Consider the following 144,179-nt stretch of genomic DNA (forward strand, 5'->3'; position numbering starts at 1 on the left):
TCACTAGCAAGGTCCAGTAGGAAAACACTTAGTGTAGGTAAGTGCACCACTTACACCTCACTAGTAACCATGTCTGACACAGGAAAGGCCTCAGGGTCTAGTCCTGTGACAGTTGACCCTACCCAGGCAACTTTTGGATATGACAAACTAACCCGCAGAGACTTGATTGCCTTGTGCAAAGCAAGAGGGTTAAAAAGGGGCAGAAGCCCCACCTGCCTAATCCTGGTAGAAATCCTAGAACAGGATGACTTAGAGAAGGCTAAAGCAGCTTCCCTAGACACAGGAAATGGAGAGAACCCCCCTGTAGTTGATCCCCCTGAAGAGGAGGATGATGATGACTTGGATGAGGACTCAGATGTTGAGGACTTAGAAGTACAGGATCAGGGTAGCCAGGTTCCAGTTGGTAGGCTTAGCCAGGCCAACTTGGACCTACTGGGGAATGGAGAGGGCCAGCACCTCCCCAGAACCCAACATGTGATTCTCCCAGGCAACAGAAGAGTGAGATCTCCCTCAGGGGACTCTCATCTTTCTAGTGCCTCCAGAGAATCAGAGAGAGGCATGAGTGCTTCTCAGAAAGCTGAGCATAGGGCTAGAATGAGGGCTGTCAGACTCCAGATAGAGAGAGAGGAGGTAGCCCTGAGTCAAGCTAAGCTTACCTTAGCTCAAGCTAAACTTGCCTTGGCAAGAGAGCAGAAATTGTGTGGCTTAGATGCCACTGGTGGCAGCAATATTCCTAAAGAGAAACCCAGGTCCTATGATAGTAGAAACCTGACAAAGGTTGTGCCCCCCTTCAAAGAAGGGGATGACATCCACAAATGGATGACTGCTCTTGAGAGAGCCTGCATGGTACAGCAGGTTCCTGAGGAACAGTGGGCAGCAATCTTATGGTACTCCTTTTCAGAGAAAGGGAGGGACAAGCTCCTCACTGTCAGACATGAGGATGCAAACAATTACAAAGTCCTGAAGAGTGTTCTGATAGATGGGTTTGGCTTAACCACTGAACAGTACAGGTTCAAGTTCAGAGACACCCAGAAGACACAGACTCAGGACTGGACTGATTTTGTAGATTGTGCTACTAAGGCTCTGGAGGGTTGGCTACATGGCAGCAAAGTACATGACTTTACAGGATTGTATAATTTGATTATGAGGGAGCAGATCCTAAGTAATTGTCAGAACCAGCTCTTACACCAGCACCTGGTAGACTCTGATCTGACCTCTCCCCAAGAATTGGGAAAGAAGGCAGACAAATGGGTCAGAACCAGGATTAGGCCTAAGAATCAGGACAGTAACCAGAAGAAGGAGTCTACCAAGCCTCAAGATAAGGGTGGGGATAAAAGTAAAGAAAAGACTTCCCCAGGGCCCCAAAACTCCAAGGATGGGGGTGGGTCCCAAGACACTTCTTCAACTGAGAAAAAACCCTATTGTTATCCCTGTAAACAGGTGGGGCATTACAAAACAGACAGCTGTTGTCCCAAGAATAACAATAAAGAAAATATACCTCCAAAGCCAGCTTCAACACCTCCTGTTACTGTCAGCAGTAATCCCCCAGGAAGTGGAAGCACACCCAGGAATCTGGGTGGGTTTACTTTTGGAAATCAGGTGGACCCTGGCCTATCCAGGTCCCCATCACCCAATGATCTTGTTTATGAGGCTGGCATGGGGTTTGCCAACTTCTCTGCTTGCCCAAATACTTTGAGCAAGTATAGACAAGAACCCATCATCAATGGTTTAAGAGTTGAAGCTTTTAGAGACACAGGGGCTAGCATCACCATGGTGGCTGATGGCATAGTCCCCTCTAAGCAACTTTTACCTGGTGCCACATACCAGGTAATAAACATTGATGGCATCCAAACAAATCATCCCATGGCAGTAGTAAGTCTCAGCTGGGGAGGTGTCACTGGCCCAAAGAGAGTGGCAGTGTCCCCAAACTTGCCTGTAGACTGTCTACTGGGTAATGATTTAGAAATCTCAGCCTGGGCTGGGGTTGAACAGGAAATCCATTCTAGAATGGTAAATTCCAATGGAAAGGTTAGTGGGGCTGTAATGGCTACAGCCCCAATTCAAGATGTCCTTCCTGAAAAGGTTGGTAGGGCGGAGATACTCCCTGCCCCATCTTTAGCAAAAGCTCTTCCTGAACAGAATAGCAAAGCTGTTATGATAACAGCAGAAACCCAAACTGAGTCTCCTCCTGAAAAGGTTGGTGGGGCTGTGATGGCCACAGCCCAAACTCAAACTGACACGTGTGTTGTGAAACCTGAAATGATGGATAACTCCACACAAACTGAGAGCATGGAGGAGGAAGAGAAATCTCCCCCTCACCAGACTTTAGGACAGGATCAGCCTCCTCAGGGAACTGATCTTACCCCTGATGAAGGAACTGCCCCAGAGGTGGTTGGGCCTAGCCTGACAGAACCTCTGATGTCAGTGGACCCTTCTCAGGTGGGACCCAGTCTGGAGCAGGTAACCTGCCCCTCTCTCCCTTGCCTTAGCCAGCCCAGGGCTGCAGAGGACAAGAAGGACAGTGAGACCCAGAGGGCCCCCTGTCAAATAAAGCACCCCCATCAAAAGATTAGGTGCACCAAAACTAGTAGCCCTAGTAAGGTGAAAACTTTAAAAACTCCTGAGGGAGCCCCCTTAAAAACAGTTAGGGACCTCCCCCAGATGGATTCTGTTGGGCACAGCCAAACCTGGGACCCAAAGGGCCCAAACCTGAACTGTCCCTCCAGCAAGCCAAACAGAGGGACCCAGCCTCCAGCTTTAGGTAGCCAGAGGTTGACCCTGAGAGCACAGTGCAACTCAGTTAAAGAAAGAAAGGCACCCCTGGTGGAAGATAATTGGAGGAAGCTAAGCCCTAATTTAGTAGAGCCTCACTTCAATACTCCATATCCAAACCAGCCTTTAACTTTGCATAAACACACCCAAGGTAGTGATTCCCTATGGTGGAGACCCTCTAATACCCAAAGGGTGAGGGACTGCTTAGTGGACCATGAGACAGGGGGTACCCATGCTAGTGCAGGTACTTCCTTATATGGCCACTCAGGCAATATAGGCTTACCTGGCCAAGGATAGCCTTATCTCCTTTCGTTTGGGGGGGGGTTATGTAGGAAGGTGGCTACCTGACTATGGTTACCCCAGATTTTTTTGCCTGTGTGTAGCTGGTTTTTTGACTTAGTTGACCTGGTTCCCTGCTAATCAGGGCCCCAGGCCATCTGCTCTCTCTGTAAAATGGATTCCATGTACCCTAGGTACATACCAATTGGAAATGGACTCCTTGTCAGCCCCTGTAGAATGCACTATAGGTGCACAGGGCACAGGAGCCACTAAGGCCTACCAGGGGCTGCAGCATATCTTTTGCCACCCCTGGCTGGTTCTTAAATTGACACAACTGGCTGATCACTCAGCTGGGGTAAGGTGGTGTACACACCCCTTGCTTAGATATAGTATACCTATGTCTAAACCTATATCTGGACACATGTAAACCTGTGAGCCACTCCTATAGACAGGCCTCACCAATCCTGGAGGCTGGGTGCATGGTTTTTATGTGAGATGGAGCTCTAGCATGAGCTGAGCCTGTCTGCAGCCGTCGGGAACAAATCCCTAAGCTGTTTCAGGATAATGCCATACCATATACTATTAAGTGCCTTATAATCCTCGCGGTTATTTAGCAACTCTGGTTTGGCTTTATCAAAACATGTCGTGTAAGGTGTCATACGCTTTGGAATACCATCCCCTCGCCAGTTCTGGCGACGGGGATGGCATTCCACCCCTCTAGAGGGGTAAGACATGTTACTTCACTTTAATGCGGTTGATTTCTCCAAAGGCCTTAAGATCCACAAAATGGATGCCTCTGCCACAGACAAATGTCTGGACCCCTGGAGCTGACCGAAACCCAGTCAAGGGGGTCCTGGACAAAGGGTTTCCTGTCACAGGAGGGTGTCACCGCCCTCCAGACAGGAGATAGTGTATTGTAGCAGGGAGGTTTGAAAGAAACCAGACACTGCCTGGGGCGCACAAGGCTGCCCCTTGCATAATCCGGCCAAACCGGTTCTGGGGCACTCCAGCCCTCGTGCCAGGGCGGCCTGGATCAAAGGAAGGGGGTGTATCCACCCACTTCCTGGGTCCCACCCATAGGAGGGGACCTAGCAGGTAATCACGCCCACCAGATTCGAATAAGAGTGGGAGCAGTGCCAATGCACATCAGATTTCCTGGAAGAAACATTTGAAACGATATTCTGGACCCTTCGCCCTCCATCTCAACGTGGAAGCCCGAAGAATCTCCCTTGTGGTCAAGGAGTGACCACCCTGCAGCAGCAGGCACCATCCAGCCCTCGACGTCTACTTGGTTGCAGTTCCCGCCGGAACTCGAGCGACTGAGATCGACGAGATCAAGCCTGCCCAGCTTCTAACAGCCCGATCCACAGTCCCTGCAAAGCTGAGACCCGTGGAGGCGACCGGAAGCGTGGGGCACGCCATCTTGAAGTGACCACGAGACGCTGACCGTGCAGCCCACGAGTGACCCTCGAAGCTGTACACCGGGGTTTGAGAAGCCCCCACCCTGAGCTACTCCTGAGCCGAAGTTCAGCCCTCCACACTCGACGAGTGCTGCGTGGGGCCCTTTGGCACGATTTGGCTCAACGCGTTGGCCCGGTCACTTGCCAGCTGGCTTGTGGTCCCTGTGCCGACGAACTACAAAAGAAGACTCGTGATTCTGGTTGCTCCAGATCCACACCAGCTCCCCTGAAAGGGAGCCCCGACTCTGACCTTCCTGGTCCGAGTGAGACGCCATCTTCCAATCCCGCGTGGATTGCTCTTACCAAGGCTTGTTTGCTCCAAACCGGAAGCCGACTGCACCGACGGTGAGAGCCTGCGTGGGACAGATCGTGACCTGCTCCTGGACGTCGCAGATGCCCCAGAGCCCACGTGACAGCGAAGAGAAGCGCCTCGACGACCACCTGATTGCGCCCGACATTGCCTGGTTCCGTCCTGGTTCCACCCTGGTCACTGCTGAGTGACCCAGACTCTGTCCCCTCTGCTTTCAGGTACTCTACAACTTGAGTCCACCCTTGGACTCCACCGGACACTTCGTCTTCACCCTGCCTGCAGCCCTTTCAGCTTCAAGCACCAAGAGCCTGCGTGTCAAAACCCGACGCCACTTCGACCCTGTGCACCCACTTCCTGTGGGTGAGGTAACTTTGCTCCGCCGGTGTTCCCACACTGGTGCACACCTCTAGGGTCTGTGTGTTAAGTTTTGTTCCCCTAGGTTCAGCGGAAGTGTCCTTAAACTTTAACTATTTGACTTTTACGCACCATTGGTTAACATTGGTGCATGCGTGCGCTTTCCGCACATCTCCCGAATCCCGAGGGCCATTCCCGACTTCAGCATTGCTTGTCCTGACTGCTCCCAGCGATTCCCTAGGCCCTAGGCCTAACCACTGTTCGAGTGGCCTCTCTTATACCACTTGTTTAGTATATGGTTTGAGTGGCCCCCTGCCCTCATCCATAATTGTGCAACTTGTATGTTTAAACAGTGCTTTTTGATTTAACGCTTGTGCCCCTTTATTCATAAAGAATACTGGGGATTGTTTTTAGTAATAAACACATATATTTTTATAATATATACTTGTGTGGTGTCCTTTCATTTGGTATTACAGGATTGTATGTGGTAAAACAGCTCGCTTAACACGACCTCTTAAGTTAAGCCTTTAGGCTGCTTAGTCCATGCTACCCCTAGGATAGCTTGTCTAATAAGGTTGACTTACAACCAGACACCATAAGGGGATTGTTTGGTCAGGTAGTAGGTGGTTCCAGAATTGGAAACATCCCCTACCAGGCCAACTTCTCACACCGGACAAAAGAAAAATACATGGCTTTCATTTTCAAGCGGGTGTCCGCACGCCGGGCACTCACAACATTTGTTCACATCCCATTTGCTAGTGAATGACCTGAGTGGCAAACTGCCCATTCTTAGTTGCATATACAACTTTCTCGCATGGGCTGGATAGATCATATCCAGGAATTCCTCCTTCCTGTACTCTGCTTTTATAACGAGGAACTGAGTTGTCAGTCTGCTGGCTAATGTACTAGCATAAAGAATCATCAGATTATGCTGCCTATACCTATTTACTAGGTCGACCCTGGTAGGAGCCGGGCAGGATAACTCCGGGGATTCCCATAGCTCAGAAACACCAATCCTAGCGCAGAAGTCCTTGATGTGGGATAAGCATGGGATTTTCTTTGATTTGGATGCAAACCACACCTCCTGGAACTCTGCACGATATGAGGCCAGTTCTGGGACAGACCACAGTCTTCTCCAATAAGTGAGTGGCCTCAGGGCCACCTCCTCTTCCACAGGGAGTAGCCCTAGGTCTAACCTTAGTGGGACCAAGGGAGTACTAACAGGTAAGCCAAACACATTTCTCATGAATGAGTGTTCGACCCGTACCAAGCTTTTCGGCCTGTAGTGGCCCCAAAGTTCCGCCCCATATAAGGAGGCTGCTCTTGCTTGTACCCTGTATAGTTCTACAATGGGGGCTGCAGGCTTAAAGGCAGATGTTAAATACATTTTGATTAGTCCACCCACAGTCTGTGTCAGTTTCAAGGCAGACTTGGCTAGCTGGACATCTCATCCCAGGTGTTCCTCGAGGGTAATGCCTAGATATTCAAAGGTCTTTACTCTCTCTCGAGGGGTATCCCATTCAGGGCTGGGTTTGGTTGCATCTGCCTCGAAGGGTTGAGAATCATGAATTTAGTTTTAGCTAGATTGATCTACAGACCACTTAACACACAGAATTATGCGAAGCCATCAAGGATGCGTTGAATTCCTGTGGCTGTTCGGGACACCAGTAGGGTGTCGTCCGCGAACATTAGTGCGGGCACTCTACCTGTGGCTAGTCTCGGGGCATCCGTGTCTTTAATGCCAGTGAGATGTTTTATAAGCCAATTAATATATAGACAGAAGAGAGTGGGGGCCAGGACACATCCCTGGCGCACCCTCCTTTGTACTGGGAATCATGCTGACAATTCTCCCGCTTTCCCACATCTCACCTGAGCAAAATTCCCTGAATGCAGCCTAATCAGAACTCCCAGGAGATCGGGTGGCATACCAAGATCGTGGAGAACTCTCCACAATTTTTCCCTGGGGACAAGATCAAAGGCGGCCCGCAGGTCCACAAAGATGAGGTAGAGGCTGCCACCCTCCACACTCACTGATTTCCAATAGAGGACCTGGAGTCGGGAGATCTGGTCACTGGTTGATGTCCCTGTTCTGAAGCCCGCCTGTAAGGTACTCAGGATCTCGTTGTCCTCTTCCCATGTCTGGATTCTTTCCAGAATTATTCTCCCGAATACCTTCTGTGCTACATCTATCAGGCTAATGGGCCTATAATTCAAGGGTTGCAGAGGGCAACCTTTTTTCAGTTCAGTTCATAGGGCTTTATTTCGATAAAAATATCATAAAAGCACACATTATATACAACACATTTACATAAAAACAATTTGTTAGCAATTCATTATTGTTTAAAATCTTAAAAACGTAGACAATAAAATTGTGGTTACAGATTTTAAATTTAACCACGTTTTAAAACCAGATTAAACATTTGGTGTTAGCCTTTTAGCCCTAATGGACCATGTCCATGCTAAAAACTTAGAAAGACCACAAACATAGTGGCCGTGTGTCCGACATTAAAATCCGGAGTGCCTCATTGGAGTGTCTAGTTCCCATAGCTTGGCATATAGGTTTGAGCCACCTTAGTCTTGGGTGGGCATAAGCCGGGCAAGCAAACAGGTTATGTAGTACAGTTTCTATACTAGTTTGACAAATAGGGCAAAGAGATGTTGTCTGAGACGGGGTTTCCAGTGAGCAGTTAGGGCGTGCTCTGGGAGTGCCCCTACCCTGAATCTAAAATATAATGCCCTGTCATAAGATTTCCATACAATATCTAGATATAGTTCCCGAAATGGTACATCTTTATGCCTTAGGAACTCTTCCGTCAACCTACCAAGAGTTGGGTCAATACAAGTTCTGGTAGCGACCCATTTCCAATAAAGGATCTTAAGGGTCGCTTTCGGGGGAGAAGACCGAGTATCCCAGGCTTCAGTAAGGCCTAGCTTGCCAAGTAAAAATGTAACATCTTTGAGCCATTTTATCTTATGCCATCCCACCATTGTCATAACTTCCGCTAGCCCCTTCGCATAATTTGCAAGTTCCGGTACTCGCCACAGCCGGGCCCATAGAAGTAATGGCCGAAGTTTAGCAAGATCACTGATGGGATGACATCCTAGGTCAAGCAATAAGGGAGTCAGCGGGGTGCTCTGTGGAAGGGACATTGCCAGTAGATCTATATTAGAAGTGCCCCAAAGCTCTGCCCCATACAAGGCAGAACTAACGCCCTTTGCCTTATAAATGTCAATAACAGGGGCTATCGGTCTTGTCGAAGAGGAGCGCTGCTCTTTAAGGAGGGCCCCCGTGACTCTCTGTGGTTTAATAGCATTTTACAAAGGTGCAGGGTCCACTGCATAGTATCCGATATACGAATACCTAAATAGTCGAATACGGTGACCCTCTCTAGGGATACATGGTTTAGTACAGGGGGGCGCCCAATTTTTTTCGGGGGGTTCAACACCAGAAACTTAGTCTTGTCAGTATTTATTACTAGGCCACGTTGGATGCAAAAAGCCTGAAAGTTATCTAGGAGGCCTTGAAGGCCCACTGGGGTCTTAGATATTAGGAGAATAATTGGGTAGGGATACGCTCCCCCGCCAGGGATGGAGCATCTGATGGTTTAAGTAGCAAGTGCTCAACCACCCCATTCACATACAGTGAAAAAAGGGTCAGGGTAAGGGCACATCCCTGGCGGACCCCTCTCCCCACCGGAATCCTATTAGATTTCTGCCCCTCTGTACCCCACCTCACTTGCGCGAAGTTTCCTTCGTGAAGCCTTACTAGAATAGACAAGATGTTGGGTAGAATCCCCATGTCTGACAGCACCCCCCATAAACGTCCTCTAGGCACAAGGCCGAAGGCAGTCCTTAGATCAATAAAAGCAAGGTAAAGGCTGCCTTTGCCTATAACAACCACTTTCCAATAAATAAGTAGTAATCTAAAAGCCTGCTCTATAGTGACTGTGCCAGCTCTGAAGCCCGCTTGATAGTTGGAGAGAATCTCATTGTCCTCAGCCCATTGCAGAATTCTTTCAAGCACCACCTTCCCCACAATTTTTGGGTGGAGTCTAATAAACTTATTGGGCGGTAGTTGGAAGGGTCATCCCTCTGGCCCTTTTTATAAATAGGGACGACCTCGGCCCCCTTCCAGGTCTCAGGAATGGCGGCACCCTTGTCAATAGCAGTCAATAGAGTATGAATAAGCTTCCCCCATTTCGGCAGGTTAGAACGAAGCAAGTCCCCGGGAATACCATCACGGCCAGCTGCTTTTTGGGGCACAATGCAACTAATTGTGTATTCAACCTCCTTGACTGAAAAAGGAAATTGATTATTCTCTCCGGGTACTACTTGAGAACTGCATGGAGATGAATCACTAGGAGCTTCTGGCTGGCAAGAATACAACTTAGAAAAGTGGTCAAACCACACCTGGTCAATGATGTTACAGGTAATAAGGTCGCTGTCAGGCCTATTCCTCGCTCTTATAGTGCTCCAGAACCGGCCTGCATCCCGCCCTGCGCTAGCCTCTTTTAATGTTTCCCAATACAGGTCCTCCCACACCCTTTTGGCGTTGGTTACCGCTAAATAGTACTCTTTCCTGGTGTACTGGATCAGAGGTTGTGACTTCATCTTGACAGCCTTAATTAATGCCAACTTCTTCTGCCTACAATCTGTTGTATACCAGCCCTGCTTTGCCTTAGGCCTCTGGGGCCCTTTTGCACCAAGAATACATTTCCCATGGACTTTGTGGTATCCTGGAATACCAACGTAGCCCGGGAAGGGTCTGGATGCTCCAGAAGGGACACTTCCATCTCACTTGTGAGGCTGCCAGTATCATTCCTATAGCCTGGACCTTTGCTTCATCTAAGGCAACTTTGCACGACTTAAGGCGCCTTCCGCAGTTAGATGGAAGAACTTCTGAGGTGGACTTTACTTTGCTTGGAGGCAATAAGCCGCTTTGGCATGGCCACATGTGCTTTAGGCTCAAAGATAGCGAGTTATGATCGCTGTCTACAGTTGGTACTATTACCATATCCTGAATATATTTCCAAAGTGTTAAATCAAGGAGAATATAGTCAATCCTAGAGCAAAAATTGGGCCAACACTTTCTTATGGCATTGAGACCTTTAAAGGCAAAATGAATACTGCCCTAAACAAATATACAACTAAAATCTACAGAAAGGTACTTAATTTACCAAGCACTGCTTCCCCGGCCCAGATTAGATTAGAGCTGGGATTAACCAACTATGAAGCTTCTAACGTGGGTACTTACCTTAAGCTATGTCACAAATTAAGACAGGCCGATCCTGGAACACTAGAATCCCTAATCTGGAAAGAAATCAATGAGACTAATCCAGGGGGAACATTCGGGCTCCTTCTGAATAATTACATCCATCAAATGTCAGTTGCCGACCTTTGGGCTCTTAACCCCCGTCAGACTGTTTTTAAAAATATAATCAAAAAATGTGTAAGATTGAAATCTCTGGCTTCAGACAAAGCTCTTGCCATGAAACGTAGTCATTCCTGGGCGGTAGCCAACTCCTACAAACGATTGACCCCTGCTGCCTACCTCTCCATGGAGGCACAAGGGGAGCTTGGCCCTGATGGACAATGGGGAGGCTGGGCCCAATTAAATCAAAAACAGAAGAAATTGCCTCACCACTTCTACTTTATCATACACTTAAGGAAAAGTTGAGAACACTGTTTGTCGTACTCAACTAGGTATTTTTATTTATACCAATCACTTTTTGATTTCAAATTATATTTTGTCATAACAACCTACTTATGATCAGACAAACATATATATACACAATATACAATCAACATTTAGTGTGACTTATATACATAACGACATGTTATCACAACAAATAATCTTCACTATTAGCAAAGAGATTTAGATACAAAAGCTTTTCACAACAGACAACAATATTTACAATATGATAAATGAAACACAAATTGACAAGTGAAAAAAGACTTTGTGCGAAACACAAAATTGGTGATGAAAAATTAGGAAAGGAACGTGAAAACAAATTCAAAATTAATTGTCAGTCAGCGAATGCTGCTATCCAAATTGTCCTTTCTAATTGGCCGACGCGTTTCGAATCCTGGTGATTAAGTACCGGATTCTCATCAGGGCACAATTATTCTGTCTGTGGAATTTTAAAGAGAAAAGATAGCGTTTCAGTTTGTGGAATTGAAAAGACAGAGCTCCCTGTATAGTGACATACAGCAGGGGGACCTACCGGGTCTTCAGCAGAAACGGATTCGGGGTATAGTTGGGAGTGCAGGCTGGATTTCCTCCTAGAGGAGTCAGGGGGGCAGAACTACCTGCAATAGGGTAGATTACTATTAGCGCGGATAGAACATAAACAGTGCCCAAGTCGATTGAAGAGAGGACTCAAAAATGCAGAAATGCAAAAAGGCACATACCGCCAGCTGCTTCGTTGCTGAACGTGGGCAGTCGCCTTTGGAACTGGAATTTAATCCTTCCACGAATTTGCACTGAATGGTGAGTCCGGGCGCTGTGCAAGAACAGTGCGGGATTAATATATGTGTCTGGAGTTGGTGTGTACATAGAGCATAAAGTTAGTTGTCGAAAAAACGTACCTTTTGTTTTTTCTTTTTTGATCGCTCTGCGCGGGGGGTCTGGTCATACGGATCAATCTGACTTCAGACGCCAGCGCGTACAATGTTTCCCAGGCTCCGGTTACTGTGGGCAAATGGAACCGGGTTAGTCTGAATGCGCGGAGGCGCGAGAGTGATCAAAAAGCGGGCGGCATGGCTCCGCGGGAGCGGTGCTTACCTCCGTCTTGCTTGGAAAGCGTTTCCGCATACTGTGTGGATCCAAAGATGGACGCCACCGGTGTTGCCATGGCAAAAAGCACACCGCCGTGCACTGTGGTTTGTGGGGCTTGTAGTTCTATCCGCGCATGGAAAAGGAAGTTAAGTTACATGCAGTGAATCAACCGAGGAACTAATGAGACGGACCAGTCCAGGCACTAGGACTAGAGGCACAACTGGTCTATAGTCTCGCAATTTCAGACAGACTATTCAAGCCCTTGCGAACACTGTTGAATTTTAAGATAAGGTATGCTTCCTTTTTAAGGAGCAATCGGTCCAAGTCCGCGTTGGTCGTTGATGGACGTAATGTATACAGTACCGTCCACCTTAGCTCATTGGCATCGTGCTTGGCAGTCAGAAAATGTTCCACCATGGGGGCAGTCGTGATTTTGTTTTTAATCCGAGACCGGTGTTGGCAGATGCGTGTATTAACTTGTTGGGTAGTTTTGCCAATGTAAATTTGGTGGCAAGGGCACTGCACCAAATACACGACGTTTTTGGTTTTACATTTAGAAAATTCTCGGTGTCTCCATTTCGTAGCTCCATGTTGGAACTCGTCACCCTCGATAGTATTGGGACACACAACACAGGTGCCACACTTGTGGTGTCCTGTGATTGGCTTCAGGTTCCACTGGCTTAATAGATCAATTTTCTTCTTGGGTAATGACACGTCTGCTCTCGTGATATATTGTCCCACATTTTGATTCCTCTTGTAGGCGAACAACGGTCGCGGAAGTGGACAATCTAAGTTCGCCATTAGATGCCAGTTGTTCAGGACAGTTTTTCTTATCGCGTGTGTGTCCGGTCCGAAAGTGGTGACACAGACCAGTCTCTCCAGTGTAGGTTTGGGCCTACCTCTCCATGACATTTTCACTTTATCTAAAGCGCTGCCTGATTGCCCTAAGATTGGGAGATTGGCGCTTTCTCCAAAATCTACCCACCTGGCGCCGTAAAAAGGAAGACACAACATGCAGAGGATGCGGGTTAGCAACAGAAACAATCTTGCATGTGCTCTGCATCTGTCCCTTATTTAATTTCCAACGCAGATGTCTGCTTAAGTCAGAATGGAACAGGTTGGGAGTTCGAACCTGTAGGCGTGCTATTATCGCTGCTCTGTCTCCAGATAATATTGTTTTAAACATAAACTTGTCCAAATTCATCCAGCACGTGTATCGCAACCTAGATAAAACAGACATTGCTGAGGCCGTACTGCTGATTGACTAGATCGAACATGTCCTTTAATAGAACTTGCAATGACCGGGAGGGCTAATCTACAAATTGAAATGTTTTAACTAGCATGCTTACGGTTACATTTTATTCTTTTACCATTTTTTATTCATAAAACAGTACATAATGTGATTTGTGTAATCTTTTAAAGATATGGTTTTATATCTAAATAAAGAATTATTACTACTACTAGTCAATCCTTGACGTATGGTTGGGCCTATTGTATATATTAAATATATCAAGAAACCTCCCCCTGCCTGGGCCTCTCATTGAGATCTCAAGATTGTCTGGCAAGCTGCACTGCTTTTGTGTGATACTAAATCCCAGGGAGATGCTCACCCAGATGAGTAGTCCGCCCGAAGGCCGACCCCTCCCTGTGGATGGCAAAAGTGCGGGTATAAAATACGTGGTGTAGCCAACCTTGTGGTTAGGTTCCATGCTCCAGGTCTCTAGGAAGATACAAATTGTGTGGGACTCCACCAAGGTGTTCCAATCAGGGAGATCTAACTTCCTAGCGATTCCTGCTATATTCCAGCTGAGAGCCTTTATCATCGGCCCGTCAGCCACCTCTACACCCTGGAGGCAGTTAAGTTGTTCTGCATGTAGTGGTGGATGCTCTCCACCAGGGTCAGTTGCCATAGAAGATTGCAAGAGAACATGTACGGGGAAATGGCGCTCTCTTGGGCAGATAAATCTGCAGAGGGAATAGGGGTGCCCAAGGGACTAACAGATATATCCTTGCGGCCAAATGGGCCAAATCTGATAATGGAATGGTTCCCATATTCTTTTCCCTTCCGTTTACAGGAGTTGGTTAACACAGCTTGGGATCCTATCTGAAGCCCACCACCCCGGCGAGTTATTTCTGGTGAATTAAAATTCGGGGCTGACTGGATAGTCCCTGGGGAGAGGATTGGAAACCTACAACCACTGTGCCTACTATAATCAGGAATAAAGGGCAAAGAACGCGAAAACAAATCATCGCTATGTCAGGACCCAAAATTACTTTCGTGATGGATAATATCTCTGTAAAAAGCAGGATTTGGGGAAAAATTGGAACTGCCTGCGTACCCTCCCCAGAGTTGGCTTCCAATGTTCTGTCCCTGATGCCATGTTAGTGGGCTTGAGTAAAAATATCCCAACTCATGTGTACTGATTCCAATGTCACCATGTACATTTTGCTGATCGCAAATGTGCCTAGCCACTCGTATGTCACTAAAATTGACTAGAATGCAATCCCCTTTAATGTCTTTGGTCCTTCTTTTTCCCACCCATCTTACTCTTCTAACATGAAGGATCTGTCCATCTAATTCCCTCGGGAGGGGCCTATTATTGGTTAGCCAGAAGATGGTTTTATTCTTAAGTTCGGCATATGATTCAAATTTGCCCGGTTTCAGACAAGGGACTCCTGCCAATACAACTACATAAGGCAAACAGGCTGGAGGCAAATTAACACAAGGAAGATTGGAATCCATGCTAGCTTAATTAGTGTAGCTTAATTAGGGACTGTACAGAGAAAAAGTTGTCAAGTGTACCCTGTTCAAAGCGATCTAATCTTGTTGTTAATTCTTTTAACCTCTCAATCACCGGTAAGATCTAGGACTTCAAAATTTGCTCAATATGACCAATAAAAGGGATTTCTTTATCGGCATTGAGAGGGCGCGCAATGTTTGGGCTAGCATTTGTTTGCTGGGTGTCATTACCACTACCCGATCCACTGCTCACTGGGACGGTAAGAGATTCTTCCAAAAGGTTGTCTAATAATTCCCGGAAACTCTCATCTAGAGATGGGCATGAATCCTTGGGAATGTCGGGTGCAACATTAGGTACCTTGACATTAGCATTCTTGCACTTTGATGTGCAGGGTTTGGCAGGTACCTTCTTAGATTTACTCCCTCCTGTTAATCCCTTGCTATTACCCACAGTTGGGTGTGCCTTGGCGCCGTATTTCGACCTACGCCTTGCTAGCTGCCCTCTAGTTGTAACACAAGGCCTATCACTATTCGCACTTGACTGTGAGCCAGGGACTGAATTAGTGCTAGCTGGCATATTACAGCACCCTTTATCATTAGAGACCACTGCCTCAGACGGGAAATCATCAATGGTCACATCTTGGAAAATAGGAGGGGTCAATGATAGCCTCGCAACAAAAGGATAAATATCCGAGGATAAGTTACCCACCGTAGGGGCTACATCCTGAGATGTTGAGGTATGACTACATCCAGGGAGAGCGACAAAAGAAGGTCCTAGTAACGAATCCTGGGAATTAACAGAAAATGTTGACATATTAGCAAGGGGTAAAGGGGGAACAGAACCAACAGGTAACGAGAGACGGCGCTCTGTGTTCTCTATGGCATTTGCCACCACCCCGATGAACTTCTGAAGCATGCAATCTATAGCTGTCAGGCTAGGGAGTTGGGGGTTCTCAGCCTCCTTTTGCTTTGGGGGAGGGGCAGACATTGCGGGGTTACGCCTCACCATTTTTTATTGCTATAACAGCCAAAGTGGAAGATGCAAGAAAAAATGGAGTACAATCAACAAGTGCCAAACATTACCTATCAAAATAGCCCACAACAAAGAACGCTCTGATAGACAACAATCGATACCAGCAAGCGAATAATACAGTTTAAAACACTAGCTAGCTAGAAGCAAGCATGCAGGAGCCCAATCAAATATAACAAGAAATACCTAGAACGCAAATGAGCGGAGTCAAAGGGGGTGGCCCAGCCCGGCCTCACACGGCCACTAACGGCCAAAAACGGTCCCGCCCTTGTCCCGGGCTTCTTCCTGGACGCTCCCGCACGCTCCCGCGTAGCGGAATGGGTGGAGCAATTAATAGACGTGTGCTGGGGGCGGTGACAAGCCCAGTCACAGGTGCAGGCAGCCCTAGAGCCTTCTGGGGGATAAAGTGCAGATGGTTATGCTGGGCGTTGGGGATGGTTTACTAGCAGCCAGCAGATAGATCATGGCGCAGCGGGTCCTAGCACACGACCCCGGCGCTTCTCAAAGTTGGCCCAAAATCGGCAGTAAGTTCCTCCCTGGACGGAAAAGCACGCCTGGACGCAGCGGCCTTTTTTAAAAATAGGGATTATCTCTTCCCCCCGCCAGGTCTCTGGCGGGTCCATCCCTGTTAAGAGAGTATTAAACAGGACACAGAGATAGGGGGCCCATATTTTCGGTTCTGACCGATACAAGTCCCCGGGGATTTTGTCAAGCCCCGGGGCTTTGTTAGGCAGTAACTTAGCAATGGCTGATTCCACTTCTAGTATAGATATCTCCTGCCCCCCCCCCCCCCCCCCCAGTCGATACTCGTGGAGGAGGCTCTGTGACACCGATACAGGATCGGCATTGCTCGGCCGAGCATAGAGGCTTCCAAAATGGTCTTCCCATACCGCTGGGGCTAAGTTAAGGCTTACTGAATTCTTCCCTCCCCTCCCATCATTACTAACAATTGCCCAGAAGGATTTGAGGTCTCTAAGCTGTAAAACTGACCTCAGTTCCTCCCACTTTTCTGCCTCCCAGCACTTTCTTACCCTCTCCATAATTTGCTTGTACTGCACCCGGAGTAACTTGATACAGGGTTTATCTTTGGCCTTAATTGCTTTAATCAGGTCCTTTTTCTTCTTACGACAATCAGCATTGTACCATGGGTGAGTCTTAGCTGAGTATTCCCTATAGGTCTGGAGTGGGGAAAAAACCTCCAGCATTATTGAGACTAGTTGGTTGTGGATTTCAACAGGCCTATTATCCCTCCCGTCTATAGGGCCCGTTGACCCTACCTATGCCATATCGATAAGATGGGGCAAAACCTGAAGATATATTTGCGACTGCCTGTTGGGAGAGCCCATTATGTGGGGCCATTTTACTCTCTGTCTATTATTGTGGAGAAGGTGGGGCTGTTGGGCAGGATTCGGCTCAGTCTGGTTATTGGACAATCCCCAACTCCCTGCCTTTAGAGACATAACTAGGGCGTTGTGGTCGCTGTCCATCCGTTGGTGGATCCTAAAATCCTGGACCTTATCCCATGATCTAGATTCGATCAAGATGTAATCAATGATCGATGATTGCCCTTCTCTGTTAAACGTCAGCTGGCCGGGTCTATCCGATTTCAGTCGGCCATTACAGGGCCTTACAGATAAGACAGGGTAAGGGAAGTAATTTGTAGCACCAACGGAGTCCAAGCTTTAACTGGTGGAATTAAGGTTTCCGGAATAGTCCAATGCTGATTCTCCTCATCAGTGTCATCCAGGCCTATGTTGTTGAGAAGATAACGACTTCTTAATCTTCGGCAGTCAATCTACCAATTCCAGAGTACTATACCTATTCTGGTGGTGGAACATATCAAGCAACAAGGGGCTATTTTGGGACCCATTCCAGTTGACATTTCCTAGCAGGGGATTGCCTCTCTGGGTTTCCTTGCCCTCCCACTGTATCCCCCCCTCTTGTGTGCTAAATGAGCATTACTGTGGGCACCCGGGTAGAAATACGTTAATGGAAGTGATTTTATTAACGTTTCGGGGCCGTCTGTCTCCAAATTACATATATGCTTCACTGTCCAACTGTTCCGAAATTAATCACAATACAGTCCCCTTCTATGTTTTTCCCTCGAGGCCCCACCCAATCCACTCGTCTTGCGAATAGAATTTCGTTAGATCCCCCGTTTGGAAGGGGTTTGTTGTAGTTCAACCAGTGGATGCATTTGTTTTTGAGGTCTCTATAGTCCTCCAACTTTCCCAGGCTCATGGAGGGGACTCCCGCAAGGACCACCACATAGGGTATTGACTCTGGGGGCAAATCTAGACGAGACAGCAGGGGCCAATTCGCACCCCGTGATCTCGTCCTTTGTCCCATATTTGTTGCCTGTTTAGGGTTATGTTCAGAGCTACTAGCCCCCAAGCCCCCCCATCCTCCCCCATTCTTCGTATTTACCGGGGCATTAGGTACGACTAGGACAGGCTGAATAATTGGGTTATCGTCTGTTGGACCTATTTGAACTGGTGTTGCCCTTTCTGCATTTGTAACCACCGGAATTGTACTCCGGGTGCCTACCCTAATAAGACCAGAAGGTCCCATGCCGCTACTAGCGGGTTCCACAACCCCTAAGCCCTCCCCTCCCTGTTTTGGTAAACATAGTGATTGAAGGCGAGATAGTCTTTTCTCAATAGAGTCCATTCTTTCATGGATCGGGAGGCAGGACTCTATAAAAATCAGTTCCATTTTAGCCCAGAAGTCCCCCCTCTCTCTTGAGGTGAGATAGTCTTTTCTCAATAGAGTCCAGTCTTTCATGTATCGGGAGGCAGGACGCTATAAAAATCTGTTCCATTTGAGCCCAGAAGTCCCCCCTCTCTCTTGAGGTGAGATGTCTTCATTAAAATCTATGGGCAGCGACTCGTCCACTAAGGGCGGCGGTCCATGAGGTACAACAACAGGTGGTTCATTTTCCATATTAACCAGTTTTTGCATTTTCGTTTTCTTGTTCATTAATGCAGTTCCCCCAGGTTTTCTTTTAACTACTTTGCAGGGCACTTTGTTAATAGCCCCTAGATTAGTTTCCATAGCCAACCGGATTGACTGTCCCGGTCAAGTAGTTCCTGGGCTTTGAGAAAGTATAGATGGGTCTCTTGTTGGTGGTGCCACAATGACTACTTCTGTCAGTTGATTGCCCTCTCCAGTCGGTCTAGCAAATGCAATATCAGCCACAGTGTGTATTGCAGGTGGTGGCGTCATAGATAAAGATTCTGGTATCGGGGATTGTACCATGGCTAGTTGCCCCAGTGAGGACCGTTTGTTGAAAATTGGGTCCGTGGATAACCTTCTCTCTGTTAGTTCAATTTCACGTTGCAACATGGACGTTGCCCTGGTTAGGAATTGGTCAATTGTCCCTACAACACTTCCAGTGGTAGGCTTTCTCCTCTTCCCAGCACCATTTGAAGCCATGATCACATTTAGTTGTTATACAGTATCTCCAGGCTTTATTGCCCAAGCAAAATTAGTCAATATCAGTGCAATTTACTCAGAGACTTTGTGGTACAAATATAACACACTGACCTTGCTGTGCAATTCTGCATGGGAAGTCAAAGAGGAGGGCCCCGCCCCGTCCTTGCTCGTCCCGCGGAGCGGGTAATGCGTCTGATTAAATACAGTGCAAGGCGTGTCTCCAAAGGGCGTCTCTCAGCCCCGCTGGCTTGTGGGAAGCGTGGTTCTCCTCCTTGCGTATCCCCTCTGCCGGTAAGTTTTGCCCACAAAGTACGAGGGTTTCCCGCGGAGTGGGAAACGCAAGAGGTATTTGGCTTCCACCTGGGCAGGGCGTGTCTCCAAAGGGCGTCTCTCAGCCCCGCTGGGTTGTGGGGAGGGTGGTTCTCCTCCTTGCGTATTCCCCTCTGCTGCTGCTGGTAAGTTTTGCCCACAAAGTACGAGCGTTTCCCGCGGAGCGGGAAACGCAAGAGGTATTTGGCTTCCACCTGGGCAGGGCATGTCTCCAAAGGGTGTCTTTCAGCCCCGCTGGCTTGTGGGGAGCGTGGTTCTCCTCCTTGCGTATCCCCCTCTGCTGCTGCTGCTGCTGCTGCTTTGCCCACAAAGTACGAGCGTTATTCAGGATATACGATCAATTGGAAGAAGTGCTTAATATTCCTGCTGGAGGCAGGGACACTGCAGCTTTTTTGGGCGTAATCTGTCTTTCCTACTACCTCTTCTCTTTCTGACACTTTTCTGTCCACTCATCACTGCTCACTTCTTATGGGCCTCTTGCCCGTGTTCTTAGTGTTGTTGTTTTTAAAGGGTCCTGCGACTTCCCACAATAGACCAAGATTGCTATACATAATGTGTCACGCGGCCAGCCCAACAAGGGTTGAAGGAGATGCTGTGTTCAAGCTACTTTGCTACTGCTTCTCCATACTCTTGGAGACTCTCTCACAGTACGCTGCCGGCCCTAAATAGGGTTGTGGGCTTAACGCTGTGTATATCTGGACCTGTGTTCTATTCTTTACCTACAAAATAAAAATAGATTTCAAACAACATACTTGGGCGTGTTCATTACATGAGAGCCACAGGCAGGAACATACTCCCGGAATTAGACCGGTGTTGCAGGGGTACCCCAAACTGGCAGGCGCTCTGGCTCTCCTTACTGGGCCGGGTGGCCTTATTTATTTAAAGTGATAACCCTTCAGGGTCTCCTGTACATCGTGTCAAAAACGTCCTTTAAGATCGTACTGGACATTTTCTTTCAAAAGGTAGACTGAGAACTTCGGCTCCTGTTGTGGGATGGTGGTACTTCACGCAGAGTACGTTGCAGAAGGGAGTTTATTAAGGTGGACCAGCAGTTCGGAGCATTCGGAAGTATTACTGGGTCACGCAGCTGGTGGCAGTAAACAACTGGGTTTTTGCGGACCGTGAGGAACCTGCTTACCGGGTAGATAGATTGGCCATGGGCAAGAGAGGTTACCCCACCCCGGTGCTGTATCGAAGAAAGTATGAGTGCACCCTACCAACTCATACCCAAACCGTGGTAAGGGTGTGGAGAGAGGCTACCAAGTATTTAGGCTGAGAAGGTAAGCTGACTGAAATTACTCCAATGAATGATGGTGATCTCTTAAGTGCAGCAGGAGTATTGCAGGGCTTCACAAAATGGGGATTGATTAGCTTAAAGCGGCCGGGCGACGTGTGGAGGGAACAGGCGCTTGTGCCATTCACGATCCTACAACAAAAGTATGAATTAGGTGACTAAAAGCGGTTCTGATATGGGAAGGGGAGCAGTTGCCTGAAGCATCCCCACTGGAGGACCAGCTGCTAACTAATCCCCGACTGAAAAAGCAATCTCAACCATCTATAAGAAGTTGATCTACAATTCCCTGGATCCCTTGGGGACGCGGAGAGCTGTGTGGGAGAAGGATCTAGGCACGCTTGTCTATGGCGATTGGGTTGAGGCCATTCAGGGTGCCAGGGAGGTTTCAATTAGAACTTGTTTTGGTCTAATTTAACTACAGATCTTACATAGGACCTACTACTCCAGAACTTTGTTGCACCAAATAGGGCGGGCGGCCACGTCTCTGCATAAGGGAATGTGAGGGTTTTTTTTTTTTAATGTGGTGTGGAGTTGTCCGGTAATTCAATGCTACTGGGTAGAGATCATGAGAATAATGTCCCAGGTCATGGGACTAGCGATCCCCATGGGGGCCAAATGGCACCTCCTGAATATCACGAGTGAGGTGACATGGCATAGTTTTCGCAGATTATGACTGGCCCTGGCTTCAGCGGTTGGCAGCGTAATATTGCACGGGGTTGGGGAGCCAGCTCACCCCCCCAGGGTGGAGGACTGGGAAGCAGATCTTGATTGGTGTCAACGGGTGGACACAGGGTGTATCTCAGCAGGGGCTGCCCTTGTAAATGGGAAAAGATATGGGAGGGATGGTAGAGCTACCAGGCCATGTGACGCGCCATGAAGTAGTGAAAGTTAAATATGCAAGCTAGTTTTATGTAGTCGTATTTAGCCAGGGAGTGTCAGGACAAGCCAAGCTATGTTACTCACTGCATTTTTTCCAGACTTTGCCTTTTTGGTCTAATCACTCTCACTAATGTGCACTGTATTTTTGTTTTCAACACCATCGATTGAGCACTAGTTCAATAAAAAGAGCTTTTAAAAGTACCTGTGTCTTGGCAAGATAAACAGCGTGCTGGTCATTTATTAAATCGAGTCTGTTGATCTATTGTTGAGCTCGGAGTTCAAGCTGGTCGACATTACAAAGCTGAGAATATTGTGACTGCTCGCCCTCGCTAACTTGAGAGTCAAGTACAAAAAGGGGTTTACTTGGTCAGTTTGCGCAGCATTACTAGGACAGGTCACATAACATCAAAGGAAAGTGACCTTAACCCAGTAGCCGCTACCTATCCCGTCGCCCCGGAACTAGACTGAACGGAGAGGCGGCACTGAAACTGCCTTGCTTTGTTAAGCTGAAGCGTTTGGTCCTTGTATGTTTTAGACAGCAATCCAGTATGACATATTTTAACATAACCAGTAACTTGCTCAGCTGACATTGCAGAGATAAACCAATGCGACTTATATAGCAGATTTGTTTTTAAAAAGGCAGCGTTAAGGTTAGGAACACAGCAGCGTCTTGTCATTTACTTATTCACATACAAGAAATCACATATCGGCAGCATTCTAATTAACTCTCTCTTTTCTCCACTCCTCTATTTGTCATTTGTCAAGACTATGGGTTTGATTTAAAGTCCAAAGGGTCCCCCGACTTGTTAGAGATCTTTGCTAGCCCTGTGGCGCTCTCAGTCCCTTCTGAGGAGCAGCAGCCATGGTGGCACCTCTGAAGGCACCGCAGGGGTGGTGAGCGGCTGCCATGTTTCAGGCGACTATTCACCAACTTGTGTGTTTTTCAAAAACAAGCTCCCAAAGCAGTAGTTTGTTTTTAAAAACCAATAACTAATCACCCTCGCACCCTAGGAACTTTCTCCCTGATTAAATTTCCCCCAGTAAGTAGGGTTCATTTAAAAAAAAGATTCTCATCACGACTGCCAGGTATTCCCTGGTGGTCCTGAATAAGAGAAAAATACATGAGACTGCTTGATCTAAAAAGGAAGGGCCGTCCGATGTATTTACACCGACGGCACCCAAGTAAGGCTGCACACATGACAATCCACCTGACTTGCACTAGGTCAGGCAGACCATCCGTTTGTTGGACAGGGTACTCCAACACGCTTGTGAAGGAGTACCCTGCTCACCAAACTCTAAATCAAGACCTCTATATTTTCTGTCTTATGCATATATCTCTAAGTCCGCTTCAATATGTCCATCCGTCTTTCTATGATGTACCTGTTGTACGAGTTACTTACCTTTGGTAACGATGTATCTGGTAGAGACGATTCTAGCCGCAGATTCCTTAACGCAGAATTATCCTCAGGCGTGAAACTGGATCTGTAAAACTTTTTGCCACAGCATCCCTGCGTCCCGGGGGGGACAGCATCAAGCGACTCCGACCAGGCGTCGTCAGAGTACGTTACGTCAGTGAGGTCACACAAGTCCCACCCCGGCGCGCCTATGTCAGTTTTGTTCGGAGAACCTTTCCGCGCCACAACGTGGAGCCAGCAGAGAAACTGTGGCAGCATGGGACCAGTGTGTGAAACAGCAGAAAAATGGAAAAGAAGGAATGGTGACGAAGAACACCATAAGGAGCAGTGCCAACACTGCAGTACCCAAAAGCAGGGAAAGAAGAAAGAACAGAGCAAAGCCCTGAGCAGCCACCCTGCCAGTATGAAAACAGCACCCCCCTTAAGGCAAGGATAAATATGCAAAATGTCATGACAACATGCAGCAGGACTACAACCCTGACCAAGACCCATGAAGGGGAGCAAGTTCCAAGACAAACAGGGAACGACAGACGTCCAAGTCAACCCCAGCACAGAGTGCGACAACCCCCCCAAGGGAGCCAGGGCAGGGCACGGCCAAATGGCCCAAACCCAGAGGGTAGCAGAGCGGCCAGGACCCTCAGGAACAAGAGGGACGAAAGAATGCCAGCCTCAATCCTGGAGCAACCAGAGCAGAGGGGCACAGGAGTTTCTATAGACCCAGTCTCTACATTGCCAAGGAAGAGGAAGGAACAAAGCAAGACAACGTCTTGACGAGAGAGCGAAAGAATGCACTCACTCATCATAGCCATCCACCGAGAGGCGAGTGCAGAAGGGCAAGTCAAAGCGTCCTCGCAGAACTGGGAGGAAGGGCGGGCCATGAAGGAATCTGGGGCTAGAATCGTCTCTACCAGATACATCGTTACCAAAGGTAAGTAACTCGTACATCTGATACAGACTACTAGCCGCAGATTCCTTAACGTAGAATAGATACCCTAGCCAAACCCACGGGAAAGGAGGGTCTGTGGAAGGACCCCACCAGCCTGGACATGACAGAGGGTCCCACAGGGGTGAAGAGCCCCGTCCTCCCAGCCCCCCACAAGCAGAACACCACCGAACCCAAGAGGGGTGTGGGAAGAAGAAAAAAAAAGAAGAAGAAGGAGAAGAAAGCCCGTTCACTCTCTACAGAGGAACCAAGGGCAAGGCCAGGTAGGCCGAAGCACCTCACGCCCCTACAAGGCAACAGAGCTTCCATCCAATGCCAGGGCAAGGAAGAGGAATAAGAAAAGCGTAGAGGGCCCAAGGAAACGATAAAAAGAAGGCAAGCCCACCATAGACAGAAGGCAACAGATCAGACAGAGCGGCGCCAGCAGTAATGAGCCGCTGGATGCAGGAAGAACAGCCCCGGGCCCCAGGAAGACCGGGCAGGCTATGCCTGACAAAGGGAGAAACACAGAACCAACCCAGCCTCCAGGACAGGAGCATGAAGGCGAGGAAATGCCCGGAGACACTACTACGAGGGGTCCGCGTACACGACCTAAAGAAGCATCAGCAACATACATAAACGCCATGGAGAGCAGGGGCCCGAAGGCGACCGTAACTCCCTAGTAGACCGCAAGCTACATAACAGCTACTACTACCCCACATAGGGTACGTTAAGTCCCAAGACATGGGAACCCTCTTTGGAAGAAACTTCCGCAGCAGAGGAAAAAACAAAAGAGCCACGGGGAAAAAAAACAGCAGAAGGCTTGTCAACCAGCCCAAGAGAAAAACAGAAGGCCTAATCTCAGCGCCAAGTCTGTGTAGATAACTCAAGCAAAAACACACACAGTCAACACAGGGCAGACCAGCAGCCAACAAAGCCACAGTCTCAGCAAGGAGGACTCGAGTGGCCATAAAACACACCTCACAGCCAGGGCAACCTGCCCAAAAGAAGGTCCAAGAACCAGATCAACTCAGCAGTCACTGAGGGAGAAGGAGGAGGAGGAGGAGGAGGAGGAGGCTGGAGCCCTGCCAAGAACCTCTGGATGGTGGAGTCTGCCGGGGCCGAGTGCCACCGAATGGAATATCAACCAGCCACTCCCGAACATTTTCAGGGAGCACACTGTCCCGAAGCCAAGCATGCCGACGGAGGGCGACCGAGGTAGCCATGGCGTGGCCCAGCACCTCCGAGATGTTCAGAGCGGAGCGGAGAATAAACACTGCTAGCTCTCAGCCATCCAACACATTTTTTTATTTTTATTTTAGAAGTTTTCTATAGCGCTGACCAGACCCGAGGGTATCGGAGCGCTTTACAACAGTAGGGGAAGAAACATAAGCATATACAGTTAGGGAGAAGGATAAATGAGTTCATAAGTGTTCACGAAGGTGCCCCGTAGAGGTGAAGAGGTCTAGTGGTCCAGGGTGCGCCTTTGAGGTATAGAGGGATTGAGGTAGTCTCGATACAAAGAAAACTTTTTTCTTGGAGGATAAGCGTGATCATAAGTGGTCGAAAGAACAAAATAGTGATGAGCGTCCAGGGAGTGTCCTTGAGGTCAAGAGGTCTGGGGGTCCAAGGTGCGCCGTTGGGGTAGAGATGACTAGAGGTAAGTTCGATCCATGGACACAGGGTAGGTCCGGAAGATATCCCTGAGCGGCGATGGAGCAAGCCGAGCGGGAAGAGAGAGGGGGAGAGGTAGGTAGTGGATGTGTATTCGTCAGGTGACCGATGTTTGAGGGCTTGAGAGTCATGACTTTCTGTTCGGGAAGGCCCGGTTGAGGTAGAGGACTTTTAGGAGACTTTTGAATTTCTCAAAGGAGGGTGTAATTCTGATGGGCACAGGAATGGAGTTCCAGATTTTGGGTGCATTTCCTGCAAAAGAGCGGGCTGCGTTTTTTTGTTTGCGTGTTTTCAGGGGAATGAGTAGGAGGAAGTTGGAACTCCTGAGACTTCTAGACTGGCCGGCTTTCTTAAGTTTGGAGGCTAGGTATTCTGGTTTCCCTGTGTGCAGGGCTTTGTGCGTGAGGCATGCAGTTCTGAAGCTGGCACGTAGTTCTACAGGAAGCCATTTTAGATCTCTGAGAGCGGGAGAAATGTGGTCATATTTTTTTGACTCCGGTGACCATTCTCGCAGCAGCATTGAGTGTTGTTTTGCGTGGCGCTAGGTGAGCGAGGGCTGTCCCAGAGAGGGAGAGGACTGCGTTCCCGTAATCGAGTCTGGATAACACAAATGATTGGGTGGCTTGTTTTAGGTCCCAGGATGGTATGTAAGGTTTTATTTTGTTCAGAGGCTTCAGGTTGAGGAAGGCACTTTTGGCGGAGTTCTTGATGTGATTGTTCATGGCTAGCTTGCGATCAAGGGTGATTCCAAGTGATTTTAAAGAGCTTGCCAAGGTGAGTATTAGTTGCCAATCTAATTTGTTAGAATGAAGCTTTCCGGTAAGTTTTTATAACTTGCAACCAGTTTAGGCCAGTGTCTAATTCTTCTGTTTGCCAACCATATTTTTGTGACCAAATATTGAGAATCTTTCTGCTAGGATGCGATGTTCTATATAACCCCCTATTGATGCTGGGTTCATGTTCCACGTTTCTTGGAGTAGTATTATGTCTTGTTGTTCAAAGAAAGACAGAGTTTCATGGTCATGCCATGTACATTCCATGAACACATCTTTATCATGTTCTGGCTCCTATCCCTAAGGACACGATCATGCCTAGGGCCTTCTATTAAATCCTGCCTGTTAGCGCCAGCTAGCTGCCCCCACATTTTGTCATTCATATTTGAGCTTGACTGTTTGATTGTATTTTTGTCTTTGGATGGTACCTTTGTCTCTGCGTCCTTTTGAGTTTCCCTTGTTTTGTTTGGACTTCGTTATTAATTGAACTGCCCCTACGATATCCCTTAGTATTTTGGGTAGTTTTTCCAATTTGTCTATTATTTTCCCACAGCCGCAATTGAGCTGCAGTGGAGGAGTGCTTGTTTGTGGCTCCAGGTTTCCCCTGCACGTTATAAGGGAAGTAATAGCGTCCAGCTTGTTATTTATGCCTTTAATATAACCGGAAATTAAGTTTATAAGGTCTTTCTGGACTTCCATTTTGTCTGATTGAAAATTCAGTACCCTGATTGCTTGTTCCATTGTGCTTAGCAGAGTATTACTTCATGATGCAGTCTGCAACTCTTCGAGGGAGTTTCCTGATACCCTAGATCCATGATCAATCCTTCTTACAGATTTAATTGTTATTGGAGATAACAAGTTTAATTTATTTATTTTTGTTGAAAAACTTCCCTCCTCCTGTGTATTTGGCTGTTGGTTGATTCTATGGGTCGGATTTGATGGAATAGATACTACCATTACAGCTCATCCTGATGCTCTCTTCCCAATAGCCAGTGACAATGCATTCCCTTGAATTGCTTCATTCGGGGTTTCCTGTGTTTGTGTATTAGTTTCCAATATTTTTAACAAGTTGGCATCGTTGGCTAGTGAAAAGTAGTACTACCTGTTCAACTGATTTGTTTGTTTTTCCTTCCAAGTACTCGTTTTTATTGTCCTCGTCTTCTAATTACTTTGTTTTGGTATGTTGAAGGATCTGGTGTACCTGGGCTGTTACAGTTGCCAACCTGCTTTCTGGAATTTCTATGCTTGATTTCTGTAAAGCTGAATTTTCTTTTTGTGCGTTAATGATATTTGGCTGTTGCTGTATAGAAGGAGAACTTGTTTTAATGGTAATAGATGTGCACTTTTCTTTTGGTCAGTCCTTCCCGGATTAACGTGTCCTTTATTAGCCCTTGTGTCTGGTGCTATTGGATTTGGCAACCGGACTGTCTCTAAGGTTGATGCGTAATTGGTGGCCATTGGGTTCTTTAAAAAGAAGAATTTTTGGATCCTAGTGTGTGATGTTATTTCGGGTGTTGGCGCCGAAAAGCCTCTTTTTCCATCTGGGGGTCTTTCTTTTTTGGCAGCTTAAGGGCCCTCTCCATGGAGGTCAAAAATTGTATTACATCAAAATCTTTTAAAAACTATATAGGTGTAATTGCAGTGTCCTGAATGCTATGTAACTGCATTTGCACTGTTCTGTGTGCCTCCAAAATGAATTTCTAACACTTTTGAAGTCTCCATGAAGTGAAAAATGACGAAGTACAAAGACATCATTGGTGCATGAAAGTGTTTAAAAACGGTCACAAATGCATAAAAATGAAAAAAACTAAGTGCTACACTGGCCCAATAGCAAGCTAAACACACAATGAATGACCCAGAATGAATATATTTACAAATTACTTGGAAAATGCTATTTTAAATTTCAGGGGGACGAGGTCACAGAAGTCATGGAACTCCGAGCGGGGTAAAAGTTCAAACTTTCCACCCCTCATCGAGGTCAACATTTTTAATTCATCAAAATCATTTAAAAACTATATAGGTGTGATTGGAGTGTCCTGGTTGCTATATAGGTGCATTTGCACTGTCCTGTGTGCCTCCAAAGTGACTTTCTAACACTTTTGAAGTCTCCATGAAGCAAAAAGTGACTAAGTCCAAAGACCATTTGGAGCATCAAAGTGTTCAAAAACGGTCAAAAATGCATAAAAACGAAAAAAAACAAGTGCTACAGTGGCCCAATAGCATGCTAAACACACAATGAATGACACAGAATGAATAGTTGTACACATTACTTTGAAAATGCAATTTTAAATTTCAGGGGGACAAGGTCACGAAAGTCATGGAACTCCGAGCGGGGTAAAAGTTCAACCTTTCCCCCCTTATGGAGGTCAAAATTTTAATACATCAAAATCATTTAAAAACTATATAGGTGTGATGGCAGTGTCTTGGATACATACCACATGAATTTTAAACACATTAGGAGCATCTCTGATCAAAATAACCATAAAAATCCCAAAGCTGCATCAGTGCTTCAAAGTGCTCCAAAACGGTCAAAAATGGACGAAAATGAAAAATATTCTCCATATCTGAGTTTTTATAACATTCCTTAGATAATGTATATCTTGAATTAGTTTTAAATCCTTTTATTAAAAAGTTTCTTTTCTATGCTGCACTGGTGCAACGCCTCAAGTCTGAGAAGCTGCACCAGTGCAGCCGAAGCAGCACTGGTGCAGCCGAAGCAGCACTGGTGCAACAAGAGTCAAGCCTCCCTGACCTGACCTTTGACCAATCCGAGAAAAAAAAAGGTGTTTTTTTCCCTGGGCCCCTCCCCCAAACGAAAACACATTGACCTGAAGCCTAAGTGTATTCTGAGTCATGAAAAGTTTATTAGATGAAAAAATATTGTACGGGCACTTTTTTGCACAAAAAGTCACTTTTTGGCACTTTTTTGAGAGAAATAAAATAGTTCGCAGATTTTTTTTAAATCGACCGAATTAAAAAAAAATGCTCTTGTTGGATGGCTTTGGACATAAGGCCGCATAAACAAAAGGAATTTTTCAAATATCTGTTTTTCTCACTTTTTTATTGCTGTTTGAAATTTCTGACTTGACTTTTTGCATCATTGGTGATGCATGTGTTTAACATTGAGCTTGGGAAAATTGAAAAAAAATAGACTTTGGGGATTGTTTACTAGGGCAAGTGATACATCAAATTAATCTACCCGAGTGTCCTGGCGCTGTAGACCGCTGGGGAACCCGTCCTGGTTTTCCCTGTGAGATGGTCCCTTGCTGGGTATCTCCAGGGTGAAACCAGGCATCCCCGGCGTCTGTGGGGGGCCGTTGTAGAGATGAGGCAAGCTTAAGGTCCAGAGTTACCGAGTGTGTTCCCTGGTTAGAGTAGGCGCTGAGGCGAGAATTATCGAGTCCGTTGAACCTGGTCCAAGCCCCTGCCGCGTCGGGAATTGAACCCTGGTCGGGGGCCGTTCTCTGCTTACAGGTCTGCAGCCTCTAACCAGTGAGCCACACCTCTCCACTAATATGTCCAAAAATAAGACTGAGATCATTATATGACAAACATTAACAGACGAAACAACATGTCGGCGATTTTAAAGCATGTAAAGTGCTTTCAAAAGCAGGAATAATGTGCATTTTCATATATTTACTAACAGTAGTCTCTGAAACATCCATGAATGACCCAAGCCCTCAGACTTGTGTGTGCGGCAAGGGTCACAGCGCCTCAGACTGGATAATACATGAATGACCCAGCCCTCAGACTTGCGTGTGCGGCAAGGGTCACAGTGCCTCAGACTTTAGAATACATGAATGACCCAAGCCCTCAGACTTGCGTGTGCGGCAAGGGTCACAGCGCCTCAGACTGGAGAATACATGAATGACCCAAGCCCTCAGACTTGCGTGTGCGGCAATGGTCACGGCGTCTCAGACTGGAGAATACATGAATGACCCAAGCCCTCAGACTTGCGTGAGCGGCAAGGGTCACAGCGCCTCAGACTGGAGAACACATGAATGACCCAAGCCCTCAGACTTGCGTGTGCGGCAAGGGCCCAAGCGCCTCAGACTGGAGAACCCTTGAATGACACAAGCACTCAGACTTGGGTGTGCGGCAAGGGCCCCAGCACCTCAGACTGGAGAACACATGAATGACCCAGCCCTCAGACTTGCGTGTGCGGCAAGGGTCCCATTGCCTCAGACTGGAGAATACATGAATGACCCAGCCCTCAGACTTGCGTGTGCGGCAAGGGTCCCAGTGCCTCAGACTGGAGAATACATGAATGACCCAGCCCGTAGACTTGCGTGTGCGGCAAGGTTCACAGTGCCTCAGACGGGAGAATACATGAACGACCCAGCCCTCAGACTTGCGGGTGCGGCAAGGGTCCCCGCGCCTCAGACTGGAGAATACATGAATGACCCGAGCCCTCAGACCTGCGTGTGCGGCAAGGGTCACAGCGCCTCAAACTGGAGAACACATGAATGACCCAAGCCCTCAGACTTGCGTGTGTGGCAAGGGTCCCAGCGCCTCAGACTGGAGAATACATGAATGACCCAGACCTCAGACTTGCGTGTGCGGCAAGGGTCCCAGCCCCTCAGACTGGAAAATACATGTATGACCCAGCCCTCAGACCTCGTGTGCGGCAAGGGTCCCAGCGCCTCAGACTGGAGAATACATGAATGACCCAGCCCTCAGACTTGCGTGTGCGGCAAGGGTCCAGCGCCTAAGACTGGAGAATACATGAATGACCCAGCCCTCAGACTTGCGTGTGCGGCAAGGGTCCCAGCGCCTCAGACTGGAGAATACATGAATGACCCAGCCCTCAGACTTGCGTGTGCGGCAAGGGTCACAGCACCTCAGACGGGAGAATACATGAATGACCCAGCCCTCAGACTTGCGTGTGCGGCAAGGGTCACAGCCCCTCAGACTGGATAATACATGAATGACCCAAGCCCTCAGACTTGCGTGTGCGGCAAGGGTTACAGCCCCTCAGACTGGAGAATACATGAATGACCCAAGCCCTCAGACTTGCGTGTGCGGCAAGGGTCACAGCGCATCAGACTGGAGAATACATGAATGACCCAAGCCCTCAGACTTGCATGTGCGGCAATGGTCACAGAGCCTCAGACTGGAGAATACATGAATGACCCAAGCCCTCAGACTTGCGTGTGCGGCAAGGGTCACAGCGCCTCAGACTGGAGAACACATGAATGACCCAAGCCCTCAGACTTGCGTGTGCGGCAAGAGTCACAGCGCCTCAGGCTGGAGAACACATGAATGACCCAGCCCTCAGACTTGCGTGTGCAGCAAGGGTCCAGCGCCTCAGACTGGAGAACACATGAATGACCCAAGCCCTCAGACTTGCGTGTGCTGCAAGGGCCCCAGCGCCTCAGACTGGAGAACCCTTGAATTACACAAGCCCTCAGACTTGGGTGTGCGGCAACGGCCCCAGTGCCTCAGACTGGAGAACACATGAATGACCCAAGCCCTCAGACTTGCGTGTGCGGCAATGGTCACGGCGTCTCAGACTGGAGAATACATGAATGACCCAAGCCCTCAGACTTGCGTGTGCGGCAATGGTCACGGCGTCTCAGACTGGAGAATACATGAATGACCCAAGCCCTCAGACTTGCGTGAGCGGCAAGGGTCACAGCGCCTCAGACTGGAGAACACATGAATGACCCAGCCCTCAGACTTGCGTGTGCGGCAAGGGTCCAGCGCCTCAGACTGGAGAACACATGAATGACCCAAGCCCTCAGACTTGCGTGTGCTGCAAGGGCCCCAGCGCCTCAGACTGGAGAACCCTTGAATGACACAAGCACTCAGACTTGGGTGTGCGGCAAGGGTCACAGTGCCTCAGACTTTAGAATACATGAATGACCCAAGCCCTCAGACTTGCGTGTGCGGCAAGGGTCACAGCGCCTCAGACTGGAGAATACATGAATGACCCAAGCCCTCAGACTTGCGTGTGCGGCAATGGTCACGGCGTCTCAGATTGGAGAATACATGAATGACCCAAGCCCTCAGACATGCGTGAGCGGCAAGGGTCACAGCGCCTCAGACTGGAGAACACATGAATGACCCAAGCCCTCAGACTTGCGTGTGCGGCAAGGGCCCCAGCGCCTCAGACTGGAGAACCCTTGAATGACACAAGCACTCAGACTTGGGTGTGCGGCAAGGGCCCCAGCACCTCAGACTGGAGAACACATGAATGACCCAGCCCTCAGACTTGCATGTGCGGCAAGGGTCCCATTGCCTCAGACTGGAGAATACATGAATGACCCAGCCCTCAGACTTGCGTGTGCGGCAAGGGTCCCAGTGCCTCAGACTGGAGAATACATGAATGACCCAGCCCTCAGACTTGCGTGTGCGGCAAGGTTCACAGTGCCTCAGACGGGAGAATACATGAACGACCCAGCCCTCAGACTTGCGGGTGCGGCAAGGGTTTCAGCGCCTCAGACTGGAGAATACATGAATGACCCGAGCCCTCAGACCTGCGTGTGCGGCAAGGGTCACAGCGCCTCAAACTGGAGAACACATGAATGACCCAAGCCCTCAGACTTGCGTGTGTGGCAAGGGTCCCAGCGCCTCAGACCGGAGAATACATGAATGACCCAGACCTCAGACTTGCGTGTGCGGAAAGGGTCCCAGCGCCTCACACTGGAGAATACATGAATGAACCAGCCCTCAGACTTGCGTGTGCGGCAAGGGTCCCAGCCCCTCAGACTGGAAAATACATGAATGACCCAGCCCTCAGACCTCGTGTGCGGCAAGGGTCCCAGCGCCTCAGACTGGAGAATACATGAATGACCCAGCCCTCAGACTTGCGTGTGCGGCAAGGGTCCACCGCCTAAGACTGGAGAATACATGAATGACCCAGCCCTCAGACTTGCGTGTGCGGCAAGGGTCCCAGCACCTCAAAGGGCAGAATACATGAATGACCCAGCCCTCAGACTTGCGTGTGCGGCAAGGGTCACAGCCCCTCAGACTGGATAATACATGAATGACCCAAGCCCTCAGACTTGCGTGTGCGGCAAGGGTTACAGCGCCTCAGACTGGAGAATACATGAATGACCCAAGCCCTCAGACTTGCGTGTGTGGCAAGGGTCACAGCGCATCAGACTGGAGAATACATGAATGACCCAAGCCCTCAGACTTGCGTGTGCGGCAATGGTCACAGAGCCTCAGTGTGAGAAGTTGGCCTGGTAGGGGATGTTTCCAATTCTGGAACCACCTACTACCTGACCAAACAATCCCTTATGGTGTCTGGTTGTAAGTCAACCTTATTAGACAAGCTATCCTAGGGGTAGCATGGACTAAGCAGCCTAAAGGCTTAACTTAAGAGGTCGTGTTAAGCGAGCTGTTTTACCACATACAATCCTGTAATACCAAATGAAAGGACACCACACAAGTATATATTATAAAAATATATGTGTTTATTACTAAAAACAATCCCCAGTATTCTTTATGAATAAAGGGGCACAAGCGTTAAATCAAAAGCACTGTTTAAACATACAAGTTGCAAAATTATGGATGAGGGCGGGTGGCCACTAAAACCATATACTAAACAAGTGGTATAAGAGAGGCCACTCGAACAGTGGTTAGGCCTAGGGCCTAGGGAATCGCTGGGAGCAGTCAGGACAAGCAATGCTGAAGTCGGGAATGGCCCTCGGGATTCGGGAGATGTGCGGAAAGCGCACGCATGCACCAATGTTAACCAATGGTGCGTAAAAGTCATAGAGTTAAAGTTTAAGGACACTTCCGCTGAACCTAGAGGAACAAAACTTAACACACAGACCCTAGAGGTGTGCACCAGTGTGGGAACACCGGCGGAGCAAAGTTACCTCACCCACAGGAAGTGGGTGCACAGGGTCGAAGTGGCGTCGGGTTTTGACACGCAGGCCCTTGGTGCTTGAAGCTGAAAGGGCTGCAGGCGGGTTAAAGATGAAGTGTCCGGTGGAGTCCAAGGGTGGACTCAAGTTGTAGAGTACCTGAAAGCAGAGGGGACAGAGTCTGGGTCACTCAGCAGTGACCAGGGTGGAACCAGGACGGAACCAGGCAATGTCGGGCGCAATCAGGTGGTCGTCGAGGAGCTTCTCTCCGCTGTCACGTGGGCTCTGGGGCATCTGCGACGTCCAGGAGCAGGTCACGATCTGTCCCACGCAGGCTCTCACCGTCGGTGCAGTCGGCTTCAAGTTTGGAGCAAACAAGCCTTGGCAAGAGCAATCCACGCAGGATCGGAAGATTGCTTCTCACTCGGACCAGGAAGGTCAGAGTCGGGGCTCCTTTTCAGGGGAGCTGGTGTGCATCTGGAGCAACTAGATTCACGAGTCTTCTTAGGTAGTTCGTCGGCACAGGGACCACTAGCCAGCTGGCAAGTGACCGGGCCAACACGTTGAGCCAAATAGAGCCAAAGGGCCCCACGCAGCACTCGTCGAGTGTGGAGGGCTGAACTTCGGCTCAGGCGCAGCTCAGGGTGGGGGCTTCTCAAACCCCGGTGCACAGCTTCGAGGGTCACTCGTGGGCTGCACGGTCAGCGTCTCATGGTCAATTCAAGATGGCGTGCCCCACGCTTCCGGTCACCTCCACGGGTCTCAGCTCTGCAGGGACTGTGGATCGGGCTGTTGGAAGGCAGGCAAGCTTGATCTCGTCGATCTCAGTCGCTCGAGTTCCGGCGGGAACTGCAACTAAGTAGACGTCGAGGGCTGGATGGTGCCTGCTGCTGCAGGGTGGTCACTCCTTGACCACAAGGGAGATTCTTCGGGCTTCCACGTTGAGATGGAGGTCCAAGGGTCCAGAGTTTCGTTTCTAATGTTTCTTCCAGGAAATCTGATGTGCATTGGCACTGCTCCCACTCTTATTCCAATCTGGGGGGCGTGATTACCTGCTAGGTCCCCTCCTATGGGTGGGACCCAGGAAGTGGGTGGATACACCCCCTTCCTTTGATCCAGGCCGCCCTGGCACGAGGGCTGGAGTGCCCCAGAACCGGTTTGGCCGGATTATGCAAGGGGCAGCCTTGTGCGCCCCAGGCAGTGTCTGGTTTCTTTCAAACCTCCCTGCTACAATACACTATCTCCTGTCTGGAGGGTGGTGACACCCTCCTGTGACAGGAAACCCTTTGTCCAGGCCCCATCTGCTGAGTTTCGGTCAACTGCAGGGGTCCAGACATTTGTCTGTGGCAGAGGCATCCATTTTGTGGATCTTAAGGTCTTTGGAGAAATTAACCGCATTTAGTAAAGGAACATGTCTTACCCCTCTAGAGGGGTGGAATGCCATCCCCGTCGCCAGAACTGGCGAGGGGATGGTATTCCAAATCGTATGACACCTTACACGACATGTTTTGATAAAGCCAAACCAAAGTTGCTAAATAACCGCGAGGATTATAAGGCACTTAATAGTATATGATATGGCATTATCCTGAAACAGCTTAGGGATTTGTTCCCGACAGCTGCAGACAGGCTCAGCTCATGCTAGATCTCCATCTCATATAAAACCACGCACTCAGCCTCCAGGATTGATGAGGCCTACTATAGGAGTGGCTCACAGGTTTACATGTGTCCAGATATAGGTTTAGATATAGATATACTATACCTAAGCAAGGGGTGTTTACACCACCTTACCCCAGCTGAGTGATCAGCCAGTTGTGTCAATTTAAGAACCAGCCAGGGGTGGCAAAAGATATGCTGCAGCCCCTGGTAGGCCTTGGTGGCCCCTATGCCCTGGGCACCTATAGTGCATTCTACAGGGGCTGACAAGGAGTCCATTTCCAATTGGTATGTGCCTATAGCACATGTGTCATTAATTTAGTGAGAGAACAGCAGGCTGGGGGTCTGATTAGCAGGCCCACAGCCTCAGTAGTCGAAAACCAGTGAAGCAAAAAGCAAAAATTTGGGGTGACCATAGGATAGCAGACCCTACTCTCCTACACAACCCCCCCCCCCAAACGCAGGGACATTAAACTAACCTTGACCAGATAAGTCTTCATGTTCTAAGTGGAAGTACCTGGAGAGACCATCTGCATTACCATGGTCAGTCCCTGGGCGGTGCTCCACTGTAAAGTCCATCCCCTGTAGGGAAATGGACCACCTGAGCAGTTTGGGATTTTCACCCTTCATCTGATTAAGCCATAAGAGGGGCTTATGGTCTGTCTGCACCAGGAAGTGAGTTCCAAACAAGTAGGACCTCAACTTCTTTAATGCCCAAACCACAGCAAAGGCCTCCCTCTCAATGGCTGACCAACGTTTCTCTCTGGGAGTCAGCCTCCTGCTAATGAAAGCAATAGGCTGGTCTTGACCATCTTGATTAAGTTGTGAGAGCACAGCTCCCACCCCCAACTCAGAAGCATCTGTCTGAACAATGAACTGTTTGGAGTAGTCAGGACTCTTCAGGATAGGTGCAGAGCACATGGCCTTCTTCAGGTCATCAAATGCCTTCTGACAGCTAACTGTCCACTGAACCTTTTTTGGCATCTTCTTGGATGTCAAGTCATTTAATGGTGTCACTATAGACCCATAGTTTTTCACAAACTTTCTGTAATACCCAGTCAGGCCCAAGAAGGCTCTGACTTGTGTCTGGGTAACTGGAGGAGCCCAGTCCTGTATGGCCTGGATTTTGCTTTCCAGTGGCTGAACCTGGCCTCCACCTACTAGGTGGCCCAGGTATACAACCTTACTCTGCCCTATCTGGCACTTTGTGGCCTTGATAGTTAGGCCTGCCTTTTGCAGGGCCTCCAAAACTTTCTTCAGGTGGATCAGGTGATCCTCCCAGGTGGAGCTAAAGACAGCAATATCATCTAGATAAGCTGCACAAAAGTCATCCAACCCAGTAAGGACTTGGTTCACCAACCTTTGGAAAGTGGCAGGTGCATTCTTCAAACCAAAGGGCATTACCACAAACTGATAATGTCCACTAGGGGTAGAGAATGCTGTTTTGGCTTTTGACTCCTCAGCTAGTCTGATTTGCCAGTAACCAGCTGTCAGATCAAATGTGCTCAGAAACTTGGCAGAAGCCAATCTGTCAATGAGCTCATCTGCTCTTGGAATGGGGTGAGCATCTGTCCTAGTGACAGCATTGAGACCCCTGTAATCCACGCAAAACCTCATTTCTCTCTTTCCATCTTGGGTATGAGGTTTTGGCACCAGGACTACTGGGCTGGCCCATGGGCTCTCTGATGGCTCAATTACTCCAAGCTCCAACATCTTTTGCACCTCAGCCTTGATGCAATCCCTGACATGATCAGGTTGCCTGTAGATCTTATTCTTGACAGGCAGACTGTCACCAGTGTCCACAACATGGGTACACCAGTCAGTCTGGCTGGGTGTGAGTGAAAACATTTGCCTGTGAGCCTGCAAAACTTGTCTGCAGTCCATCTGTTGCTGGTCAGTGAGGCTGCCTGCCAAGGCTACTCCATCAACTGAACCATCATCAGGCTTCTGAGAAAGCAGGTCTGGGAGAGGGTCACTCTCTTCCTCCTGTTCCCCATCTGTGGCCATGAGCAAGCTCATGTCCTCCCTGTCCACAAATGCTTTCAAGCGATTCACATGGATTACCCTGTGAGGGCTCCTGGGTGTTCCAAAGTCTACCAAGTAGGTGACTTCCCCCTTCTTCTCAATAATAGGATAGGGTCCACTCCATTTGTCTTGGAGTGCTGCTGGAGCCACTGGCTCCAGTACCCATACCTTCTGTCCTGGTTGGAACTCTACCAGCACAGCCTTTTGGTCATGCCAAGCTTTCTGTAATTCTTGGCTGGCCTCCAGGTTTTTGGATGCTCTTTCCATGTACTCAGCCATCCTGGAGCGGAGACCAAGTACATAGTCCACTATGTCTAGTTTGGGCTTTTTGAGAGGTAACTCCCATCCTTCCTTTACCAAACACAATGGACCTCTCACAGGTTGGCCAAACAAAAGTTCAAAAGGGCTGTAGCCAACCCCCTTCTGTGGGACCTCTCTGTAAGCAAAGAGCAGGCAGGGTAAAAGAATGTCCCATTTCCGCCTGAGCTTCTCTGGTAATCCTTTTATCATGCCTTTAAGGGTCTTGTTAAATCTCTCCACAAGCCCATTGCATTGTGGATGATATGGGGTGGTAAACTTATAGTTTACTCCACATTCCTTCCACATTGCTTTCAGATAGCTGGACATAAAATTGGTGCCCCTATCTGATAACACCTCCTTTGGAAAGCCCACTCTTGAGAAAACTGCAATGAGGGCTTTTGCCACCACAGGTGCTGTGGTGGTCCTCAGGGGAATAGCCTCTGGATACCTGGTGGCATGATCCACTACCACCAGTATGAATCTGTTCCCAGATGCTGTTTGGGGGTCCATTGGACCCACAATATCAATTCCAACTCTTTCAAAGGGGACCCCCACCACAGGTAGTGGTATTAGGGGGGCCTTTGTTGTGCCACCTGACTTACCACTGGCTTGGCAAGTGACACAGGAGCGACAAAACTCCTTGACATCCTCTGACATGTGAGGCCAGTGAAAGTGTGAAACAAGCCTGTCCCACGTCTTGTTCTGGCCTAAGTGTCCTGCAAGGGGAATATCATGGGCCAAGGTAAGAAGGAACCCCCTAAACTGCAGAGGTATGACCAACCTCCTGGTCATGCCAGGCTTGGGGTCTCTAGCCTCTGAGTAAAGGAGTCCATCATCCCAATACACAGTATGGGTACCTTGGGCATCCCCAGCAGCCTCAGCAGCAGCCTGCTGTCTGAGGGGTTCAAGGGAAGGGCAATCTAATTGAGCCTGCCTCAGGTCTGCCCTTGAGGGTCCCCCTGTCCCCAGAAACTCAACCTGGTCAGGTTCAAGCTCCTCAGAGACAGTCTCCTCTTGGACTGCAGAATCAGCTTCCTCTGAAACTTGATCCTCAACCTGGGGCAAGGTGGAAGGCTGGGCCTTTCCTCTCTTGCTCCTTCTCTTGGGTTGTGGCTGGTCTATTGTTTCAAGATCCACCACTGGTTCAGGAAGGCACTTCTTAGCCTGAGCCCTTGTCATGGCAAGGACATGCTCTGAAATCCCTAGCATTTCTGCATGAGTCCTGTACTCCACTTCTGACCATGCTGAGCTTTCAAGGTCATTGCCTAACAGACAGTCTACTGGTAGGTCTGCACTCACCACAACTTTCTTTAGGCCATCAACCCCTCCCCAGGAGAAGTTCACAACTGCCACACTATGGGAGGTAGTGGAGTTGCTGGCGTTGGTTACTAGGTAGCTCTCTCCTAGTACAATCTGTCCAGGGTCCACAAAGTCAGGTGTCACCATGGTGACACTGGCACATGTGTCCCTGTATGCTTGAGCCAGTTTCTCATTAATTAAGGGAGTCTGCCTGTATTTGCCCAGGTTAGTGGGGCTTACTGCAGTGGGCAACTCAATGTCCACATCATACAGGAGAACTCCCTGTGTAGGGATTCTGACTAGGCCAGATCCTACTTCAATACCCAGGGTCAACCCAGCTACACCCTTGGACTGTGTTCCACCACTGCTTACTGTACTTGGGGTTGCAGTTGCTTTAGGAGCTGTAGTGGTGGGAACTGGATTTGCCTTGGTGCACTCACTGCCCCAGTGTGAAACTGATTTGCAGGTATTACACTAAGGTGTCTTTGGACCTTTGTTCTTCTTCTTCTTGTTACCATTTTGGGAACCACCCTCCTTACTATTAGTTTGGGGGCCTGAAGACTTCTGGTCTTTTTCTTTATCTTTCTGATTCTGGTTACCACCCTTCTGGTCTGTTTTCTTCTGGTCACCACCTTGGTTCTGGGGTTTCTGCTTAATCCTTGTTCTGACCCATTTGTCTGCCTTCTTTCCCAATTCTTGGGGAGAGGTCAGATCAGAGTCAATAAGGTATTGATGCAACAGCTGGTTTGTACAGTTATTAAGGATCTGTTCTCTCATTATAAGATTGTACAATCCTGTATAGTCTGCAACTTTACTTCCCTGCAACCAACCCTCCAAAGCCTTAGTGGCACACTCAACGAAATCAGTCCAGTCTTGAGTCTGTGCTTTTTGGGTGTCTCTGAACAACAACCTGTATTGCTCAGTGGTTAGGCCAAACCGTTCAATAAGAGCACTCTTCAAAACAGAGTAGTTTTTGGCATCCTCAGGTCTAACTGTGAGGAGCCTGTCTCTCCCTTTCTCAGAAAAGGAGTACCACAAAATTGCAGCCCACTGATTCTCAGGAACCTGCTGTACCATGCAGGCTCTCTCAAGAGCAGTCATCCATTTGTGGATGTCATCCCCTTCTTTAAAGGGGGGCACAATTTTGGTCAGGTTTCTATTATCATAGGCCCTGTCTTTTTCTCTTGGAAAATTGCTGCCACCAGTGACATCTAAGCCACTTAATTTCTGCTCTCTTGCCAAGGCAAGTCTAGCTTGAGCCAAGGCTACCTCCTCCCTCTCTATCTGGAGTTTGACAGCCCTCATTCTGGCCCTATGCTCTAACTTTTGAGAAGCACTCATGCCTCTCTGTGATTCTCTGGAGGCACTAGAAACATGAGAGTCCCCTGAGGGAGATCTCACTCTTCTGTTGCCTGGGAGAATAACATGTTGGGTTCTGGGGAGGTGCTGGCCCTCTCCATTCCCCAGTAGGTCCAAGTTGGCCTGGCTAAGCCTGGCAACTGGAACCTGGCTACCCTGATCCTGAACTTCTAAGTCCTCAACATCTGAGTCCTCATCTAAGTCATCATCATCCTCCTCTTCAGGGGGATCAGTAACAGGGGGGTTCCCTCCACTTCCTGTGTCTAGGGAAGCTGCCTTTGCCTTCTCTAAGTCATCCTGTTCTAGGATTTCTACCAGGATTAGGCAGGTGGGGCTTCTGCCCCTTTTTAACCCTCTTGCTTTGCACAAGGCAATCAAATCTCTGCGGGTTAGTTTGTCATATCCAAAAGTTGCCTGGGTAGGGTCAACTGTCACAGGAGCAGACCCTGAGGCTTTTCCTGTGTCAGACATGGTTACTAGTGAGGTGTAAGTGGTGCACTTACCTACACTAAGTGTTTTCCTACTGTACCTTGCTAGTGAGTTGTAGTCAGGGTGTGCTAATCCCTTTTATCTACAACTACTAAGTTCAGTAGAACTTAATATGCTAAGCTTTTGATTTATATGTACCTAGAGGTACTTGATGTGATCTTTCAATTTGATATAAAGATTGCAATGGTAAAACAACAGCAAGCTCAAATCCGCACCGCTGCTCACCAATGTGAGAAGTTGGCCTGGTAGGGGATGTTTCCAATTCTGGAACCACCTACTACCTGACCAAACAATCCCTTATGGTGTCTGGTTGTAAGTCAACCTTATTAGACAAGCTATCCTAGGGGTAGCATGGACTAAGCAGCCTAAAGGCTTAACTTAAGAGGTCGTGTTAAGCGAGCTGTTTTACCACATACAATCCTGTAATACCAAATGAAAGGACACCACACAAGTATATATTATAAAAATATATGTGTTTATTACTAAAAACAATCCCCAGTATTCTTTATGAATAAAGGGGCACACGCGTTAAATCAAAAGCACAGTTTAAACATACAAAGTTGCACAATTATGGATGAGGGCGGGTGGCCACTCAAACCATATACTAAACAAGTGGTATAAGAGATGCCACTCGAACAGTGGTTAGGCCTAGGGCCTAGGGAATCGCTGGGAGCAGTCGGGACAAGCAATGCTGAAGTCGGGAACGGCCCACGGGATTCGGGAGCAGTGCGGAAAGCGCACGCATGCACCAATGTTAACCAATGGTGCGTAAAAGTTGTAAAGTTAGAGTTTAAGGACACTTCCGCTGAACCTAGAGGAACAAAACTTAAGACACAGACCCTAGAGATGTGTACCAGTGTGGGAACACCGGCGGAGCAAAGTTACCTCACCCACAGGAAGCGGGTGCACAGGGTCGAAGTTGAGTCGGGTTTCGTCACGCAGGCTCTTGGTGCTTGAAGCTGAAAGGGCTGCAGGCGGGGTGAAAGTGAAGTGTCCGGTGGAGTCCAAGGGTGGACTCAAGTCGAAGAGTACCTGAAACTTGTAACTTGAAACTTTAGTTAATAAACTTTTTATGACTCAGAATACACTTAGGCTTCAGGTCAATGTGTTTTCGTTTGGGGGAGGGGCCCAGGGAAAAAAACACCTTTTTTTTTCTCGGATTGGTCAAAGGTCAGGTCAGGGAGGCTTGACTCTTGTTGCACCAGTGCTGCTTCGGCTGCACCAGTGCTGCTTCGGCTGCACTGGTGCAGCTTCTCAGACTTGAGGCGTTGCACCAGTGCAGCATAGAAAAGAAACTTTTTAATAAAAGGATTTAAAACTAATTCAAGATATACATTATCTAAGGAATGTTATAAAAACTCAGATATGGAGAATATTTTTCATTTTCGTCCATTTTTGACCGTTTTGGAGCACTTTGAAGCACTGATGCAGCTTTGGGATTTTTATGGTTATTTTGATCAGAGATGCTCCTAATGTGTTTAAAATTCATGTGGGATGTATCCAAGACACTGCCATCACACCTATATAGTTTTTAAATGATTTTGATGTATTAAAATTTTGACCTCCATAAGGGGGGAAAGGTTGAACTTTTACCCCGCTCGGAGTTCCATGACTTTCGTGACCTTGTCCCCCTGAAATTTAAAATTGCATTTTCAAAGTAATGTGTACAACTATTCATTCTGTGTCATTCATTGTGTGTTTAGCATGCTATTGGGCCACTGTAGCACTTGTTTTTTTTCGTTTTTATGCATTTTTGACCGTTTTTGAACACTTTGATGCTCCAAATGGTCTTTGGACTTAGTCACTTTTTGCTTCATGGAGATTTCAAAAGTGTTAGAAAGTCACTTTGGAGGCACACAGGACAGTGCAAATGCACCTATATAGCAATCAGGACACTCCAATCACACCTATATAGTTTTTAAATGATTTTGATGAATTAAACATTTTGACCTCCATGAGGGGTGGAAAGTTTGAACTTTTACCACGCTCGGAGTTCCATGACTTCTGTGACCTCGTCCCCCTGAAATTTAAAATAGCATTTTCCAAGTAATTTGTAAATATATTCATTCTGGGTCATTCATTGTGTGTTTAGCTTGCTATTGGGCCAGTGTAGCACTTTGTTTTTTTCATTTTTATGCATTTGTGACCGTTTTTAAACACTTTCATGCACCAATGATGTCTTTGTACTTCGTCATTTTTCACTTCATGGGGACTTCAAAAGTGTTAGAAATTCATTTTGGAGGCACACAGAACAGTGCAAATGCAGTTACATAGCATTCAGGACACTGCAATTACACCTATATAGTTTTTAAAAGATTTTGATGTAATAACATTTTTGACCTCCATGGGGAGGGCCCTTAAGCTGAACTTTTACCCAGCTCGGAGTTCCATGACCTTGTCCCCCTGAAATTGAAAATCGAATTTTCAAAGTGTTTAGTAAAACTGTTCATTCTGTGTCATTCATTATGTCTTTAGCCTGCTATTGGACCACTGCAGCACTATGTTTTGTTAATTTTAACCCAATGTTGACCTTTTTTGACCACTTTGATGCACCAGTGAAGTTTTTGGACTTAGTCATTTTTCACTTCATGGAGACTTCAAAAGTGTTAGAAATTCATTTTGTAAATACCTAGAACGGTGCAAATGCAGCCATATAGCATTCAGGGCACTACAATTAACCTATATAGTTTTTAAATGATTTTGATGCAATAACAGTTTTGACCTCCATGGGGAGGGCACTCAAGCTAAACTTTTACCCAGCTCCGAGTTCCACGACCTCGGGTGGAAAAAGTGACTTTGCCCCCTTAAACCCAAAAACTTCAAAAAGTCACCCCTGGAGGCCAGAAATGGGTCTTAGACACTCTTGGTATGTCATCTGAGGTATACTATGGTGTTCTTGGGTCCAGAACTAGAAATGTGATGTGACTCTGATATCTAGGGCCTATAATGGAAAAAATGAATTTGACACCAAACACCTCAAAATGTCTGAAATAGGACTCAGACATGTACCTGGAGGCTGGAAATGAGCCCTAGACACTCTTGCTATATCACCTGAGATATAATATAGGGTCCTGGTGGCCACAGGGACCCGAAAACAGTCAGGTGGGTTGATACTGAAAATTAGCAAAAATCGTCCCATAAATTTTTTTGACAAGATTTGCTAATTTTCCAAATAGCTCAGAATGGATATCAGAGACACTGTTTGAGTGCGCAAGATATGAATACACTTGTTAGAAAGGTCAGCTCTGATGCTTTCATGTGATATATATAACTTTGATATTATATAAAGTTTTTTTTCCGCTACCAACAAAGGGAAACACCTGATATCGTACCCGATTTTGAGAACATTGGGCTGGGTGGAAAAAGTCACTTTGCCCCCTTAAACCCAAAAACTTCAAAAAGTCACCCCTGGAGGCCAGAAATGGGTCTTAGACACTCTTGGTATGTCATCTGAGGTATACTACGGTCTTCTTGGGTACAGAACTAGAAATCTGATGTGACTCTGATATCTAGGAGCTATAATGGAAAAAAATGAATTTGACACCAAACACCTCAAAATGTCACAAATAGGAGTCAGACATGTACCTGGAGGCTGGAAATGAGCCCTAGCCACTCTTGTTATATAATCTGAGATATATTATGGGGTCCTGGTGGCTACAGGGACCTGAAAACAGTCATGAGGGTTGATACCGAAAATTAGCAAAAATCGTCAAAAAAATTTTTTTTGACAAGATTTGCTAATTTTCCAAATAGCTCAGAATGGATATCACAGTCACTTTGTGAGTACCCAGGACCTAAATATACTTGTTAGAAAGCTCAGATCTGATGCTTTCATTTGATCTATCTACCTTTGCTATTATCTGAAGTTTTTTTTTCAGCTTCCAGCCATGGGAAAAATCTGACATTGTACCCGATTTTGAGCACCTTAGGCTGGATGGAAGAAGTGACTTTGCCCCCTTAAACCCCAAAACTTCAAAAAGTCATCCCTGGAGGCCAGAAATGGGTCTTAGACACTCCTGGTATGTCATCTGAGGTATACTAAGGGGTCCTTAGGTCCAGAACTAGAAATTTGATGTGACTCTGAGCTCAATGTGATGTGACTCTGAGCTATATGGCCTATAATGGAAAAAATGAGTTTGACCCCAAACACCTCGAAATGTCACAAATAGGAGTCAGACATGTACCTGGAGGCTGGAAATGAGCCCTAGCCACTCTTGTTATATCATCTGAGATATATTATGGGGTCCTGGTGGCTACAGGGACCCGAAAACAGTCATGAGGGTTGATACCGAAAATTAGCAAAAATCGTCAAAAAAAGTTTTTTTGACAAGATTTGCTAATTTTCCAAATAGCTCAGAATGGATATCACAGTCACTTTGTGAGTACCCATGACCTAAATATACTTGTTAGAAAGCTCAGATCTGATGCTTTCATTTGATCTATCTACCTTTGCTATTATCTGAAGTTTTTTTTTCAGCTTCCAGCCAAGGGAAGAACCTGACATCGTACCCGATTTTGAGCAACGTAGCCTGGATGGAAGAAGTGACTATGCCCCCTTAAACCCCAAAACTTCAAAAAGTCATCCCTGGAGGCCAGAAATGGGTCTTAGACACTCCTGGTATGTCATCTGAGGTATACTAAGGGGTCCTTAGGTCCAGAACTAGAAATTTGATGTGACTCTGAGCTCAATGTGATGTGACTCTGAGCTCTATGGCCTATATTGGGAAAAATGAGTTTGATCCCAAACACCTCGAAATGTCACAAATAGGAGTCAGACATGTACCTGGAGGCTGGAAATGAGCCCTAGCCACTCTTGTTATATCATCTGAGATATATTATGGGGTCCTGGTGGCTACAGGGACCTGAAAACAGTCATACAAAGCAATTTGAATCCATACGAGGCAAAATTTAATAGACATTTCAATGACTATGAGTGACACTGTCTTGTGGCGGGCAAAATCAAGTAATAAAGATTAGGGAAAAAGATAAATAACCGAAATTACCCCCATTTCAGCAACAAGAAACTCTAACAAGGTCTTAAAACCGCAGCAAAGCAGCAGAAATGGAAGGAAGGGCACTAACCGGAGACAGCAGCATGACTGCAGCCTCTGTGACAGAGACATTTTCCCCCTGAAATAAAACCAAACACATAAGTCCATGGAAAAAGCGAAATATCAGAAATTACTACGCACTTTAAAACAGTAATAAACTTTGGAAAGACATTCAAGCTTCAACATAGCCACTGAATTGCAAACTTACTAACCTACAGCCCCTTTCTAAGATGAATGTTACTGGAAGGGGGCCTGCTAGCAAAAGGCATATGTTTTAAAACTCACTATTCACAAAGAAGGGGGTCAATGAAATTATACAACTCCACCACCCCGAACCCCCTAAGGCAAAGTATACACACAAGAAGGGGTGGAGAGATTAGAGTACACGTGTAACAACACGAGACAGAAAAAATAAATCTGTTTTGAAAACTGCCCTCACCCACACACAAAAGTGTGTGACATGTTTCATCATCGGGTCTGCTTACAAAACACCCTGGTGTAGCCACGCTCAGGCCGGAGCATAAGGGAAGGGAAAAAAACTAATAATGTTTTGAGAACCTAGTCTTCTCTTCTAACACGACCCATCCTCATTCTTTTTAATCCTGGTTGTGGAACCTTAAATAAAGGTTTCATTGCTATCCACAAACCAGTTTTAAAGCACTTTCCCATTAACTGCACTTTGTCTTATCACCATTCCCAGTCACAGGGTGATATTCACTGTTCTATCACTTGGTTTGTTACATTTGTGTTGTGTCTAGTCATTTCTCAATATTTTATTATTTTTTCCCCTTCTCTTATGCTCCGCCCTGAGTGTGGCTACACCAGGGCGTTTTGTAAGCATATGTTTTAAAACTTTATGGGATATAAATTGCACACAGATGATCAATCATGGTAATTAAGGAATCATTTTAGAAGCATTAAATGTGAACTGTAACTCGTCCAAGCATGTTTTTTTTTTAAGGGACCACTTCTCCCTTTTCCGTCTTCATACTGCTTTTCAAAAAAGGTTTTCGTTTTGGCATTTATAAAAACAGAAGAGCTCAGGTCTTACAAGCATTATTCTGCTTAGGCCGCATGTGGAGAGCAAGGCACGTGCACGTGCACACTCCAGTACGGATGACAGCACTAGGTCAGGTGTAACATGAAAACGAAGTACAGAACTCCCATGATCGCTTTTAGGTGACCTCGAGACTCCACAATGTACTAAAGAAACATCCCATGGAAAATAAAATGCAATAGTTTAGACAAAAACGCAGTCATGTAGCTAAGAACCGGAGTATGTGCAAAACAAGAGGGGTTCGGTGTTAAATACACTCGTATCACTGCTAAACAATTCCCAAGCAGGCCTCTGAAACAGGTTATGAAATAATTGCATAACATTATGATGTGAATGCAGAGCCCGCACACTGCCCAGATGAACAGAAGGGCCCTGCACACATTTGTTTTCAGAAGTTGCTGTCACGGAGAGCTACAACATAGATACTGAGCACGTGAGCTGTGCTGAATAAAGTTTGCTAGAAGAAACCAAGAGAACCCGTTTACTAAATAGATTAATTCAGTCTAAAAACAAAGCTACATTGGCGCAACTAAGCTGAATAGCTTAGATAATTATGACAAATGAGGCCTCTGTCTTTACAACAATGGAATAAGACACCTGCAATGTATTCGCATGTCTTGTAAAAAGAAAAATGCTCTGCCACACACGCTAGTTACATGATGAAAGAGAGCGCCCAACGGGAACGTCGTACCACACATAAATCAAGGACAATTTGCAATTAAAGATATTTTTACTTTTTAAGGAACTCTACAAATTGAAGATATTTTCCATTCTTATTGAACGATGCCACTCCAGTAAGCAAAAACATAGCCGGGACTGCATAGAAGAGGGTTTTGCTATGAATAAGCATCACAACCATTAAAATGTAAAGTACACTTTGAAGAAAACTGATACCTCTCGAGGAGCAGCAATTGTACGGGCCGGTCCTCGCCGCAATGACTACCTCCGACAATCAACACTCTCCCGTTGCTTTGCACCACATCAGGGTTTGCATTTCTCTGATGCTTTCTTGTTCACCTCCCCCTTCAGTGGCTCACTCATAAAACAAAGAAAGAAGCAGGTTGTAGTCACAATAAAGTCATGAAACAGTTCCATCAGGTGTGACCCACACATGGGTCTCTCACTCAGTGGATGGGGTCTGATGGAGGGGGAATTTCACCCACACAGGGGTCTCTCACTCAGAGGAGGGGGTCTGAGGATGGAAGGGGTGTTTCACTCACACAGGGGTCTCTGACTCAGTGGATGGGGTCTGAGGGTGGAGGGGGTATATCACCCACACAGGGGTCTCTGACTCAATGGATGGGGTCTGAGGACGGAGGGGGTATTTCACACACACAGGGGTCTCTCACTCAGTGGATGGGGTCTGAGGTTGGAGGTGGTATTTCACCCACACAGGGGTCCCTCACTCAGTGGATGGGGTCTGAGGATGGAGGGGGTATTTAACCCACACAGGGGTCTCTCAGTGGATGGGGTCTGAGGACGGAGGGGGTATTTCACCCACACAGGGATGGTGGTGAGGGCGAGGGCAAGGTCTGCGGAGTACAGCTGGCAGTTCGGGGTGTAGAAGCTGAGTCGTCTGTATAGGTACGCTGGTCCGGTGTTGTGGAGTGCCTTGTATGCGAGGGTGAGGAGCTTGAAGGTGATCCTCTTGTTGACGGGGAGCCAGTACAGGTCTCTCAGGTGGGATGTGATATGGCTGTAGCGGGAGATGTCGAGGCTGAGGCGTGAAGAGACATTCTGTATGCATTGTAGTTGTTTCTGGAGATTGGCCAAGGTTCCTGCGTAGAGGGCGTTGACGTAGTCCTGCCTGCTGGTGACGAGGGCCTGGGTGACTGTCCTTCTGGTTCCGGTGGGGATCCATCTGTAGATCTTGCAGAGCATGCAGCGGGTGTTGAAGCAGGAGGAGGATACGGTGTTGACTTCCTGGGTCATTGACAGCGATGAGTCCAGGATGGAGCTCAGATTGCTCGCATGGTCAGTGGGAGTCGATGAAGCTCCCAGTGTGGCCGGCCATCAGGCGTCGTCCCGGGCGGACAGGGTGCAGCCGTCTTGTCCGAGTTCAGTTTCAGGCGGCTGCTCTTCATTCATTCGGTGATGGCCTTCATTCTGTCATGAAGATTAGCTTTGTCTTATCACTGTGTTAAGTTAGCATGAGCTTATTAGACGTTTAAACCCCATTTTCCTTTCTGCAGCTTTGCGCACGACACACATTATTGTGAATGTTTAGAGAAAAGCAGGATAGGTTGCTTCACACGAGAATATTGTGTTTTCTCATTATATCTGTGTTGCTTGGTAAACTATGTCTGTACAGTGTCTGAACAGTGAGTGCCCAGGCCTTCAAGGTTATTATAACACAGTGACGGTTAGCAGGTCTGATCAGCGCATGTCTTAGACATAACATATATGCAATGCGGGCCAATTCGGGGTTTGGCGTGATTAAATAATGCACTGCACACAGAATGCCACACACATTTTGAAGAACCTTCGTATGCAGAGCACCGATGTAGAAACTGATGTGATCCATTTCTACTAGACCAAGAGCTATTGGGTGCCCTTCTAAACCCAAAGAGACCTTCTGTAGATCTAATATAATATACTTGCAAGGGAGGGTAAGAATTAGGTAAATTTTAGCCTTCTTCCTGTTAGCATTTTAACATGCTTTCTCCCTTTGTATTTTATGGAATGATAATTATGCTGATTGCTTTGTTGCTTATAATATGTCTGCTTGTATTTACAAAGATACTGCGCTTGCGAACACGGCGTTAGAAATAAACCTTTCCAACTTGCACGTGTCCGCAATTACTCCTTGTTTTGTACTGAGTTTGTAGAATAACGAAAGAGTGTTCATGTGTTCCACATTACCTGAGGTGTTCTAAGTCCAGGTTCTGGGTTGTCTAACATTGGGTGAATGGAAGACTTAATGAGACACTGATTGCTAGTCTGGTAGGGGATGTTGGGTACTAAGGTGAGTTTTGGTTCATCCTAATTCACCGAGGTTCCAAGTCTCTAAGCATAGTTCTGTGTAGGAGCAGAAATCCCTGCGACATGGCGTCCAACGTTTTTGGTGGCCTTATTTCATGACACTTGAGTAGTGCTACATTCAGTCCTTAACCCCTTCGCTATTGTTTCCGGAAATCAGTAGTGTCGGACAAACCTACCTATAGTGACATAGGTCTTTTCAAGCTTGAATCTTTTCTAAAAGGTTTCTTTTTGGATTACTACCCAGTTGTGCTACATAGGTTCTTTTTGTACCTCTTTCTTCCTGTGTCGTTATGGCAGTTGACATAGCGCAGCGAAGTCTGATTGCAGTGCGCAATCATTTGCAGAATTATAATGTTGTCGCGGAGGGCATGGCAGTGATTTTGGTAGTGAGTGCGGAAGTGACTTAGCCTTTTGAGATTTTCTACTCATGGGTGACCTTCCCGGCTGTGAACGCAAACATTGATGTGTTTGATTAATACTCTCCTACTGCCGTGCCACAAGACTATGTTCCGTATAGGACACAGGAAGTTCCTATTAATGCTTGGCAGCACCGAGTTTGGTTTAATGGCACCCTCCCCTTTACAAGCGGCATGGTTAGGTCCTTTGTACATTCCAGGTGTTACTTGGCCTGTTTTGGCTGGATTTACGCCACATCCGCAGCACGGGGCTTGTCCCGTTGCGCAAATAAGACAACTACATGTCGTCGCAATTAGTGTAATTAGGTCGTTAGTACAATACATTACCCGCAATCTTCCAGGCGGGGCTTCTGGTATTGCGGCGCATCCAGCAGGAGCGGGTGGCATGAAGCTTAGTCCCGTGATGGTGAACGCAGTGATGGGCAAGCGCCCCCAGAATAAATCTGATTTTCCTTTCTGGCTTGCCGAAAAGTTTGACCAGCTGGAAGCAGTATTTCCTAACACATCTCCTGTTGAAAAACACAGGATACTGACAATTAGTTTGCCAAAAGACTTGATACCTGAAGCAGGTGACTGTGAGTCTTGGGGTAAGATTTTTGCGGCAGTATACACCAGGTGCTTCGACAACAACAGAAACAGGAGTCCCGTCCTGCATCACCAGTGCCTGCGTCTACAGAACGTGTTTATGACTTGCGCAACCGCGCGATGATTAAATCACCTGATCGTTTTCAGGTTTCTGAACAATGCTCTCCTCGTTCTTTTCAGGACTCATTGGCCTCATCGGCCTCATCGACCGGTGGTGGAGGAGGTGCAGAGGTAGGGGTGGCCAGCAGGGACGCGACCAGCCCCTCCCGAAAGACGGAAAAGGCAAGCAGGACGATTCAACACCGAAAAGACCCCAGTTTCAGAAGAAGAAAGTTGCCGCATTAACAGCGAGATATGCCACAGATAGTGAGACGCAGCTTTGGAATCAGACATGGGCTCTGACCCTGCTGGACAGCGCGGCGAAGATTACCATTGTTTGGGAGGCCCGGCGTCCACTACTGAAGGTGACAGCGACTGACGGTTATGTTGTTGTGGAGACAGCTGATACCAGAGTAGCTCCCCGTGACAGACTTCATGAAATTTTCCTTTTAATTGAAGGTGACATATAACGTACCATAAAAGGGGTATTTTGAGAAAATCTTATGACTACCTATGATATTTTGTTAGCAGAGGCTGACTGGCCCCCACCTTTTGTGCTCGCAGCTCCGAGAGGGGAGGAGGTGATCGTCCCTAGTTTCGCGCACGCAGTCTCAAAGGAGCATGCGTTGCATTTTGTAGAAGAGTGGGCTAAAGCCCTTGCGCCGGCTCTGTACCGTACTCACTGTGGTTGGAATACATTTTCTCCACGGCACGAGATTCCCCTACGGTCTACGCCACAGCCTCAACCTCAATATCCCATCCAACGTGAAGCTAAGGCCTCCGTTGCGGAAATCCTTGAACAATTGGAATATAAAGGAGTGATTGAAAATTGTGTGTCACCGATGAATAACTCACTTTTTACTGTGACCAAGCCAGACGGATCATTCCGCTTGGTATTGGATTACCGGCATTTGAACGCGCATTGTCGTACCTGTGCAGTACAGAATACACACGGCTCTGCTTTAGTGGATGGTCTCGTGCGTAAACAGTTTAAAACCACACTTGACATATCCAACAATTTGTACGGACTGAGTTCTCAGTGGACCAGTTTTACATGCGGCGGTAAACAAAGACAATATAAACGATTACCAATGGGCTACAAAAATAGTCCAGGCGTTTTTTCCACTCGCATTGTATCTCTCCTAGAGAGAATCGACCCGGATGCGTGTTCGTATGTGGATGACATCTATCTCACAGACGACGAAATTTGGTCGCATCTTTGTCGCGTTGACCGCATAATTCGTTGCTTTGCAGACTTCGGTTACAAATTTAACTTTGCAAAGTCTCACATTGCAGAGTACACAGTGTTGTTCTTGGGCTATGAGCTCAACAATGAAGGTCGAGGACTGGCGCCTCACTTCCTGGAAAAATGCGCACAACTGCGCGCTCCGACAACTCTGAAAAAATGACAATCTTTGCTAGGATTTTTGAATTTCGGGCGTACCTATGTACCTGAATATGCCCAGCGTATCAAGCCTTTGTATGCTTTGATACAACCTACCTTTACCAAATCTTTCTGGCTGCCTGATCATTCAGCCATTTTGCAATCCTTGCAGGCTGATTTACTAGAAGCTAAATTCTTACTGACTCGTGATAACCATACCAACCTGGTGATAAGAATCATCCCTGGGGCAGTGGGTTTCACTTACCTTACTTTTAACGAAGGAGACACAGTACCTATCGCTTACAAGTCCCACTTGTACACTTCGGCTGAAATGCGGTTTTCCACTGTGGAAAAAGTTTTGACAGCAGTGCAAATGGCGATTCTAAAGGAACGAGCACTGTCACAGGGAAAACGCATGTTGGTTGTTAACCCGCATCCTGCTCTTGAGGCAGTGACAAAGGCCAGTGTACCAAATTCTAAAGCTTTGCACCCATGGTGGATACAATGGGCTGCATCATTGACGTTTCCTGATGTCACGTTTGTTTTTGATGCCTCCTTGAAGTCGCAGGAGTTTTTGCAGTATGAATTTGTTCATCCTGCGCCAGTGACTATGTGGCCTTTGGAGGATTTCCATTGTATCTTTTAAACTGATGGTTCGGCGCAAGTTGCGCATGGGTCTAAACACACGTACGTTTCAGCTTGCGCCATTGTGGTCGGTTCCATGGGGAATGATGAGTTCAAGTCCAGGGTCGTGCACACGCAGACTTTAGGGGACTGTACCGCAAAATTGGCAGAGCTGCGTGCTCTGATGCTTGCTTTGGAGTACGCAGATCCTAGTGTGATGACTCTTATTGTGAGTGATTCTCACTACTGTGTCCAGTCTTACAAGGAAAAACTGTTCTTTTGGATTCAGAATGATTTTCGTGATTCCAAGGGTAGCACAATAAAACATAAAATGATCTGGGTCCGAGTGGCTGAGCTTAAAGAGCAGTTGCCACTCGTGTTTGTAACTCACACTCTTGGTCAGCAGCGTGTAGGAGTCCACGCTCTTGGCAATTCTTTGGCAGATGAAGCTGCCAAATCAGCAGTATCGACATATCTAGTTGCAGCAGGTACACGTTCCAAAAATAAGATTGATGATGATATCTTGGCAGCCATTGCTGCAACTGAGAAGGGAAGTAAATATCCAAAGGGATTCCCTTCGAAGTACACATACCACTTAAGTCCTGACAAAGTTCCTTATGTGAAAATACCTGACGTTGGTGAAAGAGTGATTCCCAACGCAGACCGCAGGCCAATGCTGATTACGGCTGCCCATGAAGGTGTCGCGTCTGCGCATGCAGGCGCTTCGGCTACTGTTTCTCAGTTACAACAACGTTTCTGGTGGTGGGGACTGTACAAACAGACAGGTGGTTATGTCCTTGAATGTGACATATGCCAGCAGGTTAAACCTTCGACTGCTGCGCGTCCGCCCCAGACACAGTTGTACATTTCTAATAAACCATTATTGGGTTGTGTTTATTTAAATCACTGCAGTTCTTTTTCTTCTGATACTGTGTATAAGTATATCTTAGTAGCAGTTTATTCATGCACACGCTTTCTCTGGGTCTGGCCACACCGCAGCGCTGATTCCCGATTTGTCATAAGAGACTTGCGTATCTTTGTAGGGATTTTTGCCTGTGGTACCTTCCATTCGGATCAGGGTCCTGCGTTCGCCTCTAAGGCGTATAAGGAAGCCATGACTTTGTTGGGGGTCCAAGTCAAGTTTTCGTCTCCATTCAGGCCTGAGGGTAATAGTGTTTTGGAGCGAATGAACCGTGATTTAAAGCAGTCTTTGACGTCTAGGGTTATAGGCACTGGCAGGAACCAGCTGGCCCACCTCATAAGCTTGCAGCGTGCCCTTAATAATCTTCCTAGAAGGTCTCTGGGTGGGCGTACCCCATACGAAATGCTCTTTGGTATCAAGATGTATATCCCGGATCTTGACGGTCTAGACTCGGCGGCTGTAGCTGCCTCCTTTGACGTAGATGAACATTGCAATGTTTTACAGGATCTACAAAAGACCAGAAACAGTCTTGCAAAGGAACATTTGCCCTGCACATCTGAACCTGCTTTGCAGATTCCGGTAGTTGGTTGGCTACCCCAAGTTGGTGAACTGGTTCGAGAGAAGATCGACAACAAGAAGGAGTTTGGTCCCTCATATCGAGCTCCAGTTCCAGTGCTTGGCGTGAAGGGCACAAAAACAGTCATTTCACCACCACTTCCAGGTCGTAAAGAGAACAGGTATATCTCCATTGACAATGTCAAATTACACAGAGTGGCCGATTCTTCTTAGTATGACACCAGCAGTCTCATGTCCTTCGATTTTGAAAAATTCTGTTTTAATTCCGGCTCCACATCCAGTGCCTGCCATTGCCCTCGAGATGCCTGCAATATCGAGTCCTGTATTGAGTACATTGCCTGGTACTCACCTTGATGAAACTGACTACACTTACCCAGCTGACTTATCAATGCCTGATTTGCAAACTCGTTTGGCCACCGAATCCAGATTTTCTTTTGACTCTGACTCTCATACATCAAAGACCCCTTCAAAAATTTATGTTTGGGTGAGCCTGTTCAAAAAACATTTTTTGATCCCACCTTGGACCTACATTTGGTTGGTGCTTTTTTCAATTTACATTTTCATGACAATTGGCTTTGTGGTATATTTTTTTCGACTTGTCAATGGACACTATGTCGAGGAAAGGACATGCATTCGACATATCAATGGAACATTGGCTCCACACTACTCATCACATCGATTGAGGAGAGACCTGGCTTTTGTTAATATAACTGCATGGCCTGTTTTAGATGGGATTGTGTCGGATGCGGTTCGATTTCAAATTCATGGGCCCAGTGAAGTAATTAATGTCCCTAATGTACTTAGAGTTTCTATGGGGGATGTAGTTAAACAAAATATACGTTCTGATGATTGGGATGTTCAGGCCGTAAAAGTATTATTTTCTGATTTAAAATATTATGCTGCCTTTGATGCTGAAGATTTGTATTTAGAATCTGCTAATTACGTTGATTTATATTGTTTCCAACACTTTGGCAATCACTTCCTCCATAAAACTAATTCAAGGAGGAACACTGTTAATTATACACAATGGGGACATTGTCCGGCCCCTATGCAAGGCAGTTCTGCTACCTTTTTGAAAAGGTTCACTTATTTTACTGATTTCAATCAGTCAAATCCCAGTTCTTTTTATTTTAAAATAACTGAAAAGTCCACATTCAAGGTTAGACTAACCGATACCAAAATTGCTGTATTCGAAGTCCTTCCTAGACCAGTTAGCTGTTGGAGGCTCCGAAATTAAGAAGGGTACAATCGACCTGAAATATGTTTGGGGTTCTAAGGGTTGGCAAGTGCAAGGCACTGAGGCTTTGCACTGTGCATGCCTCATCCCGAACCATATGTTGTTTTTGAATTCTACTATTTCACAGACAACTTGCTTTGGATCGACTACTACTAAAAGATTGAATGCTCCTTCTTTTCCCGAATTGGAAGAATATTCAGGTTGGAATGATTCCACTAAACTTTCGACCAGAGAGTTACAAACTCTATTGCTAAATTCTTCTTTTAACATATCGAGTTTGGTTGAGGCGTAACCATCTATATACCTTGCAGAGGCGTAACCATCTATATACCTTGCATCGAGCATATCTCTCTCCCCAAAGACTCTCTAAGTTTCAACCAGGGAAGTGCTGCAACAAATGCCTTCTTCCGGCAGCATCCGATGTCCACATGTTCTGGGAATGCCCCAACATTAGTACATTTTGGGAGGAAGTCAAGATTTCTCTAGAATCAATTCTTAAAATTCCGATCCCTCTTTGTTTGTCGTTAGTTATATTTGGACTGTGCGACAACATAGTGGGGACAGAAAGAATATTTCTATTTTATGCTATCCTCTTAGCAAGACAGCAAATATGTAAAAATTGGGTCAACACCAACCCTCCGACTCATGCAGAGTGGCTGACATCGCTCGATGAAATATCTAAAGTGGACATGATAAGATCTGGCAGTTCCAGAAGCTTCGCCTTCTAGAATTTTCTACTTAAGTGGAGATGAAAAACCATCTGGACATCCGGGTTTTTTTTTTCCCCCCGGGTCCGATGATTAGGCCCTGTACTCCAAGCTCAGAGGGAGGCCCCCGTGCCACGATGAAACTGGGCCGATAGCTCGAAATAAGCCTCGATGGAGTAAGATCTTCCGGAAGATACCTCCCGCCAATCTGATACTTCTGCCCTGGGAAAGAATGAGACCACTTCTGATCTCTAGTCTTTCAAGGACATTAATGGTGGTTGGATATTTCTTGGAACGATAATGCGGCTAATGAGGACAAAAAAAAACAACAACAAAAAACATATCGAGTTTGGATCCCAAGGACTGGTTGCTCTTGCAAAAAAGTGCTGACTCATGCCAGCATCAGTTTCTGGGTTTGGCTCAAAGCTTTACACAGGCCAGGGTGGATTCCCGTTTTGAAAGGGACCATTCTGTGACAACCTATTCTGTAGGCAAGTTATGTCAGCATTGGCTCAAACACTCCACTTTGCCGTCAGTTAAACTACATTTGTCTAAACTGACTGACGATGTTGATCTGAATGATTTTATCAAGGGCCCCGCTAAAGGCAGATCTAAAAGATGGATATATGCTGTTTACAATGAATTCTGGTAAACATCCCAGATTGAAGCGGCTACCCGCATTAGAGCTATAGATCAAGCAAATTTAGAAAAGGTGCTAGCTGTTGTTGATAATAGCATTAACACGCTCTCTTCCCGCATTTACACGTTAGACAATATTGTGTCATCTGTTGTTGATATTGTGAAAGATGAAGTGTCTGTTTTGTACCATGGTCAAAATCAATTGCGTTCCATTATGCAGTTTGCCTGGACTTTGCAAACCGTAAAAGCTGGCAAAGTGCCATGGCATTACATGAATACGTTATCATTGTTTGCCCCGTTTAATTTGACTGACAAGCAACGTTTACTGCCAATGAAAGATGCTACCTTTTCTATGTTAAACATTGAGAGACTAGAACCTTTACCATTTTCAGTGGCTGAAGCCAATTCAGCAACGTGGCTTATCCACGGAATGATTACACTTCCATTTCGTTTATTCAAATTTGAAAATTGTATGAAGTACTTTGCAATAGGTAGATATGAGTCTCTTGGGAGTTCTTATCTGCATGAAGTCTGGTCGCTTCCCTTTACCTATAGATGCCTGAGGGAGGGTAAAGAAGTTTACTTAAATTGTGAAGATTGCACTGCTGCGCCCGACCATTCATTGATTTGTAGACATATCCAATTACATGGCTCTTGCAATCAAAATGAGCCTAATTTGGCCTGTATTTTAAAAGGTACGCCTGTGCCTGCTATTGTGCCCACTTTCACATTACTGGCAAACGGGAGTTATGTACTTTTAAATAATGAAGATTGTTGTGGTTTGGTAGCCGGAATTGTTATATAGTTACAGTCAGTGAACTTGTCGTTTGCTGTAAGAATGTAATGTATCCTCCTCCACATGGGAAACTTGATGTTTCCATCTGGCCGAAAATTTCGACCTTGAAAGTAGAGGTCAACAAGATGAGTCGCATAAGAGCTCTATTGTCCCAGAAGGAAGTTGCCCTCACATCTGCCCGTGAAACATTTGTTTGTTTGTTGAATTTTTTTCCAGCCCAGACTCATTGACATAGCTATGTCCCCTGGCTGTATTTTTTAGCTTTTTTCTCAAAAATATACAGTTGGTTGTTTAAAAGAAATTTTTGAGAGTTCCCTTTTGTGCAAATTTGACATTACTGAGGACTGATGTTGTTGAACTATGCGTTCCAAAATTTGCCCCTTATCTTATCTTATCTTATCTTATCTTATCTTATCCGTGCTCGGATCAAGGGATGGTGTCATGGAGATTAGCTTTGTCTTAGCACTGTGTTAAGTTAGCATGAGCTTATTAGACGTTTAAATGCCATTTTCCTTTCTACTGCTTTGCGCACGGTACTCATTATTGTGAATGTTCACAGAAAAGCAGGATAGTTTGCTTCACACGAGAATATTGTGTTTTCTCATTATATCTGCTTTGCTTGGTAAACTATGTCTGTACAGTGTCTGAACAGTGAGTGCTGAGGCCTTCAAGGTTATTATAACACAGTGGCAGTTAGCAGGTCTACTCAGCGCACGTCTTAGACATAACATATATGCAATGCCGGCCAACTCGGGTTTTGGCGCGATTAAATAATGCACTGCACACAGAATGCCACACACATTTTGAAGAACCTTCATATTCAGAGCACCGGTGTAGAAACTGATGTGATCCATTTCTACTAGACCAAGAGGTATGGGGTCACCCTTCTAAACCCGAAGAGACCTTCTGTAGATCTAATATAATATACTAGCAAGGGAGGGTAAGAATTAGGTACATTTTAGGCTTCTTCCCGTTAGCATTTGAACATGCTTTCTCCCTTTGTATTTTATGGAATAATAACTATGCTGATTGCTTTGTTGCTTATGCTATGTCTGCTTGTATTTACAAAGATACTGCGCTTGCGAACACGGTGTTAGAAATAAACATTTCCAACTTGCACGTGTCGAAATTTACTCCTTGTTTCGTTCTGAGATTGTGGAGTTACGAAAGAGTGTTCATGTGTTCCACATTACCTGAGGTGTTCTAAGTCCATGTTCTGGGTTGTCTAACATTTGGTGAATGGATTACCCAATGAGACACTGATTGCTAGTCTGGTAGGTGATGATTTTGGGTACTAAGGTGAGTTTTGGTTCATCCTAATTCACCGAGGTTCCAAGTCTCTAAGCACAGTTCTGTGTAGGGGGAGAAATCCCTGCGACAATTCCTTCGTGGAGGTTGGTTTTGGCAGTGGTGGGGGCCTTGGTGAGGGAGAGGATCAGCTGGGTTTTGTCGGCATATGAGATGATGTTGAGGTTATGCGATCGGGCTATGTGGGTGAGAGGTGCCATGTAGACGTTGAAGAGGGTTGGGCTGAGGGATGATCCTTGGGGTACGCCGCAGATGATCTTGGTGGCTTTAGATTGGAACGGAGGGAGGCGGACACTCTGGGTTCTGCAAGTGAGGGAGGAGATTGTCCAGTCCAGGGCTTTGTCGCGGATCCCTGCGTTGTGAAGGCGTGTGCGTAGGGTGTGGTGGCAGACAGTGTTAAAGTCGTCCAAAAGGTCCAGGAGGATGAGGGCCGCGGTTTCTCCGTTGTCCAGCAGGTTCCTGATGTCATTGGTGGTGGCGATGAAGGCAGTTTCGATGCTGTGGTTGCTGCGGAATCCGGATTGGGATGGGTCCAGGATGTTGTTCTCCTCGAGGAAGAGGGTCAGTTGCCTGTTGACAATCTTCACAATGACTTTTGCTGGGAACAGGAGTAGGGAGATGGGCCGGAAGTATTTGAGGTCCTTAGGGTTCGCCTTGGATTTCTTGAGTAGGGCGATGATCTCTGTGTGCTTTCAGCTCTCCGGTAAGGTGGCAATCTCGAAGGAGTTGTTGATGATCTGGCAGAGATGGGGTGCGATGGTGGAGCTTGCTTTGTTGAAGATGTGGTGCGGGCAGGGGTCTGATGGAAAGCCGGAGTGGATGGTGTTCATGATTTTGATGGTGTTGTCGTCATTGACATGGGTACAGGAGATCAGTTGGTTGGTGTGGCTGGGGGGCGGTGAGTCTGAGGTGTCGGTGGCTGTCGGGGGGGCCTGGTTGTTGAAGCTGTCGTGGATGTCTGTGATCTTACAGTGGAAGAAGGTGGCTAGGGAGTCGCATAGGTCTTGCGATCGCACGATGTTGTCAGGATGTTGTTGGAGTTGGAGCTGGGGTTGGAGAGTTCCTTCATGATGTTGAAGAGCTCTTTGCTGTGGTGTGCGTTGTTGTAAAGCGTTCCTCGAAAAAGTCCTTTTGGCAGTTCGAATGAGTTGGTGGTGTCTGCGGATGGCACTCTTTTGGGCTGCATTGCTGTCTGGTGTCTGTTCGTGGTGCCACTTCATCTCGACCCTTCAACAGGTCTGCTAGGATGCCTGGAGGTCGGCGGTGAACCAGATGGCTTTTCTGTTGATGCATCTGTTTGAAGGTTTCTTGATCGGGGTGAGAGTGTTGGCACAGTAGTCGATCCATTGCCTGAGGTTGCGGGTAGAAATATTGGTGTCAGTGGTGTCAGTTGGTGGGTTTCGGGCAAGGGTGGCGATTAGCTGGTCTTTGGTGACTTTTGCTCCAGCTGCAGCGGGGGTCCGTTGTGTGTGGTGGTGCATAGTGGGTTTCTTGAAGGTGAAGTGGATGCAGCGGTGGTCGGTCCAGTGGAGTTTGGTGGTGTGGTTGAAGGTGACATAGTTGCTGGCGGAGAAGATGCTGTTGAGCATGTGTCCGGTGGAGTGGGTGGGAGTCGTGACTGGCTGTTTGAGTCCGAGATTGTCGAGGTTGTCGAGCAGGGTGGTAGAGCTGCTGTTGAGGTGGAAGTTCAGGTCTTCGAGGCAGATGTAGTCCATGGATGCATGGGCGTGCATGCTGATGAAGTCGGGGATGGAGTCGCTGCACTGTGGCCGGGGGGTCTGTAGACGAGGGTTCCTCTGATGGCGGTATTGGGGTCGATGTGGATCTGGAAGTGCTGGTGTTTGGTGGCGCTGAGAGTGTCGTCGGTGCTGGTCAAGATTCTGAGGGTGTTCCTGTGGATGATGGTGATTCCTCCTCCTGCTCTGTTGGTACGGTCCCTGCGGGTGATCTTGTAGCCGTCCGGGATGGCTATGGCGATGTCGGGTGAAGGGGAGGGGTTCATCCAGGTCTCCTTCAGGAAGGTATTGTCTGCAGAGGATGAGTCGGGTAGGTCCCAGAGTTCAATGGCGTGCTTGCGGGCAGAGCGGGTGTTGAGGTTGGTGAAGCTGCAGCTCCGGCAGGAGAAGGATCCTTGGGTGCGCTTTGGGGTGGCCAGGAAGCAGGTGTATAATCGGCCGGTGTTGAGTGCATGGAGGGTGCTGGTGTTGTTGTGGCGTTCGGGGTGGCCAGGTGGTCTGGCGCTGGGTGCGGTCCAGGCGCGGACGAGTACAGGCAGGTTTGCATTTGGTGTGCTTTCGGTACGGCCACCAGTAGAAGGGGAGGTACGAGGGAGGAGCAGGGGATGCATCGGCGGGAAGGCTGGAATGCTGGAGAGCTACAGAGCGAAAAATGGGGACAGAAGGAAAGAATACAAAGAAAAGTAATACAACAGTGGAAACAAAATATTACAGCAGCAGAATACTAAAAAGTAATACAACAGTGGGTAACAGATACCGCAAAAAGTAATACAACAGCAGACAAATAATAGGGAAAAAGGAACAGAGTGAACACACAGATACTTACGGCTCACCACTGGGCCAACAGGGATGAGGAGCAGGTGGGAGCCTGCGGGTGGAGGAGGATCTTGAACTCACAGCAACAGCGAGATCAGGGACATGGGCACAGACAGGTAGAGCTGTGCGGCGTAGGGAGTGACCTGCCTGGATCAGGGTCAAGGGTCGCTCCTTTATCTCAGTCTTGATTCATGGCTCTTTAATCCACCACCAGCCACTCTCTGCTCCTTTATTTCACTCTTGATTCCACCTCGTGGCTCTTTAATCCACCCCTAGACACTCACGGCTCCTTTATCTCACTCTTGGCTTCACCTCATGGCTCTTTAATCCACCCACAGACACTCCCGGCTCCTTTATCTCACTCTTGATTCTACCTCATGGCTCTTTAATCCACCCCAGACACTCCCAGCTCCTTTATCTCATCTTGATTCCACCTTGTGGCTCTTTAATCCACCCCCAGACACTCTCGGCTCCTTTATCTCACTCTTGATTCCACCTCGTGGCTCTTTATCCACCGCCCGAGACACTCTTTAATACACCCCCAGACAATCTTGGCACCTTTATCTCACTCTTGATTCCACCTCTTGGCTCTTTAGTCCACCCCTGACACTCTCTGCATCTTTATCTAACTCCTGTAGGTCCCTGCATTCTCCCTTTGGCACTTTTTGTCATCTTTTTCTTCCTCTTTCTTCCTGCGTGTGTGTTTTTCACTCCCTCGTTATGGGTCAAAGTCTGATGAGGGAAAATAAGTGCCGGCCTCCAAAACGAGGGTGCAGATGATCCCCACCTGCGACCACCGGCTCAAATTAAGCTTTAATCAACATCTTACCCCTTGGTTGATAAATGAAAGAATTTAGGGCAATCGGGCGGGGTAAGGGGAAGCAGAAAAACAGGCAGAAAGGAGAAGAATGAAAGGAAAGAAAACAAAAAAAGAGAATGCTAGAGGAAGAGCATACACGCGAGTCACTCCATGACCGCTTCTTCTCGACCCGCCACTGTGGACTTCTGATACAGCGAATATCTGCGTCTTAGCTGTTGCTTCTTGCTCAAATGCTATGGTGGTCTCATGATCCTGCGGGTGGTCTAGCTCAGGTTGGTCTCATGATCCTAGGGATGGTCTGGCTCATGGTGGTCTCATGATCCTACGGGTGGTCTGGCTCATGGTGGTCTCATGATCCTATGGGTGGTCTGGCTCATGGTGGTCTCATGATCCTACGGGTGGTCTGGCTCATGGTGGTCTCATGATCCTACGGGTGGGGGGGATAATCTGGTCTGGCTCTTGGTGGTCTCATGATCCTACGGGTGATCAGGCTCATGGTGGTCTCATGATCCTACGGGTGGTCTGGCTCATGGTGGTCTCATGATCCTACGGGTGGGATAATCTGGTATGGCTCATGGTGGTCTCATGATGGGAGAGGTGTGGCGCCGCGGCCAGGGCGACTGATGCTGGAATCTGGGGACCACGGTTCGATCCCCGGCTCCGGCAGCAGGTTAGCCCAGCACCATGTGACTCTGGGCAATAGCTCGCTTAATCTTCCCGATGGCCCGATGACGGGTGATGATGCGCTTTACAAATGTGGATTATTATTATTATTATGATCCTACGATAGGGGGGTAATCTGGTCTGTCTCATGGTGGTCTCATGATCCTGTGAGTGGGGGGGTAATCTGGTCTGGCTCACGGTGGTCTCATGGTCCTACGAGTGGGGGGGGGGGTAATCTGGTCTTGCTCATGGTGGTCTCATGATCCTACAGGTGGGGGTAATCTGGTCTGTCTCATGGTGGTCTCATGATCCTATGAGTGGGGGGGTTAATCTGGTCTGTCTCATGGTGATCTCATGATCCTGTGAGTGGGGGGTAATCTGGTCTGGCTCACGGTGGTCTCATGGTCCTACGAGTGGGGGGGGGGTAATCTGGTCTTGCTCATGGTGGTCTCATGATCCTACAGGTGGGGGTAATCTGGTCTGTCTCATGGTGGTCTCATGATCCTATGAGTGGGGGGGTTAATCTGGTCTGTCTCATGGTGATCTCATGATCCTGTGAGTGGGGGGTAATCTGGTCTGGCTCACGGTGGTCTCATGGTCCTACGAGTGGGGGGGGGGGGTAATCTGGTCTTGCTCATGGTGGTCTCATGATCCTACAGGTGGGGGTAATCTGGTCTGTCTCATGGTGGTCTCATGATCCTATGAGTGGGGGGGTTAATCTGGTCTGGCTCATGGTGGTCTCATGATCCTATGGGTGGGTGGGATAATCTGCTAAATTCTGTGAATAGATTGAATCAAGTGTGATTGTTCGATCTTTGCTTTTTAACTGTATTTTCCAAATTGTCGAAGTCGTGTCAGTGAATGTCAAACCTGTACATTTCTGGTTAATGAACCGTTCGTGGAGAGCGGCGGCATCCACACAGTCATCGAGTTGGTATTTTTCAGAAATCAGTCTACAGCGAAGCATTGTTACTGGTTACCTGCTGTTCCTCCAGGTTCCTGGTCTACTAGTTTGGGGATACCTTTGTTCTCTTTATAGCATCACTTTGTTTACTGTGGGGTAACATGGGCTTCTCTCCTCCACACTTCCACTAAGAGTTATTGCATGGATTCAGAGGAGAGGAGGGGGGGCCAGTTCAGACGTTCAGTGCTTCAGGGTCTTTAACAGCTTTATTTAGCACCGTAATGACTCTTGGTTTGGTTCCAGAATCATGCAAGTCTTCCATATCTATGGTGATTCACAAGAAAGGGGGGGCGAGATGACCCCTCCAACTATCAGCTAATTTCCTTCCTAGACAACATCATGAAAATCTTTGGGAAACTCTTACAGTCACGACTCGAGACCTGGACAGAGGAGAACTTTATTTCTCCAACCTTCAGGCCGGATCTTGAAAAGGCCAAAGTAGAATCGACCCGGCTCTGAGGTTGTACATGATCTGTATGAAGTACGTGTCCCTGGAAACTCCCCGCTCTTTGTGGTCTTTGGAGACCTAAAAATAAGATTCTATTCTGTTGCCGCTCCGTCCTTCGGAGTCTTCTGGCGGAAGGAAGTTCCCAAGCAACTATTTGAGTATCCGAAAGGATCTGCCCCGCGGCAATCATTCCAGAGTAAGATTCAGTGTAAAAGGAGAATGCACAGAGAAGTTTGAAATAAACATTGGCGATGGGCAGGGTTGCATACTTGCCCCAGCTTTATTCAACATTCACATCAATGGAACTGATTCTCTCAGGAATCTTGGTCTCCATGTTCCGATATTGGAGAAGGAGAGTATTCCGATCCCGCTGGTTGCAGATGATACAGTAATATTAGCGCATACTGAAAAATCAATGCATCAACTTTTGGAAGGCTTCGAGCTATTCTCTAAAGTACAGAAGTTAATAATCAATAAATAGAAAAATATATGATCATTAATCCTAAATCAAAGTTATTGTTGACATTCAGTATTGATAGTAAACCAACTAAGCTAATTAAAACATGGCTACCTCGGCATACGAATGGATGACCATTTATATTGGAAAGCTCATCTGGCGAAGTCGGAAACAAACTTGTCGCCACGATTCTACATTTTGCTAACTCAAGCAGCACGAGAGAGAGCAATAAAACTAGCACTGACACATTCAAGACAAATGCACGGGTGGCCTACTCTTATGGTGCAAACTGCGGGATTTTACGAAGGTTCACGCTGTTCAAAAACTGGGAAAATGTTCTTGTGACGTGTACTGATCCTGGGTCCTGGCACCCCAATGACAGTATTAAGAGCTGAGCTGGGGTTCACCGGAGGATCTCATCCCGTAAGACACCGGGTGCGAGTGTGGTCGACTCCAGCTCTTCCCTCATATAGAATGGTCCTGAAGGAACTGTGACGATGCAGGAATACAATAGTTTACCCTGGTTCAAGTACATTACGAACGTTCTAACATACACTAGTTGAGTAAAGCAATAGAATAACCTGGAACTGATGAATAAGCCAACCAGAGAACTGGTTAAAAAGAAATATTGCCCATTCATGTGGCGCAAGCAAGAAGCCAGGAAAGGCATCCTTGCGACTAATTACCAGAAAGTAAAATGTGAACCGTGCTGGGAGCCGTTCAAGGACTTGCTGTTCCCTCCTGAGAAAAGGGCTTTATATCTCATGTTCAGATTAGGGACTCTTCAGGTGGGGGCCTTTGCTAAATCATGGGTAAAGCCCCTGGAGGCGGATCTAACATGTGTCCCAGTACATAAGGGGGCCCTGAGTCATGCATGTGTTTTATGCTGCTGTGTGATATGTCGCTTAAAATCCAAAGGTACTACCTACGTCCTCGTTTTCTAAAACGTAATCTGAGATGCTGCAGTGCAGCACTTTTCTTATGTTATAGAACTGATCGTATGGAGATCTGCCAGGCAGTTGCTTCGTATACACAGACCTACTACAGACAGCAGCGAAGGAAGTGGGTGCAAACCATAAACCAACTGTAGTGATGGTTTTGCCATTTTCCGAGTTGTCTCTGGGGGCTGTGGTCGTCCTTTGATATATCTGCCCTCATAAACTGGAGTGTGGCTCGACTCCGGTATTAAAGGCACTAGGGCAAAATGGACGACCAGGAGCCCCTTATTGACTGGACAGAGCATCGAGAGGTATTGTTGCACATTTCTACTTGCACCTGCACTTTATAAAATGCTCGCTTAGGTGTTGGACGTCTATTGGCCCATATCTAAGGGTTCATTTCCATAGGGCTGTCAGCAAAACTGTAATTATTTGGTCAAATCCTCGTTTTGTAACATAATAGATAACGTTTGCGCAGCAGGCTTGTGCTCTTGTTTTATTTCTGTTGTTTATAAGACAGCTTTCAGGCTTCCTATTAGGTTTAATTGCTCTGAGTAGGCAACAAGCAGACGGAGACGCTGGTATCTGCACCTCGGTATGCGCTTGTTACTTAGGACGCTTTGTAAGATCTAATGACCGCTGTATCTAATTGATTGTTTTTAATAGTGATGTATGTCATCCGTTTGCACTTGCACTTCACGTCAGATCATGGATTATGCGCAAAGTGTAGTATTTATATGATCTGTGCTTCAGTCGTTTTAAATTAACAAGAATTGTGATTGTTTTATTACGTGCTGTAAATATCAATGTTTTAGGCGTTATGGCATAAACCGCTGACAATAAACCTTTGCCACACATGCAGGAATGCTCAGTGTGTTGTGCGCTGCAAGATTTAATATGGACGTCTGTGGAAGTGTGTCCCTCCAGAAAGCAGAGTAGATCATACGGGGGTCAAGAAAGGTTTATTTAAGTATCACAGCTACAGAGACCCCATCCTTCATCAAGCTGAGAACGAATGACAAATGTCTCTATTCCAGCCCAGGGCCCAGCACCCATCCTCACATTCCAGAGTATCATGACACAGGACGACACACCTTCTCCAACTCACACATTCTAAACTTAAAGAAAATAAAAGGAAACTTAACTATGAATGCAAATGATACAAAGAACATAATAGAGAATGCAGTTACGATCTTTGAAGAACTTAACAAAGCGATTTTATAGGCAAAGAGAAAACTGGGGTGCATGGCAAATGGGAAAGAGCTCACTTTAAGAAACACAATCGTGCAAACGTCGGGAAATAAATTTCAAGCGAAGTGTCCCAGAGCCCCTTTCTCGTGCAACAGGCTCTTTCACCTCAGAGCCCGAATCAGGCCCACCAGTTGCGGTGCTGGTATTAAAACTAGCACTCGCCTGGCACTTCGCCACTCGACTTAGATTCCAAATTCTATGGTCACTCATCTTTATTGCATTTTTGAAAACCTTGATAACCTTAAACGGAAGACTGCATTTGGATCTGGGAGACTTCATCTTGACCCAGTCTCCCACGTCGATCACTGTTCTCTTTACAGCCCTCCTTTTATCATACAAGATCTGTATTTTTTTATCACCTCTTTCTCTCTTTCCAGTCCTCAACACTGCCCACTGTTAGACCTGGTAGCATTGGCATGAGACTCTCTTCCACTTCTAGTACTGCCATGTCGACTTGGTAAGTGCACCCACTGACCAGTCCCTAAACCTTCCCTTTTCTACATGGTAGCCACCCCTAAGATAGGTCCTAGGGCAGGGTGCATTGTATGTGAAAGGTAGGACATGCACTGATGTGTGTAGCATGTCCTGGTAGTGAATTACAGCCAATTTTCTCTTTCACTACTGCAAGGCTACCTGTCCCCATAGGCCGGAATGGCAGTTTGGTTATAACACCTTATAATCTTAACTATCCCAGGGAACATGGTAGAAAAACAAATTTAATATGCCTGAATTCAGAATGATAAAATACATCTTTTAGTGAAGTTGGTTTTAAACATTCTGTGTTTGAAACTACCACTTTTAGAAATAGGTATTTTCTTGCCTAACCATCCAAGCCTGCTTCTGCAAGGCTGTGTATTCCATGTCTGGTTTGTGAGTGACAGGGGCTGAGGGGGCTCCAGGAGACAGGGTGAGTCAGCACTGGGCTGAATAGACCTATCTGCATGTAGAGTGGTGAGAGGAGTAGCACATGGGCCTGAATAGGGCTGTGCCTGCCTTCCACAATGCTGGCTTCACCTCCTGTGGTGTGTCTGTTGACCCTGGCCCACCCTGACAAAGGAATAAGTTGTGCACTGGCAGGATGCACCAAGAACTGGTTTAGACTATGTACAGACACTCTCTGCTTTCAGAGACAGAGGATTTGTGTGTATAAAAAGGGGGACCCAGACCCCAGAACTTTAGATCACTTCTGGGAATCAAGGAGAATAACAAGAGAATCAGCAGGAGTTTTTGACTACCTCTATACCATTGTGTTGTTTGCTGGGGATGGCCTGCAGTGGTTTCTTTATTGCCAAGGAAAGGAGAAAAGACTTTTATTGAAACTTTCATCATCTTACAGAAAATCTCCAAGGGCTAGAATTTAAGCTTGCCTCCTGTCTGAAGCCTCAGGGATACAAAGACTTCACCCCATCTGCTTGCCTGCATCTGGAACTTGCTTTTCTGGCTGCTACAGAAGGAAATTGCAAAACCGACGCCGGCGAGCAAAGCCATAATCTGCATCGAAGCCGTGAGCGCTGCTCTGACTTACAACGTAGACCCGCCGCCGGCCGCCGTGCCATATCGACGCCAACAAGCGACATCTTAACCTGCCACAAGCCCTGAGCGCTGCTCCGACTTTGTGACATAGGCCCGATGCCAGCTGCTATGCTGCATCGCCTCCAAAGCCGACATCATTGTGGAATCGATCCTCGACGTGGGTGGTCAAGAATCCATCGACAGCGTGACATTGTACGGAACCGTGGTTTCGGCGCTATCGTAAGGAACCAACGCCTCCCCTGCTTTGTGCAAGCATTGAGGACCTGACGCGTCGCCTCCCCTGAAGCAAGGAACCGACGCAGCACAGCGCCAACTATGCTGCGAGCTGTCTTTATTTTCACTTTTGCCAAGGTACTGTTCTTTGTGGGTCTGTTTTGACTACGTGCTCGAAGCCGCGCACCTCACGGTCGGCGCCGTACTTTGGGATTTCTTTGACCTCGACGTCGTGATAACTCCAGTTGGGGTTATCTGTTGCTAAAAACTGCGTTTAAGTGAATAACCTATTTTTGAGCTACTTCCACCATCTTATTTCTGCTTACAGTATTGTGTATTTTTTTCGTTTGAGTCTTGTGTTAAGTCTATATTAGGAATACTTATTTTTATATAACCTGTGTAGTGTACACCTGTAGTGTTTTCCCTGTATTACTGTATGTGTTCACAAATGCTTCACACAGTGCCTCTGAGATAAACCTTCCTGCTCGTGCCAGGCTACCACAGGGTTGAGCAGGGGTTATTTTAGGAGTGTCACCCCCTTACTCTGACTAGAATCAAGGGTCCCTATTTGGACAAAGGTGCAAGCCATTGCCGTTTAGAGACCCCCAGTTCTAAAACCCACCTTTTCATCCACTAAGATTCTTTTGGCCGTTACCCACAACGGAGTGACCTCCATGTTGGGGACCCATCCTTTAAATAAACGAAAGGGAGTTTCACCAGTGGAAGAACAAGAAGTGAACCTATACTCGCTAACCTACTTCCTCATGGCCAACTCCCAACTTTCACCACAGACAACAGCTTGTTGCAGAGTCTCTTTAACAACCTTGACAAACCTTTCCACCACACCATTGCTTTGTGGATGGTACAGGGACAGGGACGCCTTCTTATGCTTGATCCCCCTAGAACTCAGAAACTCTTCCATGACTAAGGTTGTGAACTGAACACCATTGTCTGACAAGAGTGTTAACTGGAAACCCTCACGTTCAAATAACTCTTCTAGAAACTCAATCACTTCACCAGACTAAACGGAATAAACCACCTTTGATATCAGGCCAATGGCAAAACATATCAATACACACAATGAAATAGAGATCCTGAGTCTTCAACTTCACAGGTCCCAAAATATCTATAGAAGTGTCCACCACGGACCAGTAGCCTGTTCCCTAATAACCATGGGTTGCGTCCTGCACTTCAATATCCTGTGATAACACATACATTCAGCACATTCACGCACCAACCTCTCTACATGTACATCCATGGCAGGCCACCAATATTCTTACCTGATACTTTCCTTTGTCTTGGCAATGCCCATGTGCAAGGTGTGAGCAGTCTTTACTAGCTTATCCCTTAGTGCAAGGGGTGCAACCAACTCACTACCACACACGAGGAGACCTTCGTCCCCCGCCAGATCTTCCCTAACTTGCCAAAAGCCTTCGAGGACCTCCTCACAGTCCTACTTCTCACACTAACCACCTGTGACCATGGTGAGGACTTTCTGCAAGTCTAAATCGATCATGTGATGTTCCCTCCACTCTCTCTCTGAAATCAACCCTTCGCTAATCATACACAAATTAATTCCTTCCTCCAATTATTCACCTCCAAACCTCTCAACATCATCTGTCATTTCATACTCCACACCACGAGTCTTGACAGACAGTGTGCCAGAACTGTAGAGCCACAACCCACTTCCGTTCCATGGGAGACAGAGTCAATTCCTTTCTTGGAGAAGACCTCCCTAAGAGGTTTGTGGTCAGTACGAATTCTGAACCTTTTCCCCCACAAATCCTTTATCAGCTTGCGCACTGCCCAGGAAAAACCCAGAGCTTCTTTTTCCACAACAGAACAGTTGCATTCAGCACACCTCAAGGGCCTAGAGAGGAAAATAATCATGTTAACCTCCCCATCAACCTTTTGCAAAATAACTGCTCCTAACCCCTTTGAGCTGGCATCAGTGATGAGATAAGATTCCTTTGTGGGGTCAAACCTTCCTAGACAAGGTGCTTCATTCAGATGTTTCTTAATGCACTCAAACTCTTCCTCACAGCCCTTGGACCAAACAAATGTGCCTCCCTTCTTGAGGAGAGACCTCAAACAAGAGGTTTTCCCTGCAAAGTTCGGAACAAACTTGTAATAAATTCAGCCATGCTTAGAAACTTTACAAACTCTTCTTTGTTCAAAGGGTTGTGCAAATTAAAATGGTGCTTACCAATGAGTGTTTAGGTTTGATGCCTGCAGCGGACACAAAACGCCCAAGGTACTCTAATTCTTTGACATCAAATTTGCACTGGTCAATAATAAGGGTGAGGTCAGCATCACATAACTTCTTCAATACTGACCTCAGCCTCCCATTATGTTCCTCAAGATCCACACCAAAGATGAGCACATCATCTGGGTACACCTTGAAACCCTGAAGGCTTCCAAGAATGCCCTCCATCGCCCTCTAAAAAACGGAGGCTGCAGAAATCAGTTGAAAGGCATTCTTAGAAACCTAAAGGTATCAAAGGGTGTTAACCAGGAGGTAAGGTCCTGGGAAGAGGTGTGAATGCTCTGTATGTTCTGAAGAGGAGTGAAGGCCGGCCTGGTGATAGGCGGAGGTCAAGTCCAAGGAAGAAAAATGCCTTGCCCACTCAAGAGAACACAGCATTTTAGTTATGTGGGTGAAAGCATAATGATCAACAATAACTGCTTTGTTGAGCTCCCTCAAGCTGACACAGAGCCTAGCCTCCCCATTGGCTTTGCGGGCCATAACAACAGGAGAGACCCACTCCGTTGCTTCAACTTCTTGAATGATAAACTTTCAAGAGCTAAGAGATTGGCTAATTCAACTTTCATGCTCTCCCTTACTTACAGAGGTGCATTTCTGACCTTAGCTGTTTTTGGAACAGAGTTAGATTTGACCTTTATCCAATGTACATAGTTTTTGAAACAAACACAGTCCACCAGCAAAGACCTCAAGGAATTCCTTGATCCAGTCTCGATTAGCATTACTAACAACCCTAACTGGTGGTAATTATTTTAGGCAGACAGATCTCATTGGGATAAAGGCAGCTATGTAGATCACGTTGATGGAAGCAACTTATGAGCGAGTCCCGCTTCATCGAGACATAGATTTTACCAGGGATGACTCTCCCTTTGAAATCAATTGTGACAAAGAAATAACCCAGCAACTCAATAGTCACCATACCTTAACCTTTTGGTCTAATGTCTGGCTTCAACAGGGTGAGTTTGCCCAGCAGATTACACTCATAAAATGTTTTGGGGACTAGCGGTATCTTGGCCCCAAAGTTGAAGAGCATGCTCACTGGAGCATCATTGATCAAAACTAGCTCCTGAGGGCCATCTCTAGCATTCCCTGTGACAGGGAGAACATTGATTCCTTCCAAATCTTCTTCATAAAGATAAACTTCCCTGACTTTTTTATGCCCGTGGCCCGATCTGCAGCTCTTTGATACGTGACCTTTTCTCTCTTTTTGCACATGGCCTTCCAACCTGGGCAGTCTTTAACCCGTTGACTGTGGCGCGAATTTCACCGCTGTGCGGGCATATTAATGAGTGGGTGCAGTTCGGACAGCCCCTAGTCGTCCTCCGCACATGCCCACTGTGACGTTAGGGGGCCGTCCGACGCACGCAACGGGTTAAAGTTGGCCATATGGCCAGAGTTGCCATACCTGAAGCACTTCCTCTGAAAATTCTTTGTGTTAAAGGGCTTTGAAGTGGTGCTCAATTTGGGTTTAACAAATCTATCCACCACCACCTTGACATCAATGTTCTCCTTTTTATCACCTGAACTGTCTTTGCGTATAATATCAACACACACTTTTGAATGCCCTTGACTTTTGGATATGGTCAGCACTTCTTAAGGCGATGGTGTGTCTTTTTGCCACAGGGCATGTCTCGTTTTGTCGAGGGCGCATCCTAACATGAACTAATCTCTTAAGCGATCCTCTAAAGCGGCACCAAAATTGCATGTGGAAGCCAATGTGCGCAAGGTAGTTATGTACTGTTCGACCGACTCATCCTGCCTTTGCATCCTTCTGCCGAAGTTATAAGTTACAAGGACAGTACTCACTTTGGGGAGGTGGTGCAAGTCCAACTTTTTGAAGCAGATCTCGTATTCATTAAGAGTGTCGGAGGCGGGGGGAGGAGCCAAGCTCGTGACCGAAATGGCCGCGTTGTAGCTCGGCTCCGTCAGCCTTCCTGCCCAACACGCAAATCCTGTCGAATATCCTGCCCCGAGACGACACACTCGGGAAGAAACGGAAACGTAAAGCATCGCTCGTACTCACCGTCTGACTTGGGAGCTCCTGCGTGCTGTGGTTCCGAAGTTGTACTCCTGCTTGGTCCGGGGCCTCCGCGGTGTGGAGACCGGGGCCTCGCCTACGTGGACCAGCCGGGGTGGCGGTATCAACGACAGCCCCAGATGGGAGAGAGGGCCGACTGTGAGAGGCCGTTGTGCGATTGTCCCGGTGGATACTGACCGGGCCTGCTCCTGCGGCCGCGAGGCCCAGTGTGGGGCGCGGTGCGCCGTGGACGGGGGATGACCGTGTAGGGGGGTGCCCCCCGTTGCTGTCTCGTCCGGCCATCCTGAGGCCCTGCGCCCGGAGTCGGCTTGTGATGGCCGCGGATGATGGTACAGGCGGACCCCCCGACTTTTGTGGCGCACCCTTCTGCGCCAAGATTGCCATTAGCGGAGCCTGTGTGAACTCCAGGGGTGTCCTCGCTTAGGAGCCCGCTCCGGGAGTCGTGGAGGGTGGCGACAGAGCTGAACCCGTAAAATGGCGGCCGACGAGCTGGGACACGGATTTCCTCAGGACGGCGGACTTCTGTTGCTGGATCGCGTGGGGGCCTGGACATGTGAGCGTGAGCCCACGATTGGTGATGTTCTTGACGCCCTGCGATCCCTGCATGCGGCCTTGGCCCCCGGTGCCCCTGTGGAAGGTATGCGGTCCGCTGCCATCTTTGATTGACCGCTCTTCATGGATACGGCTCGGCTTCGTGGTGACGCTCCTTCGTCCCCCTCGATCGCTGCGAGGAGTGCTACCGCTGTCCATCGACAAGTCTGCAAGCCTGCGGCCCTGAATCCTCTGGCGTTTTCGAGTGTGGAGTGTGGGGACGTGGGCTCCGTGTTGGGGCCCAATCCTGCCCGAGTGTCCGAGGAGCGTTGTGGACTGCTGCTCCGATCTACTTCGATGAGGTTGTGCTATTGTACTGCGGGGGAACCTCTGCTTTCCTATATGGCGAGACTGAACTCCTGGTTTTTGTTGCTCTTTTTGTCACTGTTGAGAGATCCGGACTGCAGAGTAGGACTCTTGTTTTGTTACTGGTTACCGGAGCCCCCTGGTCTGCACCCTTGCCTTGCTTTTTTCCGATCGGATGGCCTCCCCATCTTGATGTGTTTGCTTCCCACTGCTACCTTATGTGTGGTAGTGATGTCTAAGAAAGGCCAGGGGTGAGCCGAACTGAACTCTGAGGACTACCGTTGAACAGATTGTGATGAGGCTGACCCCCACTCATGATAATATGGACGATCCCCTTGTGAGTTTATGATACCTGAGACTGTGCCGATCTCGTTCAGACGTAGTATGATTGTGTGGTTGGGCCGAGGGCTGGGGCCGAACGTCTCGTTTGATGGTCCCCTTACCCCTCCCTCTAGATTTCTTCTTCCCCCTTTTTTGTCTCTTTATTCCTCTCCTTCTTCTTGCCTTCACTATATTTCGGGTTCTGATTTAGGGCGACAGACATGCTGCTGGGGGGGGTAGGCCGTAGCCTTCTGCAGGGGTGCAAGGTGGGGTGGGTGGGTTGGGGCTTTTTCGCTGTTTTCTTTTACTTAGTTATATGGCCCTTTTGTGTCCCTTTATAGGAGCGCCGCGTCTGTCCCTGTCTCCCATGGTATGATTGAGGGTGGGGTCTGTGGGTGCGTTGTTCTCCTTTTTGTGGCTACGCCGCATTTCGACTGCGACTCACATGCCCACCTTGTTGGCGATATCCTTACTTCTTTGCGTGCTTATTGCTGTGGGGTGCTTGCATCGGCGCGGCGTTCCCTCCTTCTTGTTTATATACTTCTTTCCTTTCCCCCTCCCTTCTCCACTCTTCTTCTCCTCTAGGCTAGTATGGCGGGTGACTATATTCACTGTCGATATTCCGGTTCCTCTGTTCTGTTTAAAACGTGTAACTGGGTGTTGGGTTGACAAGAGACGAGCCACGATGGGTATTGCTTTGTTATATGGCATCTATTTCCAGACTGATGTAAAATGTTGCTGATAATTATCCATATTGCTGCCCTTCTGTTTTGCTGTTGCTTAGTGGTCCGCTTTGGGAACTCGGATTTATATATACTGCAATTGATCCTGCGATACTCCTTATTATAAAATTAACCTTATTTGCTCCTGTTCGATGGCCGTACTTATCCTTTCTAGCCTGTATTGATTGCTCTGTATAGTTGGCTGATTCCGGAGACCATCATTCCGGAGTCATCGGCTGCTCCTACTGTGTCGTGGCCGGCCTGATTGGTTGTAGGCCCGTATTTGTATATTCCTTACTGCAAAATAAAGGTTTTTTAAAATTTTTTTTTTTTTTTTTAAAAGAGTGTCGGAGTCACTTTCAGAGAGTTCAGGAAGGTACTCAAAGAATTCTTGTCCCTCAGAGCCCAAGCAATGCATTAACAATGAGGCTTTCCTCTCTGCACTTAAGGAAGTGCCACAGACACGAGCATAATGTGTGGAAACCTTCTTCCACGAGAGAGGAGGAACTTCTGGAGATGTCAACAAGAAGGGAGGGGCAGTGACATTTTGCATGATGTACGAGCTATGTTTTGACCTAGTTACTACTTAAGGGTGATTTTCAGTGATCTGCGTACAGTGCACAATATCCACAAACCTTATAAGCTGTGCGCATCAGGGGAACTGCGTGAAACTTCAGCAATTAAAATTTAGGTCTATGCGCACAATGCCAGAAACTGTATTTGCTGTGCGCATCAGTAGAACGATCAGCCCGATTACTGATGGCACATATTTATTCAGGGAGGAGTCACTTTAGTTTGGTGCTCAATTCCATGTGTAAATGTGAGTCTGGTGGTGCCTGATAACTAAAAGGATTCAGAGGGGGTGGTATGCACACCTGTTTCTTCTTTTTGAAAGCAAACTTTCGTTTTGTCCATCTTTATTTCGATATTGCGCTTTGCGTGCAAGCCTGGGTAGTGCCATGCCCTAGATGCACCAATTCATGTACAAACAAATGGGGAGGGTGAAAATCACCCTCCACTCCCTGGCTGCACTGCATTTATATGATAATTCCAACCATTCTCAATCAATTTTGTCCATGTTTAAACAATAATCTTTTTTGTCCACGATTTAAACGACACAGTTTCATTTCTTTTGACTAATCCACACATATCCAAATTGTAGTTGAGAAGTTTCTGATATTCACGTATGCCAATCCAGGCTTCCATTACGAAAATATGATCCCAGTACAACAGAGTGTTCCAAGCAGTAGTTCTTTATTCATAACCCAATGCATTTCGGGAAGATCATTTCCCTTCGTCAGGGGACACTGAAAGTCAATATTTACAGAGATTACTAAAATATATTTTGAAGGTTTGCATGTCACTTAATATCAGCAAACGTCGACAATTAATTCATTTTCACACTCGCTATTATACATGCTGCATGCATTGAAATACTTCTTTGCCACCCCTGTGGTCTAGGACCTCAAATCCCTCCCTTCTGTTCCCGCTCTTCCTGACCTACATGTGAACGATACATCTGTCATCTGAATATCAAACACATTTCACTCGTTACACCATTATTCTGCTGCCCTCATTTGTTTGCGTTCCTCATTCACGATACCCTATCTCAGTGACCCGACCTCCTTGCAGTCAAAGACATCACATTATTTTTAATTTACTTGAAAAAAATAGCCACTTCGTATCTTCCATTTAAGCGTGTGCGCGGCGCTTTATACTTCCTCAACGTTTGAAAAACTGCGCGCCCCTTACTATTATTCAGTTATTTTCATACCTGCTATTTTTCATTCAGGTTGAATGAAAAATAGCAGGTATGAAAATAACTGAATAATAGTAAGTGTAAGTAATACGAAGTGGCTATTTTTTTCAAGTAAATTAAAAATAATGTGATGTCTTTGACTGCAAGGAGGTCGGGTCACTGAGATAGGGTATCGTGAATGAGGAACGCAAACAAATGAGGGCAGCAGAATAATGGTGTAACGAGTGAAGTGTGATTATTGTTTAAACATGGACAAAATTGATTGAGAATGGTTGGAATTATCATATAAATGCAGTGCAGCCAGGGAGTGGAGGGTGATTTTCACCCTCCCCATTTGATAACTAAAAGGCACATATTTGTTTACATACAATTTCATATATGTCTGATTTATTATTCCTATTACAGTGCCTTCTACCTTGAGAAGGCCCGTCCTTTTGTGAGGACAAAACCCATGCCGACAAATGAGCGACCTGAAGTGTAATACTGAGAAAAAGTAACCTGGAGAATTGCTGTAAATTAAAGTAAATGAAAAAATAATAATAAAGAACTGCATAACAACAGCTGTGTGACCTGAATATAGTCCTAGTCTGTGATTACCTTACAGTGCTCACATTATCATCCACGCTAGAAGAGATGGGAGCCTGGGGTGTCTGGTCACAGAAGCTCATTTACATACAAAGGGGGTGACAGCCTGTTCACAACGCACAGCACAACTTGTTTACGTAAAGTGCTAGTACACAGAACAGGTTACAGTCTTGTGTCTCTTTTAATCATTTTCTTTAATATATCCTGCACCTTGCTCTGTTCTTCTCTTTCTCTCATTTCAATTCATAGCAAATTACTCAAATTCATTATTGCTTTATCAGCACGTCACAAGTCGGGGGTAGCCACAGTTTGAAGCGGTCCCCCCACTATTATCTAGAAACGGGACTCAGTTCCACATAGCTCCTTAGCCTGCAACTGGTAATTGTTACTTTGTGCCCAAGCACTGCAGACACAGGCCTCTGAGTGTTTGTTTGTGTGAGTGGCGCAAGAGAGGAACAGAGAACTTGACACAATTAGTCCTTCTATTGCTTAATACATTGGCTGGATAAAGAATAACGTCAGGAAACAAGCGCAAATTAAAAGCATATTTTATTTATTCGCTGAAAACTGTTTAAAAATGTAATTTCCAAGTTCCACATATCTGTTTAAAAATATTTACACTTTCAGTCCTTTTTCGAGTTTAGTTACAAACTAATAGTGGGCAAAACACATGATGTATAAAAACTGAAACCAAAAACGTATTTTTACATTATTTTATGTTTCTTGTTTATTGTTTTTAAAACAGGCCATCAACCTTTCACGTGAAAATTATAAGGGCCTGACATCACTTCTTGTGATGTCACTACATGTGACGTCACTGTGATTTGCATATGATAATGGGCTCCTTCACTATTTTCCTTACTTGTGCCCTGTTTATTGGCATGACATGGGTCTATAGGTATTAAAAATAAACATAACATTCACAGGTGTTCAGCCCATTTCTCTGGTGATGTCACACATTGGCATGTATTCGGCTGCTTCTTCTATTTTTAGATGAGTACAAATAACGTACGTTCCCCCCTCCTTCCAATTAGTTTTTTTTTCTCCCCCTTTCTTTGTCTCTCTCACTCTCTTTATCTCCCCCCCTCTCTATCTCCCACACACTCCTGTTAGCTTTAGCTTCATGAATGTCACTGCCACTTCTGGCATTCATACGACAAATCCTTCAGAACATTTGAGGACAAGGGACAATCAAGTGTGGAAGATGAGTTGCTGGGAGTGCAACTGATTGTCCTGGCACATATATGCTTTTGTTGTGGGATTTCGCTATTTCACCACATTCTTCAAACAGAGTCTACTGCTTACAGTGGCTCAATTCTGGTAAAAAGTAGAGTTTGGCAAGTCACAAAATGAATAGGGAGAGCCAAGTCGGGGAGGAGCCATGGGTCACACTTAGTTATTAGGGCCAAGCTGATCCATCAACCGATAACAGTGTGTAAAAGATGCAGCAAACGTTACTTAAAAACAAGGTATATGCTCTTTTATATCTGAAAATAGGTTATTTGTTGAACACCTGTGCTTTGCTTTAGTTCATTACATATGCTGCTGTGGCATTTGTTAATAGTAATACATGCATTTTACCAATGAAGCTTCCATCTCCAGAGCCCTGACAACATGTCCACTCTGGGTGTGCTGGGTTTATAGGTTTTATCACTAATCCGGCAAGTTAGCTGAAAATACCGCTGTTAGTCCCAGTATTGTTCAGTGTTGCTTTTACAGGTAGTGTGATCAGGTGCGATTAAATGTTTTTCTTTGTATCTCTTCTTCACCAAATAAAAATCAACAATGTTTCTTTTCTTTTAATCCACATTGGGCTTGTCTCCCACTGTGTATCCTGGTACATCATGTCACTTTGCTATGTGTACGGAAGTGAACAATCTCTGAACACAAACACTTTTATAATTCTGCAAATACTGTTATCTGTTTTTCTTCTTTACTGCTATTCAGGTCTTCTATCATTGGTATTTTAATGTCATACATAATTTGAATTTTATCATTTTCCGTAATTCATTTCTCTCACAATAACTGCACTGTTCTGCTCTTGTCTATGTCCTTAGACGGGTCAATATTATTTTTGATGTTCTTAAATTCTTTCCGGAATCTCTGCATCTCTAGGATTATTTTCATGTGAGTTAAATGAAGGAGTGTATTCACTGAGGGATGTGTGGGATCGAAAATTGACAAAAGCCCTTCTCACTTTCAGTGCCCTTCTATGTTTTCCCCCTGTGTGTTCGCTGATGACTTTGTAGCTCTGATCGTCGACTAAAGCTCTTCCCACATTCATTGCGCTTGAGTGGCTTTCCCCCTGTGTGTGTTTGTTGATGTCTTTGAAGGTTTGATACCTGACTAAAGCTCTTCCCACAGTCATTGCACTTGAATGGTTTTTCCCCCGTGTGTGTTCGCTGATGACTTTGAATGTATGATAACAGACTAAAGCACTTTGCACATTCACTGCACTTGAATGGTTTTTCCCCTGTGTGTGTTCGCTGATGTCCTTGAAGGTGTGATAACAGACTAAAGCACTTTGCACATTCACTGCACTTGAATGGTTTTTCCCCTGTGTGTGTTCGCTGATGGCTTTGAAGGTTTGATAAATGACTAAAGCTCTTCCCACATTCACTGCACTTGAATGGCTTTTCCCCTGTGTGTGTTTGATTATGTCTTTGAAGGCTTGATAACCGACTAAAGCTCTTTACACATTCACTGCACTTGAATGGCTTTTCCCCTGTGTGTGTTCGTTGGTGTCTTTGTAGTTCTGATAACCTACTAAAGCTCTTGACACATTCACTGCACATGAATGGCTTTTCCCCCCGTGTGTGTTCGCTGGTGTCTTTGTAGTTCTGATAACCTACTAAAGCTCTTGACACATTCACTGCACTTGAATGGCTTTTCCCCTGGGTGTATTCGCTGATGTCTTTGAAGGTTTGATAAATGACTAAAGCACTTCCCACATTCACTGCAATGATATGGCTTTCCCCTTGTGTGTGTACACTGATGTTTCTGTAGGATTGATAACTGACCAAAGCTCTTTGCACATTCACTGCACTTGAATGGGTTTTCTCCTGTGTAGGTTTGCTGATGAAGCTTGCATAGTGATGATAAACTAAAGCTCTTGCTGCATGTGTATGATTCTTCTTTCTTGGTTAGTGCCTGTGGATCGGGTATATATTTGTCTACATCCCATGACTGCATTTCCTTATGGGCCGACATGGCTGATAAAGCACTTGTGTTTTTCTCACACACTTTATATGTGTGCAGTATTTTGCACGTTTGATTTCTGTTTTAACAATAAAATGCAATAGCCACCAAATATTTGCCACAGTCCTAATATGTAGAAGTAAATGTAAATGTACAGGAATTTATATAGCGCAAATCACCAAGCGGTTTCTAACCGCTTGCTTAGGGAACCCGTCCTGGTATTCCCCTGTGAGATAACCCCGGCAGGGTATCCGCAAGGTGAAAGCCAGGCATCCCGCCGCGAGGGGCCGTTGAGGAGATTAAGCAAGCTATTGCCCAGAGTCGCAGAGTATGAACCCGTGAATCGAGTAGGCACCAGAGCGAGAATTGTCGAGTCCATGGACATTTTAGGACTCAAGACCCCGCCGGGCCGGGAATTGAACCCTGGTCCCGGGCTGACCTCTGCTTCCAGGTCTGCCTCCTCTAACCAGTGAGCCACACTTCTCCAAGGTGTCTCTGTAGAGCCGATTGTGCCTTTAGATTGGATTATGGCTATGCACGCTTGCGGGTAAAGATGTATCTTCCTTCTGGCCGATGCAAATCGGGACAGTCTGTTGTATTGTAGATACAAGAACTCCTCTTTCCTTTACCCGTCAGTTGTCTGGCTCCGCTCTGTTGTGCTCTTCTCTGGTTACTGTAGTTTGTCCAGAAAGAGTTTGCAATTCTCCAAGAGGACGGAATGATGGCTTGTCATCATATTAGAAAACAGAGCACTGCGGTAATCTCACCATACCGATCCCATGATCAAAGCTGGTGTTGGACACTTGTTTATACAGGAGGAGGTTTGTTATTGTTGTTGCCTTAATTTTCCTAAGGTCATTTCTTCGTCTTGTGGCATGGAGGTGCACAGCTCAGACTCTTACAATCACTGAACTGCCCTTGATACTTCATCCGGGATCTGTCAGTTTGTGTGCAGGTTCCTCTGTCGCCCACTGCGCTGATGTTTTCCTGAATACTGTAGCTCAATATTTCTACTATTATTGACGATTTACAGCATTCGCTTCATTAGTGGAGAAGAGTGGCTCAGTGGTTAGAGGCGGCAGACCCGGAAGCTGAGATCGACCGTGGACCAGGGTTCGATTCCCTGCCTCGGCGGGTCTCGGGCTCAAAATTCCACGGACTCGACAATTCTCGCTCTGGTGCCTACTCAACTCACGGGGTCACGCTCTGCGACTCTGGGCAATAGCTTGCTTAATCTCCACTACGGCCCCTCGCGGCGGGATGCCTGGCTTTCACCTTGTGGACACCCTGCCGGGGTTTCTCACAGGGGAATACCAGGACGGGTTCCCTAAGCAAGCGCCGGGACGCTTACGGGCAGCTGTGCGCTTTACAAGTCCAGCACATTTACATTTACATTTACATTTACATTTACATTATTGATGGTCATTTCATACATTCAAGGCTTGTTTTCTGTTGGATGTAAAGATCTTTAAAATTACTGAATTGAAACATAATTGAATGAGAATTCACAATGTTTAAATGTTTGTAAAAGACATTTCGGGGGAGATTTACCAAATGTCCACACAATGCAGTGCAGCCATCTCCCCCACCTCCCGGAGGTTGCGATGCGCGACAGAGAAGGAGCAGGAGAGTACCCTATTTTCAGAGATATGGCTCTCTCCTTTCCTTTCCCTTGCGCCGGCACTGAATACAGCGGGCCTGCGCCATGCACACACCTTAGCACCAGAGCTCTAGGGTGTGTGTGTCTGTGAGTCCAGCATGGGTTTTGTATAGGAAGGACGCCCTTCCTGTACAGGTTACTATGCCTCGACACGAGGGAAAGCTTTTACCATTTTGTATACGTTTTGCAAGGTGCAGCACACATGCAAAGTCAGAAAAGGAAGGAGAAATGAAAGCATTTCTCCTTCCTTGCACCTAGTTTTGTGGTTGCCCATGCACCAACCTTGGCAGGCCCCCATGGCACAAAGTAATGCAAAACAATGCTATGTGCAGTGTCACATTACTTTAACGTTATTTCCAGCGATAAACAAGTTTAGTGCTGGAAAGTAAATTAGGAAAAAAGATGTTGCACCATTTTGTGCCACTTTTGTGACGCAAACACAGTGCAAAACCTTAGTAAATCTCCCCCTTCTACTTTATCACTTTTGAAAGTTAGCAAGGAACATTTCATCATACACAGATATTTAACTAAAAGTTCTGTTGATCAGGTGATATCTGAAAAGGAGGTGATTTACCAGGGTTTACAGAGTAGCTTAGCAAAGTAAGGGCGCTCACGAGGCACCCAAGTGCTTGAGGTATAGCTTAAGATAGACGCACATGGTCAAGATTTCATTTAAACAACAATAGAGTTTAGAAAAAGAGATGGATGAGGCGGGGTTAAAAAATGTCCAGTAACTCTTTACGAAGTATACAACAAAAGCAACTCCATTCACACACTTCTTCTCGCTCCTTTCCTATTCACTTAAGATCATCTCAAATACCAACTCCTGTCTTTACTCGCTGTTCATAAGTCACCTTTGACACTTTCAACAGCTCCCTTGGATCAAGCATTTCTGGTTTCTTCTAACCTGGAAGATTGGAACATTATTGTGGTTTGAGGGGGGTTTCCTATCACCATAGCATCTGTCCATCTCCCTGAAACTAGTGCAGCTTACAGCGCACGGTTCTGGCCCTGAAAGATAACTTTAAAAAGCAGGTCTTTAGTTCTTCCTAAAGTAGATAAAGTTCTGTAAGATGCAGCTCCTTCCAGGGCTTTTGTGTAAAACAGAGCGAGGGGTTCACTGTAAGACCCATACTTTACATTATAAGCGCTGATAAGGTAAACAAACATTGATTTATATAATTTAATATTCAATGAGATCAGTCATTTAGTACTTATAGAGAATCCATCACAACCAATAATTTACCTGACATATCCCCGCAGCAGATGTGTGCATATTACTCTTTTTCCCCCTTTTCCAACATTACATGGCATCTGGCATGATGTTGTCCGTTTGGGGCCCAGGATGCCATTTGTGACCGGATGGGCATTTGGTAGAGCGGGAGGAGGTGTAAATTATCCACAGGTGATGCGACATTTCTACCTTTCCATATTTCTCATCTTCAAGTTTATCTAATTTCCTGTCCTTCGGGCCCCCTTCTGCCCTCTGGCTGCGCACTCACTCTGTGGGGTTCATCAGAAGTCAGATAACGGCCTGATAGTCACAAGGCCATGGTTCTCAATTCTTCTATGTAGGAAGGTGGCTACCTGACTATGGTTACCCCGGATTTTTTGCCTGTGTTTAGCTGGTTTTTTGACTTAGTTGACCTGGTTCCCTGCTAATCAGGGCCCCAGGCCATCTGCTCTCTCTGTAAAATGGATTCCATGTACCCTAGGTACATACCACAATTGGAAATGGACTCCTTGTCAGCCCCTGTATAATGCACTATAGGTGCCCAGGGCATAGGAGCCACCAAGGCCTACCAGGGGCTGCAGCATATCTTTTGCCACCCCTGGCTGGTTCTTAAATTGACACAACTGGCTGATCACTCAGCTGGGGTAAGGTGGTGTAAACACCCCTTGCTTAGATATAGTATACCTATATCTAAACCTATATCTGGACACATATTAACCTGTGAGCCACTCCTATGGAAGGCCTCATCAATCCTGGAGGCAGAGTGCGTGGTTTCATGTGAGATGGAGCTCTAGCATGAGCTGAGCCTGTCTGCAGCTGTCGGGAACAACTCCCTAAACTGTTTCAGGATAATGCCATACCATATACTCTTAAGTGCCTTATAATCCTCGCGGTTATATAGCAACTTTGGTTTGGCTTTATCAAAACATGTCGTGTAAGGTGTCATACGATTTGGAATACTATCCCCTCGCCAGTTCTGGCGACGGGGATAGCATTCCACCCCTCTAGAGGGGTAAGACATGTTACTTTGCTTTAATGCGGTTGATTTCTCCAAAGACCTTAGATCCACAAAATGGATGCCTCTGCCACAGACAAATGTCTGGACCCCTGCAGTTGACCGAAACTCAACCAAATGGGTCCTGGACAAAGGGTTTCCTGTCACAGGAGGGTGTCACCGCCCTCCAGACAGGAGATAGTGGATTGTAGCAGGGAGGTCTGAAAGAAACCAGACACTGCATGGGGAGCACAAGGCTGCCCCTTGCATAATCCGGCCAAACCGGTTCTGGGGCACTCCAGCCCTCATGCCAGGGCGGCCTGGATCAAAGGAAAGGGGTGTAACCACCCCCTTCCTGGGTCCCACCCATAGGAGGGGACCTAGCAGGTAATCACGCCCCCCAGATTCGAATAAGAGTGGGAACAGTGCCAATGCACATCAGATCATCCTGAAATCACCTTTAAACTAAGAAGACGACTGGACTTCGACATTCTGATGAACAGAAGACTGAAGAGCATCTCCCTTGTGGCCTAGGAGGGGCCACCCTGTGAACACAGGCACCACCCAGCACCTCGACGTCTGCTTTGCCGCCGCCTCCCGCCGGAGCCCGAGTGCAGAGCCTGACAAGACCCAGCTTCCCAGACTTCTCCCAGCCCGATCCACAGTCCCTGCAAAGAAGGGACCTGTGGAGGCACCGAGAGACGTGGGAGCGGACATCTTGAAAGACCCCGAGACGCTGACTGCGCAGCACCCGAGGCACCCTCGACTCTGTGCTTTGGGGTTTGAGAAGCCCCACAATCGAGCAGCATTTTCACCAAAGATCAGCCCTCCAGCATCTCCACGATCTGCGTGGGGCCCTTTTGCTTTGTGCCACTCGACTCGCCATCCCGGCCGCTTGTTACGTGGTCAGCGGCCATCTTGGCGACGAAACCTACAATTTACACTGTGGGTCTGGTTGCTCCAGACCTGCCCTCGCTCCTGTAGAAAGGAGTACCCGCTCTGACCTTGCTGGTCCGAGTAATAAGCCTTTTTCACTTTCCCCATGGCTTGCATTAGCCAAGGCTTGTTTGCTTCAATCGAGTTGCTGACACCGCCATCAGCTAGAGCCTTCGAGGGACAGCTCGTGATCGACTCCTGGACGTCCTTGACCTCTTTGTGTTCACGTGGCTAAGAGCTTCTCTCTTACCAGAATTTAATTTTAGGCAAAACAAGCTGCATTCAGTTGTTGAACTGAGTCATGCACATATTGAAGAATTCCACTGTCTCCTTCAAATTGCCAGACACTGAGAAGATAATCTGAATGTCGTTCGCATAGGATATGGCTGAAAAACCATAAGAACGAAGGAGCCATGCAAGTGGGGCTACGCAATGATTAATCAAAAATGGGCTCAATGCTGAAACCTGAGGAACACCACATGGTAGCTTAAAGCTAACGGAGGTGAATTGGCCTAATGCCACATGTTGTTCCCTGTCTGACAGAACAGATACTAGAACTTAAAGTGCATTGTCCTTAATTCCAACCTCAGAAATTTAGAATATGATGATCAAATGTGTCGAAGGCTGCTGAGAGGTCCAATAGCATCAGTGCTGAAAACTAGACACCTGGGGGAGTCCAGGGAGGTGTGACTTCCCAGGATCCCCCAACATTTTCCTACCAAGAATCTCTTCAAACCTCAAATTTAGCTGAAAAACAATGACCTTTTTCTCACATTTCTGTATGGGAAAGTTGTGGGATCACCAGCCTGACACAAATTTCCTACTAGCAAGCATTCCCTCAGGTCTCCCAATAAAAATGGTACTTCACTTGTGTGGGTTGGCCAAGTACCCGCAGCAGGGAAGGGCCCAAAACATATTGTGGAGACATCAAATTTATCTATCAAAAAACAACCTGGTTTTGCAAGGGGGCCACCTGCGCTTTGGTCCCGCGATTTATGGAAACCTACCAACCCCAGGCATTTCTGAAGACTAGACACACGGGCGAGTTCAGGAGGTCTGACTTGCATGGATCCCCCAAAGTTTTCCTACACAAAATCCCCAGCAAACTTCAAATTTTGCTAAACAAAATCATATTTTCCTTATATTTCTACCTGGGATAACCGCGCCAACACAAATATCCTACCACCCAGCGTTCCCCTTGGTCTCCCAAATAAAATGATACCTCACTTGTGTGGGTGTCCAATGCAGAATCGCCTAAAAAATTTTTTTTTTAAAGTAGAGGTTAGCGCTCGCTGTTATCTCCTCAATCCCTATGTTTTTGGCCCTTCCCAGCTGCAAGCCCTTGGCCCACCCACACAAGTGAGGTATAATTTTACTCTGGCGACCGAGGGAAACACTTGGTGGTAGGTATTTTGTGCTGCCACGGTAATCCCAACCAGAAATGTGACAGAAATGTGAAAATTGTGAAATGAGAGGAAATTAGATTTTTTAGCTAAATTTGAGGATTGCAGGGTATTCTGGGTAAGAAAGCATTGAGGATTCACGCAAGTCACACCTTCCTGTACTCTATCTTTGCAAGGAGGTCATCTGCGTTTTTGGTCCCGGGATCGGCGGCCAACTAGGGAAACCTATCAAACCCACCCAATTATGAAAACCAGACACCCGGGAGAGTCCAGGGAGGTGGGACTTGCATGGATCCTCCAAAATCACATTTATCTGCACGAGTAGGTACCATTTTTATCCGGAGACTTAGGGGAACACAGAATAGTATAACAACTCTTATTACCAATTGACTTTCTTTGTATTTCTGCCTTCCAAATGTGAAAAAAGAAGTCATTTTGAAAACTTTCCTCTAACTCACATGCTTGTATGGGTACCCAAAATTTCAGAGATGTGCAAATAACCACTGCTTTTAAACTTTATATTTTGGCCAATATCTCAGTTCCTTCCAGGGAAATCCATAAACCCTGGGTACCTTTAGAATCCTTAAGATGTTGAAAGAAAAGGATGCAGTTTTGGCGTGGATACCTTATGTGGACAAAACATTACGGGCTGAATCGCAAACTACCCCAAATAGGCTTAGCACGGGGGCAACCAGGGGGAAGCCTAGCAGCGAAGGGGTGAATACTGCTTTTATATAGGTTACATCAACTTTTTACCAGTTCCTGCTTGGACAGGGAGCATGCCTCTGTCAACCAGAAACCTAATTTCTAACAACACCTTAATGCTGAAGAGTAACTAAAACAACTTCCTGATTCACTGTACTGGTATGGCTTTTCCCTGGTGTGTTTTCTGATACTGTATTAGATGCAATAAATATACAAAGCTCTTCCCACATTCACTGAACTTGAATGGTTTTACCCCGGTGTGCTTTCTGATGCAGTTTTAGATGTGATAATCTACTAAACTTCTTCACACAATCACTGCAATTATATGGTTTTTCCCCAGTGTGTGTTCTCTGATGGTGTTTTAGGTGTGATAATTGAATAAAGCTCTTCCCACATTCACTGCACTTGAATGGTTTTTCCCCAGTGTGTGTTTTCTGATGCTGTGTTAGGTTTGATAAACATATTAAGCTCTTCCCACATTCATTGCACTTGAATGGTTTTTCCCCAGTGTGTGTTTTCTGATGCAGTTTTAGGTTTGATAATCGACTAAAGCTCTTCACACATTCACTGCAATTATATGGTTTTTCCCCTGTGTGTGTTCTCTGATGGTGTTTTAGATGTGAAAATTGAATAAAGCGCTTCCCACATTCACTGCACTTGAATGGTTTTTCCCCAGTGTGTGTTTTCTGATGCGGTTTTAGGTTTGATAAACATACAAAGCTCTTCCCACGTTCATTGCACTTGAATGGTTTTTCCCCAGTGTGTGTTCGCTGATGATACTTTAATGTTGATGAATGCCTAAAAGTACTTCCACATTCACAGCAGTGATATGGTTTTTCCCCAGTGTGTGTTTTCTGATGCTGTTTCAGTTGCGATAACTGACTAAAGCTCTTCACACATTCACTGCAATCATATGGTTTTTCCCCTGTGTGTGTACGCTGATGATTCCTTAATGTTGACGAATACCTAAAATTACTTCCACATTCACTGCAATCATATGAGTTTTCCCCTGTGTGTGTTTGACGATGTTTTTGGTGAGATGATAATGGACAAAAGCTCTTCACACATTCAGTGCAATGGTATGGTTTTTCCCCTGCATGTGTTTGCTGATGTCTTTGTAGGGCTGAGAATTTCATAAAGCTCTTTACACATTCAGTACATTTGATTTTTTTTCCCTGTGTGCATTTGCTGAGGGGACATTATTTCTGGTGACAAACTAAAGTTCTCTTTGCCTGCGTCTGAAACTTCTCTCTTGGTTAGTGTCTCTGAGTCAGGTATATATTTGGTTACATCCCATGACTGCTTCATGATGGGCCAACATGGCTGATGAAGAACTTGTGTTATCACATTGCCTGTGTGTGGAAATTTGCATATAGGCTTTGCGATGTAACAATAAAGTGCAATCGTCACCGAATACTTCCCACACTCAAAACATGTGTAAGGCTTCTTTGTGGGGTATTGTGTCTTTAGACTGGATAAAGGTTCTGCACGCTTGTGGGTAAAGTTTCATCCTTCTTCTTGTCTGTGCAAATTGGGACAGTACATTGTATTTTAGATAGAAGAACTCATATTTCTTTTAACTTTCAGTTGTCTGGCTCCACTCCGTTGTGCTTTTCTCTGGTTGCTGTGAAATGGCCTGAAAGATACTGAAACTACACTTCTAGCACTGAATGGTGGTCTGATATCACCTTAGAAAGGAACGCAGTGCTGTAATCAAATCCGACGAATCGCACAATCAAAGCTAGTATTAGACACATTTACAAAGGAGCTGGTTTATCTGTGTTGTCTTAATTTTGTACAGGTAATTTTTTTGTCTTGAAGCATGGAGTTGCCCAGCTCCGACTCGCAGAATCACTGAATTTCCCTCGACGCTCGTTCTAGATTCTGTCAGTTTATGTTCTGGTTCGTCTGTCTCTGACTGCACTTATGTTTTTCTTAACAGTGGAACTCAATATTTCAGACTGTGTTTTTGCGGATGTACAATATTACTTTCATTAGTCTTAAACATTTTGAACATTCAAGTATTGTTTCCTGTAGGATGGAAAGAGATTTAAAATTACTTGAATGAAAACATAATGGAATGTGCATACAGAATTTTTAATTGACTGTAAAACATCTCTTAATTACCATCTTTGAAACTTATGCAGGCACATTTAACCATATACATATATTTAAATAAACGTTCTATTGAACATGTCTCATCTTATTTAGGTCAGCAAAGGTGGTCATTTACCAGTATTCTTAAAGCTACTTAGTTTAAAAAAAGGGTGCTTGCATACCACTCACCAACTAGTTACAGCTATAGGTAGATACAAATGGTCAAGATTTTGTTAAAACAAGAACAGCTCTTGGAGTAAGATATGGATAAGGCAGTAAGGTGGATATCAGGATGTTGTGCCATACATCAAATCTTATTGTTCACGGAGATGCTGGCTTCATTCACTACTCCCACAGTATGCTGTAGAGCAGCAGTTTAATGATTTTATTTACTTTACAGTTTTGCTTATCTAAAATATTTAGTCATTTTTAGTTTACCAGTTTTGAGGGTGAGCTACAGTCTGTTGCTTAGTTTTAACATAACCAATATCTACACACTGCCTTCATATAACAATAAACATTAAAAGAATATATCTGAAGATGCCACATATCTCCCCCCTTTTTAACTGCACACACATACAGAACAACAGAGACACTACCACACACAAACAAACGCACGCAAAACAGGACAAGAGACCAACACATACCCAAAATAAAACAATACCTAAAGTAAATATGATAAACTAACCGGATACCACTTAACATGAAAGAGGAATTCACCTTTTAGGTACTTTGATAACACGAGCACTCCTCCTTAACCCAGAACTCTGACCATTCACTGAAACAGACACTAGCTTGTCACTTACAGACATTTTTTGTTCACTTTCTTTATCACATTTTCCAATTCTAGAAACTCTTGCTATATTCCACCATTGCTCATTTGAAACACGAACAGCATTGCCTCTAATCTCGATGACTCTAACAGGTTCTCTACATTTTGAAAATCTCTTCAACAAAATGGGATCTTTGACACGTACAAATCACCTACATTGAATTTGACCTCCCTGGCATATTTTTCCTTACACCTCGTGTCGCTCTGACATCGATAAACACTGCGTTTGTCACTCAATTTCTTGGCATCATCAATTGCTGCAGACACATCACAGCCTTGACCAATCACCTCCATCTTCCAAAAAGGACACGAGTCACCACTTTTTTCCTTTAAGGAGTTCAAAATGTACTTTACCAGTGATCACTTGAGGTGTAGATCTATAAGCCCTCATCAAATCTGATAGCTACTTCACAGTCTACTCTTGATGACAACGCACTCTGGATACACTCTACTAGAAACGTGTTTAAATCTCTTTACTGTTCCATTGGCTTGAGGGTGATACAATGGCGTGCATAGATGTTTCAACCCACACTTGCCTAAAAGCTCTGTTGTGGTGTAAGAAGTAAATTGAACTCCATTGTTCATGAGCAGGTCCTCAGGAGTCCCTTCTCTAGCAAACACTTCACAAAGAAAACTAATCATAGAGTTTGTGTTGGGTTTTGCTATGCCGAGTACTTCCGCCCACCTGGAAAGATGATCCATCATGACAATAAAGTATCTTATATTGGAAGGTAATACATGAAAAGGTCCCAAAAAAAATCAACCACAATTGTCTGCCACACCTTAACAGGACATATAACAGACACAGCAGTAGGGACAGTAGTCACTAAATGTTTACGACTCAAACAGCATTGTGCACAATTGCTCACTAATGCTTCTACCTCCACATTCACTCCAGGCCACCAGATATGATTTCTTAATCTATGGTTAGTGGCGCTCATACACAGGTGACCTACATGAGATGTCTTGAAAATCTTTTGGTGGGAACATCTCTGGAAACAACTTATCACCTCTTAGGATTGTCCTTCCAAGATAAAGCATCCGCCACCTTGCAATAAGATTACAAAGATATACCCAAAGTTTTTTTCCCTAGGCCACTTAAAGTTCACAAGAATCATGACCTTGTTCAATACAGTATCCTCCTTCAACCGAACACACAATACCATCATATCGGAACAAATGGCCACATTTTCAAATTTGGCAATGGTACATTCCTCAATTTCTTCCTGTACATTGACCTCACACAAATATCCAGAATCTGGTAACTGAAACAGAAAATCTGTTCTTAAGTAATTTCATCCCACAATGTGAATACAACTAAAATTGAACTCCAATAATTTGATAGAAAATCTGGCAGTAGCTTTCTTAATTTTGTTTTCAGACAAAATATCAACGATTGGTATGTGATCTATCCTTAAACAAACTTTGTTTCCCCAGAGATATGGCGTAAACTTGTCAGCACCCTGAAAACACACCAATATTTATATTACAGAATATCTTGCTTTTTTCCTCTTCTTTCATCCTTCTAGAACAAAACCCTACCGTGCCTTGTTTGCCATCCTTCACTTGTGACAAAACAGCTTCCAAGCCATAGGCACCAGCAGCAGAGTCACCAAAATGTTGGGTCCTTCAACATAAGGCTGTAGTGCAGGAGCACAGATAATACTTTGTTTGATGCAATCAAAACTTTGTTGACATACTGCAGACCATTCAAATTCTACATTCTTTTAACAATTGCCTAAAGCATTCAGTCAGGTCTACAAATTATGTAATAAACTTTGCACAGAAACCATAGCGACCTAAAAAAATACCCGAGTTGCTCCGTATTAGTTGGATTTGGTGCATTTACAATAATATCAACAATGCTCGGTTAGGGTTGAACCCCATCAGATGTCAACACATGGCCTAGGCACTCAACTTAATTTACTCCAAAGATACATTTGTCTTCTCTAATAATAACCCCACTGGACAACACTCTTTCAACATATTTGTCATGCACTTCTTTCGTATTAGCAAATATCAAGATGTCATCCAAAAATATTACTACATTTGAGATGTTCTCGAACATTTTGAAACTCAGAAGCAGTGGAGACCAGCTCAAACAGCATGTGACAAAACTGGAACACACCATCAGGAAGGGACGAAGACAGTAAGATGCCGAGATTGTTCATTCAATACCACCTGATGATATGCTGCTACAAGGTCCAGTTTTTAAAAACATTTAGACTGATCTACAGCAATATTCAAGGCTTCAATGTGCAGAAGAGCATTTCCCACCCAAATCGCACTGTTCAGGGATATGATCCATGGTACACCACAGTCATAACAGCTTTATGCCGACCAGGGGCTTATGACATTGTATTAGAAGGTTAAATATGGAATTGGCTGTTCTGGGTTCCATCCCCAATCCCACGGCTTTAATGCAATTTGACTTGGAAAAGGTCTTTGACTCAGTCGAAAGGTCCTTCTTGCAAGCTATTCTGGAGAGAATGGACTTCAGCCCTACCTTCTGTGCTTAAGTGAAGCTGCTATATACTGAATCCTGGTCCAGAGTCTGTGTCAATGGTATTCTATCTCAACAGTTTGTTGTTATCAGTTGGGGCACCCATCAGGGCGGTCTCCTCTCCCTTCTCCTATTTGCCCTCGTCATAGAAGCCCTGGCTAAATTAATCAGAAAGGATGCCCAAGTTTGGGGGGGCTTAGGTGGGGTGGAGACCTGAAGGAATGAATCTCTCTGTAGGTGGACGGTGTCCTACTAAATATCCAACGCCCAACCCAATTTATTCCACGGTCGATGCATATGCTGGAGATATATGACGAGGTGGGTGGCCTGAAAGTAAACTCGGGCAAGTCGGCTCTTATCTCATTAGTGGGCGCTCCCCTGGAATTGCCTACAATATCTAAGACAATTAGACCTGTATCATTTAAATACCTAGGTTTGCATACAATCAAGGAACATGGGTGCCTGCTGGGAATGCAAAAGGGACTTTCGGTGAGAAGGAGCACCCTCCCCCTCATTATGTTGGTGTGTTTAACCCATTTCAAAATGGTGGCACTTCCACCACTGCTCTATTTCCTGCAAAACTACCCTTCTAACGTTCCCCACATGTTGGTTCACGGAAGTGCAGGCCAGCATCAATACCTATGTGGGTCTCTCACAGGAATTGCATACAGTCACCTAAAGACAGAGCTATGGGGGCAGTGGATCCGAAACTAAACTACTGGGTGGTTCAGATGCTCCCCATTAATGAGTGGATATTTGGAGATCGGAAAGACCCGACCACGAAACTTAAATGTACAGCTCTTACCGGGAGCACCCCATAGTCCTGTACAGGGAGACACTTCTGCCAGACCTGCCAGCACTTACGGCTATCCCTATTGTCAGTAGGAGAGAGACAGTGCCTTGGGTGGGTTGGCACAAGGCATTCACAAAGGAGAAACCGCTATGGAGGAGTATATTTCCGGCCATAACAGTGGGGCTACAAGGTTTCGCGAAATGGGATAGACTAGGGATCTCCAACCTAGGTGACATTTGGCGGACAGACCATATGATGCCAAATGAACAAATGATGGCTGAACGCGAGCTGCATAAATCACGATTGTTTCTCTATCTACAGCTTCGGCATGTGCTGGATAACTACAGACCACATGCCAAGGCACTCCAGGACTTTAGCACCTTAAAAGGCAGACTAACAATGAGGTTAAGGGCAATTCCTGCTAATACAGGACTTTGGGATGTAATATCTCGCACTCATTAACCAGATTAAGAGAGCAATGGGAGGTTGACGAGAGGCTCCAGGAGTAAGAAGAGTGAAAGGAGGCAAAAATGGTGGTGCAAGAACTAATGAGTGTAGCCCACTTGAGACTAATTCAATTTAAGTACTTCCAAAGAATACACTATGTCCAGGGGTGTGGAATTGTTTAAAAAATGTACTTGTCCAGTGGACAAAATTATGCAGAAAACTACTTGTCCTGCGAAGAAATCTACTTGTCTTACCTATTCCCTAAATCAATTAAACTGACCGCCAAAAGTGTAAGCTTGGTCTTAAAGAGTGCATTTTAGACATCGTAGTGCTTGAAGCATTGAAGCTGCCTCTTGGGAGAACAATGTCAATAAAGAGGGAGCATACAGGAATCAGAAATTACACTTTACCCGGTGTACGCTATACTGGTACGTTTTCTGTTCAAGATATTAACAATGAATATAAAAGACTGTCACAAATCAGCTAGAACTAAACCGGTATCTACAAAACATCTGAGACCCACGCAGAAGTCAGAGGAAGATATGAATATGATCTGCGACAGTGTCTATATGTGAACCATGACTTTTCTAGCTCTCCTAGGAAGGGCAGGAGACAACTTCCTTTTTTAGGGGATGGTTCTATCTCAGCCCACATAGATGAAAGAATCATCTGTCAAAACGTGTGAGCTTTTAACTTGTACAAATTGGGCACTGTGAGATGATGTTACATAATGGCAAGATTGAAAACTCCTGCAGCCAGTTTGGGGTGGAGGCACATTTAGGCCTGTGCTTTAGAAATTATCTCAACATTACCAAAGGGAAAACAGACAGTTCTAGAAGTATTTTTGAGGTGTGCATGAGATCACATTGCGATACTGGTTGGCTGGACAGTAATATCTTCAACAAGCTCAAGATCCAATTTATGTTAAAGAGAATTATTAAAGAGCATCATGCACTCTTACATGAGATTGCAGACTGACAATCAAGAGGTCTTAAGTAGAGGCCAGAGGCTAACTGTCCTGCATCTGCTAGTTATATGGAATGGGCACAAGGAAAGTTCATGTTCTAAATCTAAAATAACATGTCAGTGGATGATATCGAGACCAAGGAAGTACCATTGCTTCGCTTCTAGATATTGTTAGTTTCGACAACCTAAGGTACAAGCTGCAGAAATTTGAGCAAAAGTAAGTTGATACATGTATACTGAGACAGTGATTAACCGATGTGACTGAAACCTTAATGTTCCCTTTGGATGGTGGCATGCTTCTGCAGCAGACTTAGGACAGAAATGTAATCAGGAGAAAAGCTGAGGTGTTAGGCTTTATAGACAACACAGAGCTGCTTTCAGTAGGACACGAACAGAAGTGGTTAGTACTTGCTGAAACAGCAATTTTCCAGTCAGGACAGTCTGTCCTCAAATAATGATTGTATGACAGAGTATTGTTGACAAAGATATAGAGTTCTAAAGATATTTTACAAAAATATTGCTCCATTGGGTCCATATTATGCAGATCACTCTCTGTGGGGCAGAGAGATGAAGGTTGCTTACTTTTTGCTTCCATGAGGCAAAGTCTTGGAATTCCTATTTCAGAGAAATGCCAGTTACATTTGTCAATCGATATAGTGGATTCTGGTTTGATCTGCTAGTAAAGATCATTTATGCATTGTTATCGGCCCCAAGGGTGTTGCTAATCTGGAACCGGAAATACTTGTGTTTTTTAATGAAGTACACTGTGGTATAAGCAGACGTCCAGGGAGAAACATGAATAAGGTGACTGGCAGGACAAATCTAGCAAAGAAAGAACTCGAAGGCCTGATGACAAAAGCCAGAAGAATTAACTTATTTGTTTTTCAAAACTTTTCCCATCTTTTCATATGGAGGCTTGAGAGTACTCTAGCACATTGTGTGAGCATTTTGAAAAGGCTTGGGTGCAGACACAGAGGAGTTTGACCAGAAACAACAACGTATGAATAGTTTTTACTTTGTGCTATCCAGATGTGCTCAACCATCATTTTGTCCCAGAAAGCCATCTCACAAGTCTGCAGTTAGACAGAAAGGAATGTTAGGGTATGGGATAGGGTTAAAAATCAATGTTAACTTAAAGAAAGGGTGACATAGTTAGGTGTTAGAAAGACAACATAAAAAGTCAGAGATAGATGGGAAGAGTGAAGATTTAAGGACATTTTTTTCAAAAGAAGAAAAAGGAATGGAAAATAGGATGTACATAATGAACTTACAGTAAACGTGACAGTCACCGTGGTCATGAGGTTAATATGGAGGTGGCTGCGGCAGTATTCAGCCTCCAAAAATTGATAACGTCCCCATTATGTGATTAATACTTCACAAATCCGTAGGGGTCTCCCTTAGGATAGCAGCCAGAGAACAAGTCAATACAGGCTACTGAGGCAAGTGTTGCATCGGTGCACTGTACACAAGAAGTTTAAAAGGAAGCACCTGTCAGTATCCTCTAGGTATAACATGTTTTAGGCTTGCCCCGTCACCAGAACATGGGAAACCCTTCCATCACATGTATGACAGAGGTAACAACATTTACAAACATTCACATCAGTATTGCATAGGCTCTCGAGATGGAACAGGTGTTACAGTGGGAGTCGGTGATGACCAAGAGGTTATATGGAGATCCAGTGATGAATCGGGGGTGTGCAGGGTGAGTTACAGAGGGAAGCAGTGATGTCCTGCGGGAGGAGTTACACATGGTGGCAGTGATGTAACGGGGTGGGCAGGAGGAAGAGGGAGTTGCAGAGGAAGACAGTTATGCCCTTAGGCTGGGATTAAAGTGGGAACCACTGATGGCCCATTAGTTCACCGCTAAAGATGGGAGAGGTCTTAAAGAAAGAACCACTCATGGTTTCAGGGGTGGAAATACAACAAAGCTCGGGTTGTGCTGATTTTTAAAGAAGAGAGATGGTTTGGTGTTTAACAGAAAAGGGAAATGAGAAAGACAGGGAACTAAATGGATGGTAGAGGGCAGAAAGAGAAGGGAGGGCAGCATGGCATGGAAATGGAGGGATAGTGGTTTTACCCTGGTAGTTTGAGAGCAAAGGAAGGCAGCAAAAGTTGGCTAAAGATGTATAAGGATCTAGATAAAAAGCAAGAAAAGAAAGGGGACTTTGATTGGGTAATAAATACAGCATGGGGGCAAGACTGGGTCACCGTGGGAAACTGGACCAATGGCAGAGACTTTAGACACAGCAAGGGAAAAGAGATGAGTTGAACAAGGAATTCGAAAAATGACTGCAAACAGTAGAAGGAAAGGGTGGCTGACATAGCTTGAGGTGGTTGGGGGGTTAAGTAGCAAGTAAAGGAGGTTTTATAGTTGGTACTTTAGTAATTTATGCCAGCTGGCACAGGGCATATGTACACATTCAATTGCTTCTACTACCTCTCCTGAGAGGTTAGCAAAGTTAGCTGTTTCTGCTTTAAGCAACTTCTAACTGGAACTTTTCCATGTAGTGTATTTACTTGTTTTTCATGTGATTACTTTCCAGCAGAAAAAAAGCGCTTCCTGACTGCCTGGGAGTAAAAACCTTGGATCTGTGGTGGCATTTCATGATCAGCTTCATTGGAAGATGTAGCTGTGAAAGAGAATCCGGGGCTCTTGAGGCAGATTTCTTTGGAATCACTTACATTACCTTCTCAACCCAGTTTACTTTCCTATCTATTTTGAAGAAGCTTGTTTCTGTGCACTGCATAAACGCACTGTCCTGCTGTACATGCTGCTTTAACTATTTACCCCCCCCCCAGTACATTTGAAGTACATTTCTGCCTTATGTAGGCACACAATGCACCAGGCTCTTATGGAAATGTGGCTTAATTATCGGCTGCCACGGGAGGGCGCGGAGCCTCTAATCACAACTACTTAGCCACATTGTGTGATCCTGGGCAAGTGTTACATTTTCATGGTCCTCCTGTCCTAATCTTCCAGGATTGGTTGTGCTTCGATCAGGGTTAACCCCTTGTACTAAGCGCTACCTTAAACAACTATATCTTTCTAAACAGCATAGGAGCCAGTGGTTTGACCAGAATTTTGTTAGTGTTTGCAGGGGCAGCAAGGTCAAAAAGAGCTTTCTGAGACTTGTTTGCTATAAATGAGATAAAATGTGTGATATTGGGAGGCCTGTGGGCATGACTGTGTTCAGTGAGACTAGAGCTTTAGTCCCTGTGAGGGTCTGAGGTCACCTATCCCGCAACAGGTATTGTAAATGGATGCCTTTTGTCCTGGCAATAGAAGGGATCACCCATAGTTTAGCGCCCCAGTGCTTCCCTAAAGTCATTCTTACTGCTGCACACAAAAGCATGTTAAGTCCCTGATAATTTTATGTGCAAGGTTTTGGTAACGTTTTTTAATTGAAATTAAGGCTCGAAATGCACTGGCAAGAGGCAGGACCAGATAAACTACGAGGAAAGAAAAAAAGCATAGTGCAGGCACCGGGTGAAATGTGAGGCTCATGGAAACGGAAGTACTGGCCGGAGTTTTTATGTACACCCTAGTTGAAACAGGAGAGCCCCAGGGACGCGGAGCAGGGGCTGGGAGGTGAGGCCAGTGGGGTGCACTGGCACCAAATAAGTGAAGAGGGAAAGCAATGTGCGAAGGGAGGGGCCCGTGAATTACTTCACTGCTGGAGGCAAATGCGAGTGAGTGGGGAGCGACCTGGGGGCTGTATCTGACAGGCCATGGGGCAGCACATTAGAAGGGTGAACAGAGAGCCCATGTGAGAGTATGGTCCGCCAGGCTCTTTCTCGCCAATGCTGTGGCTGTTCTCGGACTTCAGAAGCTGCATCATGTTTCCCTCTTGCTCTAAGGATTGAAAGAGCCAGAAGAGGAGCCCGGAAGCCGCATGAAAGCTTCGTGGAGAAAGACAAAAACCTCTTAGCTGACCGCGCTGTGCAATTTCTGTATGAACCTGCCAATTTCAACTTAATCAAGCGGCCGACTTGGGAGCTGGGGAACCAGGTTCGGTTCTCAGTCTTTGTTCAACATCCTGGGAGTCCGGGCAAAACTTTAATCTCCCCGTGCCTACAGAAATAAAATAGGCATCCTTGTGTAATGTAACTGGCTCTCATATAAAGCACTTTGTTTCAGTCAGGTGTCTCGATTTACTATAGTGCACGGTCTACTTGTCCTTCAGACAAAACAGACATTAAAACTTCTTGCTCTTGCAAGAAATCTAGATGTCTCGGGCGTCGGGCGATACAAATTCCCCTTCCCTGTATGTCACAGTGAGGTTCTGGAAAATGACAGGGCAGCGGTCCCGAGTGCCTCCACTCCAGTAGTGCTAGTGGCACTCAGATACATGCGGTGTTGGAATGTCGAATGATTCAGCGATACTGGGATACAATATTCCAGGCACTGGAGGTGGTGATTGAATTCATGATGGACAGCGACCAGAAACTGACAATCTTGGGAGCAACCAGAAACTGACAATCTTGGGAGTGCTTCCAGGGTGGACGGAAACTGGGTCACAAATGACTGATTGGGTGCATTCTGGCTAAGTGTGACATCGCAGGCTACAGGCGATCCAGCGAGGTCCCCCGTTGGTGAAATGGTAAAGGTGAAAGATTTCTGCTCGCTGGCAGAAGAGGAAGTAAATAGGTCTAGAGGCTGCCCTAAAAAAATAGAACAACATCTGGGGGCAATGGAGGGAGCAATACAACATTTCTTGACTGACGTAAGTGTAGAGCAGTCCAATAGGAGGAGAGGAACGACCATTCACTTGAGGCAGGGGAGAGAGGCCAATGGCGGTTAGCACATCTATTCACTATGGAACAGACAGGGAGCCTGTGTGGACATTCGAGGACCCAGAGCATTAAGCAAATACTGCAACTGGGGCCGGTCTCCCACAAACAGGGAAAGCCAACAGTTAACGCTATAGAGTCATACCATTGCACCCAATGAGAGGGCCCAAACATGGTGACCTGACCACTGGATAGGTGTGAGAGAACGCACCCCACTCCCCCCAGCTCAACCTACAACTGAGGCACCAGAGCATTACGAACAACGCTATGCAAACAACGCTGCGAGGTATGACTCTCATCGAGGGCCCATCTTCAGACACCTTGAGTGGAGGTTATACCAGTGAGAGTCAATCAGCAAAACATGAGCGAGATAGAGAAGGAAACTGAGGACTTGGTCACATCCTTAAGGGCTGAGACCACTACCCTGAAGCAACAGGTCAAAGAACTGCACACAACTATAGAGGTCCTGGGGCGAAACTTGAAGACTTTGAGGATCGCTCAAGATGAAATAAGATTCGCTTGCTACTGGTCCCGGAGACAGCAAAGGGTCCAGCAGCTGATGTCATTGTTGAGAGCATTATTCTAAAGTTGTTACAACCCAGAGGCCTATCCAACTACTTCTTTGTTGAGTGGGCCCATAGGATCCCTGGTGCCCCAACCAAACCGGGAGTGCCCCCGTTCATGATAATCGACTGCATCTTGAACTTCAGAGATTGGGACTTCATTCTTCAGGCAGGGTGCTGGGCTCCACCGGTCAAATTTGAAAAACACAGTCATTTGTTTTTACCCTACACTTTACCCTCAGAGTCTAAAGACTTGGCTGCAACTTTGCAGAGGTGAAACCGGTTCTACGGAAGTGAGATGTTAATTCCAGCACAGCTCAAACTGGTAGCAGAAGAAAAATCCTGGCACTTTGTGCCCCTAGAGATGGTTTGGGAGTGGCTCGAGGGCAGGAGACCGTCCGAAGGTGCACGACCGAAGAACAACTCCAGACGACAGCAAAATGAACTTACCACCATAGACCGCAGAACGGAAAGCAACATTGCGTGCAGCAAAAGTTGGTAGATGCAACCACCCTAAAACCAGGAGATGGCGCCTCTGAGAGTGCAGTGGAACAGGTTTGACGGAGTCGGTTGACACTGATTACAATGCAGGCTATTCCCACAACAGTTTAGCAATAACACAAACAGCTCTTTGTGACTCAAACCAGCCCCATTTAGAACGCTGCAGCAGTCAATAAACAGATGCCAGTCCCATTTCACTTCTGATAAGGTAAGTAATTTCAGAGGGAAGGGCGGGTGGAGCACCTGCTAGTGGGAACCAATGTCTTCTATTGTTTAAGTAGTGGTTATGGGCGACAGGCAATGTTAGGGGGGTGGGCAGTTCCAAGTCCGCTATGCAGGGAGGCAGAGAGAGTTTCTGGGTTTTACTGTGTTTATTAGTTTTCTCCTATGATTTGCAATGGGAGAACATTGGGGTTTTAAGGCAATGACATCACATTTTGACACAAACGCACACTTGGTTCCCCTGCCCAATTCCTCGGGCCAGCCCAGGGCCCTGCAGGGCAGCAGCCATCGCCGCCTTGTCCACACACCCAGGTAGAGGGAAGGGTAGATAAACCAGATACGTGTTATAGTGCAATACCGCAAGTGGCAGGCCCTGGTGTGGACATTCTCCTGGTCTCACCTGAAGTGCAGCACTTACAAAGCTCTTGATAGAGGGGGTTATAAATTAGTGGCTAATTCTGCTTACACCACAGGCTCCAGAAGGGTTGAGATTCTGATAAGAAAGTTGCTCCCATTTATCGTGCAAGGGGTCAGGCCGGATACCCATGGGCGGTATGTGGCACTCACTAGAGACGAGAGGGGCAGACGATTAACATATACTCGGACTATGTCCCACTACGCCTCCATGGCGCTTCGCTCCTTGATTTGGGTGCCTTCTGCTCTGACTACTGGACGGCATATTGATTATGGGGGATGGGGTGACTTCATTCTGACAGTGTGTGAGGAACACGATCAACAGCCACCCAGACAGGTAAGTTCCCCCGCCACCTGCTCTTTGACTTCCTTTCAGCCCTAGGGTTGACCGACATTCGAAGCGCACACACAATCCCAGGGAACAGCAGTTCTCATTCCACTTGGGGCACACAGCAGTCTCTCCCGTATAGACTATTTTTTGACCTTGACACAACATCTCCAATGTTTCTCAGAGGTCCGTCATCTGGCAAGAGAAATTACAGATCATTCCCCCGTATGGGCGATATTCGGCCTGGGTGGAAACACTGCAAGGCGAGCCATATCAATTAACCCCAAGTATCTTAAACTACCCCAGATCAGAAAGGTTGATAGATGCCACTAAGCATTACTTTACTGAAAATGGGACATCAGTAGACTCCTCTCAGACCCTCTAGGAGGCGTATAGGGCGGTGATTAGGGAACAGGCCTTCTCCCTCATAGCAGGACACGAAAGGAAAAGAGGCCCAGCTTGAATTGCTGGAACATGAAATTCACACGCCAAAGAGGGACTTGGTTGTACAGGACAGTAGTGACACTAAACACACACTCCTTATGATTCCAAGGGAATACAGAGATGTGGCTACTGATGCCCCCGAATGAGTCATAGGACCTCACAGAATTTACATGAGTCAGTAACAAAGTGGGCAAACTGTTGGCCTGGTTAGATAGGAGGGAATAGACGGGCCGCTGGGTACTGGAGGTGAGGACACCGGAGGATACCTTAGTAAAAGTGGAAAAAGTGTGGTAGCACAGTTGGCGCCTATTACACCCAGTTATACTCCCCTGCGGTGATAACCACAGAGGAGGAATCCTGAGATCTACTAGCCAACATCCATCTGCCAAGTTTCCCCACTTCAGATCGCGATCGCCGTGAGGAAGAAATAATGGAGGATGAAACTGCAAAAGCCATATGGGATTTGTCATCGGGCGAAGACGTAGGCCTTGACGGGATACCAATCGAGTTGTATAAACAAATCTATGACGTTACAACGCAAACAATTCCAACGCATGCCTTTACAAAGCGGGTTTTACATCACAGCTATCTTTACAAAGCATGCCATTACAATGCATTTGTATAAACTGCCTTCACAACGCATTCCATTACAACGCATAGCATTACAACGCATAATACTTTTAGGGTAACAGTAGGAAAAGTGTTGGATAGTGTAGGGGTAAAATTACTATTCCAACTCCAGTGAGTGCAACAGTAGGGTAAGTGTTGAATAGTGTAGGGGTAAAAATTACTATTCCCACTCCAGTGAGTGCAACAGTAGGGTAAGTGTTGGATAGTGTAGAGGTAAAAATTACTATTCCCACTCCAGTGAGTGCAACAGTAGGGTAAGTGTTGGATAGTGTAGGGGAAAAAATTACTATTCCCACGTACCCCCAAACCCACCCTAAAACAAAAAAAAACTCCATTACTTACCTTATAATGCAATGTAATGGCATGCGATGTAATGGCATGCGTTGTAATGCCATGTGTTGTAATGACATGCGTTGTAGTGACAGGCGTTGTAGTGACATGCGATGTAAATGTAGTTGCGTTGTAACACCCACGTTGTAAAGGTTGCAATGACTGCGTTGTAATGGGTGTTTCCCGTATAAACTGTTGGTTCAGGACATAGTCCCTCGTTTGCTCCAAATGTTCAAGGAGAGCCGCCAACGCGGCTCAGTGCCCAGAGGCCAGAGGCTGGCCACAATAGTGGGCATCTCAAAAGACGGGAACACTTCCGATGACTGGGCCTCAAATAGGCCAATCTTGCTCCTCAACACCAAAGCTAAGATCGTGGTTAAGGTCCTGGCTTCCAGACTCATCAAAATTATTAAGGACCTGGTCTACCCAGACCCGTCGGGCTTTATGCCGTATGGTAGCACCACCCCTAACCTGAGGCGCCTTTATGGCGTGCTGAGCCAAGCGCCCCATATGCAGGAACGTGCACTGATGTTCTCCTTGGATGCCAGAATGGCTTTCGACTCAGTGGAATTGGCCTATATGTTCGAGGTGCTGGCAAGAATCTGATGGGATATATTAGCGACCCCTCTAAGAGTCGCTGGAATTACAGAATGGGGACAGCTTCTTTTTCAAAATAAACTTCTTGAATGGGAAATATTATCACAAAGTACAGATTCTACTCTTTCGAAGTTTAAATATTATCAGTTGCTGAGTTGGAGCAAGACTCTTAAAGAACCTAGAAAAGGTAACATCTCCCTGGAAAGAAAGATGCAGACAAGAAACATATTTTTGAAAGAAACATCCTTTTGGTACTGGGCCCTAATTACAGCTGGGGAGGAAGAATTTACAATACCGGAAAAGATCTGGGGAAAAGACCTGCCGACGCTGGATACAAATAATTTATGGCAAGTATCTATGAACAAATGCTGGTCAATTGTAACGTCTGCTGCTCTCAAAAGAAATCATTTGCTCACTTTACACAGAGCCTATTGGACCCCGAAAAGGTTATCTAAAATGAACATAGCAACAGTGAAGAGTTGTCCGGAATGCGCCCTTCAGTTGGCTGACGACCTACATATGTTCTGGAGATGCCCCAGCCTGGATAAATTCTGGAAAGATGTGGGTATAACCTTAGAAGGGGTACTGGGAAGACACCTACCTGTAAGTATGAACTTAGTTATTTTTGGGATTACTGGTCCAAATGTAATAAGCCCCTTGTCCAGAGCTCAAGAGAATTTAATCTTTATTCTGATACTCCTGGCAAGGAGAGAGATTTGTGTAAAATGGATAAATCCAGCCCCACCGATCCACAGCGAATGGCTGGCATCAATCCTGAAAGTATTTAATCTTGATAAAAATAAGAAGCTTACTTCTAAAAAATTTAAGTTTTGGGACATCTGGGAAGAGTTTCATAAAGGGTGACCATATTGTAGAATATTCTTTGATCTTACCGGTGTAATGTCCAATGATTACGCTTCTGCAACAACACTAAGGAAGGCCTGTGAGAGAAGTCAAAATGGCTAGCTCAATCCATATCCATTACAAGGCTCTTTCTCCAATCAAGTATATGGAAGTATGAGGTTCCCTTTCTCAGAGGTGCCCGAGGTTGAGAGGGGTTTCCTGAAACTCTCCTTACTTTAAAATGTTGCGAAATGAGGACAAAAAAAAAAAAAAGAATCTGCTGGGAGCGACTCTTATATGCTGACCCACTGATACAGGTGAAAGTAAACGGGGGATGTTGCAAGAATTTCAGCTTCAATGTGACGCTCGACAGGGTTGCCCGTTGTCGTTCCTAATCTTCATTCTAGCACTGGAGCCCTTGACTGCAAGGATCAGACAAGAGCCACTGGTCTGCGGTATGCAATGTACCGCCCAATGGGAAAACAGGATATTCCTATATGCGGCTGATGCCCTGCTTTATGTGATAGATCCTGAGAACCCTTCAGACAGAATAATGCAGAACCTTACCACTGCTGGCTGCTATTTAGGATATACGATAAACTGGCGTAAATCTCAAATATATAATCTGCAGAGTTGACTGCCATAATTGCCCTGCGAAATAGTCCCCACAAACTTCTATTATCAGGCTTTATGTGACCACTGACCCGGACTCATTTTTTCCATAACAACCTGTCACCACGATAGAGAGACTGAAGAGGGATGTCCCACACTGGAGGTGTCTCCCACTATCGCTCCCGAGCAGAGCAGCACTTTTTAAGATGATGTCCCTAACTTTTGCCCACTCGAGGTGACAAATGCAAAACAATCCTTGGCATAGCCAATAGGTCTCGCTTTTGGGACCTTATAAGTATTTAGTTATGCAGCACAATATCCTTGATGCAACAACATCAAGGTCCCAAAGGCGAGACGTATTGGCTATGCCAATGCTTGTTAATGTATGTTGAATAACTGTAGTACAATGTAAACAAGCATTGGCAAATGCATTAGGTTTCTCCTATCTGATTAGTAATTTTTTTTAAAGTTTTAGCTTGGTCTGCAATTTAATTTAAAGGAACTTTGAAAAAGCGTTATGACTTGTTTGAGAAAGGTAACGTGTGCAGTTCTATGCAGGGAAGAAAACTAGTTATCAGTGGTGTAAGTTACAAAGAAGAGACCACGAGCAGAAGAATGTGAAACTGCTAAGTGTCTGTATGTCTTGTGTGACGTCATTCATTTCTGGCAGGCTTCACTTTCCCAGATCATTGAGAGTGCACTATGGCGCTGCGGGGACTGTACGGGTCCGATTTGAATGCACTTTCTTTTCTTAAGTCACAAATGTATGGAAACCACTATACAGCCCATTGCCCTGAATGTTTACTCTTAGTGTCCTGAATATGCACCCATGCTGGTTACTCACCCTAGTTGCATAAGATAAAAAAGCAACGACTATGGCTTCGTTGTTTAGAATATTGAAAATGCTTCACTTCTGAAACATTGAGACTGTGAAAGAACTATAAGGAGTCTCTTTGAATTGACATACATAGTGAAGGGTGGTCCTGCTAGATAGAGACCCGTCCCACTTAAAGCCCTGCGTATGACAATATGAAAGAAGCCTGTGGACAGATACAAATACTATTCCTCTGGTGAAAGTACGCATGTTTACCTGCTAATAAACACAAAGCATCATTTCTGAAATGATGAGACTGTGAAAGAACTATAAGGCGTCTCTTCGAATTAACCTACATAGTGAAGGGTGGTCCTGCTAGATAGAGACCCGTCCCACTTAAAGCCCCGCGTATGACAATATAAAAGAAGCCTGTGAACAGATACAAATACTATTCCTCTCGTGAAAGTACGCATGTTTACCTGCTAATGAACACAAAGCATCACTTCTGAAATGATGAGACTGTGAAAGAACTATAAGGAGTCTCTTTGAATTGACACATAGTGAAGGGTGGTCCTGCTAGATATAGACCCGTCCCACTTAAAGCCCTGCGTATGACAATATGAAAGAAGCCTGTGGACAGATACAAATACTATTCCTCTGTAGAAAGTACGCATGTTTACCTGCTAATAAACACAAAGCATCATTTCTGAAATGATGAGACTGTGAAAGAACTATAAGGAGTCTCTTTGAATTGACATAAAGAGTGAAGGGTGGTCCTGCTAGATAGAGACCCGTCCCACTTAAAGCCCTGCATATGACACTATGAAAGAAGCCTGTGAACAGATGCAAATACTATTCCTCTGCAGAAAGCACGCATGTTTACCTGCTAATAAACACAAAGCATAATTTCTTCCCGGGTGCTTACATCACATTAAATGAATGCAAGCCCTGAATCTCTGCTTTAAAGACAGACTTGTCAATGAAACCCATCGCCTTGTAAACTTGTTACGGACACTATGGCTGCGGACCATACTTTCCGTCACCAATCTGAGCTCACGGCCACAAATGCTGCAATCCTACTAGCTTCCCGCCACACCTTGAACCACTGGCTTAATAATCCTCCCTGCCAATAGGCTACTTGCGGTCTCTGTTATATGTGCATGTGTCTACCGAGCGCTTTCTGATTTGGAATAAAACCTTTTCTTCCTACCGGATTGCCTCCTCGGATATCATTTACTTGCGTTTCTCTTAAGCAGAGAACGCACAGGTTTTTGTTGGTTATTCCGGAGCTAAGCGCAGTTGATTTATGACACTATCTACGCTGGAGGGCAGTTTTCCTGTTGCCACAGTTAAACTATTTATTATTTCCCCCAACGAGCCATGCAATGCAGTTTTACTGCGCCCGAAGCGCAGAGGCTTTGAGGAGGAGATCGGATCATCCACAGGACTCCCCGCAGGCGACCTTAGGGTGCCCTTTGCTTACCGGGGGCCGCGCGGGATTAGTGTGGAAATTCCTACTTAAAAACCTGCAACGAGACACAAAACCCATCCTAGAAATGTGCCCACGCCTGACGAAGTCATTACATTGGTGCTATTTATAAGATTAATTTAAAAAGAAGGCAGTGGAAGACAACTTCCCTAAGAGCAGGCTACGTTGGGTATAAATACATCTACAGCAATGCAGCTGAATGAATGAATGAATCTGCCGTCACTGACCCGGAAGAGGAAAGTCCATTTCACCTTTTACCAGCGGAAAAACACAAATTAATAAAACTACCAGAATGTTAGCCCCATAACTCCCAGAGCATTTTGGTATATGCAGTTCAATGTAATGTTTCATGGCATGCGACATTCACCAACAGGGAATAGTCCACTTGGTCTGTGGGTGCCTAATTTTCAACTTTCACTAGCTCCATTTTAGCAACGAGCGCACCCCCATGTTTTGTCCACTGCATTGAACCCACAGCTTCCAGAGGCTCTTGACAAAAAGAGCTCAAAGCTGCAGGTTAGTCAAACCCTAACTGGCCAGAGCTACACATTCTATGTCCATGGGCTCTTGCTTCACTCAATATGTACACATTCTATGTCCATGGGGTCTTGCTTCACTCCATGTGAACACATTCTATGTCCACGGGTTCTTGCTTCACTCCATGTGTACACATTCTATGTCCATGGGCTCCTGCTTCACCCCATGTGTACACATTCTATGTCCATGGGTTCTTTCTTCACTCCATGTGTACACATTCTATGTCCATGGGTTCTTGCTTCACTCCATGTGTACACATTCTATGTCCACGGGTTCTTGCTTCACTCCATGTGTACACATTCTATGTCCATGGGCTCCTGCTTCACTCCATGTGTACACATTCTATGTCCATGGGCTCTTGCTTCACTCCATGTGTACACATTCTATGTCCATGGGCTCTTGCTTCACTCCATGTGTACACATTCTATGTCCATGGGTTCTTGCTTCACTCCATGTGTACACATTCTATGTCCACGGGTTCTTGCTTCACTCCATGTGTACACATTCTATGTCCATGGGCTCTTGCTTCACTCAATGTGTACACATTCTATGTCCATGGGTTCTTGCTTCACTCCATGTGTACACATTCTATGTCCATGGGCTCTTGCTTCACTCAATGTGTACACATTCTATGTCCATGGGCTCCTGCTTCACTCAATGTGTACACATTCTATGTCCATGGGCTCTTGCTTCACTCAATGTGTACACATTCTATGTCCATGGGCTCCTGCTTCACTCCATGTGTACACATTCTATGTACATGGGTTCTTGCTTCACTCCATGTGTACACATTCTATGTCCATGGGTTCTTGCTTCACTCCATGTGTACACATTCTATGTCCATGGGTTCTTGCTTCACTCAATGTGTACACATTCTATGTCCATGGGTTCTTGCTTCACTCCATGTGTACACATTCTATGTCCATGGGTTCTTGCTTCACTCCATGTGTACACATTCTATGTCCATGGGTTTTTGCTTCACTCCATGTGTACCATCACCCGCTTCTAAGTGACCTGGTCTCCAGCTCTACCAAGGCTTACAGAACCACCCCACATCCCTGGGCAAAGAGGTAACCCCAGAAGAACGTTTATATCCCGGGGGACAGTCTCAAAGTCCGTGTTCATCCAATACAGCTATCACACACATTGCTGCCAAGGTTTCAGATTGCAATGTGTGACATTTTCATAATTTCATTGTAATTATGAGTGACATTTCAACATGAATGAGTGAAACTTTATCATGAGCAAAATCATGAGGAAATCTTATAAAAATCAGAAATTACAATCAATTGAGTAATGGGAACCTGTAAAAAGATCTTAAAACTACTACAAAGCACCAGAAATTAAAGGGCACTACCCAGAGACAGACTGCGTGACTGCAGTTTTCAGAAGCATAAGGCAAGCAGGCACTGCAGCTGCTCAGACGATCTAATTGATTTGATCATTCATGACAGCATGGTAGCCTAAAAAACAAAGTTCATAGCATAGCAAGTGCAATTTGGAGATTATACCATAAAGCAGGCTTCTCCAAGACCGGCCAAACTGAATGACAAACTAACTTTGGTTTTCATTTCTGTTCGAGGACTGACTAAAGAACATGCTGAACATTTGACACAGCAGACAACATCCCACATGCATACATTTAACACAGCAGACACCATCCCACATTCATATATTTAACACAGCAGACACCATCCCAATGCATACATTTGACACAGCAGACACCATCTCATATGCATACATTTGGCACAGCGGACACCATCCCACATGCATACATTCGACCCAGCAGACACCATCCCACATGCATACATTCGACCCAGCAGACACCATCCCACATGCATACATTTAACACAGCAGACACCATCCCACATGCATACATTTGGCACAGCGGACACCATCCCACATGCATACATTCGACCCAGCAGACACCATTCCACAGGCATACATTTAACACAGCAGACACCATCTCACATGCATACATTTAACACAGCAGACACCATCCCACATTCATACATTTAACACAGCAGACACCATCCCAATGCATACATTTGACACAGCAAACACCATCTCATATGCATACATTTAACACAGCAGACACCATCCCACATGCATACATTTAACACAGCAGACACCACCCCACATGCATACATTTGGCACAGCGGACACCATCCCACATGCATACATTCGACCCAGCAGACACCATCCCACATGCATACATTCGACCCAGCAGACACCATCCCACATGCATACATTTAACACAGCAGACACCATCCCACATGCATACATTTGGCACAGCGGACACCATCCCACATGCATACATTTCACACAGCACACACCATCCCACATGCATACATTCGACCCAGCACACACCATCCCACATGCATACATTCGACCCAGCAGACACCATTCCACAGGCATACATTTAACACAGCAGACACCATCTCACATGCATACATTTAACACAGCAGACACCATCCCACATGCATACATTTGGCACAGCAGACACCATCCCACATGCATACATTTAACACAGCAGACACCATCCCACATGCATACATTTGGCACAGCGGACACCATCCCACATGCATACATTTAACACAGCAGACACCATCCCGCATGCATACATTTGACACAGCAGACGCCATCCCACATGCATACATTTGACACAGCAGACACCATCCCACATGCATACATTCGACCCAGCAGACACCATCCCACATGCATACATTTGACCCAGCAGACACCATCCCACATGCATACATTTAACGCAGCAGACACCATCCCACATGCATACATTTGACACAACAGACACCATCCCACATGCATACATTCGACACAGCAGACACCATCCCACATGCATACATTTGCTACGGTGCCACTTTCAGGGCTGGGACCCAAGGGCCCCTTCTACTCTGTCGGTAGGGAGGGTGTTGTCATACCCTTGCCCTTAACGTCCGTAGATACCATATTTAAACGACCATATAAATATATCTAGGTTGGCAGCCGGCAGCTTTTGTGTTTGGCAAAGACTGTATACAGTCTTTTCTCACCCACATTGGTCCCTTGCCCACTCGGGCCAATCCATAACACGCGGTATATCAGGTTGGAGACACGTGTAGACGTCGCTTGCGCGGGTAAGTTTAAAACTCGGCATCACAATATTAAAACCTGTTTTATTTCAATGGTATGATTTTACCGTAATGAGAGTTAACATTCGAAGATACTATATCCAAGCAACAGTATAAACGTGTTTAGACTGGCAGCCGGTAACCTTTGTGTTTGGTAAAGACTGTATTCAGTCTTTTCTCACCCACATGGGTCCCTTGGCCACTCGGGCCAAACCGTAGCATTTCAGGCATTAACAATTGCCTATACTAATTTCTAGTATGTCTACTAAGCGATATTTGACCGAGGGTTGAATCTAATTCAGCCGCAAAATAACATATAGATATAGAGGCTCTCTTGGTTACGAGGGATATTCAAGTTCCTTTTCCCTCTAGTTCAGCGTTGATAGGGACACTTCGATTGTTTTCTCGATATTGGTAATGGCTGTATGATATACTCAGGCCAAACTAAGAAACACAAACACATAGTTTATTACCATCGACTACAGCGTGATATCTTTGGGTAGTCACAGATCAGTGGGTCACTTTGTATCAATAAGGTGGAGGCTGAGGATGCGCAAAGAGTGGTCTCGCATTTTGTTTATATTGTAGTGGTCCATGATATCATAACAAGGGACAACAGCCATCCATCTACTGTAGAAGCATCTCTGATAAGGGACTGATTTTTAAGCGCACACAGGTAAAGAGTATAGGCTCCTAGATATCAATATTGAGTACACCATGCTTTTCGGTCCACCACATAGATACCCCTTGATTTATCTTTGTAATGTGCAGTGCACCGCAGACAGAGAATATAGGGATAAAAGGTCATCACCTGTGGACACAGGTAAGGACTCTTAGATACAAATATTAAGAAAGTGAAGTACTGTGTGCTTATCTCCATAGTTGTCTTCTTACTTATCCCTTGTGTGTGTAGTTTCCACATTCACCAAGGCCTTCAACATTAGGGCTCAATCCCGCATATTTCAGGTGCTTTTTGTGTATGTCTTGTCACATCTAGTGATCTATTTGAACAGGAAAGGCAGAAAATGCAGAAGAGAGATCATGACACATAAAGTGCCCACGCGTCCATCTCTCTCTCCTGACCCCTGGATCATCTAGAGCCGGGCCTCTGTTCTTTCTGAGATCATGACACATAAAGTGCAGAGGCGTCCATCTCTCTCTCCAGACCCCTGGATCATGCTAGAGCCGGGCCTCTGTTCTTTCTGAGATCATGACACATAAAGTGCAGAGGCGTCCATCTCTCTCTCCAGACCCCTGGATCATGCTAGAGCCGGGCCTCTGTTCTTTCTGAGATCATGACACATAAAGTGCAGAGGCGTCCATCTCTCTCTCCAGACCCCTGGATCATGCTAGAGCCGGGCCTCTGTTCTTTCTGAGATCATGACACATAAAGTGCAGAGGCGTCCATCTCTCTCTCCAGACCCCTGGATCATGCTAGAGCCGGGCCTCTGTTCTTTCTGAGATCATGACACATAAAGTGCAGAGGCGTCCATCTCTCTCTCCAGACCCCTGGATCATGCTAGAGCCGGGCCTCTGTTCTTTCTGAGATCATGACACATAAAGTGCAGAGGCGTCCATCTCTCTCTCCAGACCCCTGGATCATGCTAGAGCCGGGCCTCTGTTCTTTCTGAGATCATGACACATAAAGTGCCCACGCGTCCATCTCTCTCTCCTGACCCCTGGATCATCTAGAGCCGGGCCTCTGTTCTTTCTGAGATCATGACACATAAAGTGCCCACGCGTCCATCTCTCTCTCCTGACCCCTGGATCATCTAGAGCCGGGCCTCTGTTCTTTCTGAGATCATGACACATAAAGTGCAGAGGCGTCCATCTCTCTCTCCAGACCCCTGGATCATGCTAGAGCCGGGCCTCTGTTCTTTCTGAGATCATGACACATAAAGTGCCCACGCGTCCATCTCTCTCTCCTGACCCCTGGATCATCTAGAGCCGGGCCTCTGTTCTTTCTGAGATCATGACACATAAAGTGCCCACGCGTCCATCTCTCTCTCCTGACCCCTGGATCATCTAGAGCCGGGCCTCTGTTCTTTCTGAGATCATGACACATAAAGTGCAGAGGCGTCCATCTCTCTCTCCAGACCCCTGGATCATGCTAGAGCCGGGCCTCTGTTCTTTCTGAGATCATGACACATAAAGTGCCCACGCGTCCATCTCTCTCTCCTGACCCCTGGATCATCTAGAGCCGGGCCTCTGTTCTTTCTGAGATCATGACACATAAAGTGCCCACGCGTCCATCTCTCTCTCCTGACCCCTGGATCATCTAGAGCCGGGCCTCTGTTCTTTCTGAGATCATGACACATAAAGTGCCCACGCGTCCATCTCTCTCTCCTGACCCCTGGATCATCTAGAGCCGGGCCTCTGTTCTTTCTGAGATCATGACACATAAAGTGCAGAGGCGTCCATCTCTCTCTCCAGACCCCTGGATCATGCTAGAGCCGGGCCTCTGTTCTTTCTGAGATCATGACACATAAAGTGCCCACGCGTCCATCTCTCTCTCCTGGCCCCTGGATCATCTAGAGCCGGGCCTCTGTTCTTTCTGAGATCATGACACATAAAGTGCCCACGCGTCCATCTCTCTCTCCTGACCCCTGGATCATCTAGAGCCGGGCCTCTGTTCTTTCTGAGATCATGACACATAAAGTGCCCACGCGTCCATCTCTCTCTCCTGACCCCTGGATCATCTAGAGCCGGGCCTCTGTTCTTTCTGAGATCATGACACATAAAGTGCAGAGGCGTCCATCTCTCTCTCCAGACCCCTGGATCATGCTAGAGCCGGGCCTCTGTTCTTTCTGAGATCATGACACATAAAGTGCAGAGGCGTCCATCTCTCTCTCCAGACCCCTGGATCATGCTAGAGCCGGGCCTCCTTCTTCTTTCTGAGATCATGAAACATAAAGTGCAGAGGCGTCCATCTCTCTCTCCAGACCCCTGGATCATCTAGAGCCGGGCCTCTGTTCTTTCCAACAGTCCTCGTTTGTGAGCCTTCGAGATAAAATACCCCGAGAATGTCTTATTAACAGGGTTGACTATTAGGTATTAAATAAACATAAAAGCAAAATCGAACATCCTTGTAACCTAAATACCAGATATTAAAACAGGCTCCCTCTGATACTTATGTTGGTGAATTTTTTCATAAATATAAAATCACGCACGTGTTTAACTTCCGGGTTTCGATCACCTCTACTTGTGCAACGGTGAGTGGGGGAGAAAGAGGGGGCACCCCGGGGGCCCGGCCGCCTGAGTCCAGCACCGGGGGCCCGGCCCCCCGTGAGGAGTGGGGCCCGGTGTGTTATTACCCCACAGGAGTGACGCGCGCGCTCACGACGCTGCACAACATCACGTTTCACGGCTGCGCACGCGCAGGACCGCGCGTCACAGCTGCGCATGTGCGGGGCGAAGACACTACTTCCTATCGCTGCGCAATCACGGAGTGCTGTGACCAGCCCTGGACAGAGGCAGCTCAGTCTCACTGCGCCTGCGCAGAGGAAAGACACCCCCCATAGAGGCGCCGAACCGAGGAGCTTTGCACTTCAATACATCGCGGCGGGTGCTGAGGCGCGAGGCGCCTCGCGCGCCGCTGCGGGAGCCAGTTGCATCTCATTCATTGTGTCCCCGCGCGGACACTGTGATTCTTGGGCTTCTTTGTGTCCCTGCGAAACCCCCGTCCCACCTGTACTGGCTCTGAGCTGTCGGGGCCTGTGCTGTGCTCCGTGCTGTCGAAGCCTGTGTTGTGAACTAAATAAATATTTCTTGCAACGACTTCTTGAGTTGAATTGTCTTGATAGCGGTTTCTGTCCTCAGCGCATGCGCGGTTCTCATCCACGGGCCCTTCCGAGGTAGGCTGTGTCTGTCCTCAGCGCATGCGTAGTTGTTCATCCATGACCCTATTTTACCAGCGTTAGGTGCTGTCTGTCCTCCGCGCATGAACAGTTGTTCATCCAAAGGCCCTCTTTAGTTCAGTCCTGGTGTTATACCTTGGAAAGCTCAGCAGGGCCAGCGAGGGTGCCAGACCCACAGCAGGGACCCCAGCACCCATATTAAACCCCAGGTGAGGCCATGAGATAGAAAGATTGAACACCTAATTATTGTATAGCTAAACATAAACAACAAGCATTGGCATAGCCAGTAGGTCTCGCCTTTGGGACCTCCCAAGTCAAACAGGAAGATCATCCTGGAGTGATTCTGAAGTCATTCGATGACTTCAGCCAGGCAATTCCTGCAATTAACTGGGGATGTCATCTGAAGCCATCCTGAAGTCTGCCCACAGGGCAGAATATTTAAATGTGATGACGTCATCAGAGAAACTACTCCAGGATTAAGGTCCGATTACTTCAGTGGAAAACATGTGATGAGCTTGAACTACTGCCGAATGATTCCATGCTGATTACAGGATTAGGGAGGATTATTCCAAGATGGGTCCCTGATTACTTCAGTGGAAAACATGTGATGACTTTGTACTACGCCAGAATGATCCCATGATGATTTCAGATTAGGTTGGATTACTCCAGGATGATCTTTTGAGTATTTCAGGATGGGGCTGTATTATTACAGAATCATTTTGTGACGACTTCAGAATGAGGCTGCATTACTCATGGATGATCCAAGGATAACTTTAGAATGAGACTGGAACCGGACTAGTTGATTAATTAATAATGGGGATGTATTACCGCAGGATGGGTTCTGGCTGTATTACTGCATGGCGGTGTCAATATGCAGACGTATTATTCTAGGATGACCTCCAGTAGTAATACTTGTTTGCCATTCACAAGATGTTAAGAAATACAGTTGTATTACTTTGTTAGCAGAGCAAATAATGGTTACAAAAACAAGCACTGGCAAAGCCAATAGGTTTTTGCCTTTTTGACCATGTGACTGCAATTGTGGCTGCCTTTTTAGTAGTAAAATATAGCATAGTTCTTATGTATTAACATCCAGTGTTTATTACATTATTTAGAATATGATCATAATGATCAAATAGGTTAAGATGAAAAAAAATCAATCACATAATGCCTACGAAGTGCAAAGAAAAGCACTGGGGGCATGAATAGGAAATGCCACAAACGTTCTAAGGATGAAGCATCTGGTTTACACAACTAAATAATAACAAGCATTGGCATAGCCAATAGGTCTCGCCTTTGGAAACTTTTAAGTGTTTAGCGAGATATATTGACTTTACCAATGTCTTTAAGCTGTTCTGTACAGATTCTGCTGCATGCTGAAAAGTTATAATAAAGAAGTGGCAGAAGCATTTTTGTTACCTTAGATATGACCACAAAAACATTATGTACAACTGAACGACCATATTAAAAAAGTATCAAAAATAACGTCTGGAGGTTTTTTTTTGTCCTTTCAATGCTGGCAACTTGTATCTGCCTGTCCCAATGGTTGCTTGTTGTGGTTTTTTTCTTTATGGAGGGGGCATAAATAACAGGAGGCTAGTGAGAGAGTCAGTGAGTGAGTGAGAGAGAGCAAGCGAGTCAGTCCGTGAGAGAGCGAGTCAGTGAGAGAGAGCGAGTCAGTCAGTGAGAGAGAACGAGTCAGTCAGTGAGAGAGAGAACGAGTCAGTCAGTGAGAGAGAGAACGAGCCAGTCAGTCAGTGAGAGAGAGCAAGCGAGTCAGTGAGAGAGAGCGAGCGAGTCAGTCAGTGAGAGAGAGCGAGCGAGTCAGTCAGTGAGAGAGAGCGAGCGAGTCAGTCAGTGAGAGAGAGCGAGCGAGTCAGTCAGTGAGAGAGAGCGAGCGAGTCAGTCAGTGAGAGAGAGCGAGCGAGTCAGTGAGAGAGAACGAGCGAGTGAGAGAGAGAGAACGAGCGAGTGAGAGAGCTAGTCAGTCAGTGAGAGAGAGCGAGTCAGTCAGTGAGAGAGAGCGAGTCAGTCAGTGAGAGAGAGCGAGTCAGTCAGTGAGAGAGAGCGAGTCAGTCAGTGAGAGAGAGCGAGTCAGTCAGTGAGAGAGAGCGAGTCAGTCAGTGAGAGAGAGCGAGTCAGTCAGTGAGAGAGAGAGCGAGTCAGTCAGTGAGAGAGAGCGAGTCAGTCAGTGAGAGAGAGCGAGTCAGTCAGTGAGAGAGAGCGAGTCAGTCAGTGAGAGAGAGCGAGTCAGTCAGTGAGAGAGAGCGAGCCAGTCAGTGAGAGAGAGCGAGTCAGTCAGTGAGAGAGAGAGAGCGAGTCAGTCAGTCAGTGAGAGAGAGAGAGAGCGAGTCAGTCAGTGAGAGAGAGAGAGCGAGTCAGTCAGTGAGAGAGAGCGAGTGAGTCAGTGAGAGAGAGCGAGTGAGTCAGTGAGAGAGAGAGAGAGAGTCAGTCAGTCAGTCAGTCAGTGAGAGAGTGAGCCAGTGAGAGAGAGAGAGCGAGTCAGTCAGTGAGAGAGAGAGAGAGAGAGCCAGTCAGTGAGAGAGAGAGAGAGAGTGAGTCAGTCAGTCAGTCAGTGAGAGAGAGAGAGCGAGTCAGTCAGAGAGAGAGAGAGAGAGTCAGTCAGAGAGAGTGAGTCAGTCCGCAAAGGTGTCTGCGAGAGTCTAGCTTAGGTTTTGTACTGGAAGGGTCCTCTTTCAGTAAAAAAAATACTATGCCTAGAAAAAAGTGAAAACTTTACCCATTTTGGAGGAGTGTTGTACCAAATACCAATTTGCTTTGGTTTGTAAATCCTGAAAAGATTTTGAATCAAGTCTGCATTAGAAAACTTAAGCACACCAAAAGCAAAACATCCATAAATCTGGTCCCAACTATCAGATCAATATTCTCCTGCTCTGGAAAGATACTTTTTAAACTCTATCGCGAGATGTGGGCACTGTATGAAATAAATCTCAGAAACATTCTTTTTGGCTAGCTTTGTGCTATAGAAATACCATATGTACACAAAAGTAGTGGTCTGCAACAATGTTATGCTTTGCATTCAGATGAGCTTAACAACTCCCATGCTCCCGACTCACTGGGACTTGCCTTACTTTGAGCTACAGAGAATTACCTAGAGCTGTTTAACTTGATGACCAGTAACAAAAGACTGAAATAAATCATGGTTAAATGAAAAAGCATCAAAGGGGATGTGTCCACATGTAATTTTATTGATCTAAAACACTTTTGGTTCCATAGGAGCCAGGATACCGAACAATAGAACAAAAAAAGTCTAGGACACTGTTCTAGAGGGGAAAAAATGCCAGAATACTACAAGAAGAACAAAAGGCTGAATGAAAGCCAGCAACTTCGTTATTTGTTTCTAGATTCAGAGGTTTCTTTAGTCCTCTTCCGGCATTGCATACTTTATAGCCAGCTTCCTTCTCATAGTTTTGTTGTCCAGTGTTGGCCAGTGTTGGCCAGCCGCAATCCCTGCACATAGACTTCATAAATTCTGGGAAAAAAGAAATTAACATAAATCAGTATCATGTTACCACCACTTTTTTAGGTTTTTAATAGGTTTGGGCTGCCCCGTCCAAGTGAAGAAACTGCCGTTCACCAGACGTTGTCCCACTTCCTATGCAAACAGAAAGCAATCAATACCAGATTTAACTTACAAAACCATCATGAAGGCAGCCATGTTGAGCCTGAACCCTACTTACAATATTCTTATTTGCAAAACAGTCTAAGAAATTACCATACTGACCAGAAATCCAAAAAGGAGCTTACGGCCAAGTGCTTGGAACAGGGCAACTGATCTAATTATTGGGAGAGCTGATCAGGTCTAAATAAAAGCTGTGAGCACAGTGTTTTATAAGTGTAGTGTGCTATCACCCATTCATCCAGTTTGAGCTCCTCACCTGGACCTACACATTCTGAAATTAAACCCCAACTCAAGGCTTTGCGCCAGATTTGCATGCCATTTGTAGCGCAAACTCTCAATGAGTTACAACCCCTCCCCTATTGCTCTTTTGCAGACGTCCGTTAGTTAGGTGTGAAGGAGTCATTGTACAATAATATGATCCAGGAGCATATATGCAAATATATATTTTAACACTGTATGTATATTCAAGTATTTTTATAGTTCAAGATCAATCAGAGTGGAAATTGTGCCAGTAGTGGCTGGGTGTGGATCTGCTTGGGCAACAGACTCCCCCAATACCAGTTGACAAGTGCAAACAGAGTCGTGAGGCCACGCTTAGTAATAGCAAAGCAAGGCAAGTTTGCCCCACGCCACTGATCACTGCCATGTGGAATGGGGCACTGACCACATAACTTGATGAACTCACGATTATAAGGTACAGGGCACAACTCTGTGTTCCAGACCATGGAAAATGGATACACTGCCAGGTCGCAATTTGCTGCTACTTTTTTCAGTTTGTAAGTTGCTAAGTCTTATTGGCTGAGACAAACTTGGATAAACTAAATGTTGACTAAGATATATATATATATATATATATATATATATATATATATATATATATATATATATATATATATATATATATATATATATATATATATATATATATATATATATATATATATAAGCACATGGAAATACTTTAATATTTTTGCCAAGGTAGCACGTGAAAGGTAATATTATCAGTGCAAGGGTTCTAACATTTTAGTTAGACTGATCCTCAATGCATAGCCACCGTTACAGTGGCTTTCACATGGCCAAGGGATGGTGCAGGTCAGAAATAAACGCCTTAGACATCTAGAGACAGGAGAGAGATACCATGTGTGTTCTTTTCCAGCTTGGGCAAGTGACAAGTTTGGCATTTAACAGTTGACTGATTCAATGTTGGCCCTTTACAGGTGCATGACTATGGCACCAAGGCCCTTTACCACTCATTCAAACAAATATGCCTCTGGAAATACAATCAGGGCAGACTGATAGATCACTGGTATCCTGGAAAAGCTATCTGTTCCATAACTATCAAAGCGTTTCAAATTAGTTGAACAAGGATCCATTCTACTTCCTCCTTTCAACATCTAAAACAGGTAAGACTGAAGATGGCCATAATCTATGACACAAAAGCTGATTCACAAAAAACAAGGTCCTAAACACCCAGCATTAGACAGAACAAGGCTCAAGGAGAGCTGGATGCGGGCATTGTCAGTCAAGCCCGCTCCTATGGCAGACAGGGAGCTGGGTGGAGTCAAGTGTGGATAAATTGGTCAGTCCGTGACAAGAACGTGGTTCGCGTTCAGTCACAGATCTGCCTAGCATTTCCCGCACTCCCTTTGTGTTGTCCACTTGCCTGCTCGGGTCCTGTTGTCCCGCAGTCGGAATTCATGGTATCTTGATTGGACGTCTCTGACATGTTACCGCTCCTTCACGCGGGTCTTCCTCTTACAGGTCGTTGATCTCTTCTTCCGGGTTCCTGTCCGCATCCATGTTCGCTCGCTGGAGGTACCTGCTTGTGTAGTAGCTCTGTTTCTTCGCACCAGTTTCTTCAGCCTCTCGTCCTGTACAGAATACAATGAGAGTAGAAAGATATATTTAACCAAAGAATCCTTGTCTATCAGGTATATGGTAGGATGATGATGTTTTAGATGGTTAGAAGGACATAGTTACTTATCTGATTTATCTGATCCACGAAGAGTGGAAAAACTGTTATTCTTTCGTTTCCCTTGTTTAACAGGCTGGATATAAAGAGGAAAGGAAGTGAGGCATTGGCTGTGAACACAAGACAGGAGGCGGCAAAGAAGTTAAACACTGGAATAAACCAATTGTAGGCAGAAATAAAGCAGTTGTATCGGTTACAGAAGGTCTTGCTTGCAGCAACGCTTGCGCACTGCCAAAGCCCAACCAAAAATGCATATTTATTAACCATACGAAATAAAAAAACACTTTATAAAAACATATACAAATGATTTACATTATGCAGAACTATATTGCAGGATCTCCCAAAACCATCGAATATAACCATTGTGTCGATTTTGCTGGGGTTTGTCACAGCAGTTAAGTAGATGATGAAGCAAAATGGGGAGATGAACGGTAAGGGTATGTGAAGCACAGAAAGGGAGAAGAGGTGAGGCTGAAGAAGACTGGATGTATTAACAAGCATTTGCAATGCAATAGGTCTCATATCTTCCGGAGTTTGAGCTATTGGCATTGTAAATGAAAATGCCTTTTATTTATGTCTTGTTTTTAAAACAGAACAATAAAAGGCATTGTCATTAACAATGCCAATAGCTTAAACTGCCGCAAATGCAAGACCTATTGCATTCCAATGCCAGAGCCCATGCTATAAAAAAAAGTTGAGAGCATGTCGAAAATACTGTTTGGAGACTGTAATTAAAGCCTACGGAGTAACAACACATATAACAGGGAAGATTGGGAGGGACTACGATGCATATTGACCAATGAACAGCCACATTTAACAGTAAATAATGACACAAACCAATTAAAAATGTGTGGAGCTTCCAGTCCCTGAATACAGCATGCCTCACAGAGCAGCGTATGCACTGCCCAGGCTCAACCCATAAATGACGAAATAATTAAGTAATACTGTTACAAAATGTGCCCCATTAAGCTTCAGTTTGCCTTTTCTTTCTGCACAAGTTACTCAACCCTGTTGCATAATTTGACCCTCCTCTTCCGCATAATTCCAGTGGCCCTGGATACAGTCCAGGTATTGTGGACAGGAGGTTTGTGCGCGAGGCTAGTGAGGTGTCATGGTAGTGACATGTCACTGGGTGGGAAGACGTGTTTATCGGTGTTGCTGAGCACATATGTTTTGGGGTGCAGGCTGCAACACAGATGTCTCTGGGATTCAGGCTGCCGCATATATGTTTAGTACTGTGGGTGGGACTCTGGAGATTTATTAGAGCAGGCATCCAGTTTGGGGGGGTTGTGTGGTGCAGTAACTGGATGGGTGCTCATTGCACTCATGCTTATACATTTCTATTTATCTAACATACATTTCATCCATCATATATGTTAAGCATTTCAGTAATACTGGAAAGATAAAAGGCAGAGTGCTTCTCACCAGGATTAAAACTGTTCCCAAAGCTGTGGGCCTCAACTCACTGAGCTATCGCTACAGGTTTCATGTCAAATAGGATGAGAAACTTTCTATAAGAACACAGTAGGTTAATGTGCCTTGTGCAAATAGCCTTTTCCAACATGCAATTCAGGGTTTGCATTCTGGGATGTTTTATTGAGACTTTACACATAGATGAAAGTTGGAACCTTTATATTTAAGAATCATTGTGTACTGAAGGGCTGAGAGGACACTCTGTGGGGGAAAAAGTTGGCAAGAATTATGGTCGAAGGAAACATGGTAACTGTCCATATCTCTGCTAATATATATTAGGCAGTTTTTCATAGCCTGATCTCAACCCAAGGGTATGTGAGCGTTTAGAGTTGTAGTTATGAATGACATTCCAACGACTGAGTGACACTTTTACGCAAGCAAAATAAAGTATTGAAGGCGAAAGAAACATAAGTCCTCAGGAGAGTGAGGATGAGGCACACATTGATCACAGCCAGGCTGTATTATTTCAAAAAAACTTCAGCTTGCTCAACCCGCTGATCGCAACACAACACACCAGCTGCAGCCTGTCGCAGAGCTACATTACACAGGATGGAATGAAATGGAAAAATGCTCGTCATTATTATACCCAGACAGTGTCATGTTAGTCGCTTTCAATATCTGTATGTGTTTCATCTCACAGATACCCCTCTATCAGAGCCTTCTGCTTGAGCACCTCAGCAAATACAAAAGTGTAGTGAAACATCACCATAAGTGTAGGAATGTGCCCCTTTTTGCATGCTTACCGCCTAACGTTTTGTCTGATACTAATTCAACACAATTCCTTTAATGGGTTCCGGAGTAGTGTGCTACTTGCCCAAAAAAGGAAGCGCTTCAACGCTCCATCAGGGGTAACAAGCGCTATATAAATGCAAACCTTTTCCCTCTTCTATCCTTCGGAATCCAAATAACTGACTAACCTATCCACCACTCAAATTACTTTCATATTTCACTATACTAACTCAACATTAATCATTTACGGGTTCTGGAGTAGCGTGCCACTTGCTGAAAAAAGCGATTTGACGCCTCGTGGGTAGTAAGCGCTATATAAATGCAATTACAATACAATACAGGCTCTGCTGACTTAATTACCTGTGCGCTCTGGTCCATGTACCATGGATGTGAGGCCTTACTGAAACACCCTTCGCTCACTGCTCTCTAGTGACTCACGTTTCAGGATTAGCATATTCCTGTATTTTCATCCAGCCTGACAAAAGTATCTTAATTAAAGGTTCCAATTTGACTAGGATTGCATTATCAGACAGCGTGACAATACAGAGCGTCATGCCTCACTGAGTTTTTCCAAGCGCTGTAAATTTAGAGTGGTAGCATTATCCAGGTTCATGATTCTTAATTTACAGACATCTGAAAGACATAAGGATAAGTGAGCCTCACAAGGATTCAGGCTCATGAGCTGAAGGTCACTGATGTACCACTGAGCACTTTATTTTATAAGTAGATTTAATAACACTTTGTTCTAAAAACTTGATTCTTTTGTATTTTTTTATCTCGACTATTCCTGGGTTGTTGTTTTTTCCCCGTGGCATACATGTTCATTCAGTCATTGTATACTCAAGTCCACTGTATGTTTTATTCGTAAAAAAGAAAAAAAAGTTTATAAAATATATCTTACAAGCCTTAGGAATATAATAAACAATAGAGTGTAATCTGCGTTGCTGAACTTTTAACATTTAGGCATTGGTTTCGATTAAATTGTTATTTTGCATCCACCTCTGAAGAATGGACGGCTGGTTAGGCCCAGCAGGATGAAAAACAGAATTCAGTATTCAAGAGGGCTTGCATTAAAGTATTTTGCCGCCCAGAAGTCATGGCTATGGAACAGAAACCTGGTTCCCTGCCAGACAAAGAGGCCTAACCCTCCCGCAGTGATCACTCCTCCCAAGAGATAGCACTATCAGCAGGCAAAACTGCATCAATGCAGGTACTAGAATTGCACACCAGGCGTCGATAACACCTTGCGCTATGGATGGAAATTCGGGTGAGGCACCTTCCTATTCATACCGCACTGGGGGTTAGCTAGCTATAATTTGCCACGACGCAGACAATAGGTGTGGTATCGAATCTGTGACACGTCTTTCAGGCTAGTTAGTGCGGCTTTTGCATCACTTCCCACGGCTATCTCACTCTCCTATGTAGAGCGGCTTTGGCTATCCCTGTACCCACGCCGTAGTTGTGGGTGCGAAAGGAGGGTGCTGACGACAATCCTTTCGTGGAGCATTAATGAGGGACTCCCCAATACAGGCTTGGGTGAGGATATGTTCCATTAAGCCGCTACCGCATGTGCCCTCACAAAGAAAGTGCAGTACCAGGGACGGTTAGTGCAGGGGGTGGCTCAGTCAGGCAGTGAGCGTGGGTGCTCTGTCTTCCCCCAGGGAAGGACGAGCAGGGAACAGGATCTCGCCCACCACTGCACATTCTTCTTGATCTAGAACGAAATGTCTATAGCACTGGGCCCTTTGGGAGATGCAGAGCGCTCATCCTCAATTTGAGGGATGGCAGCTGGGGAGCAAAGGGTGCCAGCAGTCTGCAGCTTTATTAGTTCCAGGACCCGGCGATGGTGCAAGTCAGCTGCTTGGTGCTACTCTGGGACCTCGGTGTAGCGAGAATACATGTATAAGTAAATCAGCAGTTGGGGTAAGAAAGCAACCCTTCTCACCACAAAGTGAATCTGAGCCATTCCCTCGTTTAGGAGGTCAGGCTCACCTTTTTGAAATGTTGCCCGCACAACCAGTCGAGTAGAAGCACACCCCAGACCCAATTTTCCCAAAACCGGCTCCGCATGCCCAAGCTTACCTGAGATGCGGGAATTAATGCAGTTTCCCGTTGCCAGCAAATGTGCGCAAACCCCTGGAAAACAGAGACCGAGTACGCGCCATCATGCACCATTGCACCCTCACGGCATTCTGATGGAGCCGCAGTACAATGACGTCACTTCCGGCGCTACCGGATGTGCGTTGAGTTTCTGAGAGTCCACCTACGATTTATTCAGGTATACCTGCTTAAAAGTGAGTGGGAAGCAGAGAATGGAATTTGGAAAATAAAACATTTAGGCTATTTCTAGTTGTGTAGTGACGGGGCTAATTAGCTGAGCGACAAGACCTGCTCTTTTAATTGCAAGGACCCGGGTTCGAGTCCCAGCGCCGCACTTGTGCTGTTTGTCGCTCAAAAAACAGATAGGACTGTTTAATTCTTTAAAAAAATACCTGTGACCTTTTATGCTTTCCTTCTCCCATAAGGCACAATGAAAGCTAGAGACTAGCGTCTCTAGCTTGTAAGTACCCCAATGGGCCTTGATAATTCTTTAACAGGTCGCATTGCGTTTCATTTAAGGGGTTAGATTGGGCAGCAGTAGCCTAGGTCGCCGAGGCGTTCACTTTCATGCAATAAAACCAGTATAGTCTTTCCACTTTTAGGTGTATGACATTTCATTTGCAACCATTGGCACGGAGTACATTTTTTGCTACTCATGCATCGCTACTGCCCTTTTTGTTGATTAAAAATCGCAAAGCAATATTTCACATTTGTAAAAATTCACAACCAAAATACATCACAATTTAAAAGATAAAATCAGCGCATTTAGGGCTGATGTAGTAATTATATTGTAAGTAAACAGGGCCTCATCAGGAGAAAATTAATGACGTCTGATCAGCACGATGTTTATCATGTCTCTTGCCAACAGTGTTTGTGTTCCGCATTCGGAGAACATTGGTTGTATATTTGGGGGGACGGTCTGTCTTACTTTGTTATCAGTATACTGATTCTTGCCCTATTTACATTTAGAGATAACGTGGGCAACACTATCATGGTTCCAGGTAGTGCCGCCCCGCCTCCTTTTGTAAATGTGTACAATGTTATTTTGAAAAAAAGAACTACGTTCTGATGAACGCAAATGTACGTTATCCCCCCTCACTCCCACAAATGAAATCCTTCATTCTGAAAAACGGAGTCAACATGTTTCTCATGTAACGTAACTGGTGCTATGTAAAGCGCCCTGATACCCGATTCGGGTCAAGTTCGCGCTGTATAAAACTGCAAAAAAAAAAAAAAACACGATAATGCTCTGGGCACAGTACCTAGTGTTTGGTTTGGAGTACTCTGCCCGCAGTTACCTACTCAATTTCATTTATTAGACTATAATGTTGATCTATCTAAAATAATCTGGAACATGTACAGGGTTCATATGACAACTGTTCACTTTTAAGAAGTACTTCTCAGTGCAACACTATAATGTGGATGTATCATTGTCCAAGCTTCCACATGTTAAAGAAATTAACTTTTTAGAATTTTGAAGGGACTTTATCATATTTTATGTGATTTTTTTAGTTTGATTAAATGGCAAGCAGTTGCTGGGCTTGGCTTGTACACGGGCATTAAGAGAAGACCAGTCATCAGATAATCATTTTCAAGTCCCCTTAAATCATCATGAATAATGACACCTTCTGAGGTCATCAAATACTAATTTTTAAGTCATCCTCAAATCATCAGGCTGAGCCTTTGAGCTTTGCTGATGACTTGAAGAGCTTGATGATGTCTGACGATGTGAAAATTACCTCTAATGTAGTTGGAAGATCATCAAATGAATCTAGGATAGCTTCTAAAGTAATCCTGTTTGACCTGGGCTTATACGTGTTTAGTTATCCAGCACAATATCCTTGGTGCAACAGCATCAACTGTTGCATGACTAAACACTTATAAGGTCCCAAAGGCGAGACCTATTGGCTATGCCAATGCTTGTTTTCATTGGTTCCTGTTTGTGCCTTTTAGAGATGCATGCTTCTGTTTCGTCCTCGTGTCTAACTCCTCCCACCTTTTGTTGATCTAGGTCACGGGTACTCGCAAACATTTTCCCGGGGGCCGCAAAGTTTGGTCTATGGTGTGACCAAGGGCCGCACTGATGCCAGCGGTGTGTAAAGTCGGGGTCGGGAAACAAAGCATGTATGTGGCTGCCTTCAAGAATGAAGGTGGTAATAAAGTTAAGGGCCTAGTTACCTCCTATTCCTTACTGTAATTAACCTTTAAATAAGTGTTTGCTGCATATGTAAGTTTCTTTTTCATGTTAGTACTGTGTCGAGTAAACGGCAGCCCAGTGCTGCTGCTGCCCGGGGGTCCTCATGTAATGACCCGAAGGGCCTTATCCGGCCCTCGTGCCGACTATCACTGATCTAGATCCTCCCTGGCAACCGCCCCAGCTACATATGTATTTCCATGTTCTTCAATAAGGGGGCGGGGTAGAGCCGGGGCTGCTGTATCTCTTTTGCTCTCGGTGGTTCCATGGGATTAAAAGCTGCTCATTCTGCTAATCCTTCCCTAACTTTCCAGAAGTGTCAGAGCATACAGGCTCGCGGAGTCAATTTTGGTTACTGAGCGAGTATGTTACATTTTCGCAACATTTCTTCAGCGAATCCGTTTATTCCCAATGTATGGTTACAGGAGGCTCTGATCAGATTCTTCCTGTTTCTCTTGCTAAGCCATAGCGCGTTCATTTGGGGGGAGTGGGAGGGGTAGAGCTGGGGCTGCCTTTCCAGATGCTCACACCCTGCACAGCTCAAGAAGCTGCCATGGCTTAACAAGAGAAACAGGAAGAATCAGAGAAACTGACACAGGTCAGACACACGGTACCAGAGAGTACTAACTGACAACTTGCTTGTTTGCACAGTCTTTTTAAGCCAGAGTATTGTGAATGATTGAATGTATCGCTTTTAAAATTACTCTGAATGCTTCTAAGACAAGCTCATTTTAAATTTAAAGCTTTTTGAAAAAAATATTGTTTTTAACTGAAATGGAATTGAATGCTTACGTCAAACTGTAGAACGGAAGCTGGGCGTGGCAGGACCAGTGAGCACAGCTGAGAGAACTCGCCCTTGTGGGGAAGGGAACGAGGGACAGGTCAGTGCTCTAGTAGTTAAGCAAAAGCCTACTTATGGTGCCCGCAACACGGACACGCAGCGGCACGCTGCTGGCGCATCTAAGGTAAGCCCGTCTGCGTCCAGACATGGTCAAAGGCAAGGAACCATGCCGGATTTGTCCCGGTAAGCTCATCACATATGATAGAGCAGTATTACTCTCCTTGAGATACTCGGGTAGTGCCCATTGTGAGATGACTCTAGCACCAACAAGCTTGATAGGGAAGAAGATGTCATGCCCTCTCTGCCGGACTGAGTTTAACTCAGGCAAGATTGAAGGGCCGCTACAACTAGATAGGCCCACAAGGAATGAGCAATGGGAAATGGGACTTAACAGTAGATCCTTGCCAGCACACACCACAGAAATCATAATGCTAATAGAGAATGAAGAACATGACATTCTCTTTGTTACTGAAACGTGGTTGAAAGACTGGTCCGTCCCTGACATAATCCAAGGACTAACCCCAGATTTTCTTAACCAAAGACAAGATAGGATGAGAAAAACAGGAGGCGGGGTAGCAATCATTTACAAAAATGACTGTGAATGCATGATATCGTCCATTACCACCACAAACAGTGAAACTGAACAATTCAGCCTAAAAGATCAGCTAATAGCTCGTTTTCAGGCACACTGCTCTACAGACTCCCAGGACCCCCCACTCCATTCCTAGAGGAATTTCCCAGCTTAATAGCAGACATGGTGGCCAGCAAGAGCTCCATTACATTATTGGGGGACTTTAACTTCCATCTGGAAGAACCAGATAATACCACAGCAGTTAGATTAATTGCAATAGTTGTTTCAGTTTCATGGAGGCCATGCGACTGAAACAACTGATAAACAAAAGCACCCATGTAAAGGGTACCATACTGGATGCCATTTTTAGGTCTCGCATATGCAGCGCGCATGCGCTGAATAGGAGTACCTTTAGCAGTCGCTATGCTCTTTTTTGTAAGCACATACTTGTGCTTGTGGTGGTATCCGCCTTGCGGGAGCAAGCAGGGGCGCGCCACAAGCACGAGTATGTGCTTCCAAAAAGAGCTGACTGCGCGCGCACGCACGCTGACATTCTAACGCGCCGCAAGTGCACGCATCCACTACTTGTATCTTCAAATGGCACTTGCATTGACAAATCTCATTAAAGATTGCTCCTAACACTGATGGACGCACATCTACAGGGTGTGCTTTACTTAAACAAAACCTGTTCATTCAACAATGGCTCCATGGATAGCATCAATGGAAAAAAGGGGGGCCCCTACAATGTATTGAGTTAGCTACTCGTAGGGAAAATAAACTATGTAGAGAAAAGGTGTAGCAAACTCCAAGGGCATAAATAGACCCTAAGTCAACATCTAATAATAATAAACCCTCCACAACATTCAAATGAGTATGTGCTGAAACAGTGATTTATACAAAAATTCTTAAATCTTTTTATTTTGGTTATAGTATATTTTCATGTTATTTTTGTCTTTTGTTTATAATTCTTTTACTTATTCATTTCATTTTTTACAATAAAAACATTTATATATGATAAATAATGTTCAAAAGCAGGGAAGAAAATTGTTATTTACAACTAGAAAAGTGCAAGGACAATGAGTGTAGACAGAAAAATTACATAACCACAATATCAAAAACAAAATACACCAGTGATATACGAGATATTCAGTCGTTGGAACAATTGATGAAGGCAATGCGGTTGAATAGGACTACGCGCGTTTCGGCCCAAAGGCCTTCGTCAGGTGACCGTCATTCGTACATTACATATAAACAAAAAAAGTGATATAACCTAAACAGACAAAACAAAAACAGAAAATATATATAAATATATAAACAGCACATACGTACAAATCAATTTCAGTAATTTACAGTACAATTTCTGTTTCTGTATTAGAGGGTCTATAACATTTAGTATACAGATGCATATATATATACAGTGTTAACATTTTAGTGCAACCACTCAATATCAATTATAACGAAACCATCTAATTATTTAATTTAAACATGCCAGGGTACCTTGTAGATGATCATTCTTTACTTTTAGCTATATTTAATATACTTTTGTTGAAAAGTCACATAAAGTTTAAACATTTTTATTTTACTCCTAACTGTGATAGCTTTTCTAAAGGGTTCACAGACCAACAGTTCCATATTAGAGACAGATGCTTCGAAAGAGAGAAATCAAGAAAACAAGATAACTCTAGATGTGAATAAAGTACCTATTAAATCAACCTATAACTGAAGAATAAGGATACAACCATTTTTACTTACATCATAAATGTCACGTTGTGGAATCAACACAGAAAATTTGGTTCCTATGCCGACAGCTACTATTTCATTAGTATCGATTCTGATATGCTGAAAAATAGACATGCGATCTTGTTTAGACACTAAGGATTTACCATACACTATTAGACACTATCTTTGCTGCCCTACATTGGAGATGTACCTGATTTATTTCTGCAAAATGACTTTCAGCGCACTCAATCACGTGTTGAATTCAATGAATTAGGTCAATTGGCGTTAAAAACGTATCCATGGGGTCTTTGTTGAAGTAGCCTGACTCTAAATTAATAAGGGCAAAAAGGTTACTATTTGTATGTCACTGCACCCTTGTTTATTTCATTTAGAGTCTGTTCACAATATATAGAGTTGGCTAACCAAGGGCCTATAGCGAATTATTATTTTTATACCGCAATATCCTTCTTGTCAAATAAGGTCTATTCCGGACAAAAGTATACAAACAATTACAAGTTGCGGACCAAAAAAATGTCCTGGCGATATATATAATTTTAGCCCCACAATGGTCACAGTTATGACAGGGCGGTAATCGCACAAGAATTATAGGGGTATACACTTAGGATTTTGTATTTAAAGAGAGAAACACAACATACATATAAATGAAGCGTGTAATAATTCATCATAAATACGGCTGAGTAAACGCACGCATTGCACCCAAAAAGTCCCTTGAAGACACTTTAAAAGAGGGGAGTTCCTACCTCAAATATCCGACGATTATTATTTGTAACTTTCAGGGCAACATCCTATTTTTCTATTCGAATTCCAGCGAATATGTCAAGTGCCGTAATCTATTTCTTTGTTGTAAATATGCTCTAAAAGATAGAAGGACACTATTGTACTAAACATGATAATAGTGTAGATAGCCTCTCTAATCATATCTTTTACTGCCATTTCCTTGACGCAGTAATGCGGGTACATATGCTGGATAGGAGTTCTTTGTTGTATATATGCTCTAAAAAATCAATAGAAAGAAAACACTATTGTACTAGGCATAATAATAGTGTAGGTAGCCTCTCTCATCGTATCCTTATATCCCATTACCTTAACGTGTTGATGTCAGTACATACGCCGGATAGAAGTTCACGTAGTTCAGGCTTCCCATAACCTGAACATAAAACAGATAGAATAGAATCACTCCTAATCCCTTATCTGAAGCTGAACTATTATAAATCCAAAGAGGTTCCACTTGGATTTAAAGCATACCTTCGTCTCTAGGATGTCGTGCGCTGGGTCGGGGGTTCTGATCGTTCGGTGCTTCTGATGTCCGTGATCTAAACGAATTAGGCGATTTCCGGCTATATATACACAATTGCGCGCTCTCATTAGCTCGCACTACGTGCCTGACAGCTGCTGCCAATTACAGATAGCGCGGCTTGATGACGTGTAACGGCCTAGTCTCGAGTCGCAGCAACCAAAACAAGATTGAAGACAGACTACTCAGGGGTTTGAGCTATAAATATTGAAACTACCGGAGCAGCTGAAGAAAAGACTTTCGTTCATCTTTATTTGATGATTACACGGAAAAAATGATTTTGATTTAAATACAGATAATATCTGCAAGAAACTAACTAACAAAATTATAAACTCGTTTTATCACAGAAAAACGAATTGAAACAGATATGTTTATAACCAGACGGTATTTAATGTCTGAATGAAGTGACACATACACTCCATACAAACATTTAATCCGTGATGGACATAATCGTCACTAGTTCATAAGGTATGTAATATTACCCACCATACACATGACACCAGATCGTCAAACGAGTCACACAGTGACACTCAGTAATTTTAAGTACATGTCTATGTTTAAGGTCATACCCTGATACTATAATTAGAGGATCGCTTGCTGCCATGGAATTTCGGAATTCAGGCCCGATTTAAAAGTGTCCAGAGTGAAAATCCAAAACACTTCACGTTTGCGACAAATTTTGTCTATGTTAATGCCTGATTTTGCCACAATTTTTTCTAAGACTACCCACTGGATATCTTCAGGTTTGTGATCCTTGTCTAGATAATGCGACACTAGGGGGGCATTTAGCTTTCGTGTACGAATCGCTGATTTGTGTTCCGTGATTCTTGTACATACAGAACGTGAAGATTCACCAACATATCCTTTGTTGCATGGACAGATTAAAAGGTAAACAATGTTGGTAGTTTTACAATTTGTCATGGTCAACAAGGGAATAGTTATATTGTTGAAAGTGAATTCTGCAGTTTCAATTGTTAGTGGACAAATTTTACAGATTCCACACCTATGATTTCCTATCACTGGAGCCCCAGTGATAATATCTCTTTGGCTCTTGGCCTTCATAGTTGACATCCTGGATCTGACCACTATATCCTTAATATTTTTATCTTTCTTATAAGCAAAAAGAGGTTTGTTTATAATCTCCTTTCCGCTTCTGTTGACATTAAGGATATGCCAATTAGCATACAGAATTTGTTGGATTTGTTTATTCAACATGGAGTGCCTTGTTACGAATACTAAACTGGCATCCCGTTTGTCGTTGGTGCCTGTAAGGAGATGCTGACGATCATAATACCTGGCTCTTTTATAGGAGTCCCGTATCAATCTATGCGATTACCGCGTTCTAGAAACTTCTCCTTCATTACAGTAGCCCTCTGGTCATAGTCAGTTAATCTGGTACAATTCCTCCTCAGTCTAAGAAATTGACTGAAGGGAATGCTATCTTTCTGTGATGAGGGGTGGTAACTACTGTAATGAAGGAGAGTGTTACGTGCTGTCGGTTTAGTAAAAAGGTCCATGATTAGCTTTCCTTCATGATGTCTAATATTCAAATCTAGGAACTCAATTTCTGAGTTACTCATTTTCTCCGTGAATTTTAAATTGGGATCACAGGCATTCAACCAAGATATAAAATCTTGTAGAACATCCTCATTATCGTCCCAAATGAAAATAATGTCATCAATAAAACGTGACCAATAAAAAATTGATTCAAAAAAAGGTGCAACCTCATTAAAAATAAATTTTTCCTCAAATAAAGCCACATAAATGTTAGCGATTGTGGGTGCACACGAAGCGCCCATGCTGACTCCTCTGATTTGCTTATAGAGTTGCCCTGCAAATTCAAAAATGTTATTTTCCAAAATAATTTGGAGACAGTCCAAGATAAATGACATATTACAGTCAATGTTGAAGGACTCAATGAACCACTTGGTGGCTTCCATCGCCCCTTCACAGGGAATATTGGAGTAAAGGCTCTCTACGTCCAGTGTTACCATCCACTGACGGTGAGCATTGAACGTGGTACCTTCAAACTGAGTAATTACATGTCTGGTATCTTTGATGTGTCCTAGAATTTTCTCTATGTGAGGACGCAAGATAGCATCTATGTACTTTGAGATGGGTTCTGTCACACTTCCGATGGTGGTAACTATCGGACGAAGGGGGGGATCATGTTCGTTCTTGTGAACTTTGGGGATCCCATATATACTAGCCATTTTTGGGTTTCCTATGTTCATGTAGTCATGCTCTTTCTGACAAATATCTCCATTACCTAAAGCTTTGGAAATTAATCTGGTGATCTTATTTTTGATGGTACTAGTTGGGTCTTTAGTAATTCTAGAGTAGAATTTTGTATCGCTAAGCATGTTTACCATTTTCTCGATATAGTTGTTGGTATCAAAAATAGCAATTCCCCCTCCCTTATCACAACTTTTCACAATTATTTGAGTTGATTCTTTTAGTTGTAATAATGCATTGTGTTCATCAATAGAGATATTATAGGGGGTATGTGGTATATATTTGGTGATGTTTTGTAGTTTAGAGGTGACAATCTTTTCAAAAATTCCTATTTCCGGATCGACTTGATCCAGAGACGGTGTAAAAATCGATTTCGGTGACAAACCAGATCTATTAGGTTCTGGTAACTCGCATTCTTGATTGGAGAAAAAAAAATTTAATCGTATTTTCCGAAAAAAACTTATCATGTCATTGAATAATTCGAACTTATTCAAACCAGAGTGGGGGACAAACGAGAGACCTCTCGAGAGTACTGCAAGAGTGGCTGAGTTAGTATTATGGCTACTCAAATTGAAAATAGGTATTGTATTCATTGTCTCCAATACCTTGCATTTCTCGTTTCTAGGTATCTCTCCGTATTCTGTTGATTGTCCTGGAATTGGGGCTGATAGGGACCCTGAGGTTGATATGATTGGTTCGATGGATATTGTTCTTGTGGTTGATATTGTTGGTTGTATTGGTATTGCTGTTGTGGCCGATATTGGGATCGATAATTCGTTCTCCAATTTCCTCTCGGTTGACGTCTCCCTAAAAAGGTCTGTACCCTTGATTGGCTCTGAAACGATTTCCCCTCGGTTGAAAAGGTGGCATACTAGAGTTACTTCCTGAATCTGAGGAATTGGAAAAAGTGGAAACATTTTTTGATCTTGAATCTGAATGGGTTGTATGTTCTAGGTCATTTTCGCTTACTTGGGCATAGAAATTATCTGCCAAGTATGGATATACTTTTTCCATACTAAAAAAGCGTAAATCTTTCTGTAATTTATCCATTTTGCGCTTAAACAGATAGTCACTATATGAATTGAGGTCCATCTCTACATCTTCTAGCTTTTTTTTAATATCTGTAATTATTGTAGAGTTTTTGATCTTATCCTCAAGATCTGCAATTTCTTTGGCTAGTTCATCTAGGACCTCTCTGACCGTTTCTACTATAAGCATCATGTGGTCCCTAGAACATCTATTAGAAATAAGGGACCAACGTTCAAGAAAATGCTTTAGGTGGATAAATAGACCAGGGATGTTTTTTATCTGGAGACCCTGCAGAATAACTCCTGCTTTAAGATAGTCTAGAATAAATCTTCCATGTAACTCAGTTCTTTTACTTTTCTTTTTGAGGGCCAATAGTTTTAGTAGGTCCTCACATTGCTCATTGTTTGATGTGTTTCTAGTATCAAAACTAACCGAAGACCCTACCATAGAGGCAAATTCTTCGTCACTGAAGCCATGAGATTTTAGTGTGGCCATAATGAATGCGAGAAATAGAATTAGTGTCAGTAAAGCAATGAAAAAAAGGGGGAAAAAAGAGAATAGCAAAAAAGATTCAGGTATGTAAACGGAACTGCTGGCTAGATTACCCTAGAATACCATCAAAGTATTATGGATGAGTAGATTATACACATAAATCTGGCAAAAAGAGACTGTGGTGTACACTATTCGCTGTTCTTTTGTTACACAAGAAAAAAATACTTAAATACTGTGGCAAAAAAGGGGGGATGATATAAAGGACAAGACCCCTCATGGACTGGCCATGAGTATAAATTCAATGGAAAAAAGGGGGGCCCCTACAATGTACTGAGTTAGCTACTCGTAGGGAAAATAAACTATGTAGAGAAAAGGTGTAGCAAACTCCAAGGGCATAAATAGACCCTAAGTCAACATCTAATAAGAATAATAATAAACCCTCCACAACATTCAAATGAGTATGTGCTGAAACAGTGATTTATACAAAAATTCTTAAATCTTTTTATTTTGGTTATAGTATATTTTCATGTTATTTTTGTCTTTTGTTTATAATTCTTTTACTTATTCATTTCATTTTTTACAATAAAAACATTTATATATGATAAATAATGTTCAAAAGCAGGGAAGAAAATTGTTATTTACAACTAGAAAAGTGCAAGGACAATGAGTGTAGACAGAAAAATTACATAACCACAATATCAAAAACAAAATACACCAGTGATATACGAGATATTCAGTCGTTGGAACAATTGATGAAGGCAATGCGGTTGAATAGGACTACGCGCGTTTCGGCCCAAAGGCCTTCGTCAGGTGACCGTCATTCGTACATTACATATAAACAAAAAAAGTGATATAACCTAAACAGACAAAACAAAAACAGAAAATATATATAAATATATAAACAGCACATACGTACAAATCAATTTCAGTAATTTACAGTACAATTTCTGTTTCTGTATTAGAGGGTCTATAACATTTAGTATACAGATGCATATATATATACAGTGTTAACATTTTAGTGCAACCACTCAATATCAATTATAACGAAACCATCTAATTATTTAATTTAAACATGCCAGGTTACCTTGTAGATGATCATTCTTTACTTTTAGCTATATTTAATATACTTTTGTTGAAAAGTCACATAAAGTTTAAACATTTTTATTTTACTCCTAACTGTGATAGCTTTTCTAAAGGGTTCACAGACCAACAGTTCCATATTAGAGACAGATGCTTCGAAAGAGAGAAATCAAGAAAACAAGATAACTCTAGATGTGAATAAAGTACCTATTAAATCAACCTATAGTTGCCCTTACTGAAGAATAAGGATACAACCATTTTTACTTACATCATAAATGTCACGTTGTGGAATCAACACAGAAAATTTGGTTCCTATGCCGACAGCTACTATTTCATTAGTATCGATTCTGATATGCTGAAAAATAGACATGCGATCTTGTTTAGACACTAATGATTTACCATACACTATTAGACACTATCTTTGCTGCCCTACATTGGAGATGTACCTGATTTATTTCTGCAAAATGACTTTCAGCGCACTCAATCACGTGTTGAATTCAATGAATTAGGTCAATTGGCGTTAAAAACGTATCCATGGGGTCTTTGTTGAAGTAGTCTGACTCTAAATTAATAAGGGCAAAAAGGTTACTATTTGTATGTCACTGCACCCTTGTTTATTTCATTTAGAGTCTGTTCACAATATATAGAGTTGGCTAACCAAGGGCCTATAGCGAATTATTATTTTTATACCGCAATATCCTTCTTGTCAAATAAGGTCTATTCCGGACAAAAGTATACAAACAATTACAAGTTGCGGACCAAAAAAATGTCCTGGCGATATATATAATTTTAGCCCCACAATGGTCACAGTTATGACAGGGCGGTAATCGCACAAGAATTATAGGGGTATACACTTAGGATTTTGTATTTAAAGAGAGAAACACAACATACATATAAATGAAGCGTGTAATAATTCATCATAAATACGGCTGAGTAAACGCACGCATTGCACCCAAAAAGTCCCTTGAAGACACTTTAAAAGAGGGGAGTTCCTACCTCAAATATCCGACGATTATTATTTGTAACTTTCAGGGCAACATCCTATTTTTCTATTCGAATTCCAGCGAATATGTCAAGTGCCGTAATCTATTTCTTTGTTGTAAATATGCTCTAAAAGATAGAAGGACACTATTGTACTAAACATGATAATAGTGTAGATAGCCTCTCTAATCATATCTTTTACTGCCATTACCTTGACGCAGTAATGCGGGTACATATGCTGGATAGGAGTTCTTTGTTGTATATATGCTCTAAAAAATCAATAGAAAGAAAACACTATTGTACTAGGCATAATTATAGTGTAGGTAGCCTCTCTCATCGTATCCTTATATCCCATTACCTTAACGTGTTGATGTCAGTACATACGCCGGATAGAAGTTCACGTAGTTCAGGCTTCCCATAACCTGAACATAAAACAGATAGAATAGAATCACTCCTAATCCCTTATCTGAAGCCGAACTATTATAAATCCAAAGAGGTTCCACTTGGATTTAAAGCATACCTTCGTCTCTAGGATGTCGTGCGCTGGGTCGGGGGTTCTGATCGTTCGGTGCTTCTGATGTCCGTGATCTAAACGAATTAGGCGATTTCCGGCTATATATACACAATTGCGCGCTCTCATTAGCTCGCACTACGTGCCTGACAGCTGCTGCCAATTACAGATAGCGCGGCTTGATGACGTGTAACGGCCTAGTCTCGAGTCGCAGCAACCAAAACAAGATTGAAGACAGACTACTCAGGGGTTTGAGCTATAAATATTGAAACTACCGGAGCAGCTGAAGAAAAGACTTTCGTTCATCTTTATTTGATGATTACACGGAAAAAATGATTTTGATTTAAATACAGATAATATCTGCAAGAAACTAACTAACAAAATTATAAACTCGTTTTATCACAGAAAAACGAATTGAAACAGATATGTTTATAACCAGACGGTATTTAATGTCTGAATGAAGTGACACATACACTCCATACAAACATTTAATCCGTGATGGACATAATCGTCACTAGTTCATAAGGTATGTAATATTACCCACCATACACATGACACCAGATCGTCAAACGAGTCACACAGTGACACTCAGTAATTTTAAGTACATGTCTATGTTTAAGGTCATACCCTGATACTATAATTAGAGGATCGCTTGCTGCCATGGAATTTCGGAATTCAGGCCCGATTTAAAAGTGTCCAGAGTGAAAATCCAAAACACTTCACGTTTGCGACGAATTTTGTCTATGTTAATGCCTGATTTTGCCACAATTGTTTCTAAGACTACCCACTGGATATCTTCAGGTTTGTGATCCTTGTCTAGATAATGCGACACTAGGGGGGCATTTAGCTTTCGTGTACGAATCGCTGATTTGTGTTCCGTGATTCTTGTACATACAGAACGTGAAGATTCACCAACATATCCTTTGTTGCATGGACAGATTAAAAGGTAAACAATGTTGGTAGTTTTACAATTTGTCATGGTCAACAAGGGAATAGTTATATTGTTGAAAGTGAATTCTGCAGTTTCAATTGTTAGTGGACAAATTTTACAGATTCCACACCTATGATTTCCTATCACTGGAGCCCCAGTGATAATATCTCTTTGGCTCTTGGCCTTCATAGTTGACATCCTGGATCTGACCACTATATCCTTAATATTTTTATTTTTCTTATAAGCAAAAAAAGGTTTGTTTATAATCTCCTTTCCGCTTCTGTTGACATTAAGGATATGCCAATTAGCATACAGAATTTGTTGGATTTGTTTATTCAACATGGAGTGCCTTGTTACGAATACTAAACTGGCATCCCGTTTGTCGTTGGTGCCTGTAAGGAGATGCTGACGATCATAATACCTGGCTCTTTTATAGGAGTCCCGTATCAATCTATGCGGATTACCGCGTTCTAGAAACTTCTCCTTCATTACAGTAGCCCTCTGGTCATAGTCAGTTAATCTGGTACAATTCCTCCTCAGTCTAAGAAATTGACTGAAGGGAATGCTATCTTTCTGTGACGAGGGGTGGTAACTACTGTAATGAAGGAGAGTGTTACGTGCTGTCGGTTTAGTAAAAAGGTCCATGATTAGCTTTCCTTCATGATGTTTAATATTCAAATCTAGGAACTCAATTTCTGAGTTACTCATTTTCTCCGTGAATTTTAAATTGGGATCACAGGCATTCAACCAAGATATAAAATCTTGTAGAACATCCTCATTATCGTCCCAAATGAAAATAATGTCATCAATAAAACGTGACCAATAAAAAATTGATTCAAAAAAAGGTGCAACCTCATTAAAAATAAATTTTTCCTCAAATAAAGCCACATAAATGTTAGCGATTGTGGGTGCACACGAAGCGCCCATGCTGACTCCTCTGATTTGCTTATAGAGTTGCCCCGCAAATTCAAAAATTTTATTTTCCAAAATAATTTGGAGACAGTCCAAGATAAATGACATATTACAGTCAATGTTGAAGGACTCAATGAACCACTTGGTGGCTTCCATCGCCCCTTCACAGGGAATATTGGAGTAAAGGCTCTCTACGTCCAGTGTTACCATCCACTGACGGTGAGCATTGAACGTGGTACCTTCAAACTGAGTAATTACATGTCTGGTATCTTTGATGTGTCCTAGAATTTTCTCTATGTGAGGACGCAAGATAGCATCTATGTACTTTGAGATGGGTTCTGTCACACTTCCGATGGTGGTAACTATCGGACGAAGGGGGGGATCATGTTCGTTCTTGTGAACTTTGGGGATCCCATATATACTAGCCATTTTTGGGTTTCCTATGTTCATGTAGTCATGCTCTTTCTGACAAATATCTCCATTACCTAAAGCTTTGGAAATTAATCTGGTGATCTTATTTTTGATGGTACTAGTTGGGTCTTTAGTAATTCTAGAGTAGAATTTTGTATCGCTAAGCATGTTTACCATTTTCTCGATATAGTTGTTGGTATCAAAAATGGCAATTCCCCCTCCCTTATCACAACTTTTCACAATTATTTGAGTTGATTCCTTTAGTTGTAATAATGCATTGTGTTCATCAATAGAGATATTATAGGGGGTATGTGGTATATATTTGGTGATGTTTTGTAGTTTAGAGGTGACCATCTTTTCAAAAATTCCTATTTCCGGATCGACTTGATCCAGAGACGGTGTAAAAATCGATTTCGGTGACAAACCAGATCTATTAGGTTCTGGTAACTCGCATTCTTGATTGGAGAAAAAAAAAATTAATTGTTTTTTTCCGAAAAAAACTTATCATGTCATTGAATAATTCGAACTTATTCAAACCAGAGTGGGGGACAAACGAGAGACCTCTCGAGAGTACTGCAAGAGTGGCTGAGTTAGTATTATGGCTACTCAAATTGAAAATAGGTATTGTATTCATTGTCTCCAATACCTTGCATTTCTCGTTTCTAGGTATCTCTCCGTATTCTGTTGATTGTCCTGGAATTGGGGCTGATAGGGACCCTGAGGTTGATATGATTGGTTCGATGGATATTGTTCTTGTGGTTGATATTGTTGGTTGTATTGGTATTGCTGTTGTGGCCGATATTGGGATCGATAATTCGTTCTCCAATTTCCTCTCGGTTGACGTCTCCCTAAAAAAGGTCTGTACCCTTGATTGGCTCTGAAACGATTTCCCCTCAGTTGAAAAGGTGGCATACTAGAGTTACTTCCTGAATCTGAGGAATTGGAAAAAGTGGAATTTTTTTTTGATCTTGAATCTGAATGGGTTGTATGTTCTAGGTCATTTTCGCTTACTTGGGCATAGAAATTATCTGCCAAGTATGGATATACTTTTTCCATACTAAAAAAGCGTAAATCTTTCTGTAATTTATCCATTTTGCGCTTAAACAGATAGTCACTATATGAATTGAGGTCCATCTCTACATCTTCTAGCTTTTTTTTAATATCTGTAATTATTGTAGAGTTTTTGATCTTATCCTCAAGATCTGCAATTTCTTTGGCTAGTTCATCTAGGACCTCTCTGACCGTTTCTACTATAAGCATCATGTGGTCCCTAGAACATCTATTAGAAATAAGGGACCAACGTTCAAGAAAATGCTTTAGGTGGATAAATAGACCAGGGATGTTTTTTATCTGGAGACCCTGCGGAATAACTCCTGCTTTAAGATAGTCTAGAATAAATCTTCCATGTAACTCAGTTCTTTTACTTTTCTTTTTGAGGGCCAATAGTTTTAGTAGGTCTTCACATTGCTCATTGTTTGATGTGTTTCTAGTATCAAAACTAACCGAAGACCCTACCATAGAGGCAAATTCTTCGTCACTGAAGCCATGAGATTTTAGTGTGGCCATAATGAATGCGAGAAATAGAATTAGTGTCAGTAAAGCAATGAAAAAATTATTATTATTAGATGTTGACTTAGGGTCTATTTATGCCCTTGGAGTTTGCTACACCTTTTCTCTACATAGTCCATGGATAGCATCAGCCAGAGCTCGCTTTGAGTGCACTTTTGAATGGTTAACAAAATGCCACTTAAGGACAGTCCCCGCAGATACGCTTGCATACATGAATATATAGGACAACAACAAGCACCTGTAAAGAAACTTGTTTTTGCAAGCTTTTTTTTTTACTCAGACTTTTGAAGATGACTGTTGGGAGTTTAGGTATTGTTGCAAGATTTGCTCCTGCTTCCGAGTAATCAACCAGAGAGGTCTCGTCCGTGGTAGAGATGCATTTTCAGAGTCTCAGAGTCCTCAAATTCAATCTGTTTATTAATTGAAAATGAGCAATAAACAGTTAGTGTAGACTCGTACTAGTGTTCACCTGCAACACGAGTCAGAATGGAATAATATCATATCTCCTCAGAATTACAAACATGCATAGATGGTGCCTTTAGCATGCCAATGCACAACATTGATGCCATTTTTACACCCACTATTAGAGGGCATGATTCAGTGTATATTTCCACTGCCGCTCTGATCCTTGACACAAAAACATGTTTTAATAATTAGAAAGGAAACACCAGAGCAACACTACAAAAACAGTAGGAAATGATCTTGCACAGGCAACGTTTCTTTGATTATATGTATTAACCCTATTTTAAAATACGGTGCATAGCACTGTACCAAAGGAAACACCAGTGCAACACTAAACAAGCATTGGCATAGCCAATAGGTCTCGCTTTTGGAACCTTATAAGTATTTAGTTATGTAGCACAATATCCTTGGTGCAACAGCATCAACTTGTGCATGGCTAAACACTTATAAGGTCCCAAAGGCAAGACAGATTGGATAAGCCAATGCTTGTTTCAAATGACCCTTAGCTAAAAGTAGGGACCCCTATACCAATGCCATGGTCGGATCATTATTTCATCCCGTTTACATTGGAAAATCCACAGGCTCGACACACCAGTCACAAAGTAACCTGGATTAATAATAAATGGCCAAAATCCCTACCTGACAACGTAAGGATTGAATTAGAGGACCAAGCACCAAGCCTGACAGATGACGTAGAAGAGGCCAACAAGATTTGGGCTGACTGGCTCAACAAAGTTGCAGCCCAACACCCACAGAAAACCTGACAAAGTAAACTTGATGTTAGGATTAAAGCCCCATGGTTCAATGAGCAATTAATTCTGACAAAAAAATCATGTAAAAGAATGGAAAGGTTGTGGAAAAAAAACTATGATCCCGCCATCAAAAGTCAATATAAGGCAGCTATTAGACAATATCTTAGGGAGATGATCCAAGCACAGACCAAATTC

At 45.1% G+C, this 144,179-nt stretch overlaps 2 pseudogenes; one reads left to right on the forward strand and one right to left on the reverse strand.

The window, feature by feature from the left end:
* Positions 1 to 19,344: 19,344 nt before the first annotated feature.
* On the forward strand, positions 19,345 to 77,651 carry LOC144805629 (uncharacterized; annotated as a pseudogene).
* A 2,108-nt stretch (positions 77,652 to 79,759) lies between these two features.
* LOC144805630 (uncharacterized) lies at positions 79,760 to 91,547 on the reverse strand (annotated as a pseudogene).
* Positions 91,548 to 144,179: the final 52,632 nt, after the last annotated feature.

This window comes from Lissotriton helveticus (genome assembly GCF_964261635.1).
Source record: "Lissotriton helveticus chromosome 1_1 unlocalized genomic scaffold, aLisHel1.1 SUPER_1_unloc_17, whole genome shotgun sequence".
Classification (NCBI taxonomy): domain Eukaryota; kingdom Metazoa; phylum Chordata; class Amphibia; order Caudata; family Salamandridae; genus Lissotriton; species Lissotriton helveticus.